Raw genomic sequence first — 144179 nt, 5'->3', positions numbered from 1 at the left:
TACTTCACAGACCATTGTGATATTAGCTCACTACTCAATAGCAAAAGCTGCTGTAGTCAGTGATTGTTCACAGGGATGATGACATTTTTCCACTGGATCTAGGATCCCACTGTAGTGTGCTAATGACTTGTGTCCCAGGGAAGTCTTCTGTGTGAGCACCACTGTCATTATTATCCCATACGAATGTAAGAGCAAGTCAAATTCAGCACTGTAATCAGGGATCTCTAAAACGGGTGCTGTGCATATTGCCCTTTTCAATTCTTCAAATGCCTCTATCATTTCACATGCCCAGGCTACTTTGCTGTCATCTCTCTGCGCTTCTTTGAGTGCCTTTAGAAGGGGTCGAACAAATGTGCTGCAATCAAAGATCCATGCCCTGCAGTATTTGCAAAGGTCCAAAAACTGCTGCATCTCTCTCACTGTATTTGGCTTTGGTGTTTTCATGATTGCTTCTGCTTTATCAGGGGTCACCTTCTTGCCTTCTTGTGACATCAACTGCCCAATGTACAGAACCTTCTCCTGACAACATTGTATCTTGGCCTTGTCTACCTTATATCCTGTGTCTGTCAGAAATGTCATCAACTGTATTGAGGGAAGGATTTCAGAATAATCAAGGTGGTTTTCAGAATGTGCAGAATGATAATCAAAGCATGCAGGGAGGGCAACTTAGAAGACTCCCTCCGGTGTGTTGGAAAAGTGGAATGACAGGGCACATTATGGGAACATGTGGGAGCCAAGGGCATTTACAGAATGGGCAATTCTCAAGAGGGGGGACAGCTTATCCTCCAGCATATAGCCCACAAAGTAGGGATGGGTTTGCCCATAATCAGACAGTGTATCAAGCACAAGAGCCACAAGTACAACAGGCTTTGCAACCACAGCAACCACCATTGAATCTGCCAGAAGGGCAGTCACAGCATGCACCCATGCAGATACAGCGAGTGCAAACACAGGCCAGGTATTGACTTCTAGAGTGGGGGGGTCACTATCGTGTGAAGGAATCCTTTTACAGGTACAGGAATAAGCATATATCCACAATAGGACAGCTCACAGGGTGACTTGATGTGTTCAGCACAATCGGTGATGCCAAATTCTCAAGAGGAAACAAGCGTTGATGTTACCATAGGTGGCAAATACTTTTCTTTTTTAGTAGACACTGAGGCAACTCGCTCATGTATACGGGAGGGAACATTTTCGATGTCAGGAAATGCCATAAATGCTCAAGGGTTCTCTGGAGCTACAGGTAGAGTTCCTTTTACTGAGAAATTTCCAGTCTCCCTAGGAGAGTGCGATATGTATGTTCCTTTGTTGTATGCAAGACAGACACTGGTTAATATTCTGGGCCGAAATTTAATGACAAAGGTAAATATGACAATTTCCTTCACTGTTGAAGGCATAGTGTGATTCATGCCAGGAATATATTATTTAAATGTGGGTGAATTTATCATGGCATTTACAGGACAAATAGCCCTGCGAGGAATGCTGTTACATGGTTACCCAGCTTAATGGAAAGATTATGAGAATACCTGAAGAATATCTGTTTAGGCCACAGATACCTATGGATGAAGAAGGGGGATATGTTTTTCCTCTAGAACTGCAGGCAGCCATAGTGCAAGGGGAATTAGCCATGCTCGAAGGATTTGATGATGAGGGCAGACCATGGAGAACAGTGATTGCTATTGTGGAAGGATACAGGTTGACTGAATGACGTCACTGACGAGGATATGTTTAAAGACGACGCATCAGATGATGAAGTAGTGTTCGAAATGAGCATTACTTATTGGATCAAGATAGAAAGAAGGGAAATCCCACAGCGAATGGTGATAGTGCGGCAACGTCCAGAATTTTTTGATGAGGACATGGAAAAGGTGCCAACCTCTTTATGGACTACATGCCCCTATGACGTAGGCCTGTTGATGGGGGTAGGAGAGGTCAAGATTAAGTTGAAACCAGGAGCAATTTTACCTTGCGCAAGAAAGTATCCTATGTCTCAAGAGGAAGATAAGGGTATTTTTAAGACTATATCAGCCATGATGGATCAAGGCATTTTGGTGACGTCAGAATCACCCTGTAATACCGCAGTGTATCCTATCAAAAAATCAAAGGGTGGGTCATAGCGTTTAATTCAGGATATGAGGCCAATAAACCAGACTGTAGAGGCAGAGTTTCCTCTAGTTCAGAATCCTGCTATGATTTTATGCAGTATTCCCCCAGAAGTACAATATTTTACAGTGATTGACTTGAAAAATGTGTTTTTCTCAATCCCGTTGCACAAAGATTCCCAAATTCTGATGTCATTTACGTTCCGTCAGACTAAGCTGAAACGCACACGTTTGCCCCAAGGATATTGTGAGTTTCCATCAATCTTTAATAGGGTCCTGCAGATGGACATAAGCAATATTGATTTGACAAGTATTGTGCTGCAACACGTAGATGTTATTTTAGTCTGTAGCACAACAGAGGAAGAGCGCAGACGAGACTCGATTCAGCTAATGATTATTTTAGGAGACAAATGATATAAAGTGGATAAGGAGAAATTGCAGCATTGGCAGGGAAATGTGTTTTATATAGGTCAGTTTTCTTCGCATGAAGGAAAGAAAGTTACATCCGAAAGAGCTGAGGCAATCAGGAAAACATCAAAATGGCACACGATAAAGCAAATGCAGCAGTTTCTGGGACTGTGTAATTATGTCACAGCATGGATATTTGATCATAGTTCATACACAGGACTCTGTTTGCTGGGCCTGAAAAAAGCACACGTGAATAAGGAAATGATTGAATGGACTGAGGAGATAGAGGAAGGGTTTGATGAATTGAAAAAAAAGCAATTTTTACAGATCCAGTTTTAGGGATTCCCAATTATTCTGAGGAGTTCTTTTTGTTTTTGCACACAAATGGAACTGTTATGACATCGGTACTCACACAGAGAACCACATAAGGGTACAAAACCTTAGCATATTATAGTGGGATTTTGGACCCAGTTATGAGGGGTCACTTTCCTTGCAAACAACCTCTGGCAGCAGCTGGTTGGCTATTGAGAAATCTGCAAGCATAGTGATGGGGGTGTTCCATGACTTTATTTGTTGAGCATGCTTTGTTTGTTGTTTTGGAGAAACCTAAGGGTGCACTGACATCTCAAAGAGCTTCTGCTTATGAAGTGGTTATATCGAATCCAGCGATCAAAATAGTCAGGTGTAAAATGGTGAATCACTGGCAGCAGATGAGCAAGTGCATGATTACTCTAATTATGAGGGGTTCTACGACGAGATCCCATGGGTAAAGGAGAATGCTCTAGCTGCAGGGGCGGTATTCTTTATTGATGGTTCTTCGAAGATCAATCAAACTGATGGAGAAAGTCTTATAATCTCTGTGATCAGATGGGGTACTCACGGCTCTTCGGTTTTTTATAGATGAGAGGAGGTAAGAGGCGTCCCCCCAGAGGTCCAGAGATCAGATAATCTGTGCTCTGTGCTCCCAGGGGGCCGCCCCCTGGGAAACCCTCTTGGGGAAGAAAACCCAGATCCTGCAGGTCTTGTGTTGGATGGAACTCCCAGTCGTCGTGGCAGGTGAAATGAAGAAGAATTCCCGACTGATGCCAACAGAGGGAATGGTACTGAATTAGCAATCGGAGGCAAAGGTGAGTACCAGGAAAAAGGAGAAAGGGAGACGAAGGAGAAAAAGGAGAGAAAGAGCAGAGGACCGCAAGAATCGGGTAAAGAGGACGGGTAAGTAAAGGCGAGAACGAGTGGAAAGGAAGACGTAGAAAAGCCGCTGGCGGCTGTTAGTAAACGAAGCTGCCGGCCATGGGAGACCGTAGCCGGAGGAAACACAAGCGGAAAATTAGATAAGCCGCGGAGCGGCAAAGGAAGGAAGGAGCGAGGGAGTGCTCCAGGAGGAGAAAAAACTGGCAAGGCAAGTTTTTACGAGCGAGCAGCTACAAGGGAAAGCTGAAGAGCAGAGTAGCAACGCAGTTACCTGAAAGTTCGCGGTGAACAAGTACGAATAATGGTGGAAAGAGAGGAAGGACTAAGGTGGAAGAAAAAGACTAGACCTGCCTTGTTAGTTGATAGAAACAGTATCTAGGAGCCGCCATCTAGGATTCCATTGAGTATATCGTGGTTGATGTAGCTTCCATCTTCTCCATGGGTTTCTAATCCCTCTTGTAACAGTATGCCCTCCCCGTGGGGGGGAAGGTCCGGGTTTCCAGGGATGGCATCGATGGTATCTCTTCACCAATGTAGGTGCATGCACTGCAGATGCTGGTTCCCAAGTTCTGTCTGATGGGCTGTACCCCTTCCAATCTACCAAGTATTGTAGGGTTCCTCGGTGATACCTGGAGTCAGCTATGGCAGAAACCTCATATTCCGGACCTTCTGATGTGTCGATAGGGGGAGGTGATATCTCTCCTTGTCTGCAGAACCTGTCAGATACATGTGACTTTAACTGGGAGACATGGAACACATTGTGTATCCGTGACCAAGAAGGCAGTAGTTGTATCTGATAGGATACTTTTCCTATCTCCTTGAGCACCTGAAAAGGACCAAAGAATTTAGGAGAGAGTTTGGAAGGTATCAATCTTTTGGGGAGATAGCGGGATGAAAGCCAAACTAAATTCCCAGGTTTATATGTGGGTTCTTGAGATCTTCTTTTGTCAGCTTGGAATTTGGTTCTTTGTTGAGTGTCTTTCAGGATGGCACGGGCAATGTTATGTCCTGATTGAACGTGTGCCAGCCACTCCTCTACTGAAGGGGAGTTAGTTATTCGAGTGGCTGTGATGGGTAATATTTCAGGATGAAAACCATAGTTACAGTAGAAAGGTGACATCTTGATGGCGGAATGTTGCGCATTGTTGTAAGCTATTTCGGCATATGGTAACATCTCAGTCCAGTTATCCTGTGTAGCGGAAACAAAACATCTGAGGTATTGTTCCAATGTTTGATTTAATCTTTCGGTTTGGCCATTGGCCTGCGGATGGTATCCTGAGGTAAGATTCCGGTGTATGCCTAAGGCTTGGCATAGATTCTTCCAAAAGGTTGAAATATATTGTGGCCCTCTGTCAGAGACAATGTTCTTAGGTAAACCATGTAAGCGGAAAATTGTATGCAGGAAACAGGATGCCATTTGAGATGCCGTAGGAAGCTTCACCATGGGTATGAAATGTGCCATCTTAGTAAAAGAATCAATAGTCACCATAATCGTGGTGTTGCGATTGGAAGGAGGCAACTCCACTATAAAGTCGGTCGAAATCCTTTCCCAAGGTTGACTAGGAAGGGGAGGTTGCACTAACTTTCCAATTGGAAGTCTTCTTGGTACCTTTTCTTGAAGACAAATGGAACATGCAGTGACATAGTCTCTGACGTCTACGGCAACAGATGGCCACCAGAAGTGGCGGTTGACCAATTCGAGGGTGTTGGCAATTCCCCTATGTCCTGCAGTCTTATGGTCATGACACATGTACAATACTTGTTTCCTGAGATTTTCGGTAGTCACATATATCTGTGTATTGTGGTAGAACAAGCCTTGTTCTTCCTGGAGTTGGTATTCTTTTGTGTCTATATCATTGACTTCAGAGAGCTGTTTGCGAATGTCCTGAAGAAAAGAGGATATCAAAAAGATGAATGGAGCTTGAGGCAATATCTTCTGCTGAATGCAAGGTTCTTCTGTCTGTAGACTTCGTGATAAGGCGTCCGCCAATCGATTGTTAGTTCCAGATATGTGAGTGATTCTGAAGTCAAAGGAAGAAAAGAAATAGGCCCAGCGGGCTTGACGACTGTTTTGACATTCATAGTTTTGTAGTACTTTCAGGTTGCTATGGTCAGTTCTGATGGTGATGGGATGTCTTGTTCCTATCAGCAAATGTCTCCATTCTTGGCATGCTTTCTTTATGGCGAGTAGTTCTTTTTCAAGGACAGTATAGTTTTGTTCCGAAGGAAGTAAAGTCTTGGACATGTAGGCTATGGGGTGTTCAACGCCAGACAGGGATGCTTGTTTTAACACACCTCCAATGGCAGAATGCGAGGCGTCAGTTTCGAGAATGAAAGGTCTTGTTTGATCTGGTAATCTAAGGATAGGTGCAGTGGAAAAGGCCGTCTTGAGGTTATCAAAGGCTTGTTGTGCTTCGGTAGTCCATGCATACCTTTTTCCTTTTTGGAGAAGAGATGTCAAAGGTTTGATGGTTTTTGAGAAGTTAGGGATAAATCTTCGGTAAAAGTTTGAGAATCCCAAAAACCTTTGGACCTCCTTTACCCCTTGGGGAGCCTTCCATTGCTGTATGGCTGCTACTTTTCGAGGATCCATGGAAGCCCCTTCGGCAGAAAGGATAAAGCCCAAATATGGGATATTCGTCTGGTGAAATGAGCATTTCTCCAATTTTGCAAACAAGTGGTTGTCTTGGAGACGGTGGAGGACTTCGGAAACATGAATCATGTGTTCTTGTAGATTTTTTGAGAATATCAATATGTCGTCCAAATAGACGATTAATGAATGGAGGAGTAGATCTGAGAACAAATGATCAACGAACCTCTGAAATACAGAAGGAGCGTTAGCCAATCCAAATGGCATCACCCGATACTCGTAGTGACCGAATGGTGTGCGGAAAGCGGTTTTCCACTCGTCTCCGCTCTTTATCCGAATCAAATGATATGCACCACGTAAGTCTAATTTTGAAAAGATTGAGGCACCTCTGACTGCTTCTAGAATGTCTTGAATAAGAGGCAGGGGGTATCTGTCTCTATAGGTAACTTTGTTTAATCCCCTGTAGTCAATACAGGGTCGGAGTTCTTTACAATCCTTCTTAGGAATAAAGAATAATGAAGCTCCAGCTGGGCTCTTGGATTCGGTAATCAAGCCGTTACGTACATTGGTTTGTAGATATTCTCGTAAGGCTTCCTTCTCTGGGTTAGAAAGGGTATACATTCTTCCAAAAGGGATCTGTGCATCTGGCAATAGATCAATTGCGCAGTCGTCTCTTCTGTGGGGAGGCAACTCCTTGAATTCCTCATTGGAAAACACTTTATGGTATTTATGATAGATCTCCGGTAGCAGGTTTAGATTCAATACTACAGACGAGGAATTCTGCAGCGGCAATTGAGTTTGGGAGATGTGTACACCATTGTCAGAGTTAGGTAAGCACGTAGCAGTGCAGTATTCAGATCCTAAAAACATAGTTCCGGCCTTCCAGTTTATGTAGGGGTTATGTTTAGACAACCAAGGCATTCCTAGGATAATAGGATAATGAGCAGCTTTGATAAGGTCAAAGATCACCTCTTCTTTATGTGTATTTATTTTCATGGTAAGGACAGATGTGTTTTCTTTTATGAAGCCAGAGGATAATGGTTCTCCATCAACCCCTTCGACAGGTATAGCGGTGGTCTTAGTTAGATGAGGAATCTTATGTTTGTATGCCCAATCAATGTCCATAAAAAGACCCGCTGCTCCACAGTCCACCAGAGCCGGTACCCTTTCGATCACAGAGTCTTGAAATTGAATGGTTAATGGTACCACTACCATTTGAAGGGCGTTTGTGACGCAGTTGAGGGAACTTTTCAAAATGGACCCATTCACAGTTCCCTTTATGAACGGGTGGTGGCGTTTCCCTATCGCCGTGGAGGTATCAGGTTACAGTCCTTAAGTACATGTTTGTTGGAACCGCAGTACATGCACAATCCCTGAGTACGTCTCCTGTTCCTTTCCTCAATGGTGAGAGGGCCTCGGGTGGTGCCTACTTGCATAGGTTCATCTTCGGCTACTCGGGATGTCTTAACTGTTTCACTTTTAAACGAAGTTGGTATCCCTTTTGCCTTTCCTTTCCTTCTTTCCCAATTTCGTTCTTGGATGCGATAATCCATTTGGAGGACAAGGGTGATCATCTCTGCAAGATTATGTGGGCGGGGAACACGAGATAATTCGTCCTTTAATTCTTCATTGACATTCCTTCTGAATATGGTCAAAAGGGCATCATCGGACCATGCAGTCTCAGTGGCCAAGTGTTTAAATTGGGTTATAAAAGTCATTAATTCCATGGTTCCTTGCTTTAAATCAAGAAGGTTTTCCTGGGCTGTAACCACTAACTCTCTGCGACCAAACATGGCCTGTAGACTATTAAGGAACCCAGCCAAGTTGTCTAAGAGTTGGTTATTAGTGGTCACTAAAGGAGTAGCCCAGGGCAAAGCACTGCCCGAGAGGTTAGTTATGATGAAACTAACCTTGGACCGATCAGTAGGGAAGAACATTGGTTTGAGCGTAAACTGTACAATACATGAATCTATGAATTCTTTAAGCTTCCTAGGGTTACCTTCGTACTTCCCCATAGGAAGTGGTCCGGGCGGTAATTCAGTCCTGGAGTGTACCATTTGGCGAAGCAGGGTGTTTTCGTTTCGTAATCCCTGTACTTCAGTATTCAAGGCTTGCACGGGATCCATCAGCTGCTGGACTTGTTGTTCCATGCTTCCTTTCTATTCCAAATATCTTTAGGCGTTGCTATCTCTTATAATCTCTGTGATCAGATGGGGTACTCACGGCTCTTCGGTTTTTTATAGATGAGAGGAGGTAAGAGGCGTCCCCCCAGAGGTCCAGAGATCAGATAATCTGTGCTCTGTGCTCCCAGGGGGCCGCCCCCTGGGAAACCCTCTTGGGGAAGAAAACCCAGATCCTGCAGGTCTTGTGTTGGATGGAACTCCCAGTCGTCGTGGCAGGTGAAATGAAGAAGAATTCCCGACTGATGCCAACAGAGGGAATGGTACTGAATTAGCAATCGGAGGCAAAGGTGAGTACCAGGAAAAAGGAGAAAGGGAGACGAAGGAGAAAAAGGAGAGAAAGAGCAGAGGACCGCAAGAATCGGGTAAAGAGGACGGGTAAGTAAAGGCGAGAACGAGTGGAAAGGAAGACGTAGAAAAGCCGCTGGCGGCTGTTAGTAAACGAAGCTGCCGGCCATGGGAGACCGTAGCCGGAGGAAACACAAGCGGAAAATTAGATAAGCCGCGGAGCGGCAAAGGAAGGAAGGAGCGAGGGAGTGCTCCAGGAGGAGAAAAAACTGGCAAGGCAAGTTTTTACGAGCGAGCAGCTACAAGGGAAAGCTGAAGAGCAGAGTAGCAACGCAGTTACCAGAAAGTTCGCGGTGAACAAGTACGAATAATGGTGGAAAGAGAGGAAGGACTAAGGTGGAAGAAAAAGACTAGACCTGCCTTGTTAGTTGATAGAAACAGTACCTAGGAGCCGCCATCTAGGATTCCATTGAGTATATCGTGGTTGATGTAGCTTCCATCTTCTCCATGGGTTTCTAATCCCTCTTGTAACAGAAAGGTATTCAGGTTCAGCTGTGGTAAGGCATAGAGCTAATGGGGAATTTGAGGTAGAAGCAAGTGCGAGACTACCGTTTCATTTTTCAGCACAGGCTGCAGAATTGGTGGCGCTTATTGTGGCACTCCTGAATCACACAGAGCAGGAAGTGACGGTGTACAGGGACTCCGCCTACGTGACGTCAACCATGCACGCAGGGCTAGCATGTTGGTAAAGGAGGGGCTATCTCTGAGCGGTGGACACTCCAGTGCCACACGCCGCATTATTGGACATACATATTTATGAATGCACTACAACTCCCATTAGCCATTGCAATAGTTAAGTGCACAGCGCATACTAAGAGAACTGACTTTATTTAATGCAGAAACCAAGCTGCAGATGAAGAGGCCAAAAGGGTTGCATATTCATCGGATATTTTTAGTTTGATTCTCCTGATGTGAAAGAGAAAATGGTTGTAATAATGGTTGTGAATGAAGGGTTTAATCATTTATCACAAACTCAATTGATGGAAATTCAGGGTGGAGCTCCACAAGAAGAGAAGAACTGTGGACATAGAGGGGGTGTTCTTTATCCCCTTCTGAAGCACTGTAGTGACAAGGCAGCACTGGTTAACTGGTGATGCCGGAAGCTTTATTAAGGGTAGCATTAGAACAGCTATACTACCCCGCGCATGTCACTAGGGAGAGCCTCGCAGTAACCATTGCGGAAGACTGGTAAATACCGAACCTGTTAGAACACGTTGCTTTTTATGTAGTAAATTGCATCGTATGTCAAATGTTTACTGCTGGGCACACACTACAAACAGTCAGAGGAGTAATTCCTCAACCAAATGGTCCTTTTCAGCATTTAAATATTGACTATGTTGACATGCTGCAGATCTGTAATGGATATAGGTATATGATAATGGTAGTGTGCCCGTTCTAGAGATGGATTGAAGCTGGTCCATGCACACATCCAGATGCCACTTGTGCTGCAAAATGTTTAGTCCGAGAAGTATTTCCCAGATGGGGAGTATGTGAGGTGCTGAGATCAGACAATGGACCTCATTTTGTGTATGAGGTATTCAAACAGAGTATCTTATTGCTTAGTATAAAACCTAGGTTTTCTTCTATTTATCACCTGCAAGTGAATGGGATATGTGAGAGACTGAACGGTCTTTTTAAGGAAAGGATAGCAAAATTTAAATTGGCACTGAAGAAGGGGTGGCTGCATTGCTCGCCCCTTGCATTATATGCATTGAGAAATCAGCCCGGCTCTGACCACCTCCTCACACCCCACAAACTAGTTACAGGGAGGTGGATGAAAACACCTATGACTCCTCCATCGAGGACTAGGATTGGTGCCCAGACAACAGCAGAATTGTTAGATGAGTTACGTGAGTACTTAACATGTATGACTGCTAGTATCTCTGTCACTTCAGATCAACTCAAGCGGAAGGGGAGTCGGTCTCGGAACACAGATGAAGATGATACAGCACCATACGGACCTAAAAAGCTATGTGTTCCTAAATTATATGCCGGAGACACCGTTTTAATAAGAAATTTCACAAGAAAATTGCACAAACCCAGATTTAATGTCCCTTTCATTGTGGAAGACGTTACCCCCTCAGCAGTTAAAGTCCAAGGGATACGAGCTTGGATACGCTTAGGAGATGTAGAAATCTACGCTGGAGAGACCGTCACACCCCAACCCATTTGGAAGCAAACCAAGAAGAAGTTAAGCATGTGCAGACTCGATCAATGACGAGGAAGAAGGATACAAAGACTATCCAGTAGATAGACGAAAGTGTACATTTGGACTGTGGCTTCCCTGAAACACTCCTTATAGATATTATAGCAGGAAGTGAGAAAGCTACTGTTCTTGATCCACAGGCATTTGTTGAAATTGGACTTTAGAGCAGTGAAGTAAATGGAAAAATCCCCCATTTAGACTTCCTTTTCGACGACTGGAAGAGGGAGCAGTTCCCAGACTCGTTTCTCACTGAGTTTCTCTTTGGAAGTGCACATGGTGCTTACAGATGTTAATGTACGCAGACTACTTTTTGCTGTCTTCATATTTATACTCCGAGCTTACCCTGCTCTTGTTGGGTGCAGCACTGATGTGCATACTTTTAGCCAAGATCCTAAAAACGGCCCGGGGATTAGGTGTTTATTGGTAGCAATTATAGAACAAATCACACAATTACCTGAGCATCTCTTCATATACAAAAACGGTCCTGTAACACAATGACGCCCTCAAACTACTTGTCATGATCTTTTACTATTTACTTCAAGTTCACCCTTATCTTGTTTGGCCCAACACCAACACTTATGTATTCATATGAGATCCTATAAATCGTCCTGCAATCAGCCGGATACTTGGGAAGATTATCGAGCTAATCAAGCAGCATCCTGAACGCCTGATAAATTTGAGTAAAAAGGGTTTTCCTTCCTTAAAAGTAATTACAGGCAAAAATGTGGTCTTTTGAACATATTGCAGGTCCAGAAAGTGAGCAGAGTCAACGACATTTAGAGAGACACTGATGGTGGAGCCTAATGTATTGGGGCATAATCTATGCCTGTTCAACATGCATTATCATTTTTCTGTTTCTACAGATCCACACTGTTTACTTTAATGGTCCCAAAAGGGAAGGGGTCCAGTTCATCCTTCCCACTCCAGTTACCTTTGCAGAACTAGACACTGTAAGAAGGCTAAGGCCTCATGTGATTGTTCCTACTCCAGCAGCACATATGGAGTTACCTGTGTATGTGACAAGTGGCCCTAGGCTTCCCTTTGGAGGGAGGTATGTGTTTGATTTACTCCATGATCATTATGTACAACATAATTTGCCAAAGAAGAGACTCAAGAGAAGTGCAAGGGAGGATGATTATGAATTAAATGTGTACTTAAACAGTACAGCACATTTGGGGATTAACATGTGCTATCAGCACATGAAAGAAGTAGGAAAGAGAACTTCTAAGGGGGGTTGCTATGTATGTGCACTCCTGCCTTATGCTATGGGTAAGTCTAAAATAGTCATAGCTATTGAGATAGATGTCCAAACAGCTGATTGCCTAACTCACCTTGCACTCTGTCATACAAGAGGTCAGTTCCAGGGTCGAACAGCATCCTTGGTCTGGGTGACAGAATGGTCAGCCCCAGACGAAGATGATTATGTTCAAGATTTGAAGACAAGAGAAAGAGCACACAGCAGAAATCATGTGATTAGATATGAACTGCCTGGCATGAAGGGAGCTGGAATCAGATGGGAAATAAACAGGAAGCTCAACTGCCAAGGAAAAACTGAAGTAGAGGTCTGAAGCTGCAAGGAAAGAGGCCAAATGCGAATCTGGTGAACAGTACTTTCTCCAGATGGCTGGGAAGAATGCATAGTTGTATGCAGAGCAGTGGCAGTAACTGGTCATCACAAGCCAGTTATTGAACGAGTGGAACAAGGATGCAAACCTCTCTGGCCAAGGCTGGCAAAGCTTCTGACGTGGGTAAAAGACAAAGCAGGCCCATTGCAGATAGTGCCTTTGGCTAGTGCAGAACTCTGCTTCAGAAACAATGGCACGAGAAAAGTTGGAAAGAATCAACAATGCAGGCAAATCTTTGATGTGCCAGGAATGAAGGATGGGATGGTGGTGATAATGGATCACTATTTTGCCTGTGGATCCAGAGCATACACAAAGCTGCCTAGAGATTGGGGAGGACTGTGTTCTATAGTGATTGTTCATGTTCCAGCAATGGTGATTCCAAAGAGAGACCTGAACATTAGCAATTTTCCAAAGGTAGCGGGCGCCCCTCTCTCGCAAGAACAGACATGATAACCTGTTCAGTGGTTATTAACCACTTGAGAGTTCGCAGCCACTGCTTTTTCTCACTGTGCCTTTCACAGATGGGTAATATCCATTTGCATATCAGTCTTTGTCCTGCCCAGGGGCAGTCCAGCACCGAAATACAATGGCAATTCCAATCTGAACGAGAGTACCACCAGCAACTCCATACACGTGTTTCACCCTTGTTGGGGATCATCAGTGAGGTGAAGCTGATGCCTCTCTAAGCACAGTGAGAGGGAGACCACGTCTGGTTGCCCCCAGGAGACCTAGGGTTACCAATCCCAGGTTCCTTAAAAAATAGTTTTCCAAAGGTAGCGGGCGCCCCTCTCTCGCAAGAACAGACATGATAACCTGTTCAGTGGTTATTAACCACTTGAGAGTTCGCAGCCACTGCTTTTTCTCACTGTGCCTTTCACAGATGGGTAATATCCATTTGCATATCAGTCTTTGTCCTGCCCAGGGGCAGTCCAGCACCGAAATACAATGGCAATTCCAATCTGAACGAGAGTACCACCAGCAACTCCATACACGTGTTTCACCCTTGTTGGGGATCATCAGTGAGGTGAAGCTGATGCCTCTCTAAGCACAGTGAGAGGGAGACCACGTCTGGTTGCCCCCAGGAGACCTAGGGTTACCAATCCCAGGTTCCTTAAAAAATAGTTTTCCAAAGGTAGCGGGCGCCCCTCTCTCGCAAGAACAGACATGATAACCTGTTCAGTGGTTATTAACCACTTGAGAGTTCGCAGCCACTGCTTTTTCTCACTGTGCCTTTCACAGATGGGTAATATCCATTTGCATATCAGTCTTTGTCCTGCCCAGGGGCAGTCCAGCACCGAAATACAATGGCAATTCCAATCTGAACGAGAGTACCACCAGCAACTCCATACACGTGTTTCACCCTTGTTGGGGATCATCAGTGAGGTGAAGCTGATGCCTCTCTAAGCACAGTGAGAGGGAGACCACGTCTGGTTGCCCCCAGGAGACCTAGGGTTACCAATCCCAGGTTCCTTAAAAAATAGTTTTCCAAAGGTAGCGGGCGCCCCTCTCTCGCAAGAACAGACATGATAACCTGTTCAGTGGTTATTAACCACTTGAGAGTTCGCAGCCACTGCTTTTTCTCACTGTGCCTTTCACAGATGGGTAATATCCATTTGCATATCAGTCTTTGTCCTGCCCAGGGGCAGTCCAGCACCGAAATACAATGGCAATTCCAATCTGAACGAGAGTACCACCAGCAACTCCATACACGTGTTTCACCCTTGTTGGGGATCATCAGTGAGGTGAAGCTGATGCCTCTCTAAGCACAGTGAGAGGGAGACCACGTCTGGTTGCCCCCAGGAGACCTAGGGTTACCAATCCCAGGTTCCTTAAAAAATAGTTTTCCAAAGGTAGCGGGCGCCCCTCTCTCGCAAGAACAGACATGATAACCTGTTCAGTGGTTATTAACCACTTGAGAGTCCGCAGCCACTGCTTTTTCTCACTGTGCCTTTCACAGATGGGTAATATCCATTTGCATATCAGTCTTTGTCCTGCCCAGGGGCAGTCCAGCACCGAAATACAATGGCAATTCCAATCTGAACGAGAGTACCACCAGCAACTCCATACACATGTTTCACCCTTGTTGGGGATCATCAGTGAGGTGAAGCTGATGCCTCTCTAAGCACAGTGAGAGGGAGACCACGTCTGGTTGCCCCCAGGAGACCTAGGGTTACCAATCCCAGGTTCCTTAAAAAATAGTTTTCCAAAGGTAGCGGGCGCCCCTCTCTCGCAAGAACAGACATGATAACCTGTTCAGTGGTTATTAACCACTTGAGAGTTCGCAGCCACTGCTTTTTCTCACTGTGCCTTTCACAGATGGGTAATATCCATTTGCATATCAGTCTTTGTCCTGCCCAGGGGCAGTCCAGCACCGAAATACAATGGCAATTCCAATCTGAACGAGAGTACCACCAGCAACTCCATACACGTGTTTCACCCTTGTTGGGGATCATCAGTGAGGTGAAGCTGATGCCTCTCTAAGCACAGTGAGAGGGAGACCACGTCTGGTTGCCCCCAGGAGACCTAGGGTTACCAATCCCAGGTTCCTTAAAAAATAGTTTTCCAAAGGTAGCGGGCGCCCCTCTCTCGCAAGAACAGACATGATAACCTGTTCAGTGGTTATTAACCACTTGAGAGTTCGCAGCCACTGCTTTTTCTCACTGTGCCTTTCACAGATGGGTAATATCCATTTGCATATCAGTCTTTGTCCTGCCCAGGGGCAGTCCAGCACCGAAATACAATGGCAATTCCAATCTGAACGAGAGTACCACCAGCAACTCCATACACGTGTTTCACCCTTGTTGGGGATCATCAGTGAGGTGAAGCTGATGCCTCTCTAAGCACAGTGAGAGGGAGACCACGTCTGGTTGCCCCCAGGAGACCTAGGGTTACCAATCCCAGGTTCCTTAAAAAATAGTTTTCCAAAGGTAGCGGGCGCCCCTCTCTCGCAAGAACAGACATGATAACCTGTTCAGTGGTTATTAACCACTTGAGAGTTCGCAGCCACTGCTTTTTCTCACTGTGCCTTTCACAGATGGGTAATATCCATTTGCATATCAGTCTTTGTCCTGCCCAGGGGCAGTCCAGCACCGAAATACAATGGCAATTCCAATCTGAACGAGAGTACCACCAGCAACTGTCTGTTCTTGCGAGAGAGGGGCGCCCGCTACCTTTGTAAAACTATTTTAAGGAACCTGGGATTGGTAACCCTAGGTCTCCTGGGGGCAACCAGACGTGGTCTCCCTCTCACTGTGCTTAGAGAGGCATCAGCTTCACCTCACTGATGATCCCCAACAAGGGTGAAACACGTGTATGGGGTTGCTGGTGGTACTCTCGTTCAGATTGGAGTTGCCATTGTATTTCGGTGCTGGACTGCCCCTGGGCAGGACAAAGACTGATATGCAAATGGATATTTCCCATCTGTGAAAGGCACAGTGAGTAAAAGCAGTGGCTGCGAACTCTCAAGTGGTTAATAACCACTGAACAGGTTATCATGTCTGTTCTTGCGAGAGAGGGGCGCCCGCTACCTTTGTAAAACTATTTTAAGGAACCTGGGATTGGTAACCCTAGGTCTCCTGGGGGCAACCAGACGTGGTCTCCCTCTCACTGTGCTTAGAGAGGCATCAGCTTCACCTCACTGATGATCCCCAACAAGGGTGAAACACGTGTATGGGGTTGCTGGTGGTACTCTCGTTCAGATTGGAGTTGCCATTGTATTTCGGTGCTGGACTGCCCCTGGGCAGGACAAAGACTGATATGCAAATGGATATTTCCCATCTGTGAAAGGCACAGTGAGTAAAAGCAGTGGCTGCGAACTCTCAAGTGGTTAATAACCACTGAACAGGTTATCATGTCTGTTCTTGCGAGAGAGGAGCGCCCGCTACCTTTGTAAAACTATTTTAAGGAACCTGGGATTGGTAACCCTAGGTCTCCTGGGGGCAACCAGACGTGGTCTCCCTCTCACTGTGCTTAGAGAGGCATCAGCTTCACCTCACTGATGATCCCCAACAAGGGTGAAACACGTGTATGGGGTTGCTGGTGGTACTCTCGTTCAGATTGGAGTTGCCATTGTATTTCGGTGCTGGACTGCCCCTGGGCAGGACAAAGACTGATATGCAAATGGATATTTCCCATCTGTGAAAGGCACAGTGAGTAAAAGCAGTGGCTGCGAACTCTCAAGTGGTTAATAACCACTGAACAGGTTATCATGTCTGTTCTTGCGAGAGAGGGGCGCCCGCTACCTTTGTAAAACTATTTTAAGGAACCTGGGATTGGTAACCCTAGGTCTCCTGGGGGCAACCAGACGTGGTCTCCCTCTCACTGTGCTTAGAGAGGCATCAGCTTCACCTCACTGATGATCCCCAACAAGGGTGAAACACGTGTATGGGGTTGCTGGTGGTACTCTCGTTCAGATTGGAGTTGCCATTGTATTTCGGTGCTGGACTGCCCCTGGGCAGGACAAAGACTGATATGCAAATGGATATTTCCCATCTGTGAAAGGCACAGTGAGTAAAAGCAGTGGCTGCGAACTCTCAAGTGGTTAATAACCACTGAACAGGTTATCATGTCTGTTCTTGCGAGAGAGGGGCGCCCGCTACCTTTGTAAAACTGAACATTAGCAAGTTTCCAAAAGCAAATGCTCACACGAGGAAGAAGAGATCTGCTGAACTCTTTGATCGAATGAAGAGAGACAACTATTTCTCAGCCAAATCAATAGAGGCTTTTGATGCTTTTCCATATGAACACAGATTGTTCAGCAAGACTGCTTCACTTTTTACTATTATCTTTATGCCTGGGATGCAGATGATGGCAAATGCCAAGTGATTGCAGATTACCACATGGGACCTTGTGCAGATGATCAACACCCCCATAAAAGGATTTAATGCTATCAAGGAGGAGCTAGGAACCATACGACTGATGACTCTTCAGAACAGCTATGTCTTGGATATGAGTACAGCTATGGATGGAGGTGTTTGTGCCAAAATTTGAGAATCATGGTGCACATTCATACCTTCACATGACGTCGAGAATGGTACCTTGACAGAGGCCATAACTATGCTGACGAACCTACATGTCAAGATGGAAGACGAAGTGGAAGACATTTCTGATGACAGCCGTTTTGAGTCCATTTTCTCATCGGTCCCAAAATGGATGGCGAACATATTCAAGTTCCTACGAGCAATGTTGGTGATGATCATGTTTGGGTTCTGTGTGATCAGAATAATAATCACACAATGCAAGAAGACTTTGAAGAAAGCAATAGGAATGAAGATCATGATTGATGTTGAATCAGGATTCAAACCAAAAGAACTGACAGATGAAGAAATCAGAGACTAGTAAAGACCAGTATTCATGCACCTGAGGGAACAAAGTTCCTGTTTCCAAAGAATCACAATAAGTATGTGGGAAGATGGATCTACTGCAGTCCCAATGGACAATGCAGTCTTATGACCTGGAGTATTGATGAGCATGTGAAATCAGCAGGATGTCTGAAAGGAGTCATAAAGATGTGGACTCCAAAGAAGCACTTCTTCGGATGAGGATGTCTTGATGTGAAGACTGATGAGAGAGTGGTCGATGAATCACCCAGAGGGGGAATGTAGAGGAGTAGCCAAATAGCCCTACTAAAAGCTCCACCCCCAGGTTTCCTATATGTTGGGAGCCAGAAATTGCGACATTTGCTGTACGAGTGAGGGTGCCTATACCACAAAGAATTCTTGAGATAAGGTATCCACTGAGAACATCTTATATGCATTCACGAAGAAATGATGGTCTTCTGGACAAAATCCCAGAAGAATATGAAAATGGACAAGAAAGAGAACTGGTGACGTCATGAAAAGCAGAACTGATGCACCAAAAAAAGACACAAATGAAGAAGGAACATAAACATTCAATAAGATCTGAAGAGGAGGTGTCGAAGTTAAGCAACATTTCGGGATCGAAATAATGATGTTTGTGCAAATTCATTTTACACTTGTACAGATTATGTAATTAATGCAAGTAGGCGAAGTAATCCTGAAGCTGGCTACGTAGTGAATAGATTGCAGCGATGCGCCAATGTAGATACATAGAAATGTATAGAATCTCGATGTTCCACAATGCACTTTAGAAAACTTGAACCTCGTGAATGGAAAGGGCTTGAGTGTGGCACAGTTGGAAAATAGCTCATGGCGAAGGAGAAGTCAAGAAAGGCTGGCTAGCCCAGCACCAAGAGTTGAGGCCACTGTGTGCCTGGTTGTCTGTCAAGAAGTTACATGAAGGTGAGAAAGAAACAAACTTCTGTTTGAGGTGGAATGACAAAACAATGAAGGCGTCAAGAGTTCATCATTTAATAGTATTATATGCAACAAAGAGCTCAAAAACATGGTCTCCAGTCACATGGTCAGATCAAAATAGACTGCGGATCGTGCTACACTGAAACCAGAAGATAAGACCATGCCACACTCCCTTTTATTCTCAGGCACAGAAAGCTTCTGCAAGGCCAAATTCAAAGCCTAATTGAATGGCAGACCGCAGGAGTGATGATAGATGTTGGGCTAATTGGGTGGGGAGGCACGACCAGGCCAAACCCCACCAGCACCTGGGGTAAACAACTTGCGTGCAGCTAGCAAGTGGAATATTCAAGAAGGGTACAAGCGTGCCAACCAATTATAGAGGGCCACGAATCAAGGAGACCTATAGTTTGTGTAGCCAATAGATTGTCGTGTATTTTGTGATGATTAAGATGACTTGCACTAGAGGAGGGCTTAGTTGTCCACCTGATATTAGAGACCCAAACACGACCACCGTGAGTATGGAACGTATACCTAGATGTTCCCTTTAAGCCTATCACATCCCCAAGTAGGTTTTTGTAGTTTGCCACACAGTGTGACTTCAATGAAAACACATTTATACTATATAAGAATGTTTTTTCATGCAACACGAGACTTGAGCGAATGTCCGTTGATGTCCATTGTACTCCCTGTTTTGGATAATTGTTAATAAAACAGTACTAAGTTTTGTCAACTTCCCGAGTCGGTTTGATTATTGATGTATGAGTAAGTTCTGTATCCCCATCCATCTCTAAGTATTACTACCTCGTCTTGAAGGTCTACAGGTCCCAGGGTTAATTTCCCTCCCACTACAGTCACATTCCCAATTATGGGCGTGGAGGCCTGCATTTTGGTATCTGAAATCCACGTGGCCGCTGTATTCTGCTTTGTTGGTGTTTGCTGTTGTGTTTTTGTCTGTTGTATCTGTATGGGGGCTTGCTGTGGTTGTAATGGTGGCTGTTGTGCATGCATCAGTGCTTGTTGTGCTGGGTGCATTTGTGGCACATACGCCTGCTACTGTGTGTGATCTTGAGCATAATAGTCAGGTGGTTCCTCACTATATGATGGAGGGTGGGTTGTCCCCCTTCTGGAGACCTGCCAATTCTGTTGTGTCCCTTGAGCGATGTGTCCCATTTTCCACACGCCCAATATTGCTGGGGTGGTTCCATGAGTCTGGACTGTACACCCTTAAAACCTTCTCCTTCCGAGGCCTGAAATCCAACCCCTCTCCCTCTAGGTACACCCTCTCTTCCCCGGGGCCAGTAATTGTATTCTCCACTTCCTGCAAAACTCCTTCCTGTCATTGACTGACCGGGCTGTATGTCTTGCATGACCACTCCATCTCCACTTGTCAACATAGCCCTTTCCACCGAAAACTTTGCGAGTTTTTTCTGAACTATCTTCGCTTCTTCTAACTTTCTTTCCTCATGTTTCTTTCCAGCATTATCTTGCAACTACCGACAATGGTGAACTATAGTCAACCGAATCTCTGTCCATGGCTTTGCTTCCATTACCACTAGTTTCTTCAGCTGCCTCTGCTCTGGCTCGGGTAGTCTCTCACACAATATGTGATAAAAAATAGCAATTGTTTTGTCCCACGGTTCGCGAGTCTCAAGGTGCCAGCGCTCCTGAATCTCCTGAATGTATTCAATGTGGTCTTCTTCGTCACGCATTTTGCATGTCATGATTCTGCACATGTCTGACATGTCGGGATACTGTACTCTAAGCACCCTCCATACAGCTGCCCTGCAATTATTAAATGGTGCTCTGTCATGGGCTGTTTTCTGTGCAGTCACCACGGGGTATCCCGCTAATTTCCAAATGTCGTCAGCTCTCTCTCCAAAAATGGTAGCGAGCAAGCTCTTTATGTCGGCCACTGCTAACGCCATACCTGCTGTCACTCTTTCTAACTCTTAAATCAATTTTCCCACCCCTGATGTTAACAAATGCAACTTACTTCTCAAATTATCTTTGTCCATTTGTGGCCATGGTATGTATTGTGGTCGCCCTCCCCCGTTTCTAGCATTGTGAATTGTGTTAATTCTACGTTATGTTTAGTCTCACTCACACCCTTCGTCTTTGTAAAAAAGCCAGTCGTGCCCTCTTTGTTTCATCATGGTTATGCTCTCAACCTCTGTGTGTATGGGGTATTGTCTTGTAAACTGAGCAATCGTCTCTTTGTGCATTTGGTGTATGTCATAGGTTTAGGCTTTTCACCTTCTATTTCTTCCCCCTCTGACCACTCTACGTCCTTTTCTGGGCTTGCCCTCATAAAGGCGTGCATGTGTCTCTCCCCTCTTCCTCATTTTCACTTTCCCCTCTTTTCTCATCCGAACATATCGTCCCTCAACTGTCATCACTTTCTAAGCCCTCCTCATTCTCAAAATTCAATTGTTTTAATGTATCTTTCCCAAGCAGTCCTTTCATTGCCTTTGACCATAGACTTGGTTTCTCCCTCTGTGGATACACAACTATGCTCGTTTTCACCTTAAGGGTAGTACCACTATCCCCCCTGCTTCTATACAGGGTCCCAATACTTCTTTATATCAATGCTCCTTCATCTTCGTCTAGAAGTGTGTGCTTCTTCATTATCCCCTCCATTTCCTTAAAGCGCCTCTCCCAACTCCTTTCTGTTTGCCACACCTGTTGGTTACGCTTCTTATCTCCCTTGCACGGGCACTCTTAGACGAGCCTTTAAACCTCCTTTCTCTGCCTCTGTAGGCTTAGCTGTATCTGTCTCTCCATTTCCTTGTCTACTTTCCTCTTTCTCCTTTCTTCTGCTTCTTATTGCCTTGCCCTTTCTTCCTTTAGTTTTCTCAGCCTTTCCCTCTCTTCCATCCCTTTCTCCTTTTCCGCATCTTCTAATTCCCTTCTCATATGTTCCTGTCGTTTCTTTTCTTTCCTTTTCCTTTACATTACTGCATTATTTCTTCCCATTCTCTGTCTTCCTCCTCTAACGTTCTACTCTGGTGTGCTTCTTCTTCCTCTTTATCCTGCCTCTCCTGGGCTTCCCTTTCTTTGTCTCTTGTATCGTGCATGCTTTTCCACGTCTAATTTAAACAATATTTGTCCGGACACCCACTAATTCGAGCTAGTCGCTTTTCCTTCGTTGTCACTCTCCATTAGCTTTGCTTGCAGTTCGTAGTGCTCCTTATACTCATCTGGCATGGATGTTGACTTTTGATTATCTAACTTGGCTCCATTTATTGCGTCTTCACCTCTATATGCGGGGGGCACATTTACAGGGTTAGTGTAGCCTGTCACTGCTTTTAATTCTTTCAATGGGTCAAATCCCTGTCCTTCTGGGGAGGAGAAGGAGGAGCCATGGGCCCTTTGCCCTCTCCTTCATGCTGATTGAGCATCCACTCCCTCCAGGGTGGGTCCTCCACCTCATCCCCAAACATCTGCCATAGCTCCAGAATTGCTAACCTGTTGCATAACTTCTTTCCTTTATATGCAGCATGTAAATATGTGGTCATGTGTTGCAGCACATATTTTGAAAGACTGCCCTCAGGGGACAGGCTTCGACCATTTTCCCTGCTGTTTTGCGAGCCCATTCCACGTTATACTTGCACATTTAAGTCTCATAGCGCGGAAGGGACTTGCACATATGCATAAGCAGAGCATCTCCCGACCTTAAAATATTTTTTTACTCACTATCTTTCTATATATTCTTCAATTTCCAACACTTTTCAAACCTTTTCTCAAGCCTTTATGGCTTCAACAACTCCACTGGGCATGCTTCACAAACGCTGCCCATTCCCTGGAATCCACCCTTAGAGCCCAAATCAAATTGGATGTGCTCCTATGACATAAACTGATATCAGTGCAACCTCTTTTCACACCCTCAAGCCAATTTCTCACCCTTCAGCTATTACCTCACACCACTAAAAACAAGACCTTTCCCGCCACTTCAACACAATCTCCTTGCCCCCTACCATGGGCAAACAAACTTCTCCTGTCAATCCTCCAAATTCTCCTTACACCCTACCACTAGCGCTAGTAATTTCTAAACACATAAACACATGGGTGCACCCTCAAAATACCACAATAACCACAGCTGTCTTCCTGTCTTACTTCTGACAAGATACCTTCTTTTCTTAAAACAGCCCCTCGAGCGTGGCGCCTTCTTCTATGCAAACAACACAGGATAACTCATTCATCTTGATTTTTTATTCTTTTTGTTTTTTCTTTTCTCAGTACTCAATACTCCTTCTTGGAGTGTAAGCTTCACCTTCCGTAACCCTGGCTACAGGTAAACTGTCATAAATAAACACTTTATCCTTTCCCCACCCAATTTATACAACCAAATCTCCAAAATATGCAAACAACTCCCTCCCACCTTTGCTTGTCAAATTGATGCTTTCAAACTTACATCTGTGGATCACCCTAAACCTTCGGAATTGCTCCTCCCAGAATCAACCACTCTGCCCTCCAGTCTGCGTGGCATCCATAGTCCTTTGGCTTGCAGCGGGAAAAATCGATATAATTGCAAGGCATTGGCCAACTATTCTCTGCTAGCACATGTTAAAGAGGGGTGGAAAACCCCTGAGTAAGCAAAGAGCCAGGGGGAATCCCACACCCAAAAACGGAAGAGTCCAAATATATGACAAAGACCTGTTTTATTAACAAACCATCAAAAACAGGGACAGCAACGAACATTGCAGACATTTCCGAGCTCTTAAATGACACCAAGCTTGACAATGGCTTAAAATGAGAATAACATCACAATTAACGTTTCATCCTAGAAAACCTATGGGGTGGAGAAATTGGTTAGGGATTCAACTAGGTATATGTCCTGTAGGCTTTAGTATGTTCATTGGCTGCACTCTATCTGGTCGCTACGCCTAAAACCACCTACTAAACTGATACGGGTGAAAACATGTCATCACAATAGAATATTATTGGCCATTGCAACATTTATAGATGAGGTGGGTAGGGATTGGCCGGTGGTGTCTTACTCAGGCTTGGCACTTTGGAAGGTTACCAGCACATGAGCAACAATAGGGGTTGGTGAGAACACCGTCAAGGTGCTACTTTTCCACTTAAAATTACAATTTCTGATTCTCTAGGCCACAAGTCAGTACATTTTTTTTCTCGAGAACTGGATGAGAACGAAGGACTTAGCCTGTCTGACTCTGAATCTAATGAATAGACATTATCCTCCAACTGTAGGTCTCGTGTGTGGAGATCACATTTTGGATTATTTTGTCTAGTATTCATGAGGATTTTAGACCTTGTTAATGTGGATGTATTTACCTTCCTTTGCCTCTGGGGACTTGTTCGATCAACTTTCATCTCAATACTAAGGGCCTCATCACGAGTTTGGCGGTAACCCTTAAATCCGGCAGTAGCGCTATTACCCCCCGGATTTAAGGGTCCGCCAAATCAGGGCTTCGGCAGATATCTCCCAGCTCTGAGCTGGGGGGAAATCCGCCGAAAATTCGCGCTGATACCGCCGGTAGGAAATCCGCCGGCGGTATGAGCGTGAAATTTTCCCATTGAGCACAATGGGGAATGGGGCATTCCCGAATGGGCTCAATGGGGAATGGGGATTTCCAAATCCGCCAAACCCGTGATCCGGCACTAATAGTGCCGGTGGGTTTGGCGGTAGGGCAGATAGCGCCAGCGATATTAGCGCCGGCGTTACCGCCCAACTCGTGATGAGGCCCTAAATCTGAGTCAGTGGGAATCTGACCTTCCAAGGTTACTTGTTTCTTTGCTTAATCTAAGAGGTATGTGTCTCACATCTGGGAGCTGGTATAATCTGCTCTTTTGGGTGTCGATCTGTACCTTCCCTTCCACAGTAATCTTGGCAAGAGCTGTGTGGCTATCATCTGGGCTGCCTGTGAAAACTATGAAACTATTTTTCCCTGTCGCCTCCCTGTTCTTTATTAACAGTTGCATCAAAGGGTTTGTATTTGTGTGGGACGATATTATTTTACAAAGCAGTAGAGATCTTTGGCGACACCTAGTTGCCCGAAAATAGGTAAGCCCATACTCTAGCCACAAAGCTGCAACAGGCACTGTTGAGGGAACGTTTATCACTGTCTGTAGTATTTTACCCTCAATCTTATCCAGCCATGCAGTATATTTCGGGGAGGAGCACTGCTAAACCACACAGCACATTGGGAACTATGCTCATACAATAGATTTCCAGCATACCCCCGATGTTCAGCCCCACTTTTCTGGCTATATAATGTTTAATCAGCAGCCATTTCTTCCAAATTCTTGGGATCTATACATTGCAATAATAATTCAGAGAGGGTTTATATTTTATTGGGAATCCCAGGTAGCTGTATTGGTCCACTATTTCCAGTGCAGTTCCGTTTAGCTTCCACTTAAATATAGGACTTGTACATGTGCACATGGGTTTTACATGTAGGAGTGGAGCCATCAGACAGTTGGACTGGACTCTGGCTGTTTCTCTGATGCCATTGCGCAGGGGCAGTGTGCGTTTGTTGTCGGTGTGTTGGTGTTGGTGGAGGGACATTTTCAGTGTGTGTTTAAGGGTGTGCATACATGGATGGTAGTGGTGATGTTTCAGATGTATGATGATGGTGTTTGGTGTCTCTCATTGTGGATGGGTACTGACTCATTCATGTGTATTTTAAGTTGTTCATCATGTTTTACTTACTTGTTGTATGTGATGACAGCTCAGTTACCCCTGGTCATTTGCTACTGAGTCTTGATTTTATTGTACGTTGAGTTCCTTCTTGCTCTACTGATGTTTGGAAACTCCTTTGGCACTTGATTGTCAGTGTGTGCCCACGCTTTATTCACTGGTATGGGTGTTTGGCAATGTGTGTGTTGTAGTGAAATGTGGCCTCACTGTGGATGGGTCGGCTAAACTCATCACTTGTGCAGTAGACGGTAGATTGCTGTGTCTCGCCTAGCTTACAGCCAACCACACGCACATATCTGTAATCACCCACTACCTGCTCTCATTTCATGCATCACCTCTGCCACTGGAAGGCGGCTGGGTCCCATGATTGATGGTTCAGTCTAGCAGCACAGAGTTTCTGTCTCCCTGATTTGCACACTGTGTGACAGGCTTCACATTACCCATACACAGGCCTGTTCTGCTTTGGTCACTGGCAGGGACTTTGCCACCCCAACCTACCTGCCTACTTTTGCATAGGCTGAAATGCACCCATGCATTCTTTATAATAGGTCCAAATCTGTGATTCCTTAGATTTCCATCCTCCAAGGGCATTAGCTTGCAGTGCTTTGAGGCCATTACAATGGCACAAAGGTACTATACATATGCCACATTGCATTGAATTGCCATGTCACACGTAAATGGCGTGGCCACAGTGTAGGTGGTGCAACAGTGTGCTGTCCTGTTGAGGTGCAGCTGAGTGTGGTCTACAAGGGAGTAATCGAAGATGCTCCAGGCCTGGATTCAACAACAGTGCTCTCATTTGATCGAGTTGGAAGAGGATATGTGGCAGGTATGCTTCATGTTGGAGGCAGGCCAGAGGAGTTCAGGTAAGTTGAAGCTCCACATTGGACTGGGGGGGGGCAGAAAGGCAGGGGGCTGCCAGGAGTGATGGATGGAGGTGAGTGGGGGTGGTGTCAGAAATTGTGGGGGCTGCCTGGGGGTTGTATCAGAGATCAGGGGGGTGAGGGGAGGGAGTGTATTACCAGGGGGCAGCCTGGGGGTTGGGGCAGAGGTCAGAGAGGTGAGGGGAGGGCCATGTACTAGCATGGAGCAGCCTGGGGGCTGTGGCGGTGGTCAGGGTGGTGTGTGGGAAGGGGAGTGTACTAGCAGGGTACTGCCTTGGGGATATCGTGGAGGTCAAGGAGGGTGGGGGATGGGTGTGTACTACTAGGGGGTTGCCTGGGGGTTGGGGCAAAGGTCAGTGGGGTTGTGGGGAGGGAGGTGTACTAGCAGGGGACTGCCTGGGGGTTGGGGCAGAAGTCATTGGGGGTGGGGGTGGTGTCCGGACTTGAGGGGGCAGCCTGGGGGTTGTGGTGATGGTCAGGGGGGTACCGGGAGGAGGGGTGTACTAGCAGGGGGCAGGCAACCTGTAGGTTGTGGCAGAGGTCAGGGGGTGAGGGAGGTGTACTAGCAGGGGGCAGCCTGGGGGTTGTGGCAGAGGTCAGGTGGCGAGGAGAGGGGGGTGTACAATCAGGGTGCAGCATGGGGGTTGTGGCAGAGGTCAGGGGGGAGAGAGGAGGGGTGTGTTTTAGCATCGGGCAGCCTGATGGTTGTGGCGGATGTCAGGGTTGTGTGGGCAGGGGGATGTATTAGCAGGGTGCTGCCTGAGGGTTGGGCAGAGGTCAGTGGGGGGGGATGGGTGGTGCCAGGACTTGAGGAGGCAGCCTGGGGGTTGTGGCAGAGGTCAGGGGGGAAGGGGAGGGTGGTGTACTACTAGGGGACATCCTGGGGGTTGTGCGAGAGGTCATGGGGTGAGAGGATGGGGGTGTACTAGCAGGAGGCAGCCTGTGGGTTGTGGCAGAGGTCTGGGTGGTGTAGGGAGGGGATGTCTACTATCAGGGTGCTGCCTGGGGGCTGTGGCAGAGTACATTGTGGGTGGGGGCTGGTGTCAGTACTTGAGAGGGTAGCCTGGGGGTTGTGGTGGAGGTCAGGGGGTGAGGGGAGGGGGATGTACTAGCATGGGGCTTCCTGGGCGTTGTGGCAGAGGTCAGGGTGGTGAGGGGAAGGGGATGTACTAGCAGTGGACTACCTGGGGGTTGTGGTGGAGGTCAGGGGGTGCAGGGAGGGACGTGTTGTAGCAGGGGGCTGCCTAGGGTTGTGGCAGAGTTCACAAGGGTTGAGGGTAGGGAGTGTATTAGCAGCGGGCTCCCTGGGGGTTGTGTTGGAGGTCAGGGGGATGTTAGGAGGGTGGTGTACTAGCAGGGGGCTGCCTGGAGATTGTGGCGAAAGTCAGGGGGGTGAGCTGAGGGGGTTGTACTAGCAGGGGGCTGCCTGGGGGTTGGGACAGAGGTCAGTGGAGGTGTGGGGAGGGGGGTGTACTAGCAAAGGGCTGCATGGGTGTTGGGGCGGAGGTCAGGGGGTGATGGGTGGTGTCAGCACTTGAGAGGGAAGTCTAGGGGTTGTGGCAGAGGTTGAGGGATCCCGGGAGGTGGGTGTGCTAGCTGGGGGCTGCATGGGGGTTGTGGCAAATGTCAAGGCGGGTCTGAGGAGGGGAAGTACTAGCAGGGGGGCTGCCTGGGGGGTTGTGGTGGAGGTCACAGGGGTGAGGGGAAAGGTGTGTACTAGCGAGGGGCTGCCTGGGGGTTGTGGTGGAGGTCAGGAGGGGTGTGGGTTGGGGGTGTAATAGCAGGGCGCTGCCTAGAGGTTGTGGTGGAAGTCAAGGGGGTGAGAGGAGGGGTGTGTACTAGCAGGGGGGTACCTGGGGGTTGGGGCGGAGGTCAGTGGAGGTGTGGGGTGGGGGGTGTACTAGCAGGGGACTGTCTGGGGTTTGGGGTGGAGGTCAGTGGAGGTGTGAGGTGGGGGGTGTACTAGCAGGGGACTGCCTGGAGGTTGGGGCAGAGGTCACAGGGGTGAGGGGAAAGGGGTGTACTAGCAAGTGGCTGCCTGGGGGTTGTGGTGGAGGTCAGGAGGGGTGTGGGTTGGGGGGTGTAATAGCAGGGCGCTGCCTAGAGGTTGTGGTGGAAGTCAAGGGGGTGGGAGGAGGGGGGGTGTGCTAGCAGGGGGCTGCCTGGAGGCTGGGGCGGAGGTCAGTGGAGGTGTGGGGTGGGGGGTGTACTAGCAGGGGGCTGCCTGGGGGTTGGGGCGGACATCAGTGGAGGTGTGGGGAGGGGGTGTACTAGCAAGTGGCTGCCTGGGGGTTGTGGTGGAGGTCAGGAGGGGTGTGGGTTGGGGGATGTAATAGCATGGCGCTGCCTAGAGGTTGTGGTGGAAGTCAAGGTGGTGAGAGGAGGGGGTTGTACTAGCAAGCAGGGGGCTGCCTGTGGGTTGGGGCGGAGGTCACAGGGGTGAGGGGAAAGGGGTGTACTAGCAAGTGGCTTCCTGGGGGTTGTGGTGGAGGTCAGGAGGGGTGTGGGTTGGGGGGTGTAATAGCAGGGCGCTGCCTAGAGGTTGTGGTGGAAGTCAAGGGTGTGGGAGGAGGGGGGTGTGCGAGCAGGGGGCTGCCTGGGGGCTGGGGCAGAGGTCAGTGGAGGTGTGGGGTGGGGGGTGTACTAGCAAGGGGCTGATCAGTGGAGGTGTGAGGAGGGGGGTGTACTAGCAGGGGACTGCCTGGAGGTTGGGGCGGAGGTCAGAGGAGGTGTGGGTAGGGGGTGTACTAGCAAGTGGCTGCCTGGGGGTTGTGGTGGAGGTCAGGAGGGGTGTGGGTTGGGGGATGTAATAGCATGGCGCTGCCTAGTGGTTGTGGTGGAAGTCAAGGGGGTGAGAGGAGGGGGTTGTACTAGCAAGCAGGGGGCTGCCTGTGGGTTGGGGCGGAGGTCAGTGGAGGTGTGGGGAGGGGGGTGCACTAGCAGGGGACTGCCTGGAGGTTGGGGCAGAGGTCAGTGGAGGTGTGGGGAGGGGATGTACTAGCAGGGGGCTGTCTGGGGGTTGGGGCAGAGGTCAGGGGGTGTGTGGGTTGTGTCAGGACCTGAGGGGTGCCGGAGGATTGTGGCAGAGGTCAGGGGGTGAGGGGATGGGAGTGTACTAGTAGGGGGCTGCCTGGGGGTTGTGGCAAAGGTCACAGGGGTGAGGGCAGGGAATGCACTAGCAGGGGGCTGCCTGCGGGTTGTGGTGGAGGTCAGGGGGGTGTTGGGAGGGTGGTGTACTTGCAGGGGGCTGCCTGGAGGTTTTGGCCAAAGTCCAGGGGTAGGAGGAGGGGGTGTACTAGCAGGGGGCTGCTTGGGGTTGGGACGGAGGTCAGTGGAAGTGTGGGGAGGGTGGTGTACTAACAGAGGGCTTCATGGGAGTTGGGGCAGAGGTCAGGGGGTGGTGGGTGGTGCCAGCACTTGAAAGGCAGCCTAAGGGTTGTGGCAGAGGTCAGGGGATGCAGGGAGGGCGGTGTGCTAGCAGGGGCTGCCTGGGGGTTGTGGCAGACACCAGGACACAAGGGGGTCTGCGGAGAGGATGTACTGGCAAGGGGCTGCCTGAGGGTTGTGGTGGAGGTCAGAGGTGTGTGTGTAGGGCGGTGTAATAGCAGGGCGTTGCCTAGAGGTTGTGGCAGAAGTTAGGGGGTGATGGGAGGGGGGTGTACTAGCAGTGGGCTGTGTGGGTGTTGGGCCGGAGGTCAGTGAAGGTGTGGGGAAAGGGTGTACTAGCAGGGGGCTGCCTGGGGTTTGGGGCTGAGCTCAGGGGGCTGGTGGGCTGTGTCAGGACTTGAGGGGGCAGCCTGGGGGTTGTAGCAGAAGTCAGAGAGGTGAGGGGAGGGGGTGGACTAGCAGGGGGCTGCCTGGGAGTTGTGGCAAAGGTCAGGGGGTGTGGAGGGTTTTACTAGCAGTGGGCTGCCTGGGAGTTGTGGCAGAGGTCAGGGGAGAGAGGAGGGGATGGGGTGCACTAGCAGCAGGCTGTCTGAGGGCTGTGGTGGAGGTAAGGGAGTAGCCAGGGGGGTGTGGTGGCAGAGGGCTGCCTGGAGGTTGAGGCAGAGGTTAGGGGTTGAGGGGTGGTTTCAGGCATTGAGGGGGCTGCTATGATTTAGGGGTGTAGGCCAGCAGTTTAGTTGCCTTGAAACTAGGGGTGACAGTCCGCAGTTCATGTGCCGCTTGGAGCTAGGGGTGGCAGTCTGCAGTTTATGTACCGCTTGGAGTTAGGGGTGCCGCTTGGGGCTGCTAAGGTTGATGGTCCGGAAGTTTAGGTGCTGCTTGGAGTTAGTGGTGCCACTTGGGGCTAGGGTTGACGGTCTGCAGTTTAGGTGCAGCTTGGAGCTAGGAGTGATGGTCCGCAGTTTATGTGCTGCTTGGAGTTATGGGTGCCGCTTGGGGCTAGGAATGATGGTTGGCAGTTTAGGTGCCGCTTGGAGTTAGATATGATGGTCCACAGTTCATGTGCTGCTTGGTGTTAGGGGTACCAGTTGGAGTTAGGATTGATGGTCCGCAGATTCACCAGGGCGCTGCCTTGAGTTATTGGGTGACGGTCTGCAGTTTTGCCGGGTTGCTGCCTTCACTTACAGGGTGACGGTACACAGTTTTCTGCCGCTTGGAGTTAGGGGTGCCACTTGGAGTTAAAGTTGACGCTCCGCATATTCGCCAGGGCGCTGCCTTGAGTTATGGGGTGACGGTCCCTAGTTTAGCCGGGGTACTGCCTTGAGTTTTGGGGTTAACAGTACGCAGTTTCACCAGGGTTCAGCCTTGAGTTACGGGGGGGGATGGTACAAAGTTTCGCTGGAGTGCTGCCTTGAGTTACGGGGTGATGGTACCCAGATTCACAGCGATGCTGCCTTGAGTTACAGAGTGACGGTACTCAGTTTTGCCGGGGTTGAGTTAACGGTTGACACCATGCCATTTTTCCATAGTGCTGCCTTGAGTTACAGTGTGATGGCTCGCAGTTTCGCCAGGGTACTGCTTTGCGTTATGGGGTGACGGTATGCAGTTTTGTCGTGGTGCTGCCTTGAGTTACTTGGTGACAGCCACCAGTTTCACCGTGGTGCTGCCTTGAGTTGTGGGGGGACGGTATGCAGTTTAGCCGGGATGCTGCCTTGAGTTACGGGTTGACGGTCCACAGTTTTGCCGGGTTCTGCCTTCAGTCATGGGGTGATGGCCCCAGTTTCGCCGGGGTGCTGCCTTCAGATACGGGGTGACGGTCTGCAGTTTTGCCGGGGTGTTGCTTTGAGTTACGGAGGACAGTATGCAGTTTTGCTGGTGTGCTGGATGGTGTGTCAAAGGTAGGCGCAAAGGTTGTTAGTTGGCACTTGTTTTTATTTGAGTGGGGGTGTTTTGTGGGCGTTCCAGGCGCAACACGATTTTCTTTGCGCCTCGGGTTTCTTTGCACCTTTGAATCCATTAAATATGCTGAATGCACAAACATTTTCAAACGCCCAACTAGGCGCAAAACTGTTTATGGTGCTAAGTAGTTTGTGGGGAGTTTGCCCTTTTTCTATGAATCGGGCCCTGACACTTTTGTGAGAGAATGGGGGATTTTTTTGGTGGGTAATGGGAATGTTGGCCCCTGACAGGATATTCATTTGTGGGTGAAGGGGTCTTAAGACCGCATTACAGATCATCATTAGATCTGTCTGTAAATGAAAGAGCATTGACACCAGAATACCATGGGGCAACACACATTCCGATTGGGTCTTGCCGAGGCGTGGCAGCCCCTTAGCCAATGAGGAGGCTCGAAGCGGGGCCATCCCCGCTACAAGCTTCCCCACGGCTGAAAAGCTGCTTTCACCCCCCCGCTGGGGACTCAGGTAAGGTTTTTTTTGTTTTTGTTTTTCTTCCCCTTTCCTCCCACTTCCCTGCCCTCCCCACCCCACTTACCTTCTGCCTCCTTTGTCCACGGTGGGCGGCGTCGCAGCCTCCAGTCGCGTGGAGGCTTGAAGCGGGGTCATCCCGGCTCTGCGCCTGCACATGGCTGGAGGCTACCATCATCCCCCACCAGGGATTCTGGTGCGTCTTTTTTTTTTTTCTTTGCGGCCAGAAAAATACTTTGTGAATTAGGTCTATTGTTTTACAACTATGTGTTAACTGTCGAACGTCCACCTTTTTTAGCCACAAAAGAATACAAGTGTATGAAAAATGTTAAGAAAGCACAAACTTCTCATTTCAACATTATCTGTTATTCACACACAGTCACCATATTGTGATTTCACACCGTCACTCAATCTATGCTAAAGCTAAAACAGTCGGATTCGCCAAGGCCTATTTCCCAATACACTGCAGTGAGCAGCACTGCTAGAATTTCTTTTTGAAATATGAGCATTCCAGCCTTGGAAAATAGTTATCTACGTTTTACAAAAGAATGCTGGAACAAAATCAAGAGCCAGGCTGGCCTGCAGTGCAATTCAGGAGCAGAACACACAAGAGTTTGAATGGGGGATGTGTTTAATGTGATTGTACTCCAAACAAATCACACATGCACTTTTCACATGGACTTTTGCAGTATAAGAGCCTGATTTAGAAAACCACGTTTGCATGGGAAGACCCCATTGAAAAAGGCTTTGTAAATCAGGCCCTTACGGTATCAATAAAAGGCCGATGTGCTACTTCTGAGATCTGTTTGCTCACCCAGGAAAACTTCTTTTAAAAAACAGAACTTTTTTTTGTCCCACATCTGTCCCACTTTATCTTCAGTACAATACCGCTGTGATCAGGAAAGGAACATAACATTGCTGAGCGCAACATATTCACCAGTACCAGTACATTGCCATACAACACGTACTGTGCTCACGTTCAGCGCAATGGATCTAGCAATCTTTAAAATGGGGCTCAATAAGTTCTACAAAGCATTCATGAAGCATTTTGAGCAAACTAGAAAGGAAGGAATTAAGAACACACCATTTGAAAGCAGCATGCATTTGTAGCATTCATTTCACCCATAAAGTTAAAGTTGTGTTGCAACTAACAATCACCAGTATTCCAAAACAAAACATTTCTCTGCATCTCCCTCGTAGCTGAACCACTACATTATAAGCTTAGGAATTGCACTTTGTAAGGAAAGCATTAAGTCAGAGGTGGGTGCATGTGCTTTGCAACTTCTGTGCATTGTTTGGGGAGCATAACAACTTAATCACAAATCCCTCTGCTTAATGTCTTGCATGTATTGTGACATATGGGGAGTACATTACCCCTGTTTAAACGCTGCAATGTCCATTAATAGTAGTTCAGTGTGAGCCAAGGTCGGACATGAGCACTAACCATTTCAGCCAGGACCGCCAGGTTTCGGATCTCCACCCTCCAACTGTGGCTGCTGTAACATGCTGCTATTGTCATGTTGTCTATAACAGCCATACAGGTTGGTTCCCCTTTTGATGTTGGGTTGGATGCAGATGTCAGCTACCTACGTTTCATGGCTGTGTCCTTGTATGTTCATACATTTTGTCTTCAGTCGTTATGGGTTCTAAGAGAGAGGGTATTACAGCTGCTTATGGGATTTGGCACCGGCAGATCACCCACATATCCCAATTGTAGTTAAGCATTGCTGATGAGGTTGTCTTGATGGTCTGGTCACAAATGTTGCCATATTGTGAAATAAACCCGCATTTATGTTCACTTATTCGTTTTTAATGTCAAGAATCTTCAAGAATTTAAGCTCCCATGGTCCTAATTGTTTCTTTTTTGAGAGGCAATCTTTTATTACCATAACTGACATGTCATTTATTGGGTCCCCATTCTATATCAAGTGGGGGACCGTTGGTGTTTCGGTTTCCTGGATGGTTATGATATGTTCACAAGGGTTCATTCCTTTGCTTGCTTTCGGTCAAACGCTCCTTTCCTGTGGGTATTTCTTGCCTTGGATGAACTACACAACGTTGCATTATTTGCTAATGCTTATTACTTGAATTTGCACTTTTTGGTTCAGTCGAGCTGTTAGAAAAGATTAATTTCAGATTTGCCAGCATGTATTGCACCTCCTTACATTCTTACATTACATCGGTATGTTCATGGTCTCATTATTATGGCTTTCATGCCCGCTGTGGTGGGCGGACATGGCCAGCCGAAGCCATGGTAGGCCCGAGCAAAGTGAGGACCTCGGCTCGGGCTGTGGTCCGTTAAAGCCCATGTGTGCTCCCCACTGCGGGCATGAAAGCCATTCGCACCCCAGGCTTTAACCACCATAGGAAAAAGGGACTAAGTCCCTTTTCCATTTCTGTGGCAGCGGGCAGACAGGAGGAGCGCTGGGACCAGAGCACAAAGCTCCGGTCCAGCAGGTAAGTGGAGAGGGAGGTGGAGAAAAAGGGGTTCGGATTATTTTGGGGACACGGGAGGCAACATAGAGCGGCTGGCTCCCTGTTGCCTCCTCACATTAAAAAAGAATTCGAAAATTGCACCACCCGGTGAAGGACCTCGGGTGGCTGGAAAAGCGGGCGTGGAATGTGTCTTCTCGGCTGCTGTTCCAGCCACCTGATTGTCTGAGTACCCTTTCCCGGGAGCAAAGTGTTGATCTAATGACAATGCCTTTATTGTTAGAGACTGTGGTAGATTTTTAGTTGTGTGTATGCAACTATGGTAGTTTACTTGTTAATATCTGTCAGTTCATCATCACAGCTAAATGTTTAATTCTATTCAGTTTTGCCAATGCTGGTGATATGTGACCAGCAGGGGCATTCCTTCTATAGTTCTGCATTCTCTGTTTTGCAGCAGGTTATCTATTAGCATTTTTAATGCATGATCAACTTTCCTGTCAATTTGCTAGCCGAGTGTGTCTGTTGCAAAAAGGATGTCTGATGCAAGGCGAATTGCTTGTCCACTTTTCTAATGTTGAAACATATATGTTTGTACCTGATTGCCTGGCTGTAAATCAACGATTGTTTTGTGTGGCTTGGGTGGAAATATGTCTTGCAAGGCAAAAATTAAGTTTTCAGAAATTGATTAGCAGAGTTTGGTAATTAAAATGTTATTGTCTAGCAAACAGACAGACCCATTTGATTAGCAATGTTGTACTTATATTGTTAATGTCACTAGACGGGATTTGTACCGAAGACATGAAATGAGCAACAATACAGCAGAAATATGACATTAGTGAGAAGAGTCAGGCCTTGCAAATTCTTTAAAAGGTAGACCTGAAGTTTGGGTAACCTAGTTTACAAAAAAGGTAGCAGGCACCCCTCTCTAGAAAGAACATTGCATGATAACCTGTTCTTTGTTTTTTTCCCACTTTGAAAGTTCGCAGCCATCGCTTTTGCTCACTGTAATTTTTACAAAGGAGGAATACCCATTTGCATATTAGTCTTGGTCCCGCCGATAAGGGCAGTCCAGCACCGAAATACCAGGCAAACCTCCTTTGAACAAAAGTACCAACAGCAACCCCAGACACGTATTTCAGCCTTGTTGGGCCTCATCAGTGAGGTGGACCTGTACCTAGGGGTCCATGTCTCGGTTCCCACAGGTAATTTAGGGTGACCAAAACCAAGTTCCTTACAAAAATACATAAAAGGTAGCAGGCGCCCCTCTCTAGAAAGGACATTGCATGATAACCTGTTCTGGGGTTTGTTCCCACTTTGAGAGTCCGCAGCCATCACTTTTTGCTCACTGGGTAACTTAGTTTACCTATTTTACCTAAGGGAAATGCACTCAACCCATAGCAACAGGTCACAACAAATTTAAATGTGATTTCTATAAAATGGTGCATGTCACTACAAACCCACTTTGTTTGGTTCCATGTGTTAATATCATCGCAGAAATATAGCGATACAAAAATATTGCCATATTTTTGCGGCTATATTGATTCATGGACCCTGCAGGGGACACCCCCGCAACCCCTGCATTGTGTTAAAATGTGCGGGGGACACCCCCGCATCCCTTGCTCCCACAAATTATCCCCCCAAAAATATCGCCTATGGCGAGACAAACGGCCATATGTATGGCGATATTTTTGGTGGGGATATTTTGGAGGGATACCCTTTGTTTGTAGTGACACACTGCTGCCACACAGACGCCAGCCATCCACAGTGAAACTCGTATTAGACATTTACTGCAAAGTAAATGTTAGATGAAAGTTCCAAACATCCCTTGCAAATGGTACTTCTCCTTCGTAAAATCTACTTGAGTCTGCGAGTGGGCAAAAAGACTTTGCAAGCCCTGCAAGGTGTCTGTAAAATGTAAAAGGTTAGCTGCATGAATGGACATAAATAAATAGATATTAGGAAAAAGGCTCTGAAAACGATTGGCCAGCTATTTCCTGCAGGTGCTAATTAGCTTTGTGCATTCATTATGTAAGAGGAAAGAAAGTAAGAGACTAAGCAGAGTAGATGGCGTAGCAAGCAGAGAACTGGGCAGACTATGCAGAATATTGTAGTTTGCGCCCATCTCCCTTTCATGGTGGCTGGTATAAAGCAACAGGATGATACATTAGAATGTCAAGTAGTGCAGGATCAGTTCACAGGTTGAGCACCAGTTGCACAGATGGAGGCAACCAGAAGGACACAGAACTAGGTTTGTCATCAAAAGCATATGATTGTGTGATCATGTACATTTTCAAGTTTTCACTGGCCAATATGATGCATCTTCCCCAACAAAATGAAATATAGTTGGCACTATGAGATTTACATGCACTAAGCTAAACTTTACTGTAATGCATGGAGATGATGCAGTGTTTACAATACTGTAATAGTATGCCAGCGGACGGAGGGGGGGGGGGTTTGTACCAACTATATCACAAGTTAGCAGAGTATCAAGGGCCCATCAGAAACCTTCCCCTCCAAGGCAATAATGGAACACTTAGCCATGGCGTAAGGTTTACTGTCTTTTATTATCTAATAGGATCATACAGGAAAGCACAAATCTTCGGCAATCTCAGCTTCTGAGCCTATGTAACCCAGTTTAGTATTGTGGTGATGTTGCAAACACAAACACCATCCCCAAAAACCTATGGAAGCCCCCCATTGGTTAGCTCGGGCTTGCAACCTATGGAACCCATATACATGTGGAGTCCCACTGGTCTTTCCATGTCAGGTGGCTTCACCTGAGACTTTCCCACAAAACTAGCTATTACTTTGTTGCACGGTCTCAGAAAGACCATTGGCCTGTGCAACATTCTACACCACCCCATGATTAGAGCATATGTATTGGCTAGAGCGGGTCCCCCCAGGCCTGGGACCCTGTTTTGTTCACATCGCTTGGTGTATCTTTTCAAGGTAATGAGAAAAACTATGTGTTCCCATTGTTGCCACTGGTCTGATCACCTAGCCTGAAAGAGTGCCTGCAGGTTGCAGCTTTTGGTGGAGAACGCATGTTTCATCTTGTCTACTTCGCTGGGAACATCTCCTCTTCTCACCATGAGTAAATAGCCATTGTTCGGATGTGCTGGGTCACATGTGCGAGGAACGCAAAACAGAGCCTTTCTGCCTACAATTATGAGGATTTTATTCTGGATTTCACTGTTGGTTCACTGCCTTGGGAATCAGGAAATGTCCACCCGCCCTTGTCCTTGGTGGCAAATACTGTCTCTGGGCTTCTTGCTGCAGGGACTGCACCTCTTCCTCCATGTATTTGAGGCCTGTGGTTTTGCGTGTATTCACTACAGGCATTCTATGGCTTCTCCATGCGTTCTAATATTTTCTTAGAGATTAGTCACAATAGAGTATGTTCTTTATATGTCCCCGTAGTTCCTTATAGTTAATTGCGATGAATCGGTTGCAAGCTCGATCCATGTATAAACATACATGGATCGAGCTTGCCACCGATTTGGCTTTCTTGCATTTCTGCAGTTGTCTAGAGAAAAGGAAAAGCTCTTGGCAGTATGTACATGTATCTGTCCTCTATCTATAGAAAGTATAAGCATGCTCTTCGTGTATACATGTGTGTGTCTTTGTATATTTTTGTAGGAATACAAATTTGTTTCGTGACTAACGCTGCTATTGTCGTGTTGTCACTAGTGTCATCTTCCCGGCTGTATTTTGTCATCAGTCAGTTTGGTCCATCGAACGGACACCTGTCTCCTTAAATCCATCAATTGGGTATGGTTTGAATGGTCGTCTGAGAGAATATCTCTTTGCATATGTAGGATACGGTTTATAGTCATAATATCGAAAACATAATTTCGAATTACAAAAATGTCGAAACAAAAATGTCGAATGCAAAAATGTCGAAAACACATACATATAATAGAAAAAGTCATTAATTCGAAAATAAAATGTCGAAAAAAAAATCGAAAACCCAATGTTAAAATAACTATGTAAAATGTCACAAATACTAATGTTTTTTATGGGGGGGTCCCCCCCAACCCCACCATCCCAAACCCCTACCCCAACCCCCCCCTCCTCCCCATCACACCCACCCACCATGGATATACCTTTAATTATTTAAAACAATTATGTTTAATAAACTATTATTAATTAATTATTTATTTAAACATTAATTCGAAAAAAAATCGAAAAAAATTCGACATTTTTGTAATTCGACATTTTTATTTTCGAATAAATATTTTCGACAATTTGACTTTCGAAAATATTGTATTCGATATCATGACTGGACACCGTAGGATACATTGGTGTGCCTGGTGATTGGCCAAAAACAGCGAGTTACATCTTTTGTTCTTCATTCTACGGGTTGACATTTGCATTGGGGACATGAGGGTCATTCCAGGGACCCCCTCTTCAGTATCAATACTGTAATTATGCATTATGTAACAACTTAAATGTTTACAAATGGAATTCCATGACTGTTTTTTAAAAATAAAATTAAGTTAACACATACTGGTCCTTGTCAGATAGGATATATTTACCCTAATAAAAGTATCATTAAAAGTATCATCCCAATTATTTCTGGTTTGCAATTTGTTTGAAAACGAAAAATAAATTCTTGCCTACAACTCCCACATAGGCCTTTGGTACTTAAGAGTGGAGGAGATGACTACTGCTAGAATTTGTCTCCATTAGCACTTGTGGTGAACAGAGAAAAGAGGGTGAAGAGAACACAGAGGGCGAGAGAGAAATTCAGGGTGAGTTGTACTTTCATTGAATAAGGTAACTTAAATAGCTAGCTTTGCTACACAAGTGTCAATTTGATTAGCAAACCTACAGAATTGCATAGCAAATTGCTATGCAGCACTGCTTATTTTGTGCCTTGGTCCTGTGCAGACATATGTTTCTACTTGTGGGTTTCTTGAATACAGATGTTTCTATGTGTCCATTTCTTCCAACTGAAATGGTTGCATACCAGACATGTGTTGGAGTTTTCCATGGTGAATTTAATGCAGTGGTGGGAACCATTGAGTGTTTCATGAAATTGTTTGAGATAATATTTGCCTTTTGCTCAAATTAAGAAAATGCCATCAAGGTATCAGATGTATCATAGTTGTTCCTGGGATTGTTGTTATAAAGACTCCCGCTTGAGGTCTGCCATGAAAAGGTGGCATATTATTGTTCTGTATGTGGGCATTCCAGTATTTAGTAGGAAGGGTTTCCATTGAAGCAAAAGTTGTTGTGTGTCAGTATGAATCTCATAAGGTCTGTGTTGCCTCAGGCTAGTGTTATTATTGTGTTGCTGGCTATCAGCAAGGCTGTCGTGCATGCATCTATTCCATCCAGTGGAATTTTGGAATAAGTAAGGCGGTATCCAGAATGTCCAGGAGTGCATTAGGTGATGTGACCCTATCTCTAGGAATGTCCTGAGGAAGTGTGTTGTGTCCTGTACAAAGCCTTTTGAATCCATCAGCAGAGATTATAAAATTGATTTAGTGCATACAGATATGAGCTTGGTTAATGTATTGACTCCAGAAAGGATTGGTTGGCCCGGAAGTTCAAGTATACAGTAAATCACAGAGGATGCATCGTCTGGGACTAGACATCTAAGGTTTTCCATAGTTTCACTAGGCAACCACTTGATGATTTGTAGGGTCATCACTATGTTCCTAGTAATAAGTTGTGTCACAGTTTTGTCTGTATGCCACCCCTTTGTATTTCTGTGTATCCATCATCACAAATCTAAAACAAGACTAATTTGTTCACAACGTCTCCAATAGGAGCAGTATCAGGAGACACTTTTCCCTGCATCAACAGATTTAGCCCACATTGGATGCATTACTGCATCCATCCACCCTTCTTGGAGTCCGATGCTGTGGGTCTTATCACGGCAAAACACAATTGCTCCTATTAGTAATAAAAGCAAACACATCGCTCATAATGAAACAACACCAGCTCAATATTGTACTATATTTCAGCAACCAGTGAAAGAGTGCCTCAGTCAACAGTCAATCCCTATACGAACTGCTGCCGCAAGGTTCATGGAGGCAGAACCGGACTGTTAACCAGCTGAGTTACGTGTGTCAGTTCACGGCTTGGGCCTGTGTGACTTTGACTACTTTTATGGCTTACGAGACCTTATTTTGTCATCTGGATCCTTGTATCCTGGACTACTTATTTTCTATTTTGGCTTCCCCCTAAAATTATTTTTTGTTGGGATGGCTAGATTTATGTCTAGTAACAATTGTTCATGTGTTTCTAGATCATCATTGCATTTCATCTGTATGGTTTTTTCTTCTTCTTCTTTTTCTTTCTTTTGTATCCTGTTGTTTGTATCTCATCATTGCTGTTATTGTACCATCTCACCCAATTTTGTAAAGCGTATTGGCAAAGACACTGTAGAAATAAAATAAATACAAAAACCATACCCTCACCCTAACTTTCCACCTATGAGCATAGCAGACAGGGTGAAACCTAAGCAACTCCTGCCACTTTTATTTCCACATACAATAGATGGCATGCAGCATATTTGTCTTCTGAAGCCAGTGGCACATCCCTTCAGCGGTCTATGACTGTGCTGTATAAAGGAGTAGAAGTTTGGAAATTCTACATGTCAGAACTGGAAACTAAGGAGATGTTATGGTGTCATAGGCAAGGGAATCAGCAGTTTAGATTGGCATGTACCTTGCCTGCCATCGATATATATTGAGCAATGAACATATAATACATTGAAGAACTAAACATGTTTGGTGAGTGGGTAGGAGACTGGGTAGGATTTATGGCATTGCAGCAGATCTGAAAATGAGGAAACTGGATGGGACTGTTAATCATTACTTTTAGTCATCTGGCCATGAATTCATAGTATATTCAGAATGTAAAAACAAAGTAAGAGTTGTAGACTAAATATGGCGAATCGTTTTTTTCCTCTCCCCTTTCCCCCTCCAGCACTATCTGAAATGTCGTCAGGCCTAGTGCGATAGTCACTTGTTTTGTTCCTCCCCCTCCCTTTCTGCACCCCTCTCTCTCACCTTTTGTTTTCTCTGGGTCTACCAGAAATGTCATCAGGCCCAGTACAGTAGTCACCTGTCTGTTTCCATTTCCTTCCCACTCTCCCCCTCCCTTCCTTATGTATGTCTTAGCTCTTGCACTATCTGAAATGTCCTCAGGCCAAGTACGATAGTTAATTTCACATCCATACTGTTCATGGCCTGTAAGACTGTCATTGTATTTTCCCTTGTTCCCTCCCTTGCCTTGAAGCGCTTTGAAACACATTGTGTATAGGCGCTATATAAATAAACGATCATATTATCTCTTATCATGATCATACTGGGGCATTTGAGTCTGGACTTAACTGCATGAACGCAACACCTGCAAGTGGCAGGGTTATACTTTAGCATGTGGTCACTAAACTGGGCATATGGTGGCACTATATGGAGCATTTGACATATGGCAGACTTCCCCTCATTTAATTCCACCGATATTTCTAACTCTTATGCCCACCGGTCCAAAAATACTACACTCCCATTTTTATATTTTCCATTTCGGAATATCGTCTAAGTATTTCCAGCAAAACACTGAAGAATGGTAGTAAAATACTAATGCTGTGTCATTTCATGTTATATTGGGTTGGATTGTTTTGTCTTGTTATATTTAATATCAATTCAGAGTCAGTATGCCAAATCTGTCCCAGGGAACCCTAATATTAAGAACAGTACGAAAAATTGGCATTATGGTCTACCTGAAACTCCAGGAGCAGACAAAGACGCTGCTGTCCTCTTGGTAATTCCCCTTGGCCCTCAGAGGTGGTGTGCGCTTCAGTTTCAAATGTAGCCCTCTACATCGAATCGAAAACGAACCTAAATTAACAATTTCCTTCATGCATGTGACACAATCACTTCTTCTATTTATATATTTGAAGAAATAGGAGGAGGAAGCAAAGCCCCTTGTCCTCACACCATGGGAGGAGAAGGCCAGCAGCATCCTTGATATGGAATGGATCGAGGGAATTGGTGAAGTGGAGGTTGGTGCCAACAGCCAGGACGCAGGTGGGGAGTCATCCCCTCGTTGCACGTAGCAAATGACCAACCATATGAGAGTCCCTTACCATAGAAGGAACCAATGGACAGGGATACATGTCAGAAGGACCAGCAGCAGGCCTGGGCAATCAGGGTGACCTGATGGGGTGTCACATCAGCCCCCCTCCACAGCATCCTGGGGGTCGGCACCAAGAGCACCCCTGTACTGTTGTGGAGTGTGAAGGTGTGACAAGTGGCCTATCCAAGTGCAATGCACCCCACTCCCCTGCTGGAGCTCTGCGTGCCCGCAGGTGTGCAGCGTGTGAGTATCCACGACACCGCGCAGTCATCACACCAACATGTGCCGGGCCCATTCAGCCAGCCCCATACTGGTATGGCAGACGAGCCAAACACAAAACAAGACAGCACTGCAGCGTCTCATTGAGCCATGGCAGTGCCATTGACAATGCCACTAAATCCACTCCCATAAGGTGTGCATTGCCAGGGGAGGGGCTCTGGGTGCGTGAGCACATACATTCATTCCATGTGCTACAAAACCAAAGGCTGGGCCTGTTTGCCAGCACATGACCATGAGAGCATGCCTCAATATGCATGACCCTGCAGGACCTCATGCATGCATGGCTGAACCAGTCAGCTGCACCTTCATGGACAGGCCGCCTTGACCGCACACAGCCAAAAGGCCACCTGGCCATGGGTCACAAATACCTGAGACCAGTCCCACAATGCTATGGGCACATGCAATGAGCTTGGTACATCCATGCCCATCTGGCCACATGGGTGGGGTGTCACTCTGATCAATAGCATGTGTAACTTGCATGCCAATCCATGTGAACGCACGATGACTGACAGCATGTCATCTGTCCCCTACAGGCACTCAGGCAGCTCAGGAAGAGGCTAAGGGGAAATGCCCATTGGCGACTGGAGCCTCCAGGGCATCCACGCCCACTGCAACCCCTGAAGGGCGACCATATGTGATGCACAAGCGCAAGTCACAGCATGCCACACCTGGCCCCTGCTAGACCAAGCCTGCTGGTGGCAGCGGATGCCCTGCCCCAACCCCACATGCCTCTGGGAACACCACCACTCCAAGTGCACCAGAACAGCCAGCCACAGTAGCTGTGACCGATGACACACCTGCTGGCAGGCATGAAGAAGCCACTCAGGAGGAAACCGCCCAACAGCCACAGAATCGGACAGCCCTGACAGCATGCATCACAGCCAACATACCCCGGCACCCGAGGGTGACATGGACACCCCCTCATGTGGGTCTCTGTGTTTTGGTGCTGGCTCACCACATAGACCCCAACCAATTCCCCAGCCAACACCAAGCCACACATTCCTGCAGAGGCTGGACGCCATGGAGAGGTGGCAAGTTACATTTGAGGATTTGCAAACACCCACTCCCTCCTCATCTAGGCCATACGGGACTGCATGCAGGGTGCCACATGCAGGACCATGTGGAGCATGGAGCACTGGCAAGCACAGGCAGCTGCAACAACTGCTGCACTGACATTGTACTGACAGAGGGCATATCTGCCTTTGCGGAGTCCATGCAGCAGAATATGCAAATGATTCTGTAACATAATCAGGGGTCAGTGTCCATACCTTCGAGTTCTGCAACTCCCACAGAGGGTTCATTGCCAGGCACTCCAAGGTGCTGGTCCGAGTGCAATCTGGGCCCAAAATCACTTGGGGAAGCCCTGAGGGGGAAGAAGCCACACAAGTGACTATGTACTAGCTGTTGCCCACAGTGGGCATGGGGAGTATGGGGAGGGAGGCTAGTGTGCTGGGGTGGTGTTGTGAGGTGTGGGGAGGTAGGATAGTGTTTGCACTACGACATTAAACCATAGTTAAACTTAATCAATGCAAGGAAATTCCTCATTGTGTCATTACATGTGCTTGATTACACAGTGTTGCATGGTTTGTACCAATTGAAAGTCTTAGAAGAACTTGTCTATCAGTTCCTGGCGAACCACTCACCAAGCCCTAAAGTCATTTTTGCAAATGTGTGCCGACGTCTCTGCCACAGGCACTGTGTCCTCATCCTCTGGGGAGGCATGTCCACATCAGGGGATCGAGGGACATTCCTCTGGAGGCAGATATTGTGCATCATGGTACACCCCAGCACGTTTTACCCACTTTTTCTGGGCTGTACATTAGTGCATCTCCTGAATGGCCCAGGCAGCAGAAACAGGTATTTAGGAAGCCAAAGGTATGCTGTATACAGACACAGGTCCTGCTGTGAGCGTGATTGTAGGCCAACTCCTGTGGTGTGTGTGTATCCCGCACAGGTGTCATGAGCCAAGGCAGCTGAAGGGTATCCGGAGTCACCTGCAAGGAGAAAGGCAGAGCCACGAGTCATAGTGCATTGTGTGGGTGTAACCTTTCACAGCATCAGGGCAAAAGTCATCATGTGCATGCATATAAGGCTTCATTGCATGACATGTGTTCGCCTCATGCATTGTATTGTCTCTGCATGCACCCTGTTCTCCTGCAGCAGATGTATCATCAAGTGTCTGTCGTTGTCATGTCAAGCTGACATGGTGGCTGTCTTATGCCAGTGTATTGAGCTCATGCATGTGGCCTGATGGACCATTCATTGGGCCCCTTTAGGCTTCTGGGGGCAACAGGTCTGCATTGAAGGCTGAGTGTACCTAGGCTCTTGGCTGTGGTACTGGTTGGCAGGTTCATTGTTGTGGGATGTGATGCAACACTTTGACATTGATTAAGGATGGAACATGTTGCATTGTGGTACCTGTTTTCATGTGTGTGTTGCTAGTCCTTACTGTTTATGTGCATCAGCGTATCCATGCAGGTACATCCGACATGTACATGTTCTGTACTGTGTCATTGGTGCAGGTGGTGGGCAGGTCTGACTTGTACATTGATTTTCAACGGCATGCATTCTGCATTTGTGCACATTCACCAGCCCGCACACAATGTGGTTGGATGCATTGCAGCGCCTGTGTGCTGCCACTTCTACTCACCCACTGTCCACATCCGTTGCCCTCTGTGCCTCTCCATGTATCCAAGCAGTGTACTATTGCGTAAGACCATGGCATCGTGGGTGGAACCAGGGTAGCAGGCAAAACAGTGGGTGATGTACAGGTTGGGATCGCAGGTCACCTGCACGTTCAGTGACTGGTAGTGCTTCCTGTTGCGGTACACCTCTTTGTGGGCCTGGGGGGCCACCAATGCCACATGGGTACAGTCCAAGGCTGCAATGACATTTGGCATGTGTGCAACAGCATGGAGCAGTGCCTTCATGGTGTGTACCTGTGCTGGCAGTGAGGTGAAGCGTGGTACATGCCGAAGGAGGGCATCCAGCACCTGGACTAGCACTGCACTAAATATTTGCTGTGGAATGCCATGCACTATGGCCACAGAGTGCTGGAAGGTGCCTGTTCTTAGGAACTGCAGGACATTAGCTTTAGCAGTGGGGCACAGCTGTCCTGGTGTTGATCCTGCACTATATGTCCCCCAAGATTGTGGTGAGCAGCTCACTTATGGGCTACCTATTGAGGCGTACAGGGTAACCAACTGACTGTCAGTGTGGGTCGAGGGTCAGGGCCTGACCTTGGGTATTGGTGCACGCCTTGCTTGGTATCTCCTCCTCCTCTCTGCACCGTAGTTCGAGGCGCAGCATGAGCAGCTGCATGCCCCATCTTGCAATGTGTACTGGCAGCATGGTGTTGGGAACTGTGGTTGGGGAAGGTGTAGGCCTTTTGTAGTCCTCTGGACTGGGTTGGGTTTATCTTTGCCTTCATCTGTGCCACCTGTATGCATTTACCTCTACCTGAAGGCTGGAGGTAATTGCACCTTGTTTTTGGTGGTATTAGTGCCATATTTCAATGCTAATTCCGCTGTGTCAGTACTTGTGATGTGGTGGTAATTGCGCTTTCTTGTATTGTCGCTATATATGCCGGCTGTGTTTGCGTCCGCTGTAATAGCACCAGCTATAATACAGTTGGTGGTATTTGCACAGAATCATGATTCGGCGCAGCGGTAATTGCGGCTGTAAATCTGTTACAGCCACTTTTAAGAGATACCGCTGTGGTCGTGATGTGGCCCTAAGTCCCTTTAGTGGCCATCTTTTTTTTCTAGAGAATTGGCTCATGCAAAATGCACAAACCCCATCTCCCTTAAAAAAAATTAAACCCGGGGTGTGAATGGCTATTACCCCATTGTTGGAGGGGCAGGTCTGGCCGGTAAAACCCCACAACCCTCACCTGCTTAGACTTGGGCTGGCAGGCTGTTATGGGCCTTGCTGAACCCCCAAAGCGGTGGTTAATTGCCTTAGTGTACCTTCCAACATGACTCGGCAAACCTCTTTGGTAAGTCTGCCTTTGTCCAAACCACTTCCAATTGGAGCTCCTCTTGGTCGGAGGTCCTCTGGTGCATGCCAGCCACCAGAGACAGCTCACAGGTGCACGCCAGCCACCTGAAACAGCCTCCTGTGTGCTTCCCGCTGAGCATTCTCTGCAGAACGGGTCACAAGGGGGAAAGCCTTCCTTCTGCATGCTTGCCGCTGTGTGACTTCTGCACTTCAGGTTTCTGGGGATACGGATCCTCTCAGGACCGGCAGCTGATATCTGCCATGCAGTGGTCTCAGCCTCCTCTGTTTCCTCCAGCTTCTGTCTGGGCTGCCAATTCGAACTACATGCCTTCTGCTTCTGACTTCCGGTGCTCTTCCCAACAAAGCCAACTCTATGGCCTACACCTGAGGGAGCTTTTTAAGCCGCTCTGCTTCCCTCAGGTGTGGATCATTTACATTAATGAACTGACCACTTCTAACACATTGCACCTCTTCAAGTTCTCTTCCCTGTACCAGTACCTAGGGACTTCTGGGACTTGAAGTCCCTAATAGAAAAATGTAGTTTTCTTATTTCTGTTGTTTTGCAATAAGCCATTAAGAGAGTGGGACTTTGTGGAAATTTAACAAGGAGATTTCCCATTTTCCTGACCTGTTTTCTCCCTCCCCAGCCCCCATGTGATCCTCCTGCAGAATACCACCCCCCAGGGTCAGGAGCATAAAGCATCTGCCTTTCCCTGGCCAATTAGAAGGGACCCAGGCTAGGTTTTCTGAGAGAATCGTTGCCGCTCCATCACTATGTCCAGTACTGTTTTATGTAGTCTTCTATTCCCAGTTTCTGCATTCCAAACCGAGCTCTAAAAGTTCAAGAAAACAAAGAAAAAAACAGCAATTCGAACAGATGAAACAGGTGATGTGGGAATGCTGTGTGAGTTCAGATATAGCCTATTAGGCTTTTAACATTCTGGCACATAGCTGTTCAGAGACCACCACTCTGGCTCACTTCTAGTTTCCTTCTTGATGTTTAGTGCCTTTCCCCAGGCTATAAACCAGGAACTGTATTCTCAAGTTTTATTATATTATTCTGACAGTATCAGGCAATTTCTGTGATGCCACTTCTTTTGGGGCGGACCTCCAATCACCTTTAACCCAGAGTAGGCCCGCCTCTTAAGAAGCAAGTGCTTGTTTGTCCGTAAAGCAAGGTTATTGTACAAACGTCCAGGAGGGGATAGAGTCAAACTAACCAGAGTCTCCTAAAACTACACAAGTTGACATATTATATACTTTTTTTGCAACAGTTTAAACACTCCTCCATACTTTATTTCAATCACCCCACACACATGATTGGTCAAAACCTATACTAAAGAAATCCAATCTTCTCCAATTTTCACATTCTCATTGGTCACATTTATCTAACTACCATCATCAGCCCCTTATTTACAGCACACCCCTTTTGGGGATTTGTCTGTGGTAGGTCATGACGTCATCACATAGTTACACATTTAAGCACAGACATAATTCATTACAAGTTCCAACTGGCCTGGGACCTTCGAACTCCGGACTTAATGCACATAGTTTGCAAGGACACTTCAAACATTATGAGGAGGCGAAGAATAAACAAGTTCCCTTTGAACTGGCGATAACTAACTCACCCAACCGGACTTGCTGGCATCCTTGTTTCACTGGAATCTTAACGACTACCAATTCAACACGCATGTCCTCTGGATACAAACTGAGAAAATAATTGAAACCCATAAAGTATTGGTCAATTCTGCCCTCAGGTGTCCCTTCACACGAGCTTTATTACTGGTCAAAAGCAGATGGCTGGACTATCCTGAATAATGAGTAACAGTCTCCCATGTACTTAAAACGATTGCAACTCTGTTCCATTATAGTGCCATGTCATAAAAACCCAGCCTGGCTGTAACTGACCATCTGATAATGTCACAGCTGCTTGTCCTTTCCTCTGCCTTCAATCTTGCAAAACCAGTTTTTCCAGTCACACAGAGTTCACTTCACAAACCCGAGCTACAGGATCTAGCCCAACTATGAAAGAGCACACGGCATACAGATTTGTACATTTCCTCATGTACCCCAAACGGTCCCAAACATATATCCCTTAAAACCCCCATGTATGTATGTCAGTGCATGCATGTTTAAAACTACTTCAGCCTCATTACAGTGGTTTCTTTATTGCCAATATCCTTTTTCACATGCGCATTATGTGGTTCCTTGTTGCTCAGTTTCTAGGTGCTATGTGGCCCACCATGCTGATATTGCATTTGAATTTCATCTGCGGTTTTGACATGTATCGTGATGCTTGCGTGCGATCTAAAATGTATCAACTTAAACACAATAGTAACACGAAATTAACACATATCCCATTCTCATGAACTACACTAAATGTATGTGAAATTGCAAAATTGCACCAACTTCGCCATTTCCCCAGTCATCAATATGGCACATGCAAAGTAAACCTCTCTTTCTCCATGGGACCTTTACTGACCACACCAACCCTTCCTATTATGTCAATCGGTTGGGAATTGCACCCCTCCCTCAGAAATGGAAAAGTTGCCACCCATGCCAGTGTGGCTTGAAAAATAGATTTTTGGGACACATGGATGGCAGTTTAGCCATTAAACCCTGTGGCAGCTAGACCTGCCTTAAAATAAACAATGCCAGAGCATACGAAATTGAGTGTCCTGCAACAAGAGTTTTCAAGTTGAACCATGTTCGGTGGCTGTGAGTTAAATTACAGGTATCGCAATTTATGATTAAAAAAGGATTGGACAAGCTATGCATTCCTGACATGTAAAATTGTTAGGAATCTGCCGCAGCAAGGATGGAAGTATATATAAAGATATAATTTTACATTAAGGCAGAAAGTCTTTTTGTTCAATAGTAGAGTTGCAGGGTCAGGACCCTCAACACAACTTGCACAATGCTCTCATATTGATCCATGTTAATTATGAGATGCACAGTCACGGCCATCACTTAGCATTGTGGTACTTGCAGTTCATCATTTATAACTGGAAAATCAAACTTGAAAGAATGGTATTTGAGTGCAAGGCGATGAAAGTGAAAATTCGAGTGCTCGCTGCACATTGGAACTCTTATATGGGACAACTGTAGCCTTCTTGTATGATCAAGTATAAGAGCACAATAGGCTTCAGACACACATTATAAAAGAAATGGATGCATGCTGAAGAATGCTGAAGCTTAAGGCGCACAAACATTCTTTACCTGGAGTCTGCAACCTTTGGCTCTCTTGATGTTTTGGATTACAATTTCCATCGGACGTGCCTCATTACAAGTTTGGTGGTATCTGGGTGGTAAATCCACCCAGATATCACCAAACTATACTAATGTTACAGGCACTCGGTCTGGCGGTAGTACTGCCAGATTACGAGTGCCGGCAATGGTTGGAAATCCCCATTGCATGGCGTTCTATTGGACTCCATGGGGATATTTTCTGGTATTACTGCCACCGGTAATGCCGGTGCCAGTAATATTGGTGATATTTGGTGGTAAGGTGCCTGACTTACCTCCATCTGATAGCTGGAGGTAAATCAGGTGCCCAACAGGCAAACCTGTACTTTACCGGTGCAGTAATGTGCTGTAAATTGAATTGCCGGCATGTTATTACTGCATCGGCAAAGTTGTAATAAGGCCAATAGTCTTCACAGTCAATGTGAGGGATTATGGGAATTGGAGTTTAAAAACATCAGCGGATCCTCAGGCAGACAGAAATATACAGTCCAATAAATTGTCTTTTGAGATTACCTGTGACGTATTCAGTAGAAGTTTAGAAGCACTGTGCTGTTACAATTTTGACATTTTGCTTCCTCCATACCAAAATGCATTGTTGGAATTAAGCATTGCTTAATATGTAGCCATTACTCCATCAATATATTGAGATAATTGTGTCATGAAGAATATAAGAATGCTATAAGTTACTTGAGACCATGCCAGGATGCTGTGTGAGAAACCTGAGGGCGTCCTCACATCTACTCCTCTTGAATCCCCTTCTCATGTGGCCAGGGAAAGGCCATCGCTTTTGGATCCTGACCCTGGTGGTGGAGAAGTGAGGGAGGATCACTTGGGTGGAGGGTCTTTGGGGATTGTGGAGAGGACGTCGCTGAGGGAAACACAGTATTCCCCCTTCCCATTCCATAATGAACCATAATCCCAGAAGCATTTGTCAGATTTTGTTACCCCTTCTCCTCTGGTCGGGGTAACATCAGGAAGAGCTATACGTCTCTGAGACCCAGAAGGAGGGTGAGAGAGATTGGGATACTCATAGGCGAGACATGGTATCACCCTTTTCCTATTCATGACAAACCTAACCCTCCCCCAACCTTTATGGGCTACCGCATGACCTCTCTTCTCATTTCCCAACATTTGACATTTGAAAGTACTGGGAAGAGGAAGAGGAGACTGAGAGTATGAACACTACACCTTCATTTTACCACTATGGTACTAGGATGAGGGAGATGCCTGCAGAGTACTGTGAAGGTCAGGCATGTTCCCTTAATCATGGTCAGGTAAGTCTATTTAGGCATCCACACCTGCAACCTTTCAAGGGGCTACAGGTGTATAAAGGGAGACCAGTGAAGCAGAGAAGGGAACAACAGGGAGGCCTGTGTAGGAGAGATCAAGGGACCCTTTCTTTGAGGAGGCACCTGTGGTGGGACCTGAAGAGGAGCCAGGACACCATCCGACAGCCTGCGAAGCCTCAGAGACAGAGATTGAGCAGCTGGGGCTGAGCACAAGCAAGAGAGAGAGAGAGAGGATGCCGTCTGCGTCCACCCAGAAGCAACAAAGCTGCCGGCGTATGCAGAATTCCAACCAGCCTGTGAGCGGGGCTCGCAGAGGTTGCAGCGCCAGCCTGGGAAACCAAGGGAAGCAGCAAAAGCTTCCGGAGAAAATGCCAAAGAACGGTGAGTGCTGTGGGAAGCCCCTCAGAAGTCGGGGCGCTACGGGCGGGCTGCTCACAAATAATGAAGCCAGTAAGAATGAAAGCTTCAAACTAAGACGAATGATGCCTATTGATTACCAAACTGAAATGGAATTTTAAAAAACCACTAACATGTACATATTGAATACAGAACTCAAGGGAAGTTTAAAACAGTGCTGAACTACATATATTGAATACTAAATTGAATGGAAGTTTAAAACAGTGCTAAACTATGCATACTGAATACTGAACTGATTGAAAAATCTTGCTAAACTATGCATACTGAATACTGAACTGATTGAAAAACCTAAATTAAAAGCATGTTGAACACTGAACTGGAATATAACTTTATAAAACAAAGCAAATAGCTAATGAATGGTAAAGGGGAAAATACCCATATGAAAGCAACCTATGGGGAAAAGAGCAAGTGTGAAGGAATGCAACCAAAGATGGGGCATGAACAAAACCACAACAAAGTGAATCTTATGAACGAATGCAATGCGGCAAGGCCAGAGACTGAGAAGTGGTGTGCAATACGTAATGGCAAAGCCAAGAGGCTAAATATCAGAAGCCAGAAGGGTATGAAACTGCACATAAAGTCAAGATTCCGACAAGAAGGAACTAAATTAATAGGAATATGTATACAGGGGCAAATGCAGAGGAACCTGTGTGGGCTGAAGAGCCTAGGGCTCCTGGTTGTGCAACCTGTGTTGGGTGGACTGTGTGGTCTGTCAATTGTGCCTAGACCAGTGAGCCCTACATTGTGAAAGACAAAGACATTGTGAAACCAACAAAGAAGAAGCTCTACAAGTGAGCAAGAAGATTGACCCAGAATTATGATATGATATGGCATTTATAATGCACCTATAAACAAGTGTTTCAAGGCGCGACAAGGCAAGGGAGGGGAAACAGAGGGAAGACAGAGACAGCGGTCCTACTAGGCCAGGTCATATTGAGAATTGCAGGGGAAGGGGAGGGGCAGTGCCGCACATACGATAGCAGTAAAAATAAATAAAGACAAAAAAATACAAAATACAAAATAATAATAATAAATGTGCGGCCAGCAGGTGACAAGTGCAAGGGAAAGAGCAGACATCAGGTGTCAAGTAATAGTAGGGGCTGTAGGGATACAGAAAACAGTCCCCGAGTGCAGGGTTGCCAGGGAGGTAGGGCTGGTGTGCAGCTGGCAGCGGGGGGGGGGCTTGCCCAAGATCAGAGGGTAGCCAGGTAACCAGTGCAGTTTGAGATTCTGCCAGGAGATCAGCAGGGGAGAGGAGGAGAAGAAGCAGAAGCAAAGAGGAAGGTCTGGAGGTGCTTCCGGAACCGGAGATGGTTCTCCTCAAGTTTCAGAGAGGCAGGGAGGCTGTTCCAGATGGATGCCCCAGCCGAAGAAAGAGATCTACCACTAACTCGCTGTTTGGAGTAGCAACTAACCAACAGTTAAGTTGAACTTTAAAAGACCGAAGCACACATTGGTTGCTATTTTGAAGTCTTGGGGAAGTGAACCCTGAGACTTGATGAACTACAATATTGTCTTGAGAACAGGAGCTCAAGACCCTTTTTGTTAGAACTGTGTTACTTTGAACTTGGGGAAGGGAACCCTGAGGAGTTTGTGGAACTGTTTGAACTTGAACAAGGTAAATCCTGAGACCTTTTTGTGGAACTTTCTTGAACTTGGGGAAGGGGAGCTAAAGAAGAAGCTAAGAGCTGGAAGAAGTTCAGAACTTTGTGCTGATCCCCATTTCTTTGATTATTTACATCCCTACACACTGTTTAGCTTTAGTTGTGAGGGCAAGCATAGGTTTTGGATACAGACAGACTTTTAAGTTGAACTCTTTGGCTCAGACTTCCTTAGTTTCGTTCAGGTCGGAACATTCCACCTTAGCATAGGGCAAGATAGGCCTTCTACCATCCTGACATTTAAGTTAATAAATATATATTTTTGGAACTTTAAGTCTGTTGTCTGTGTCTTGCTTCATGATGCCTTCACAGCTGGCACAATAATTTCAGCCACCTGTGCTGAATGGACATTCGGTTGTACCCCTCTACATCACTGGAACAGATTTCCCACTTGTAAAATCAATCTGGCATCCACCATTAGCTTCCAGATGCTGGTGCCCTGGGTGGCCTTCAGGTATCACCTTACGGTAGATACAGCCCTGCTTGGAAGCAGTAGTTGGGTTTACAGAAGAGATTGCCACTGACCATTTAACTTCCAGGCATTCAATTCTTTCGTATGGTCAGTGAAAGGGTTTACATATGTAATAATGCAATAAGGCCAGGGAGGGAGGGATTGGGCAAAAGAGAGAGCGAGAGTATACATTTTAGAGATGCAATTTCAAATGTGTACACCCAAATTGCTTCAGAAACTATTGAACATAATCACCAGTCACTAGCCACACTTATCAGCCCGAGGTTTCCCCCTTAGGCGATTGTTCATATAATCCAGCAGCCATCCAACTTCTCCCTCTCTCTCATATGCCAATATTGCCCTCTCATGATCAACCAGTAGTTTCCACACCAGCCTGTAGTCTACCATAGCACCCATTACCCAATAGCCCGCCACAGACCCAATGGCCACTAATTTTCTGTTAGTGAAGTGCCCCATATTATACAGTAGTCCCACCAGTCCCGCAATCAGCTAGTAGCCACCCCCATCAAGCAGTACTCCCTCATCTGTTGACACATCTGTACCTGAAAAAGTTAAGGGTCACTGAGTCTGGCTGCCACATGGTTGGTTGCACACTTGGTTACTGCTGCAGCCCATTCTTAACTGGTCAGTGATTCTGGCTGACATAGGCTTGGTTGCCACCTAGTTACTGCTGTAGCACATTCTTCACTGGCCAGTTGAAGGGATTTTTCAAAGGGAAGGAAACCCTAGGGTTATTCTAACAGACAATGGCATGCAGTTTAAATCCTGGAAGATGCAAGAATATGCTAAAGAGAATGCCATATTGTTGCACAATAGTGCTGTATATCACCCCCAAACTAATGGTGTAGTAGAGCATTTCAATAGAGTAGTGAAAGACACTATCAGGTGGGCCTGGGCTCACTAACCAAAGGAATTGGAAAGTGGCAGTGGAAGAATTGATAGTGGCACATTGTTTCTTGCCACTTTCCACGACAAGTATATCCCTGTTCAAATTCAGCAGGGGAGAAAGACGAATACCAAGTTAACTCTGCCTTGAAGGTATAAAGCAGGCGTCAAGACGATTGATGGTATGGTCATAGATGGGATGATATAAGGTTTTTGAGAAAGGAGTGCTTCTTCCTAGATAGCCAAGTATAGGTGGATGGGTAAGAATCAAATCACCAACTGCTTTGAAAGAAGAGCCATTGAGAAGGTCCTACCTCATCCAGGTAGTGAATGTGTTGAAGAATGCGGTGGAGCCAGAGGATGGCAGAATTTGGAATATGGAAAGGGTAATGGTGTACAGAAGTTGTACAGTGAGTGCTAATGATGATAGTAAAGAATGCAGCAAAACAAATTCCTTAGCTGGGAATTATCATGGAGGAAGTGGCAGTGAGAAAAAGAGGATGAGCGGCAGCAGCAACTAAAGGAAGCTAAGGAGCGGAGTATCAAGATCTAGAGCTCCTCCAGCATATCTGAAAGACTATATTTGTTAGGAATCTGTTGGAAAAGAAGGAGGTGTGCAGTGTCATAGTGACACAGTGTTCGAGAGCCTAAAACTGTGTAAACCACAAAAGGGGACGGTTGGAGGAAGTGAAGGAGTACAGCTATCAAGCGAATCTCCTTTTATATATATATGTTACACAAAACAGTTAATAACCTGCTTGCCCATTTGTTCACTGCAAAATCAGGACAAAACCAGGACTTTTGAGGTCCATCTGCCCAACCATCTCCTGGTGTCAATGTGAGCAGAAGATGTCTCACAGGTGCTCCATCAGGTGTCCTATCATTTATCCCAACATTTACTTATGACAAGAGATTCACTGATTGTTAGGAAAGATTTCTTAATTATGGGTAATTTTCCTTCCATGTGGCAACCCCTAAACTTTTTGCTGTTGTTTTCACCATGATCTAGACTTTGCCAGAGAAGTGCAGCCTTCTGCCGCACTCCTCTGGGCTTTTGCTCCATTCTTACGGGGAAACTGACATGCCCTTAAGACAGTCAGTACCGGGAAACGTTTCCGTAGTTTCTTTATCATGTTGCAGCTTTTGTGCAACATGGCACAAGAGGGCACTGTAAGCTAAGTTACTGCTCTCTTCGGGTCTCTAGTCTACTACAGGCCCTAGATACTCTCTTGGGATTGTTAACGAACGGTGCAAGTGAATCACGGACGGGACTGGTGGCAGCGATCGTTTCTTTGTGTTTTTAAGCTCCTTTTGGCGTTAAAGCGCGTTCCTCGCGCTTGGCCCCAAAATGGTGGCCTGGCTCCCAAAATGGCCAGACCATGAGGCTCATTGTCCTGTCCGCTGACCATCTTACCCCCTTCACCTTCCCCAGGTCGAGCCGACCCGGGGCCTTCCTTATTTGGGCATGTACTTTCCCGCGAAACACAGATGCTTTTGCGGGCTTCTACAGGCCTTGTGTGTGCCTCCAGGATGTGGGCTGGGATGTCTGGTCCCAATACACATCCTGGATGCCAGAGAGTCTAGGGTGGTGTGAATGCCTGGGACCTCCGTGGTCCGTGATAGGTCCACGTATGGTGTGAGTGTTTTGTGAGCAGATCTCCCATTGGGTCCCCTGCGTTTTGCCGCTAAGGGAACCGTGGATAAGAGGCGGCTGGAAACACCACTTCCAGGTCGATCTCCTGAGTTCTCACGAGCAAAGGAATACAGGAGCCAAGTATCCTGCAACCACAAGGCTGAACCGAGGAATCGCTGGTGACCCGCTGAAGGACTGCTCCTCTGCACTGCTGTCGCTTTGTGAAACCCTTTCTATCTCGGATCGAACTAGAAGGCCTGTACTGGTACTTCGACCCTTGGAATAGTGGGAACAGCTATTCTCGGCATCTTCACCATCTCCTGCACGTAAACCTTCGGAAGTGTCTCTGGGCCATCCAGCAGACTGACCAGCCTACCCAGGAGTCTTGCTCTCTAACCGCCATTAGGTTGTGTTGTATTACGAGTCCTTGTCACTCTCACACGATTTGTACACTTGGCATTCCCAGGTCTGTTGTGAGTAGTGTACATTTGGCTGCAATACACACGGCCGCTCCGTTGCCCTGCTGTGGTAACAACTGTGCGGGTTCACTGCGTTTGGGACGTCCTCAACTCATGTTCTGCTGCTGCGGAATCTACATGACGACAAGACGTCCCCTGCTCCTATCTGAACCTGCCAGCACTGAAACTGACGCGGAGAAACCTCGGTCTGCTTGCATCGGGGACCGGTGAGTAGCATCGCTAGGAACTGGTCGCCCTCCTGCAGGAGCCCATAGCTTTTCCCCGCTGTGTCTAACAGCACGCCTTTCCGTACTCGCGCTCTGCTTCTGCCCACAGTGGAGGCTGCGCTTGAGTCACGGAGCTCTGTTCATCTTCATTTGTTCACCGAACTAAACTGCCTGATTCCCTCGAAGAGACTCCCCTTTTTGCCCATTGGCACCAGCGTTTGCAGGTACTTTTTAGCACAAGGCTCCACTCTTCGTAGGGCTTGGACTTCCTTTTAGTTAGGTGCCTCTGAAGGCGGACTGGGTCTAATTATTATTCGCACTGCCTGTTTTCCTCCCCATCTAGGTGGTCTACACATTTCGTGCGTCTAACTCGTTAAACTCGTTTGTATTTGTGTATATATATATTGTATTGGTTTGGTATGTGTTGGTTTACTTGAGTTTTATTGTGATTTCTCGCTACGGTCAATGTTACAAAGGCCTTGCAATAAATGTGTATATATTTTTAATATAACAACTGCTTGGAGTAATTTGTAAGTGTCCTTGCTTTGTGTGCTCATTGTGGGCTTTCAGTCACCCTCACCCCTCTTGAGACCTAGTCTTGACCGCCGCGATCGCTACCCTGATTGGTCTGGCTTGTCCAGAGGTTACCCTGTTCCAAGAAACTAGGCTGGCCTTCTGAACCTCTCCCCCTCCAGGACAGAGTTCAGAAATCCGTCTTAACAAATTGGTGTACAGCGGTGGGATACGACTGAAGGTATCCAGTGTTGTGCATGAGCAAAGGCATTTCAAGTTATTCCTACCAGGACACGTGGTGAATTGTCGTAGTATAACTTTTAAAAGGCCATAGTCCTATCGTACAGTATGGAAACAAATACCTTGTTAACTTTAAATGCTTCTAAGTCCGAAACATTGAAAAAGATGTGTGCGGAGAGAGGTGTCTCCTCTCAAGGCACCAAATTGGATATGATCCAAAGAATCGTGGTGTGGCAAGAAGCACAGCTTGACGCTATAACTTCTGAGGACAGTGCGGAAGGAGGTGGGGCTGCTCTCACTGGTAGAACCGACGGTTCTGCCGCTGCACTGGTCCACCGCGACCACGAGGACAGGGAGGATTTGATGTCTAATGTTTCCTCTGCCAGTGTCGATGGGGAGGCCATGCTTGACTTCAAGAAGCAAGAGCTGCTGTTTAGGCAGAAGGAGCTTGAGTTCAATATGGCCAAACTTCAGGAAGAGCTTGAGTTCAATAGGGTCAAGCTAAGAATCCAACAGGCCGAAAAACAGAAAGACAGTGATCACCAGTTGGAACTGGCCAAGCTTCAGGTTGCAAATGGATCCAAGGGTCCTGGATATGGGTCTGGGGCCTCCTCTCATCCACGGTTTCCAAAAGATCTGCTCAGTGTGTATGAGGAAAAGAATGACATTATGGACTGGCTGAATACATTTGAGTATGCATGCAAACAACAAGTTGACCATGCTGATAAGATTGCCTGGTTATTCAGCAGACTGCCCCATTCATGCTGTAGTGCCATTATGGAAATGTCGAAGGCTGAGTGAGCGGATTTCGCAATGTTAAAGCAAACTCTCATTTTAAAGTTTGGAAAGACTCCTGCCCAATATTTAAAACGATTCCGAGAGTATAAGAAGAAAGAAGGTGGTTCTTGGGTATCTTATGTAACCGAATCCTTAAAAAACTTGACTGGCGGGGTCGAAGGTTATAAGGTCTCTACCTTTGAAGGCATGATAAGTCTTGTCATGCTGGAACATATTTTTGCATCTTCTTCCCCGGAGCTTAAGCAGCATTTGGCCGATTCGAAGGAGATAGATCCTAAGAAGCTGCCCATTGCCGCAGATTTATGGGTGTCACATCGATTGTCCCATAAGGACAAAACTCATCCTGGTAAGCAGGAGGAAGGGAAAAAGTCCAAAGATAAGGAGGGTGGAGAATCTGATAAATCTTCTTCTCTAAAGGGCCACAAAAAGAAAAATAAGGGTAAGACACAAGAGAACTCACAGGGTAGTGGAAGTCATCCTCCGAAACAGAACTCTGTTTACAATAAGCCTCCCTATGTAAACAGACATATCTTGTTTTGCTTGTGGAGCAACTGACCACGTGAAGGGGGATCCCCGGTGTAAGGTTAAACCTTTGGGGGTCCACTCCGCTAATCTGGCCTTCTCCTCCTACGATGAAGAAGAGATTACAGGAGCATCCTTCTCCTCAGACTCCTTCCCCAGCGGGATAGAAGCCAAGGTAGTTTTAGTTTCCCTGGGTTCCTGGGAGCCTAAAGTCGCAGAGGCTTATGCTAGGATTCCAGATAATACCAAGCACTACTTTAAAGACAGTGTGCTGATCAATGGAGTGGATACTCCAGCTCTTAGGGATAGTGGGTGCAGTCGAACTATAGTGGATTCTACCTTGGTAGACTCAGAGGAAGTTGCCAGAGCTACTCTGATGCCCACTAAGTTGGCTGACGGCCCGCCTTGCTTGTTTCCAGTAATACCTGTATCTTACTTTAAATGGTACAGCAGTCTGGATTCCAGTGAGCATTCAGGGAAACGTCCCAGGAAAGGTCTTGTTAGGCAATGATCTCCGGGCTTTAGGGCTCGTAGGAGACATTGCCGACAGACCCTGCACACGGTCTCAAACACGGGCAGCATTGGCCAAGACCAATACGCCGCCCCAGCCGAAGGGGAAACCCAAGGCGAAAGGAGTAAGCAAGTCAAGACGAGGGAACGAGAACCTTCCACGAGCTCGCCTACCACTGCGGTGGAGGAAGTTGGTCAATCGCCCGGGCCTGACGAGGAGGTGGCGATGCCTGAAATATTTTACCCCAACGACCATCCGGAACTAAAAGACTTGTTAGTAGAAGGTGGTCCTGACAGGGAAGAATTTAGTAAAGGCCAACGTGAGTGCCCATCTCTGGAAGGCCTAAGGAGACAGGCCTGCTCCCAGCTTGAGGGTGAACCTCCTGGGACGCATCGGATTTATTGGGAAGGAGGACTCCTGTATAGTGAGCCCACAGAGTCTACAGAAGGAGACCATAGGAGGTTGGTGGTTCCCCTTGCTGTAAGACCCTTCCTCCTGCAGCTGGCGCATGAAGTGCCCCTTGCTGGTCACCTTGGTATTAAGAGGACCAAGCAAAGGTTATCCATGCACTTCTACTGGCCCAAGATGGGGGTGCAAGTAGAAAGTCACTGCAGGAGTTGTGCCTCCTGCCAGTTATCTGGTAAGAGTGGCTCAACAATCCAAGCTCTATTGGTACCACTCCCAGTTGTGGGAATACCATTCAAAAGGGTAGGGATCGACATCGTTGGTCCCCTTGACCCGCAGACATCCTCAGGCAATAGGTTTATCTTGGTGCTAGTCGTCTATGCTACCAGGTATCCTGAGGCCATCCCATTGAAAACTGTAACTGCCAAGTCAGTTGCAAAAGCGTTACTTGGCATCTTTACTAGGGTTGGCTTCCCTAAAGAAGTTGTGTCTGATAGAGGCAGCAACTTTATGTCAAAGTATATGCAGGCTATGTGGAAAGAATGTGGGGTCACCTACAAGTTCTCTTCTGCATACCACCCCCAGACCAATGGTCTGGTGGAACGTTTCAACAGAATGTTAAAGAGCATGATTGGGGTTCTGGAAGAACCTCAGAGAAGAAAATGGGATCTTCTTTTACCATGCTTACTGTTTGCCTACCAAGAGGTACCACAGGAGGGTGTTGGCTTCAGCCGCTTCGAACTTCTGTTCAGTCATCCTGTACGGGGACCCTTAGCCGTAGTCAAAGAGGGATGGGAGATGCCCACTCCCCCTGTTACTACTAACGTAGTAGATTATGTGCTGGGGCTCAGAAAACGGATGGTACTTCTGATGGGCTTGGCTAGTGATAAATTGAAGGCAGGACAAGCGCTGGTGAAACATTGGTACGACCAGAAAGCTTCCCTCAACAACTTTACACCTGGTCAGCAAGTCCTGATCATGAATCCCATAAGGCCTCGAGCTTTACAGGACAAGTGGTCAGGCCCTTAAACAGTAGTGGAGCCCCTGGGTCAGGTTAACTATTTAGTGGACCTTGGAAGGCCTGGACAGGCTCCAAAAGTGTTCCACATAAATAGGCTGAAGGCTTTCGTCCCAAGAGTCGAAATCGCAGGACTGCTACTGGCTTCAGATGTTGAGGAAGAGGAGTCTGAACCTCTCCCCGACCTGTTCCAAAGCGGTCCTTCAGATAGCTCCTTTGAGGGTGTCCGAGTGGCCCCTCACCTGACTTCTAATCAGCAGGCTGAGGTGAAAAGATTGCTGAGGCAGTTTTCCCCCCTGTTTTCACAGTCGCCTGGTTTGACACCTTGGCGCAAACATAACATAGACACAGGAGACAGTGTACCTACCAAAAGTAGGGGATACAGGATGTCAGACAAAGTACGGTCTTACATTAAGACCAAGGTCAACAAGATGTTAGACCTTGGGGTGATTGAACCCTCTAGTAGTCCTTGGTCCAGCCCTGTGGTTTTGGTTCCAAAGGCAGGCACTTCTGAATTGAGGTTCTGCATGGATTACAGGGTTCTGAATGCTGTCACCAAGACAGATGCACACCCCTTACCTCGAACAGATGAGCTGGTGGATACTTTGGGTGCCTCCAAGTACCTCAGCACGTTTGACCTCACTGCTGGCTATTGGCAAATAGCTTTAGCAGAACATGCCAAGGAGAAGACAGCGTTTTCTACTCCAGACGGCCTTTACCAATTCAGGGTAATGCCGTTCGGGTTGAAAAATGCACCTGCCACTTTCCAGAGGCTTGTGAATCATGTGTTGAATGGGTTGGACGAGTTCTGTCTTGCATATCTGGACGATATAGCAGTTTTCAGTGCCACCTGGGAAGACCATGTGAAACACCTCGGGATTGTGCTCCAGGCTCTTCAGAAAGCACACTTGACCATAAAGGCTAGTAATTGCCGGAATGGACAAGGCTCAGTGGTTTACCTTGGACATGAAGTAGGTGGAGGGAGGATACAGCCTCTTCCCAGTAAAGTACAAGCAGTAGAAGACTGGCCTACCCCCACTACACAGACCCAAGTGAGAGCCTTCTTAGGACTCACGGGGTATTACCGCAACTTCATGGCAGACTATGGCACCATAGCTGCCCCTATGACTGCCCTCACTACTCCGAAGAAACCAAAGAAGGTAACCTGGACCGACGAGTGTGAGAAGGCCTTCAATGGCTTAAAAGAATCCTTTTGCCAGGCCCCTGTCCTCAGGGCCCCTGATTATCAAAGACCTTTTATTGTGCAGACGGACGCCTTTGACAGTGGGATAGGAGCTGTACTATCGCAAGTAGATGAGAAGGGTAAGGAACACCCTATTGGTGTTATTAGTCGCCAGCTTAAGGACAGAGAGCTCAGATGGTCCACAGTGGAGAAAGAATGTTTCTCTGTTGTGTGGGCCCTACGGAAGCTGAGGCCCTACCTCTATGGGACCCACTTCACTGTGCAAACTGACCATAAGCCCTTAAAGTGGCTAATGAACATGAAGGTAGAGAATCCAAAGTTGCTTAGGTGGTCCATAAGTCTACAAGGCTTCGACTTCACTATTGAGCATAGGCCGGGTGTCCAACATAGCAATGCTGATGGGTTTTCCAGAATGTTTAACCGACCTGAACAAGAGACTCATCCAGGGGTGGATTAGTTCCCCCCTGTCCATAGTCTGGGAGGGGCGAGTGTTAGGAAAGATTTCTTAATTATGGGTAATTTTCCTTCCATGTGGCAACCCCTAAACGTTTTTCTGTTGTTTTCACCATGATCTAGGCTTTGCCAGAGAAGTGCAGCCTTCTGCCGCACTCCTCTGGGCTTTCGCTCCATTCTTACGGGGAAACTGACATGCCCTTGAGACAGTCAATACCGGGAAACGTTGTTTTCCGTAGTTTCTTTATCATGTTGCAGCTTTCGCGCAACATGGCACAAGAGGGCACTGTAAGCTAAGTTACTGCTCTCTTCGGGTCTCTAGTCTACTACAGGCCCTAGATACTCTCTTGGGATTGTTAACGAACGGTGCAAGTGAATCACGGACGGGACTGGTGGCAGTGATCGTTTCTTTGTGTTTTTGAGCTCCTTTTGGCGTTTAAGCGCTTGGCCCCAAAATGGTGGCCTGGCCCCCAAAATGGCCAGACCACGAGGCTCATTGTCCTGTCCGCTGACCATCTTGCCCCCTTCACCTTCCCCAGGTCGAGCCGACCCGGGGCCTTCCTTATTTGGGCATGTACTTTCCTGCGAAACACAGATGCTTTCGCAGGCTTCTACAGGCCTTGTGTGTGCCTCCACGATGTGGGCTGGGATGTCTGGTCCCAATACACATCCTGGGTGCCAGAGAGTCTAGGGTGGTGTGAATGCCTGGGACCTCCGTGGTCCGTGATAGGTCCACGTATGGTGTGAGTGTTTTGTGAGCAGATCTCCCACTGGGTCCCCTCCGTTTTGGCGCGAAGGGAACCATGGATAAGAGGGGTCTGGAAACACCACTACCAGGTCGATCTCCTGAGTTCTCATGAACAAAGGAATACAGGAGCCAAGTATCCTGCAACCACGAGGCTGAACCGAGGAATCGCTGGTGACCCGCTGAAGGACTGCTCCTCTGCACTGCTGTCGCTTTGTGAAACCCTTTCTACCTCGGATCGAACGAGAAGGCCTGTACTGGTACTTCGACCCTTGGTATAGTGCGAACAACTATTCTCGGCATCTTCTCCATCTCCTGCATGTAAGCCTTCGGAAGTGTCTCTGGGCCATCCAGCAGACTGACCAGCCTACCCAGGAGTCTTGCTCTGTAACCGCTGTCAGGTTGTGTTGTATTACGAGTCCTTGTCACTCTCACACGATTCGTACACTTGGCATTCCCAGGTCTGAAGTGAGTAGTGTACATTTGGCTGAAACACACACGGCCGCTCCGTTGCCCTGCTGTGGTAACAAGTGTGCGGGTTCACTGCGTTTGGGACGTCCTCAACTCAACTTCTGCTGCTGCGGAATCTACACGAGGACGAGATGTCCCCTGCTCCTATCTGAACCTGCCAGCACTGAAACTGACGCGGAGAAGCCTGGGTCTGCTTGCATCGGGGACCGGTGAGTAGCATAGCTAGGAACTGGTCGCCCTCTTGCAGGAGCCCATAGCTTTTCCCCTCTGTGTCTAACAGCACGCCTTTCTGTACTCACGCTCTGCTTCTGCCCACAGTGGAGGCTGCGCTTAAGTCGCAGAGCTCTGTTCATCTTCATTTGTTCACCGAACTAAACTGCCTGATTCCCTCGAAGAGACTCCCCTTTTTGCCCGTTGGCACCAGCGTGTGCAGGTACTTTTGAGCACAAGGCTCCACTCTTCGTAGGACTTGGACTTCCTTTTAGTTAGGTGGCTCTGAAGGCGGACTGGGTCTAATTATTATTCGCACTGCCTGTTTTCCTCCCCATCTAGGTGGTCTCCACATTTCGTGCGTCTAACTCGTTAGACTCGTTTGTATTTGTATATATATTGTATTGGTTTGGTATGTGTTGGTTTACTTGAGTTTTATTGTGATTTCTCGCTACGGTCAATGTTATAAAGGCCTTGTAATAAATGTGTATATATTTTTAATATAACAACTGCTTGGAGTAATTTGTAAGTGTCCTTGCTTTGTGTGCTCATTGCGGGCTTTCAGTCACTCTCACCCCTCTGGGGGTGCATATAGTAGCTGGCCGCCAGAGCGGTCAAGGGAGCGGAAGCGTGACTTGAGCACTCCGAATGTGCGCTCCACTATGGCCCTGGTTGCAATATGGGCAGCATTGTATTTTACCTGGGGTGGTGTGGTGGGGTTCCGGATTGGCGTCATCATGTGATTGCTCAGAGGGTAGGCACTGTCCCCTGGGGAGGTGATAATGGTTGTGATTAGTTGGGTTTGTGTATTTGTCTGTGTGTGACATGCATGCATGTTTACAGGCATTTGTACTCACCTAGGAGCCATGTGTCACCATGCTTCCCTGCCTCCAGGGCCCGGCTCAGGGCAGACATTCTGTATATGAAACTGTCATGGGTTGAGCCAGGGTAGTTTGCATAGACAGAGGTGTTGATTCCCTAGGCATCGCATACAACCTGCACGTTGATGGAATGCCAGTGCTTGCGGTTTTGATAGATGTGCTCAGTGCCCCTAGGTGGATGTAGGGCCACATGGGTGCAATCTATGGCACTGAACACTTTGGGGATGTGTGCCACCCTGTAGATGTCCTGGACCATGGCCTGCCTTTCTGCGGGTGTTCTGGGCTGTGTATATGTGCCTGCGGACTGAGGGGCGTGCAGTCATGATTGCCAACACCTGGTGTAGGCAGCATGACTGTGTGGCCTGTGAGACCCCTCCCACTATGGCAGTTGTCCGCTGAAATGACCCAGTGGCCAAAAAATGCAGGACATTGAGCACCTTCTCCAAGGGGCTCAATGCTTAGGAGCACAGGGTGGGCGTTGTAAGGTCATCCTCCCAATCCCTGACCAGGTCTAGGATGATACGAGGTGGAAATCTTTACCTGCCATAGACCTGGTCTTCAGACATCCCAAAAAGGCTGATCCGGGGAAAAAAAATGCGGGCCTGGCTATTCTCCTCCTCCTGCGGTGTCCCACGATCAATGCTGCGACAAATGGGGCATTCATCGTAGCTGTATATACGTGTTTGTTGTTTGCATTCACTTTTATACTGCGTGCGGGGATGCTTCCTCCTGCCTTCGTGTGGCGGACGTGTTGACGCCTGTGTGCATCTTTTAGCATGCGCGGGTTTCGCGTATTCGATTCCATGAATACGTGTTGTTCGTGTGTGTGTGGGCGTTCCGTGTATTTGCCTGCAGTACTTCCCCAGTCACGCCTTCTTTTTCACGTGTTGTTCCCCATTCCGCGTGTTACGCCCCGTGTCCTGCCCCCTTTTTGGTGTGTGCGCCAACGTTGTGCGCTTTCGCTGTGCGCATTGCGCACATCGTTTGGGATGTTGCTGTGACGTGTGTGCCTGTGCGCGACACGCGTTGATTTGGCGCACATCCCGCAGTAAACACGCGCAGGCCCTTCCATGAATCGCTCGCGTGTGCGTGCGCATGCGCTTGCTTTTTCACGCTTGCGCTGGCTTGCGCCAAGATTTTCGGCGCACTTTTGTTCCATGAAGCGGCCCCTTAATACTCTAACCAAGCAGGAGGATACTATAGTGTAGCAATTCTTACTGCGGGCAGTTGCAAGAAATATAAAGGCAAGTTATAACTATGTCTAAGATGATAACAGACATGGATTTTCCAATATAAAAGAGCTGGGAGGCAACTAATGAATTTAGCACAATAATTGCTGTGTTAAACAAAGGACACACTAGGATTACTAGATTACTAAGCATATAATTGGCAGAAAATGGTCACCCCATCAATATCCTTAATATCAAAGTCTATCCTTACTTGCTATGTTGTTGATTGTTCCACTTTGGAGAAATAAAAACAACATTAGTTGCAGTAAAAATAGTAAAAATGCAGCTGGACCTAAGTATTTGAAGACATTACCAAGTTTGATTAAATGGAGTAAAATAATGTTAAACTTTGGATGAATGGGCCTTTTTCAGCAATAGGATGGCTGACATATTTCATACTAGAGTTTAGCACAAAGGTATGCAGTGGCTTGGCATGGTTATTCTGTATCTGTGATAGAGAAAATACAAACAAAGCAGCCCCAGATTATCCAGAGTGCCATATCTAATGCACAATTGTCCTTCTTAAAGGATGTTTATCTTGTTCAAGGCTCATGAGATTTGCAGCCTTTCTGGGACAATTGCCTACATACTCTTTATCCAGTAATGGTAGTTTGACCTTTGGGAAGGTCGATTTATAGTTGTTTCACTGCAGGCTACCTTGGAAGTCATTTTTCAAACTTGATAACTTTTTTGACGGTTCCTGGGGTGTAATCTCCTGTAATGCTATGATGCTGAATGCTGAAGAAATAATGGCCCTCATTACAACTCTGGCGGTAGCCGCGCCGTTACAAACAGTGTTGCATTTTTTACGGCACCCATGAATGGGCAAGAACCGCGTCAGGCCGAGTTAGGCGGACCCTGTCCATTTTCGGGTGCCGGAATCAAGGGCCTCCTCATCCCCATTCTGCCCCATAGGGCTGAATGGGATGGGGACGTCGGATGCACTGGCACAACTGTGCATGTGCTGGTGCATCCAATGTGCTCTGCTAGCGGGTGCCGTTACACCCACCAGGAAAAACCTGGTGGGTGAAACGGTTCCCGCGAGCATAGCGAGTAGTATGGTGGTCCGGGACGTACGGTGCCTGCATGCTTACCGGTACCGTACTTCCCAGACCACCATGCTCGTTATGAGGGCCAATGTGTAAATTATCGGTTACCAAAACATTGGGCCTCATTACGAGTTTGGAGTTAAAAAAACCATCATTACCTGCATGCCGGTCTGAACGTGTCCGAATAGCCTTGATGCCGCAAACAGCGGCTGATTACGAGTCTGCATGCATGGGCGTTCCGGCATGCCGGTAACGGATGTACCGCCTTGCCGGTAACATCCCACAAACCCCCATAGCGGCATCATGAAATGCGCTTATACCTCCTCCTCCATCGACATCCCCTAAATAACAGTACCGCTAACACCCTTAGCATTATTACCGGGTACGTCATTACCGGACCGGAAGTAACGTTACTGCGCAGGAACGGGAAATGCATTGGTGGCCATCTTCAAAAACACAATCCATTGCAATCCTCTGCAGACAGGACCTGTGCAGGCAAAATCCCAAACACTCCTGAAAGAAGATGTCCAAAAGCTACCAAGAAAGCCGCAGCTCGCTTGCGTAAACCGAGATTAAGTGATGAGGAGCTGAATATGTTATCCGACACGCTAGTGGAGCAAACCGACATGGTATTTTGTGCAGACCTGAGGCGTCCAGCACAGCTAAGAAAAAAACAGATATGGGAGGATGTAGCGAGAAAGGTGAGTGCAGTTGGCACCAACGCACGCACCGTAAAGGACTGCAAGAAGCAGTGGGATGACCTGCACCTGCGAGTACGCAACATATTGTCGGCCAATCGCAGCCAGGCGCTGGCAACAGGCGGCGGTGCACACTCCCCCATAAAGTTGACATGGTGGGAAGAGACATGCAGCTCAACAATCGATATGGAGGCCATTGAAGGAGTAGGGGGAGCGGAGTATGGAGTCCCATCATTTGCTGATGAAGGTGAGTGACCCTTTGCGCACAATCCAAGTCCCCACAAACACCTGTCATCCAAAGTACAATGTTGTCCAACAAATGTGAATCTGATGAGAGCTGCTACATGGCCTATCATACACACATTCACATAACCCTGTCTAGATGCTGGCCCCAGCACTGTCACATCAAAATGCATGCTGCATACCACTCCTATACATAATACATACCCCATACACAGAATAACAGCACATGTCACACAGCACGCTAGCCACAACACACCTGTAGGCCACACAGTAGACACCATGCTAAACATGTCAACACCTGAGGGCTGCCGATACTACCCCCCCAATCTTGCACGCACCCTGTCTGCCATAACAACTAGCATGCAACGATCCACATGGCACAAACTGCACAAACACCAATGCATGCATGATGCAAGTACTCCCATCACTGATACCCTGCCTCTCTCTGTCCCTCACAGGCACGGATGCAGACAGCGATGGGCATGATGCTGCTGCACAGCCCAGGACACCAGCCAAAAGGTCCAGGGGTCGGGACGATGGCACCAGGCCATCCACATCCAGGGGTACAAGGTTGATCCAAGTGGCACAAAAGGCACACACCAGTGCCCAACCAGCTGCACAGCCACAAACACATGACCAGCAAACACCTGCCCTAGCAGCCCTGGAGACACACGTGAGGGGGTGTGTGCAGGTGTTGCGGGTGAAGGGAAGAGGGGGGAGGATGGAGGCTGGAGGGGGTGTGTGGGGTTCTTGGGGGGGTTGAGGGGATGGGAGACAGGGTCTGTGGGGGTGGAGGGTTCATTCATGTTGTAAATATCATCTGTACAATACACCTGACTGGACATTGCTTCTTCAGCATGTGTAAATCTATTGAATGACAGTGTAGAGTGCAAATTCATCCCCAAACCCAGTGCGCATATTCACCCTGTCACAGTGCCCAGGGTCCCACATCAATGTCACCCTCTGCATCCCAGGGCATCAGAAACTAAGGTTTATCAATGATTGGTGCACAGCACGTCCCTCATGTGCATCGCGGCCTGGCCGATGTGCAACATCTTCTCCTTCCTAATCTTCTTTTTCACCTGGTGGCTGGTCCATGTAAGGTGGCAGAGGAATGTTCCGCCGGATGCACATGTTGTGCAGCATGGCACATACAATGATGATCTTGCCCACCTTCTCAGGACCGTAAATGAGTGGGCCACCCGACCTGCTGAGGCAGCAAACTGTGCCTTCAGCAGGCCAAAGGTCTGCTCTATAACCACACGAGTGTGTGTATGGGCACACTTTTAGTCCTCTTCGTGCCTGTTCTGCGTATTCCTGATAAGGGTGAGGAGCCATGGCTTCAGGGGATAGCCAGCATCACCTGCATGGGAGCACAATAAGGTATGTGTAAGGGTATTTCTTCAGTTCCATTTGTGCTCAGCCTGTACATCATTCATGCTCATATGCAGTATATCGTGAATGTCAGCTATTGACTTCACATCTGCACAACTATCTGCCATGTACACAACTTGGCACTCCATGGTGCCTTTTTTTGGGAGACGTACACGATTTAGGGGCCTTGACATTGGATTCACCAACCACCCAGATGGAGTGACAAGTGACAAGGTCCATGATGTTCTCACGTGTGAGGGTTGTGTGGCAGGGGATGAGACCAAATGCATGTTAGGCAATGTTCGATGCATTAGGCTAATTCCCAACGTGATACAACTTGTTAAGTCTATCATGCTTTTGGATAATTGTTGACGCCATGTACGTGTCCCTCGACGTCTTCACACCAGTCACAATGGCACAATATGATTGTAGGTAGGGTGCCCCAGTGTTGGGATGTGTTCCTTGGATGTTGCAGGGTATCTACTTGCACGCTGGTACTTATGTGCTGTGGGTGATTCCCGCACCATTCGCACCCATGTAGGTGCTGTTCAATACTTAATGGCTCCAATTTGAGGCATCCTTGTCACATGTGTTTTCCCATTTGTATTCATCTGCACATTTTGCCATGGTGTTATGCAGTGTTATTGTCGGTTAGGGGCAGTGACAGGGGATTTCTCTGAGGGGAGAATTCATGCTGCGCACTCATGGAAGCATGACCTGCAAGATACTTCGATGCGGTCATGGGTATTCAGCTTTGTGACTGCATGATGGTGCATTGTGGTGCTGTGGGTATGGTCAGGTGATGTCCAGTGGACAGATTCAGGGGTGTGCGCTGATTGTGAGTCTGACATTTACACACTGGTGTGCGACCTGAATATGTCGGCCCCCATTTTCTGTGTCATGCATCTTATTTGTATGATTATGGGCATGTTGTTTGCAAGCATGGACAGTGTCCAGACACCCCATAGAGGACACTCCCATGGCCCAGAGGGCAGACAGGTTGCATATGCATGTCCTCCCACCCCCACGATGCACTCACATGACCCAGAGGGCCAACAGGTTGCTTATGCATGCCCCCCCCACGATACACTCCCATGAACCAGAGGGCAGACAGGTTGCATATGCATGTCCCCCCCCCCTCCACGATACACTCCCATGGCTCAGAGGGCAGACTCACCCAGCAGCCAGGCTTGTTGTGCACCCATCTCATTCCATATAGTGGGGTAGCGAGGAGTTCCGCAGCACCATTGCATAATGCTTGGATCCTGGTTATCTGGCACAGCAATGTGTTATCATCTTGCTGGCATCACACACCATCTGCACATTGATGGAGTGGTATAGCTTCCGATTGAGGTACACCACTTTCACGGTATGCGGGACTACCAACTCCATGTGGGTGCGGTCGAGGGAACCAATGACATTGGGCATGCCTGCCAGTGCATGAAATGCTATTTTGGTGTCATTCACCTCTTGTTCTGTCCGTGGTAGGAATATGTGGGCACTTGCGTACTTTAGGAGTGCATCCAGCAATTTGTTTAGCACACCGGAGAAACATGGTTGTGAAATGCCATCCAGCTGCCCCACTATGTGCTGGTAGGTGCCTGTGGCCAGGAAGCGGAGCACAGACACCACCTTCAGCAGAGGGGGGATGGCGGTGCGGATGTTGACCAGGCTGACCGTCTTCATGTATTAGATTCACTATGGTGGTGATGGTGTCCCTGTCCGGGCGGTACAGGGTGTGGATCTGTGCTGGGGCTAAGTTGAATGGACTGGCCCTTATGCGAGGGATTGGTGGCTGCCTGCGGGGAACCACTGTCTACACTAGTGGGATTTGCTGGGGCGGTCTCACCCTCCTTCTCCTCCTGCATCTCCTCTGTAATCCCTTGCGTACTGCCTGCTCAAGGAGTAGCAGTGCAGGCATGTCCTCCAACTCCAGTATCGCAACTGCAAGTAGAATATTTCTGGTCTTAGAAGGGGTGTGGGGTGTGGGTGTGCTCCTTTTGTGCAGGGCCAGGCTCCATTGCCTCCACCTGTGTTGAGTGTGTGCACCTGTGGCAGTTGGGAACACAGCAGTTTACTATTAACGGGTGATCCGCGATGCCGCTATTGCCGGTATCATGGTGGCCCTTCTTACTGACATCTGGATGCTGGTATGTAAATGTCCGTGCGACTCTTAATGTCCTCTTCCTTGCGGCATGCCAGTGTTACTGGCAGAGCACCCGCGCGCATGCCGGTATGGTGGTGCACGGCCACAGCGGGTCCCTGTCGATGCCTGTAGCACCGGCATCTACGGTCATAATACACCGGTCTGATAATGGATGACGGTATTGCCTTACCGGTACTGTCACTATCGGACCGCCAACCTTGTAATGAGGCCCATTGTCTATGTTTAAAAAAAGGAATGAGATGGCTTTTATGTGGAATCTTTCAAATGAATTGGTTGGTGAATGACACTTTGTGTAGTAAAATTATTGTTTTTTCGGATACATTGCAGATACTTTGGTAGTCTTATTCATTCTTTAGATCAGTCCACCTAATTCAGGATAGAATACTGTAGCCATGATATCCAAATATGGTCCTCAAGAGCCAAATTCAATCGAAGTGTTCAGGATATCATTTGTTCACAGGGATAGCAACCCTGATGATCTCACTTTGACACCCAGAGTTTCATTTAAAAATCAATCAAAACTCTCCAAAATGTTGTCCTAAATCGTGCTCCTCTACCATGAAACACTGATGTTATAACATGTAAATGGTCAAAATTTGCCAGGCATATTTGCCTCAAATGTACAGATGATGGGTAGCCCAGTTAAAATGGTGCAATGATCCATCATTAAGGAAAGAGAAACTAACATGACTCAAACACAGGTATAATTACACTATATCTAATGATAAAGGCAAAGTCATTACAACATTTTTCTCGGCGGTAAGCACTCAAGCTCTCAAATATGTTTCAGTTTTGGAATTTATAACAGGCCATTATTAAAAGTGTCCCCTTGGAGCAGACATTTTCTTTTGACTAGGTCTTTCTGCTGTTATGCTGCCAAGACCTATATGATATGATATGAGAGTTTATTTATATAGCGCCTATACACAAATGTGTTTCAAAGGGCTTCAAGGCAAGGGAGGGAACAAGGGAAAATACAATGACATTCTTAACATTTCCTCTGGTATTTACAGTTATACTTCTTCCATTCTGTTTTAGTTCCTGTTCCTTCCGTGTTCCAGAACACCCAGAACACCGGCTGGTAAATTGCTCATAACAATCCATTGCTCCAATCTGGATGCATCATTTGTTAATCTTTACCTTTAAGATATCTCCTTGAGGAGGATGTGGTAGAGCATACACTTGACATGCTTCTGTACAGGGACGAAAGTAATTATAAAATTACATTTTGAAAAGAAGGTTAATTATCCTGCTTAGCACTGCCATTTTCTTCACTTGCGGAATATCAAGCTTCAGTCATAAATGATCATTCAAAAGGCACTTTTGGAGCACACCAAACATAGCGTGCGATAATAACCAGTGCCTTTAACTGATCACTACTCATGAAATATCGGGTAATTACGCATGGCTGACGGAAACATTCTTGCAAAATAAAGCATGCGACTCAATGAAGCTTCTGATTTCTTTGAAAACGACTCAGCAATGATTCCAAGGCGCCATTCTGTTTCCTATACCTTTTACTTAGAACTGTCTGCTGTTGCAATACTGAATGTTTCATGTATGGCATTTTTAATTTATGCAATAACTGTTCTTTATTTCACTGGTCAAATGGTTACTTTTCCCTTGCAAGCTGAGTAAAACATGACATTTGATCATCATTCCTCCAATAGAAGTTGCCAAACTCCAGTTGATGCCCAAAAAGACATGTGTCTGCGGTTGCTGATGGTGCTCCTATTCAGAGGAGAACTGCCTACCATTTTGGTGCTAGACTGCTTTTGTGGGTGGGACTATGGTGCTATGAAAATTGATATTTCTCCTCTGTGAAAAGTACAGTGTGCTAAAACGTGGTTGTAGACCTTCTGAGTGAAACCCCATCTCCCATAGTGCAGGTTATATGGCTGTGTCTGCTCTACGGAAAGGTGCTCCCACATGTTTTTGAACTTTAAACATCCATTGCTTTGTTTATCGCTTCTACCTTGGGTCATTTCACAAGTACCTTTCCTGGAGGCATTCCCAGACTGCACATGCAATTAATATTTCTCATACTATAGAATACAATTTTAATCTCAAAATTACTCATAAGCTATTCGTTCATCCTGTTATTGTTTCTCTAATTTATAAGATAACATTTCATCCACATAAAAAACTTCGAATATGGTGCTTAACTAACCGTATGGTAAAACATTCAAATTGCAAATATCCCATGAGGAAAACCCAACCTTAATTCTTCAGAATGCATAATTCTGAACAAAAACAGGCTAAAATGGGTTTCTTCAACATCAAATATAGTTAATTTCCCAATGCATCCATACAAGCATCACAAATGCATTACATATCTTCACATCCTAATAGGGCAGGGCGATATATCGAGTTTTGGAAATGTATGTATGTATTTTCCAAATCGATATAGGATGAGACAATATCATTAACATCGAGACATATACATACATATACATTTAAATATAATGCAATTTTCTGTTTACATTTTGATATTTACACAGCCGTGTATATTCTCAAACAGGAAGAGGAACCCTGTATTTGCACTTTATTTTGATCAATGTCTTATAAATAAAGGTGTTTGTGACATCTCACATGTAGTTGGTGGCTTACAACTGAGCACTGATCCCACATAAACAATATTGAGATATATATCTTATATCGCTATTTAGCCCACAAATATTGAGATATGACTTTTGGTTCATATCGCCCAGCCCTACCTCTTAAAATAGCAGATAATATGCAAAAATGCAAGATACAATATCTTAAAATACTGATAAAATTTAAAAATGGCACCAATGCATCACCAGAAAATCCATGGAGCTAATCAATTTTTAACCATCCCGAGCTATACGTTTCCTCAATTCCAAATTTTGCTCAGCATTGCTCACTAGCTAATCAGAATATTCCATTGATAGTGCTCCATTAAAAATATAAAAACAAAACATTAAAAACATGTTAGATCACAGACCAGGCTATACACATAAATAAAAGATGCAGCTTCATTAAAAATGGCATATATCTCCTACTGTCATACTAGGCTCGCCCAGAATATATTGCACAAGAAGTAAAAATCAAAAATGTCAGTTGATTTACAGAACAGTGGAGCTGAGTGGGAGTGTCCTATACCATTATCTTAACACATAGAATTAAGCCAGGACTGTCTTAATCCATCATAGAGAGACCATAAATATGTAAAATTCACTTCACTTTCTTCCAAACCATTACACCTAGAGCGCTTATTTGAGTTAAATCAATTCCATTTACCCCAGTAAAAAGTGAAGAGTAATATGCCCAGTATGAATTACATATGCAGTTGTTTGAAAAGGTTGAAACAAATTGAGGTGTACTTCAGGGCTAGAAATGATGTATAACATATATATCCTCTTGACCAATAACCTGTCAAACCTCTGTTCAGCTCTCCTTCTACTACCCAATCAGGGAAGCATCCTTAATGTGCTCAGAATCCTTACTGGCCATATAAACAGCGTTCAGAGCAGGGCCACGCTGCACTAAATAGGGTAATAATCAAATCTAGTAGTACCTTTAAGGAGTAGTTCTCCCAATCCTTCTGTAGTCCACAATCTAATCCAGAAGAACACTGGTTTCTGATGCATCACATACTCAATTCTTCTAAACCTCAATTCCATTTTAGAGGGATCAATGGAGTTCCCCCTACAGGGAGACATGAGTGATTTGAAAAATCTTAAAATTTTATTAATTCCACCTATTGATGGGTACATCTTTTGAAGCCCTCCAAGTCCCTGCTATATATAGAGCTGTATTTTAGGAATGCATTTTATAAACATCAATCCAGGGGGTAATCACCCTACCCCTAAACCTCTTGCCAGAGTAAAAGGTTACGCCTGCTATTCTTTTGAATATTATCTAATTTTTGGTAATTGTATCCCTCCACTGCCCATTAGTGCGCATTCCTACTTCCAAGTGATCACACTATGCTACTGACCTGAATTCAGTCTTTTAGTCTCAGATTTAAATGGATCCTCTTCTTTGAATGGTAAACCATCAAAATTGTTTATTTTGTTTGCATTTGCATTTATTTCTAACGCACTGTGCCATCGGCAAACAGCAATACACAAAAAAAACGATTTGGCTTGGTTGCATCAACCTCAAGTGTTGATATTTCCTCTACATCGTGCTCGCTGAGGCCTGCGGACGCGTACTGTTATTTAAAGAAATATGACAAGAGCACGACCCTGGGGTACACTTTGATTGACAGAGTTTGGGATTGTTGTTTTCCTCCTTGCCCATACATGAGTACAGCATATTTATTAGAATTAAATTCTTTGTAGCTAATATCCGAACACTCCACACTGATGCAATAGCAAAGGAGCAAATCAATATGTCTGGACAAAAAGGTTCTGCACATCAAAACTTGAGGTTGATGCACACAAGCCAAATGGGGATTGTTTTGGTGTATTGCTGTTTGCAGATGACAATGTGCTAATATCAGATACAGCGAGTGGGCTTTTCAAACAGTTTACTCTGCCCCAGTCCCTTTGTGAAAAACAATATTGATGAGTGAAAAATAAGGTTTAGAAATAAATGCAAACCTAGAACCCCATTCAGAGGAAATGTGCTTCAAAGTCTCTCCCAAAATAGGGCCTACAAGATTACCAAGTAGCATAATAATTATAGTTAAGCATTTATATAGCGCTATCGACCTCTAAAGGATGAAAGGCTGAGTTTGGTTCTGGTGGGATTCGAACCTGCGTCAGCAGGCTCTGCATAGATGTCAAAGCGAGTGCTCTACTCGCTGTGCTATCGGTCTGGCATAGACTTGCCAGGAGACATTTGCATGCAGGAAAAATATACCATGGCCTGATATCGAAAGTAGAGGCACCTTACTGCCAAATGGAATTGCCCTATGTGTCAAGCATGTGGTAACGTGAAGGGTTCACAATTACTGCACAGTAAAACTGCTGATTATTCGTGGTAAAGTGGCCTTTTTGCTGGAGGTAAATCCTCCCCTTTACCTCCAAATGTATAATTCAGCGATGTGGGGAAAATGGCAGTAATTCTGTTACTGCCAAAAAAAGTGTTTTGAATGGGTGCAAGTTTGGCAGGTGAGATAGTGGAGAAGGAGCCAAGTTAGGCCAAATTAGAGGTGAAAGTTCAAAGGTGGAGTGAACAAAGAGGTAGGAGGTGAGAGTGAATGGAAGGTAGTTAGGGTGTCTCGGATCTTGGAGACATTGGATGAGAAGTAGCAAGCAAAGTTGCCAGCATATTGAGAGGAGATGATAGAGCATGGCCTGAGGGTTGTGGATACTTTGTGAGTATGTGATCAGAGTGGGAAAATTAGGTTTGTGAAGTAACATGATTTTGAATTTTCCAAAGTGGTAGATACATCAGAGAGGATTGGTTTGTAGCAGGCCAAGCATGAAGGTAAGCAGTCTTTGAGCACACCTCTTAGCATGACATACATGTTCATCTTGAGTTGCCAAATCGTTAGGGTGATCCAGTTCTGGGGGTCAGGTGCAGCAGAAGTAAAGATGAGAGTTGGCTAGCAGAGCTCAAAGGAACAGCTGATGGCTGAGCTGAATTTGAAGAATGCTTGCTTGATGAAGGAGGCCTGGGGAAGAGAGAGAGTTATTAGAGAGGACCTGACCTCAGCTACACAGGCAGCCAGAGTTTCAGGTTTGAACTTCCGTTTAGATAACAGGGAATTTAGGGAAGAAGGGAATGGAGAGGATATTAGGACATTGAAGTGCACAGACAAGAGGTCCAGAGGAGAGGAATACATGGAGATGGTGGAAGAAATGGGGGAGTATGACAGGGAGATGAGGTCCAGTGTGTTGCCATGGATGTGGGTCAATTGATCATTGACGGTAGCAGGGAGTGGTCAGAGAGCTGGCATTAGAGCAGGGGTTGGTGGGTGGTTAACCGTTTAGGAGGTTTTAAGTTAGAGCAATAGTGGTATCAGTGGTAAGAGAGTCTTAAATAACGTTTATATCACGGTACAAGGGGTTGAGGAGACAAGGATAACAAGCATGGTGAGGGTGGTTGAAGTAAGGAGTTTGGTAGCAGTGCATTCTAGCCAGAGAGTTAGACAGACAGATGGAGGTAGAAGGGGTATTCTTGTTGATCTTGAAGCCAGCCACTCCACCATGCCTCACTTGGTGGTGGGAATGGGATACAGTGGCAGCATTCTTTGTGAAGTGCAGTGTGTGCGCCTTTGTTTACTTGGGAATCTTGTTGCATAGAGAATGGGCATCGCAGAGCCCAGGATGGAGAGTATTAGATGGTGAAGAGGGGCAAGAAGGATAGGAGAGAGGTCCAGGAGGGGAGTGAGAGGGTGTATAAAGTTGAAGAGAGGCAGATAACAAGGGTGCCTTTAATGATTGTTGCGTAGCAAAGGGATGGAGTGAGAAGGGGAGAGGAGGGTGGGTTGAGGTTCATCCTGTCCGTCCCAATACCGGGCGGGTAATACCAGTGATTCTTGCCGGTGATGCACCTGACTTACCTCAAACTCTTAGCTGGAGCTAAATCAAGCGCCTTACCATCCAGCTTGTGTGTTTCAAAGGGCTTCAAGGCAAGGGAGGGAACAAGGGAAAATACAATGACATTCTTAACATTTCCTCTGGTATTTACAGTTATACTTCTTCCATTCTGCTGTGCGGAAACGTGCTGGTAGACGTCAATACAGAAACGTTAATTCCTCACTGGCCAACTCATAATGAGCCCCACAACAATGACTTAAGGCTTCATCAAGATTGAAATTCAATCTGCATGGTGCTCTGCAGTTAATTACTGATCACCTGATCCTTAAAAGGTGCTATTCGCATACATGTGTCAGTTCTCAGGTTAGATGATGGAAGTTTCACAGGAGAAGAACAGTTGATGTAAGGCTAGTCCTTATTAGCTAAGCACCCGAATGTGGTGCACTGAGTATCCGGTACAACTGGCGATGATGGAGAGGACAATTGACAATCGAGAGGAGACATCATGTGGCAATACAATGTTGCGGATGGTGATTCAATTATTTCTGAGTATTGAAGCCGTCATAAGTCCCAGACAAGGGACTGTTCACGTTCAAATTTTACTTGGAATACTAGCCCTGAGCAGGCTACAAGACAGCCACTTCATGGATGGACTAAGCTGGACTGAGGATTGTGTACAACTAACTCTGGTGCATATGTAATGCAGATTAGCCATTGTATGCAGGTATGTGTGACCAAATGGTCCTGAGAGAGATAATAATCTTGCCTGTTTCTCATTTTCATCCTTGATGATTCTCACCCTTTTCACCATAGGTTTGCAGGTGCATCCCTTTTCCATCTGAATGGCATTATCGATCCATATGTTGATCACCTTTTTCTCTCTCGTGTTGTTCCCTCGTGTTGTTCCCCGAAAAGCAATGCAAGCTCTAGAACCCTTGTGGGGGACTGAGTTGCTAATGCTCTTAACTAGGGTCTCAAGTGTAGAACCAAGGTCAGACAGACTTACGAGAATACTTCCATTACAATGTTCCTCAGCGTCTCTCCACCTCACACCAGCTCTGGATCTTGCTGTGGATCTTCCCCACAGTCAGAGCCGAGGCTGGTATGCTTGTAAACAACTATCAAAAACTAGAAGGGAGTCACATAGTCACATATCACAGTTATCCTCCACAAGTTTAAAAATAGCAGTATCCTGAGGCATTGAGCCTCATTACAAGTTGTGTGGTAATAGTACAATAGGTGGCATTTTGAAATACTGCCTGTTTTATCACTTCACATAATAGTTTGTTTGAGAATTACAATCCAGTAAAATTTTGATTGAGTGGAGAATTATGACCATAAAAAGGAGGTCATTTCATCATTTGTAGAGCACCTTTCACCATGGATATGGTCCCCATGCGCTGTCAGTTGAAAGCCCTCTGAGGGAGCGAATTCCGAAGTTCCGAAGTATGGAAACATTAGGAGGTGCTAGTATGTGTGTGTGTGCATAATGGCCATTAAAGGTTATGAGAGATTGCCTGAGTCCCTGCTAACCACCCAATGTCTAACTAATTGGCATGTGTATGGGTGGAGGGAGGTACACTAAGCTGGAGGGGTTGTGTAAGAGGATAGACAGTTATGTGAGTAGCTATAGTTCGAATATTTTGTCATGAAAGGTAGCTGCCTTCTCTTGGCAGAAGTGTTGTGCATAGTGTAATTTGAGTTGTATGTGAAAGCAGATGCATGCGGGAGTGTGGCCGCACCTTTAGATAATTCCAAAAGCATGTCGTGCGAGAAGTAAAATGCATTGATAACAATCAAATGAAAGACTACAATTAGTACTTTCAGCAAAATTCTAAAACACCTGGGTTGATAAATTATGTTGGCTATATTCTGCATGCTTCCATGCTTCCAGCTATATTTAAGTGGCTATATTGAATCCCCACTTAACGCTACAGGCAGCATTCTGCCAACACTTGCATTCCCTGTAGTGGAACACATTCTGCAAACCCCTAGAATCCATAACATGGTTGCCCTCATGGACTCGACTAAGTGCAGCACCCTGGTCAACTGTACAACCTTCCAAGTGCTATACAATGGATATCACAAGAGAGCCTAGGGTGCAAAGACTACAGTCTGTGCAATATAATGGCTACCCTCACAAAGTCCTCCTCGAGCAATACCCAGGTCACCCTCCTAAATTATTCCAATTGCAGCACAATGGCCAACGGCACATTTCTTCTAAGTTTAACATGTTGGCTATTCACAGGGCAAAACACCTTGGCTACACTTATAACTCATTTAAGAGCAGGAGCAATGTACATATACCTAATGATGTGTTTCAACACATTGGCCACCCTCACAAATACCTCCAGTGCGATAAATTGTCAACCCCACAAAATCCATCTAAGTGCAAATACGTTGCACACACCCAAATCTATCTAAATGCAATACATTGCCCACCCCAGAGTCCAAGTACAATAAATTGCCCACCCCTAAAATACATGTAAGTGCAATATATTGCCCACCCCAATACATCTATGTGCAATATTTTGCCCTCCCCCAATAAGTGCAATACATTTCCAACTCCCCAAAATCAATATATCTAACTCCAATACATTACCCATCACCAAAATACATCTAAGTACATTACATTGCCCACCACCAAATAACATTTAAGTGCAACACATTTCTTGTTTCACAAATAAATGTAAGTGCGACCAACTGCCCTCCTCCAAAATGCCTCAAGTGCCACTCAATGTCTGCCCTCCAAAATACATCTATCAGGCTATCTAAGGAGTGCAGCAGGTAATCTATACAATGTTCTAATTTGAAGGTAGTAATCAAGAAGTAGCAGGGTTTAAATTGAGCACAATAATGGCTGTGCTCACCTCCTGTACCGCCTTACCTTAGTTGTTGCTTTAGGGTGCTATGTCAGGTGTCCATGGATGAACAAGGGCAAAAAGGGATGGGAGCTACCCAGGAAGGGAGCTGACCTTTGCTTCTGGCCCTTCGCTGGCTGCCCGTTCAAGGCTGCCCTGGGGACCTCAATAAAGAGGGCTACTTCCTGAATGGAGCCACCAATCGCTGGCCTGGGTGGACATAAGTGGGCCAGGGAAGGAAAGGGGAGGAAGTTGGAGGAAGGAGGCAGTGGAAGAAGGGGAAGAATAAGTTAATAACGGGGCCAGGAGTTTAAATAAATAAATAAATGCAGGCATCTGGGGGAGTTAAATAAATACAAGCAGTAGGCGGGGTATTGAATAAATAAATAAATGCAGCCAGCAGGAAATAAACAAATATGGGTGGGTCCACTTACCACCATGCGGGAGCAAGGGGAGAAATGGGAAAGCACAAACTGCTTCCACAAGCTTAAGGAAGCAAGGAATCCCTCAGCCTTGGTGCATGTTTTTAGTTTCCTTCCTGGATGGAGCTGCCAATTGCTGGACTGGGTGCACAGGAGTAGGGTGGGAAAGGCCAGGGGAGGAAGTTGGGGGAAGGAGGCAGTGGGAGCAGGGGAAAAATAAGTAAGTAACAGGGCTCTGGGGTTAAATAGATAAATAAATGCAGATGGTGGGCGAGGAGTTATATAAATACGGGTAGCAGACAGGGAATTAAATAATGCGCCAGGTGGAGAGTTAAATAAATAAATAAATGAGGCAGGTGGGAAATAAACAAATACAGGCGGGGGCCATTTACCACCATGGGGAAGTGAGAGGAGAAAGAGAAGAGCATGACCCACTTCCATGGGCCAGAGGCAGAAAGTAGTAGTGGTAACAGTTTTGGGACTATTGCACATGCAGTAATAACACAAACCCTCCACTGTAGTACTTCAAAATGGAGAGTAACCCAACTCTAAATGAGACAGTTTTAATTATTTACCACCTGAAATAATGACAATCACGTTTGCAGGTATAAGCAGTGCTAATACCAAACACTTAATGAGCCCCTTAGAACAGGCTCAGACTGGCCCATAGGGCAATAGGGCAATACCCATATTGCATGCCCAACATGCTAGTGTGTGGATCAAAATCGGGTCGCTTTCATTAGTTAATCCAGTACGTGGCTAGGAGTTTTGATCAATATTACTGAACACATATCCTTTAAAATGCAGAATTTTCAACAAATTTGACCAAAAAACTCCCCGTAGGGTAGGACTGAAACAGTCAGTCAGAAAGGGAACAATCTGCTTTTTACGACTGTGGGCCACTATTTCTTTGGTGCCCGGGTCAATTTTATGCCCCACGACAACCCTGCCTTAGAATATACTTCATGTAAAAGCTAATATAGGTCAGATAATCCGGTAACATCCACAGCTATGAAGCATATCACACAAAGAAAATGAAATGGGTCAGCATTACTTCCAGTAGTAGTCTATGGCCCCAAAAGATCTCTGAAAGTGCATATATAAAAAAAAGGGCTGGTGATGTTACAGTGATATTTTTCCGACATCAAGTTCTCAAAATACTCCAGAAGTAAACACCCTCCTTGGCACTAAACTAAGGATATCTCACAAAATAATAAGATTAAATGAGTCCTGAGCATCAAGGATATTTACATTCAGCATAATGAATCCTTTCAAACCATCATCTACAGGGACACAAATGGTCTGAAAAGCCTAAGGCAACTGAGCATGATACAAGTTACAAGAACATAAGGGCTATACAGTGTCATCATTCACTTTAGAAAGATGGAACTTTATGTTTCAGTTACCTTGGTGATGATTATGAAAATCAAATCTTGTAATGCAACCCTCAGCTTTTGTTATTCTTCATAACATCTTGCAGCTTTTGCTAAAGGCTTTGAATGACTGAAGAAAAAACAATATAAGAAAGTTGATATTATTAGTCTCTGTATAAGTGATGTTTTAAGATGTGGCCTGTCATGTCTTTTAAAGTGTAGCTCGGGACCTTTATTTTTTTTATTTTCATTTAGTTTATACAAACTTTTGAAAAACTTTTTAATTAAATCATATACAAAACAATGCATCTTTCGTCTTTACATATTTTCCTCTCTAGCACTATTTTGGTCAACTTCTTAAATACTGTCTTGTGTTAGTTCTCATTGGCGACACTCCTTTCTTTATTCTTAATTGCTGGTCTCTTCTGCAAATTTGTTCTCCTCACTTGTATCCGTATAGGACTCTATTTTCGCGACCACTGGACTCATTTCTAAACAGTTCTGTATTTGCACTAAGAATTTCGTCAACGCAATCCACACTGAGTTGCTTTCAGTCAAGTGTAGTTGTTTCCACCATTCCTCTAAAGAAAGCGTCTGGTAGTTTGTCCTCACCTTCCCCAGCAATTTTCACGTTGACCATTTAGTTCAAAACAATTTAGGATGAGATGTTTTAAATTTTCTTCTTCCTTCCCACAGAATCGGCATAGGACATTTCCCCTTGGAATGACACGCCTGTTCCTCAGAATTTCTTTTGTTTCTAAGATGTTCAGACGGAACTTCAAATAGTATCTTCTAAGGTGCTTACATGGAGATAGAACCAGATAATTCTGGGGTATATTCCGTTTTTTTGCTTCTTCTGGCTGGTTTAGCATGGATTTTTGAGAAGCTCTTCTCTCCCCAATTTTAATCCAGTCAAGATCAAGCAATTTTCTTTTTACATACTCTGGATTGTTCCATAGTCTTAGCTCATCTGTCCCCAGTTGTTTTAGGATCTGACAACATTGATATTTCCAGTCTCTTAGGGCCGATATTCTTTTCCCCTGTCTCATTTCCCATCAGGATTTTGAATGGTGGTAAGTTTGCTTCTTCATAAGTTTTCCTAAAGAGCAGTAGCTTGTTCCATGTAATCCTTGCATTCAGGGTGGAAATTCCTACTTCGTATAGGACACAAGCAGTCGGCGTACTTTGGGGTATTTGGAGAATTTTCTTCCAAAAAAATCCTTCGCACCTGGACCATATCCTGTGGTTACAGCCAAACATGTGCTCTGCCCCATAAATTAGGATTGGTGTAATTTTATTTTGGTAAAATTTTCTCACTGGCTCGCACATGAATTTCCCAAATTTCTTCTGCAATACGCTTCCTTGTGAGGTTATATGTCTGCAGCTGTTTAAGATTTTTTTCACCATCGGTTCGTCATTGATACTGGAATTAATCGTTGTACCCAAGTACCTGGTGTATTGTACTTTTTCCAGTTTCTTTGTTCCCACGAACCAGCTTGAGCTGTAGTTATGGGATTTCCTTCCTCTTTTTATTCTCCAGGACCATAATTTCAGATTTAGCTACAATTATTTCTAGCCCGAGTTCTTCTGTGTAAATCTCTAAAGCTGACAATTTTCTCTGTAAGCCGATTGGCGTATGATCTACAATCACCATATCGTCGGCGTATAGGATGTGGTGCAACTGGAAACCATTGATGATTGATGGGAATGAAATCTCGTTCGCCAGGGCACTTCCAACCTCCGAAATATAGAAATTAAACAGGGTCGCCCCTAGCGGGCAGCCCTGTTTAACACCCTTCTCTGTGGGTATTGATTTAGACAGATTTCCATCACTGTCTAACCTTACTTGAATGCAGGTGTCTGAGTAAAGTTCTTTAATAGCCGCAATTAGACTCCCATGACAGCCCCTCTCTTTTAATTTGCGCCACAGGATTTCCCTATTTACTCCATCCAACACATTTGCCATGTCGATGAATGCCAGGTAGATTTTCTGACCTGTTCGTATGGCATCTATTTTTAATAGATTTAATATTAGGAGATTCGTGCTGCAGCCCACTCCTTTCACAAACCCGGACTGACGCTCGTCATAGATCTTTTCTTGACTAATCCATGTTGTGAGTTGTTTGAGGAGCTGGGTTGCAAACACTTTACCTACGACATCAAGAAGGGCTATGGGTCGATAGTTTGCTGGCTCAGATCGTATTCCTTTCTTGAATATCGGAACGGTTATTCCTGATTTCCAAGTTGTAGGTATCTTTCCTTCTTTTATTATTGCCTGGAATAGAATATCGCAGAATTCCGACCATTCATCGATATTTTCTTAAGATCCGCATTAGACAGGCCGTCAGGTCCTGCGGCTCTCGACGCACTGCTCTTTAGAATTGAAGTTTTAATGTCCACATTTTTGTAATAACACTCCCATTTTCTTTCCATTACCATGTTGGTTATTATCGCCTTTTCTGAGTTGATTGAGTCATTTATTACGGCCCAAAATCCCCTGGAGATCCTTTGATTTAGCGTCTTCATAATTATTTCAGCCTCTCTTTCCTCCATCTTACCTCTGTGTGTTTTGCACCAATTATTATATTGGTTTCCATTCTTTTTTTGACAGACTTTGGTTCGATACTCCCTTAATAGCGACGATCGCCCTTAGAGTTTTTCTCAATTCTCTCTTCTTTTTCGCCACCACCGGATCATACTTATGTTTTAAAATATTTTGATTCCTTAGAGAGGTCTTTTTCTTGGTTCTATAAATTTCAATCAACTGTTGATACTCCAATGCCTCAGTTAACCCGTGCTCTTGAGATCGTTGCAGTTGTTCAGATACCACCTTGATATCTGTTTTCTTTATCCTTAGTCTGTTTCTCCCTGGTTCCACTGAAATACCACATCTCCACTGCTCCCTTTCCTCCCCATTAGTCCACTTCCATTCCATTGATATAATATTATGATCACTTTGAGTGTCTTTAGTGACTCTGAAAGAGACTATTGCTTGTAGTATATTCTCAGATGCAAAGATATAATCTATAATGGACTGCTGGCTTCCTCTTTCCCAGGTCGGCTTTGCCGGTATATCCCCTCTTGTTACTGCATTAAGTATTGAAAGATTTCTGATTGACATTTCTTCTAGCCAGCATTCATTTTTAAGACTCTCACAGCTAAACCTCGATGTTTTTCGTGGGTCTACTTAGATTAATTTCATATTGAAATCCCCATATAATAAGATTGATGCCCTTGAGTCTTCCATTATGATTAAATATATGGCTTCAATAATGTCATCTTCAAGCTTGTGATTGGACTTTGGGGTTGGGTTCCAGTATATATTTAATATATACAGTTGGTTCAGCGGCTGCCCTATGCACTCTGTTTGTTCTAAACAGACCTTCTGAAGTAAAAGTGACAGATTACATGCTGACTTGATTCTTAAACCACATGTTCTTTTGATTAATATCATTTGGCCTGACATAGGCCACCCTTTTTTTGTTTTATGGCTGGGTTTATTGCTACTTCAAGCCCGTCCACACATGGTAGATTGGTCACCCATGTCTCTTGCAAGCATATTAAATCAGCCTTTCTTATCATTTCAGGTGGAGTTCCTAGAAGATGTACAAATCCTCTAGTATTCCACGAGGCTAACATCAGTTGTCCTCTTTAAGCATGACATTAGCTCCTCATTGATGAGTTCAGTGATTTGGCTAACCAGGACCAGTTTTTCCTTTTCTCCTCAGTGGCTTTTAGTTCTTGATCTTTTGCACCCACTGCACCTGGATTTTCACGATTTTTCACTGTTATTTTAATTTTCTTCTTTCTTATCTCTTCAGGTGGACATACTAATTCAAGTTCTCTTTCATCGTCATTTGACTTGACATTAGTCACATACTCATGATTTGTATTTTTTTCAGTTGATTTAGTTACCAGTAATGTTTTCCCTTTTGTTTTTGGTACGTTCAGTTCTTTTGTTTTTTCACATTCACAGTCTCCAAGTGAATTGTCTACTTCATACACTTGATAACGAACTTCCAGAAGTTGCCTCTCGCTCATCATGATCAGTTCAACATCTTTTTTGTCATCTATGTGTTCGAGTACAAATTTCTGGTTCATGTCAGCAATAATTTCCACACGGGCAATCCGGTCACTCTTTATTGCTCTTAACGCCGGTATTTTTTGGAATATCTGTAAAATGGTGGATCGATTTAATGAGGTATCATTTTTTTTACCGTCAATTTTTTCAACAAGTAGTCTGTATTGATGATTCCTTCCTACGACTTTCTTGTCAGCATACATATTTGTTTTTTGTGATTTAGTTGACGCTTCTGCATTCACTCTTTCTGCTCCTTCATCTCGTGTTGATTTCTTTAGATTCTCTTTCGGAGACTCAACATTGAGCTTAGTGTTCTCCTGATCATCTCTTGTAGGATCTTGAGTATCTTCCCTGGTCTTGGAGTTGGTTTTCAACTTCATCATACTCTTCAACCTTTTCTCTTCCAGGGTTGAAAAGATTGGCGGATCTTCTGCCATTTTCCCACCTTTCTTCGGTCTGGGCATGATTTTTTTGGGTGTTTCAGGCCAGGAGATCACTCTTTTACTTAACAATACCTCTTCTTTTTCTTTTTCACTTTCAGATGTAGATGGTTTAGGCGTCGTCACCTAAGACTCGCGACCCCCAAGCTCAAGTCCCTTAGCTGTTTCTTTGGTGTTCCCCACCTTATTGTCATCCTTATTTTCCTTAGCATCAGGCGTGCTATAAGTTGACATATTCAGCAGTTCACCTCTATTATGCTCCCACTCTGAAGCATATTATCCCCAATCTGGATTTCTGATTGTGCTTTGTCCTCCACAATTCGAGCTTCATCATTCTTTTTTTGCCCCTTTAGTGTCGGTAGCTCAGAATTATTCACTGTTATATTCAGGGCTTTGATGTTTCTAAAGAAATTTGCTGAGCTTCGTGGGTTCTTACTCTTTTGGGCTTGTTGATTCTTCATTTTCTTTTTACAATCATTTATTTTTGGTTTGACAGTTTTTGGTCTCTTCTCTTTGCTCACTCCCGGTTGAGCTTTCGGATGTTCAAATATATCAAACCACTCTCCCTCCTTCCTTTTAGGTGAATCGGCTACGGAATTGCTACTTGAGGTCTTTGTGTTTTTATCGTTGGATTTTAACACTTCAGGTGGATTAGGGGGTGGATGAACTTGCTCTTTAGCTGCGTCTTGTTCACTTTGGGTTTGCTAACCTCTGCCTCTTTTTCCGTGGATTTTATGGGTGCACTCATTGTACGTGTCCTTTTAGTCTGTGCAGTCTTCTGGCCCAGGCTGACCTTTCCTCCACAATCATTTTCCTCAGAACTAATTAATAGCTCCTTTTCATAGCAGCAATTCTGTTGCGAGTTCTTTTGCTCTGCCCCTCTCATTTTCTCGGGCAGTTGATTAGCTTGACATGAATTCTCTGGTGATTCTATTATCTCCTGGGCGTTCCCTGTGTTCATACTCGTTTGGGCAATTTTTGAGACTCGGTTTTTATCTAGGTCACACCTTCCTTCTCGTTCATTTTGAAGTAACGTAAGAGCTTGCCTCGCCACTTCCGCTAGAAGTTTCTTGTCCTCAGAGTTATTTCTTAGCGATTCTTTCAAAGCTGTTAATGAAATATCGTTCCCTCTTTTCGTCAGCAAAATCTCAGAAATCATTTCCTTGAGATCTGTCTCTAATTTATTCATTTTGGAGTTTAGTAGAGCGATCAGGTTTGTTTGGTCTCTGCAGTTCTCATTTAGATTCTCGTAGAGCTTCATCAGAGGGGCAACAGCTATCGTTGTCGCTGACATCAAGATAGGGCTTAGCTTCGATATTATTGTCTCGACGGCATGCGAGATGTCATCTATGTTGGTTCCTCCCTTCAAGGGTATCTCATTGGACTTCCGCCGATTTATTTTTCTCATAGTTGTTTCGCCATCGTCACCTTCTAATTCCACAGTTGAGTTTAGGGTGGTACACTGTTTAGACATTTTGGGCGAACATATCTCGCCTATTTCATTTCTTCGCGTACTACCCTCTTGTTTTTTACCTTTGAATCGTTTATTCAGGCATCCCTCCTCACTCTCAGAGCTTTCACTTCTTCGATTTCTCTTTTGAGACACTACAATCTCTTCATTTCTAGATTCGAACACTGGAGAGTTTGATTCTAGAGTCATTACTTCATGAATGCTCCTGTGCTTAAGATGGTGTGGCTCAGCATGTAATGAACTTCCCTCAATTGGACTAAATGGAGAGATCCTTCGAGCTTGCGATAGGCTTGCATTCATCCTTGCTAGATCTTTTATCACTTGGTCAGCTATCCCTACAGAGTTTCTTCTTTCCCCTGGTTTTAGAATGTTTTGGGGGGCATTGTTTGGCAGCATAGTGCTTTTTGTCCATTCCTCGTGGGATTGCAGTGTCTCACTTGTATCATCCATTTTCTCCGGCGCGTTGACGCTTTCTTTTGTACTTGGGATGCCAATAAAGCCCCTCGTGCCTTGTGTTCTCTCATTCATTTGATCACCTCTTTTTCTCATCATGGGCATAGTGTCTTTTTTACTTGGCCCTGGTTTGTGCATCTCAGCCACCTTTAACCATGCCAATGATTTTAAAGACCAGCTCGATTTTAATTGCTCGCTCATATTTGTCTCTCTTTGTAAATTCATTTTGCTTCCAATCTTAACTTGTATTACTTGTTCCGAGTCTTGGGTCGGTGTCTCAACCTACGGATAGGGGTAGTTGGAGAAGGCTGCGCATTCCAAACCTGATGTATCATTACGGCGCAGACATCAACGCTCTTCCCTCCCGTCTAATTATGTTTAGATTCACCGATTTTTTATTGAGCACCGGATCCCAGTACCTCCTCTCCCTGTCCCAGCGTCGGGCTAGATTTTTTGCCACATGTCTCTGTGGGCCCCAGTTGTATTTCCCCGTTCAGCTTCCTCCACCTCTCTGTTAACCCCTCGATTTCTGGCTCGCACACATCCTTAATTTCCTTCTCACTCTCACTCTCCTCGTCCAGTTCCTGGTCCCTTTCGGTGTAACTCCTCAGATCTAGGGTGTCAAGAGTATCATTCACATCTCTTTCTCTCCGCAGCCACGCCACTCCAGCTTGTTCTTGAGCAAGCGCAGGATCGAGCAGCTCCTTGCTGGAGCGTAATTGCACGGCGGCGTCACACACCGTCCTGGAGTCACACTCACAAACCGCAGTGACTTCCACAGGGGCAGCAGAGGGCTGTTTTTCAGTTCTAATTTCTTCACCAAGGTTTCCGATTGAAGTGCACGTCGCAGTCAGCCCTCGCTTGGCTTGTGCACGTGTGTTTGCTTTAATCATTGTCCCTCTCATTACAGTTAATACTGTTATCACTAGGCTCTGTGCGCCAGGCAAATACCGGACACCAGGTGTAACTTACATCGCTTATTTACTAGTATTTACTATGCTTTCCTATACGCTTACACAGGCTCTTACCGTGATCCTTCCGGCAGAATTGTTTGCAACGGAGGGTGGGTATGGGAGTGGCGGCGTCGTTGGCATCGAAGGCGGCAAATCAGGCAACTCCCGTTCACATCCTATTCAATCCTGATACAAGCGCTGCTTTCCGCCACCACGGGATCCACGTAATCACGGGGCCCACGGGACCTCCAGGGAACACCAGGCAACACACTCGAAACACTCCGCTATGCTCCGCTCCGGCGGGGACAGGTGTTTTGTAGTGTAGCTCCTCCTTTTCCTCTCCTCACGAATGCAATGGCAGAGAGACTGCCAGACACCAGGCAACACACTCAAAACACTCCGCTACACTCCGCTCCGGCTGGGACGGGTGTTTTGTAGTATAGCTCCTCCTTTTCCTCTCCTCACGAAAGCAATGGCAGAGAGACTGCCAGACACCAGGCTACACACTCGAAACACTCTGCTACCTTTATTCCAAAAATTAAGCACCAATGAAAGTGCAATTGTGCACAGCATCGGCACTAGGGCAACATTTCCCTGCTGGAAAAAACATTTTTTTAATGCATTTTTGCACCAGGGCAATATTTGCCTCATAAAAGTGATTGGGTAGCCAGCCCTGAGGCAGGCATTGCCAAGGTTTCAGATCATCTAACATTTGCACCAGTGCTAAATATGAAGGAAATTCTCTTATCACCACTTTTGCTGGTTGTGTAATTTGGAACAGAGTGAACAGGTTTTTCCCCAATACATATTAGACTCAGATATTTGCACTTGAATAAACTATTTTTTTGTGTAATGGGTGTTAAAAAAGCACAGGAATCTGGTTGGTCTCCAGTTACCATGCCTATTTACACACATATTACTCAAAACAAATGGTGATGCCGGCTACCATATATGTGCATGGTGGCCGGCAATACGGTAAATCCCTGTGGATTATGCCTGGTTTTTAAAAGTGTAGAGCAAGAGGCAGAATCCTTACCATTTTGAGCATCTTCACCCATATGAACATTTGATGCGGGTGAAGATGCCATTATATTTCCTGTACAGATAATGGTTTGAAGGTTTGAAAGTCATCTCTTCAGCCAGACCTAAATATCCAGCGTAAGAATAAAACCTCTCCCTTCAAGGGAACAACATTGTAACATTTCAAGTTATCGACAAGAAAAGAAATACATTTCCTTCTTTAACACAGATTTTAGCACTCATGCTCTCAAAGCCCTCGGAGGCACTGTGGCCACAGAGTTGCCCTCACACACAAAGGCATTGACTTTGGTGGACCACGTGGAGGAAATTAACAAACCCTTTCTCGCAGCCTTGGTACAAGGTTGAAAATTCTCAGTGACAAAGGAATTGTTGATGAAACAAATATCCCGGAGGATTTTCTGACTCCAGACACACATGTTGAGGGAACAGAGACACCCATACTAAAGCGGATAAGTGCAGCAGGTGCTCAAGAGGGAGAAAAAAAAATCCAATACACGTCAATGCCCTTTCTGAAATCTAAGATAGCAGCGGGCCTTTCCATAAACTCAGGCCATGGCCCTTCTAAACCTCATGACCACCAACAGAAGGCCCAATTACAGTACAGCTCTGCAATCAGTTGAGAGATGTACCACATATTGCTAAAACCCACCACAGTGTAGGAGAGATCCTACTATATACATCTGCTACCTCAATCTGACAGAGGATGGAGTTTGGTGTAGACGGGTGTGAAATATTAGTGCTGAGCGAAGAGCAGGAGAAGTTAGTTGAAGGTTGGATGAAGAGCCTTGAGGAGGCTGAAAGGAAGAGGAGTTTGATATGGGAGGGTGAGTTGGATTGTTAAAGGATGGAGGAAGTGAATCAAACAGGTTGGAAGGAGACACTTACTTAAAGGAGGAGGGAAGTTGTCACCTGGAGGGGAAGAGATGTTGGAAATTGGTAGAGGTTGACCATCAGAGAACAGAAAAGAGTCAAGAAGTGACTGGAGTTAGATTGGGTACCGCCAGGATGAGAGCATTGGAGGTTGGAGAAAGATTCTTGAAGAGGGAGAAAAGGAAGTTGGTATCCCCTGGAGAGATACAGTGTGGAAAGGTTGGAGGAGAGGAATAATAGGAGCCAAAGAGTGGACCTGGGCATTGAGGGCCTGAATATGGAGGCAATAGAGAAAGGTACAATATGATGCAACCTCACTGGAGATCAGGGAGATTACAATAGGGGTGGTCAGCAAGAGGTTGTCCCAAGGAGCAGGACACTAGAACACAGAGATAGTTATCAGACAGAAGGTAGACCAGGCCTGATCCTGTGATATTGTGTCGTGCTGGATGGACTCTCATGGCTGTGGAGGGCCTGAACATCATAATCAATAAGGGTAAGGGAACCCAACACCCCAGCAACCCGACCACAAAGATAAGAGCCATCAATTGAAAATGTGGGTGGGGGCAGTCCAAACCCAACTCCTTGGATTTTGTAAGAGACTCTTTTCTTTGCTATTCATTTCATTGATAGATATTTTGGAGGCAAGATTGTTAGTTCTCCCTATTCACTTTTCTACTCTTCCCTCCCTTTTCACAGATAGCGTGTTTCCCTAATATGAAGTGTGAAGCCCTAAACACATGTGAGGACTTCAGGAAGATATCGCACTGAGGAGAAGCTGACTTTAAGTTTCCTTATTGCAGCACCCATCATTTACAGGTTAGCCTTACATTTGCCTTTCTTGAACCACCTTATTTCTCTTATCTACATAGTTCAGCACCGATAGTTGTCTTTTGTCCCTCATATAGTGCACTCTGTGACAATAGGAAGAGAGGGAATGCAAACATTTTCAGAGTATTTGAGGGTCCTACATTTCGTCTAACGTCTTTGTCCGTCACCACTTCTCCAGTTTTGCCATGCTCCAATACATCATCTGCTGTCTTGATTCTCTAGGGAGTAATTACATCTTCCTACATACCCTAGATACTCTAGCATGGCGTCTCTTAGGATCTCATAGTCTGCTTGTCCATTAGCATTAAGCATTTGAGAGGCGGTCTCTTTTGGGGCAGCATGTTTTTTCCAAATGAGCCACCACTGCTAATTGTTCAGAATTCTTGATGAACGTCTCTGGATCTCTTTTGGCTATGTGAGGGGTCAGCAATGCAAGGCGGACAACTGCCTGCGTTTTTTTTCACAAACATTGTATTAAAGAAAAAGGGTTCAAACAAATCCTCGCTAATACTACTCTATCAGGAAATTCCCTACCTAGTCTAAAGGCTAAGGTAATAACTCCTAACATATACAAACTGGCCCTCACACTAAACAACAAAACATTCAAAGTAATTCATCAACAACATAAAAGAGTAAACAGCAAGTTACTGAATATACATTTTCTCTCTGCTCTGTCCCTGTATTATACGCTGTTAATGGTACCCTTCGGTACATGTATATATGCTGTATATTTTTGTAACTCACTGTAACTACTGCTTTTTGTAACATGTTTAAGAGTATGTACATGTATATATGCTGTATATTTTTGTAACTTCTGTAAATACTGCTTTTTGTAACATGTTTAAGAGTATGCGCCCGGTTTCCCCTCGGCCTGTTTTTTTGCGCTTTATAAATAAAATAAAATAAAATAAAATCAAACAATTAACCAGTAATTGGAAGACCTCCAACTATCTGGGTAAATCCCTTCCCCAGGATTGCCAGGGTCAAATTCCCCAAATGCTCAAAAGAATATGTAAAATCTTGAACCAGTTCTTGTAAGTTGAAATAAAACAAAAGTGAATCAAATAAAAATCCACTGGTAACCATCCTCCAGCTTTCAGTAGAAAAGATCCCCTTCCAATTCCAGACAAGAAAATAGCACCAATGGTAATCCAGGATATCCTCTTTCCAAGATTATTTTGCTATAGTTTGAAGAGTAGATTAAGAACTTCTCCTTCTACAACTTCACACATGGTTATGACCTCTTCAGTGCATTTGGTATACTTGTCAGGAGGCTACTTCTTGGGTTGTTGCTTTCCCCTCGACATCCACCCTTCTACTACTGTTACAGTAGGAACAGAGTCCTTTGTTCCACAGTATGCCATTACTCCAACCAACTTAAATATAAAATCCACTGACAGTATAAAACACAACCACAGTTCTGGTATTTCTGCTTCAACTGTATACTTCAGGATCTTTAGCCATTTAAAGGCAAGACTCTTCACACTCTACAGGTAGGCAAGACACTCTTATTTCCTATACTCCAAGAAAAGGGCAGCCTTGTTGCCTCTTCTGTCTTCTTTACTGCCACATGTAAAACCTGTCTCTGCCTCAAGACTAACTCTCTCTCAACATCAGCAGCCTCAGCATTACAGATTATTTGCTCAATCTTCTTACAAGCACCCAGCTCCCTTATTTATTTAATTGTTTTTTATAACATGCCGAATACCGTACATGAGTTTGGTTTCTAAGCGCAGATTTGGGATTCAAACCTCTGTTGCTCTGCGTGGTGTTGCTTGCGAGACTAGCACGTTGGCCCTGTGCTATTCTCCCTTCCACAGCTGCATTCACACCTTCTTGATTCCAGTAGCTACCCTGAAGCTGTATTGCCACACTTCCAATTTCTGGTAATAATGACACACTTGTATCTGAGGATACAGGACTTTTAACAATTTAGCAAATCAGGTGGATAGATTTGAACAGGGCTTGCTACACTATTGAAAGGGTTCACCTCTTGACTTGGGTAATGCTTGTTCTTCTCGTTAGTACAACAACTTCTAGGTTTAAAGAATACTTGTTTTTAATGTTGCAAATGTTCAGTCCTCAAAGGAGAAACTGATTTATGTACACACAACCACTTTTTAAGGTAAATCTTTAACCTTAAATAACTGCAAGTGCTTGTATTCCCACATATTATCACAGAGATGTTTTCTAATATCTGTCGGGAAACATAATTGTCCACTCACAACCTTCCTTTGCTGTTAGTACTTGTAACAATTGTGAAAGTCAACTTTAGAGTTTTTGGAAAGTTTTAGCAAGCGTTCCCTCTTTAATTAGGGGCACTGGACCACTCCAGCAACGTTAATAGTTCAATAATGGGAAATGAGATGCTTTTCTTCTTAGACAAGCACTATGGCTTTTACTAGAAGTGCTTGTGATACATTTCTATTGTTAGCAATACTTTGCACAACGACAAACAGTTTATACTCGTTCTACTCTTACGTGAGACACTTTGGAGCTGGTAACAGTTACTGGCAAGGTTTTCAAAGTGAACCTGAATGCCAAGCTTCAATCACTGGCTCCAGGAACACTACGGTTGCATGCTGCATCACCTTCCAAACTTCTTTCGTTTCTACTACAGCTTTGGGCACACATGGAACCAACAACCTTCTGTAGCATGGGTGTCACAGGTCTGGTCACTCACTCTCAGCACGTCGTTCCCAGTGCAGCCACAGCACGGAAGGGTTTGTGAAAACAGGACCCTCTCAGAACTTGCAGGTGAAATCTGCTGTCTCCACATCCTGGCATCCTTTAGGTGATCACACTTCCTCATGAACTGCCAGCCCTGTGCTCATACACTTCTGCTACTACTGCCAGCCTTCCAGCTCCTGTTCCAGCTCCTTCCTTCTTCCTGCTCCTGCTGCTGCCTTTTATGCTTCATAGGTGGCACAATTGGTTTCAGGTGCAAACCATGAATGTCAATTGCCTGACCCTTGCAAATGTTGTTAGGCCTATTTGCCTGTGTTCTAAATCTACATGCTTCTTCAGCCCTCTTCTCCGTCTCAGTCCCTATGGGATTCTGGGACATGTATTTTACTTTCTCAAAGTCAGGTTTTTCTACTTCCTGTGTATTTTTAAGGGTAGGTTTCATTCCCGTAGTAGTTTTAACAGAGGGGCTGTAGGTTTTAACTTTATTAGAGGAAGATGGTGTAGAGAAGACAACACTTTCGCTATTCCTTGTAGTGTATCCTTGGTATTGAGGAAGACAATTGTTTTTAGGGACAAAAAGGATTCTTTCTTTTAGTATTCTATGGTTGGGTGTTACAACTGTAGGTTTTACCACCTTAGATTTATCAGGAGTTTGAGCGATATTAAAATGACAATAAGCCATAACCTCTTCTGGCATAGTGTTAAGAATCTTCCTGTCAGAGGAAAAATACTGTGTTTTGTGCCATGGAACCTCCTCACGACCCTGGGGCCAGTCCACCAAGGTGATCCTACCACAGTACACCACCCTCAGGGTTGGGATCAGGAAGGGGCTGCCCTCCCCTGGCCACCGGGGCCGAGACTTTAGGCAGGGATTCAGGGAGGGATCCACAGGATTCTTCAAAGCTGCAAACATCTGGAGTAGAGACATAGGTGTAAAAAGATTGAGGGTCTTATTTCTGTACCTAGAATGTCTGGTTTCCCATGTACTAGATTGCTTAGGATGTTTTCCAGGTTTGTAAATTGTGTGGCTAAACCTGACTTTCAAGAATCTACACGTGCAGAATTCTCTATTGTGTCCTTGAGAGTTTGTCCTTCCAAAAATTATTTTGACACGGATCAGTATAGACAAGTGAGGTGCTCTCTGCATGCCCATGTCTATGTGATCTATTTCCTGGGATATGTTGATTGAATTCTGTTTAGTTGAGGTGGAATTCTGCTCCATTTCTTCTTTTTCTTAGTGTGGATGACTCTACGGACATAGACCATGAACCGCCTGGATTAGACTCAGACTTTTCCATTTCCCAGCCCTCTTCTTTGGAACAGGGCTCACCTGACCATTTTGAGAGTGGGGTTCCCACTGTGGGATTATCTTATCTCAAAAGCGGGGCCCTGAGGTAGCTACGGGAGAATTGGGTTGCACTGTGGCGGCTACTTTGAAGGCAACATACAATGACCCTCAAGTCTAGGTCAATGATCCCGCTTCTAACAACAGATGTCATGGAAACATTCAGAAAACACCACCAGAAGCATTCATTCATTCTAAATACAAGGCTCTTGATTCTGGGTTCACAGTGAGGCAGAATGGGAATGAGATAAAAAGGATGCAAAGTGAAATAAACTAAATCAAGGTATGCATCTTCCTGTCACTTCCCCTTTTGCTCAATATGTCACTGGATGACTCAGCTGTAGTCAATTATATAAGTGTGAGAGTCTCTTGTTGAAGATAACCTGCCACAGAAACGTCTATCCAAGGATTCCTCTCCTGTAGAAATCCTGGCATATTCAGGAGATTTGTGAAGGCCCTGGTGGAACCCTGGGAACAAAGCCTCTCTGTGGTTGAAAGCCCTGGTAGGATAAATGGCTATTATCAATAAGTATCTTCTTGAATTGTTCACAGAGGTATTGTAGATAATGTTGCTGAAGTCAGAGACCCACTGTCAAAAGCTTCCACAGAGTCTCTCTGGGGTCAAGAAGGGTAGCTTCCACAGAATCTCTTCGGGATCAAGAAAGCCTGGGTTTTAAGGAGAGATATGTGATATTGCATCACCTCCCTGTCTCGGGATCCTATGTCTACAACCACTCATCCTCCTCTCACTCCTCTTCTTGCGTTTCACTATTCACTCATGCCAAGGGCCTTTTTATTGAACCATTGTGCTGGCTGGCCGCCATGTATTCAATCCTCCTCCCACTCCTCCCAGGCAATTGATGGACTTGTGTTGTTTGACTTCATGGCTATCAATGTCTCTTCCTTTCAAGGGGACCTCCCACTTTGGCTAAATTCTGTTTCCAGGTGGGTTTTTTCTCTACCCCTCTCTCTGTCACCTCCTTCAATCTCTCCTGCTCCCTCTTGTCTTCCTTAATCTTCACCCCCAAGGTTTTCTTCTCACTTCCCTCTTCTAGGTTGGTAACCTACTCCAACCTCTTTTGTTTTTCTCCCCTTCTTGTTGTTCCACTCATCTAACAGCTTCTGTTCCCTCCCCTCCACTTTGCAGTTCACTTCCTCCAATCTCTTCTGCTTTCTCTTCCCTACTGTATGTTCACTGCCTCCAACTTCTTCCTCGATATGCATCTCTTCCTACCTGATCTGCTTTCTCTCCCCATTTGTGAAACTAAGCACTTCCAACCTCTCTAAGCACCTCCAACCTCTCTTCTCTTCCACTCCTCCTTGAACTTGCTCTGCTCCATCACCTCAGTCTGTACCTTCAAACTTCTCCTCCCATTCACCACCTTCTGTATTTTCACCTCTATTTACACCCTCCACTCCTGCACCATCAACTCTCTTTGCACTTCCACCTCCTCCTGTACCTTCAGCTGCTTCTCCACTTCTACCTCTTCAATACTCACTGTTCTACTACTCCAACTCCCCACACCTATCCCCCCTCATACCTCATTTATAAAGTCGCTTATCCCCTACCCTTTAGCTAGTTTAGGGTTAATGTGTAGGACCTGGGGAGTATAATAGGCCTGGACGGGGGAATGGCAAGTGGCCGAGTGGTTAAGAGTCTCAGCTGTGTAAGATTGAGTTGTCTCACTTCGCCTGGCACGAGAGTACTAGCCTACATTAGGTCTGTCCAATATCTTGGGGTCTGCATCTCTGAATATGTGTGTATTACTGTGGGCATCCAGGACAGAAAGTGGTGCCAGCAGGCCATTGCCTTGCTGTGTGTCTGCTCGGGCCATAACAGCATACATGGTGAGAATGGTTAATCTGCAATAGTCAATCTATAATCTATAGAATTTTTCTGATGTCAATAGTGCTGCGGGTCTGCCTTGAATGGGCCCACCAGATTAGCCTGTATATCTTGAATGGTCCCCCTTTGAAAGGGCTGTGGGACCCTTGTGATGATTCCACTGCTGGCTGATTTCTGTGTGGTAGGCACGAACAGGGGATCCTCTCAATACCGTTCCTGGTTCCCAAATCTTGTAGTGGATGATGGAGCCTGGCCCCTTGAGTCACCCCAACACATGCAGTGCTGGGTCTTGGAAAGAGGAGCACAGTTCACTGCAGGTTTTGTCACTTGCAAAGTGTGCCTACCATAACCTACTTCAGCAAGTCATTCATCTATTGTCTAAGAGGCTACCATCTCCACCTGTTCCCCACCCCACTATCTAGAACTAACCTGGTCCAAGCAGCTCCTCAAGATTTAGCCAAAGGAATGGTCTCCATATACCACAAGGCAAAGCAAACCATACAACAAGCAAAGTGCTTGGCCTTTCATAAACGACAACCTGCCCCTCCTTATCAGTCCATGACTAACTCAGTTGACTTAAAACATTCAGAATCCTGCACAGTCACTGCAAACACAAGCTCCATTTTGTTGGTCACTTTAGGATCCTGAAAATGTTTTCCCCTTGAGTTGCCGAATTACACTTCCGCAAGCTTTGCCAAACCCATCCCATCTTTCACATTTCCCTCATGAAACCTGCTCAACAGTGTCCTTGAATGTGGACATTACCATCTGTGGATCTAGTACCCCCGAGAATCAGTCGTTTCTTGATTTGATTCATGCATGTGTGGATTAAAAATTTAATATCTAGTTCATTGGAAATGTTTAGGCCCCGATAAATGATCCTGGGTAGCTGACCTGGCCTACCAGTAAAGTTACATCTAGAGGCGTAGGCAGGGTAGGGCCTGCGGGGTAAGGCCCACCCAGAATCTGTAAATGCCCACTCAGCAGCGCTGTGTGGGCATTTACAGATATTTCTGTCAGTGCAGTGGCCCTACTACATTAGCTTCAGGCCCCATTGGCTATACAATCCTGGCTACGCCTCTGGTTACATCAACGACACCTGGCAAAACCCTGTACTTGGGGGCAGTGGATGTTGTCAGGAATCAACTCAGATTCACTCAGAGGTTCATGGCTCCATAGGCTGTGTTGATACCTGAAGGAATTGCAAGGGTTTGTTTGCATATGACTAGATAGCCCAAAACTGCAGTCCAACTATGCAAGTGGCCATCTAATGAAGTTTGTTTGCCGCTCATGACTTTGCCTTGCAACGTCGTTTGTCGCAACGTCGTTTGTCATTAGTTATTTCATCTGCCTGTCATGAATCCATGAAAGCTTTACCTTTGAGATCCGTCCATGCTGTGGTTGCCAGACAAGCTTACCTCTTCACATTCAGCTCCCATCTGTCATCTTCGGCACTCTCTTCCTCCAGTTGTGTTGCCTGCCTCGCCATCTCGCACTCAATCTGCTGGGAGTCAGACTACTCGGATGGTGTGGTACGGGAAATCTCAGTTACTGATTACTCCTTATGTGCTCCTCAGCCCCACTGGCTTTCCACTACACAACGGCCCCAGCCCTCCTTTCCTCCACCCATAACGCGGAGAGAAAACATCCACTTCTGACCTGCCCCAGATGGTCCTGACCCACTCCCCTCGCTGCCACGCAGCCCTATCTCATTTAGAAGGTGAAAGGGTGAGTGCTGGCTCATATCAGTTTCTCTGCCGTTATCGATCAATGAAAGCCTGGCAAATAATAGGTTTTTTTGCGATGGCCATTTAAAATATTTGTGTTTTTTGAAGCATCAACTAACAAATGCACAATGTTTCTCAGCACCAGAACACATCAAAGCTGCAACATTGTATTGGCATGTTGAGCCTTTCCGATTAAACCACTGGCAGGGACGTAGACATGCACTTAAGTATGCACTATTACTCAGAAGAACTAAATTCAATGTTTTCACTGTTTTCACTGTATGATGTTTTGCCCTTTAGTGCTGACCTCAAAAGGTTTTGGCCTAATCCCTGGTGATTGCCTTATGCCTCCCGTCAAAGACCTATGTATTACCCTTGGGTGATATCAAAGAGGCTATTATTGCCCATAGGGCAGGGAAAGTGCCAGGTCCTGATTTGGTTCCAGTTGATCTTGAAAGTGCACATCTGGGTGCCTGTCTTTTTTGTTATTTTTAATGTTATGGTTGAACTTGGCAGAGTACCTAGATCATGGACAGAAGTCACTATCGTCCCTCTAAATAAAAAAAAGGTGGGAGGGACAACTCTGCTAACTATAGGCCCATTTCGTTGCTAGATGCGGCTGGGAAAATATTTGCTCATACACTCTTATCACATCTGGCTTCATAGGCCAAGGAGTCATCAGTAATTAGCCATCTTCAAGCGGGTTTCCAACCTGGCCTGAGCACAATAGATCAATCCTTTCATTTTTTTTTATCCATCAAAAATATTTAGCCTTGAGGAACATGAACCTTTTATACCATCTTCATCGATCTCAAGGCTGCAGTTGATGGAGTGCCTCGGAATACATTCTGGATGACCCTTGCAGATCTTGCTATTCTGGTTGGTCTATTACGATCCATCATGAGCCTACACGCAAATAATACAGAGAAAGTTAGGTGGAATCTAGCTGGCGATACTACCTGCCTTATATCAATCTTGGTGTACGCCAAGTTTGTTTACTTGCTCCTACACTATTCTCTATATATGTCAACAATTTGATTATTGTTCTAACCCAGGTAAGAACCGACGCACCAAGATTGGGCTCTGTTCTGATACCCCTTCTGCTTTTCGCTGGAGATGCAATCTTGATCTCAAAAACTCCTGTTGTGTTAAAAAGACAGGTTGATATCTTTTCCAAGGGTTTCATCAACAATGGCCTTACAGTTAACATTCAAAAGACAAAAGTCATGGTATTTGGTCCGGCGAATAGTAAGGAGAGTCCCAAGTTGACCGTAAAGATAGGAGGACAATTCATTGAGCAGGTGGATACTTTTTATTATTTGGGAATTAGATTCTCTGCTAAAGGCAATTGGTCTGTTCAGATAGAAAAGGCAGGGGTGACATTTGGCAGAACAAGCAATGCTTTAATAAAATTGGCTTGCTCCTTTGATGGTGGAAGATTGTCTCTTTTATATACAAAAAGACAGTCCGAAATTTACATGTTGTCACTAAACACTCTTCCCACAACAAAAGTGGTATCAATTATCACAATATTTTATTAAGATTCTGAATTTCATAAAACAATCATAAAAATGATCATAGTACATAAAACATAGACATTATGCTTAAAACCACACCAGTAGAAACACCATAGGTGGGTAATGTTTGCAGTTGTTTTCTAAAGATCTTACAATGTGTGTACAACTCACACTCTGATTCCTATGCCACACTACGAATGGCCTATTTCCTATTGGTGTAATACAAACAACCCTTCACTTGAATTGTATACTACGCAAGTTAGGGCCACATCGATCTATAAGGCTGACATCTGGGGCTATTTAAATAGTACCAAGTTTCAAGTAGTTGAGAATGCTTTTCTCAAAAAATTCTTATGGCCACCTAAGAGCACCCTGAACATGCCATTGTATATTGAATTGCCATAACTATGTATAGCTGACGTATTGGCCAGTAAAGCAACTTTATTCTGGATGTGTCTCTGGGCTACCCCTGAATTGTCTAAATATGGAGATGCCAAAAACGATGTGGTGTCGCAACCAGGTGGCAGTAGCATCCAATGGTGTAAGCATATCAGGGGAGAGCTTAGCACCTTGAATCTGATTCATCTATGGACCAACCCTGCTTCCATAAACTAGCAGACCAAACGCCTGATCAGGCAAGAATATCTGTTAAATTCACAACACAACATTGCCAGTTACTTTACATCACCAATTAAGGGCAGGGAGTATTATAGCTGCAAACAAATTATAGAGCAGGGAAGACTACCTGGACAACATTACCATGCCATGAAGCACAGGCTGGGAATGTTATTCAGTTGTTGGAATGTAAAGCGCTTTGGAGTAAAGCACTCTATGAATTCAATAAATAAATAAACAACGTTAAATACGTTACTCTTCAAATGGGAGTGCGATTGAATACCAGACTTGTTCTGTTTGCTCTTTTGGCAGAGAAGATGTTGTTCACTTTTTATTTCTATGCCCATATTATATGGGACTTAGAAACACGGTTTTAAAACCCATCCTGGTGAAATGTAATGTCAGGGATCTACACGAAGCCCTGGCATTGTCCAAGAGTACAGTTGATACATTGGTGACCTCCGCATTTGCGAGGTATATTTATCGTGCTTAGTTAGAACTAAGTTTCTTAATAATATTAAGATGGCGCGATTTTTAGCTTATATTGTATACTGCCACCTGGAATAGGATCTTCTAAGAAGGCTATGCTGAGGATTGCTTAATGTGTTTATCTTGTGTATTGATAGATTGATAACTGATTGTATCTTCGTATGTCATGGATCGATGATTCATTTATGTATGATGTTTCTTATGGGAGAACGATTTTACAGTGTTGTTTTTAATGTGGATTTTTTTCAGTATATACTTTTTATGGCGACGCTATTATAAATGTAATGGGCGATGATGAAAAAGAGTTGGCTTGCTCTTTTGTGGGACTGGTTTAAGAGAGCTTCTGGGGCCACATGACCAAAATGTTGCACAGGTGCAAATGCAATTTTGTAGTTGTAAATACCCAGGCAAAAAGTGCCCTTGTTCTGAACACATATTCTTTCAAATCAATTTTTGCCCTGGTGTTAACATGGAATGGTGTTAATACTATGACAAACTTTCTACTGGTGTAAAAATACATTGAAAGAATGCATTTTTTCACTAGGACAATTCCGTCCCTACTGCTAATACCATACACAATTTCATGTAATATGGCCTCCGATTTAGCATCTGCCAAAAAGAAAAGGAAAAGGCTGTGCAGTGCCATAATGCAGTGATAGAGTTCCAAAGGTATGTCCACTTTTCTTCATTGACTTGGTGGCCTGCTCAGATTCATTGGTTGTTTAGGGTATTTCCTTTTATGAAAGCATCTTAGGTGTGGTGTGAAAAGGCAGCATGACTGACGTAATAGAGGGTTGGCTCTTGGAAAGTTATTATGCACCAAACCTATGAAAAAACACATAAAAAAGAGCTGTGGACTTTCAAAGTAGAGAGACATGGTTTCAAACTTAGGTGAGCCACTTTCATAGGTGGATCATCCCCCCCTCGACGCCCCTGCACTTCTCCTCCTTCCCCTTCCCATGCACTTGCGCGATCTGAATGACACTTGTCCTGGTAGGATCGTTGTTTGTCTTCCCTCTGTTCCCCCTCCCTTGCCTCGTCGCGCCTTTAAACACTTGTGTATAGGTGTGTTCTAAATACCATATCATATCATATCATATCATTGGTTGCTCAATGTATAGTCTTCAATGATGGAATCTTTGTGACATTGTGAAAAGACAGGGGCAGGCAGCAGTTTTTTGTCTCCTCAATGGCTGGCCGCATCCTCTTCCCAGTGTGCCACAGCCCTCTGACTACTGTGACTATGTCCTTCTTTTAGTACTCAATCAAGGTGAACTTTTGGGCTTTTACGACATGTGCAAATGCCCTAAAATAGTGGCCTAATTTTTCCCTCAGTTCTAGATGTCTGTCCTAGATTTATGGTAAAGTTGCATGCCTCTCCTGCCCCCCAAATTCCGGGGGCTTGCAGACAAAATGTTTTTATTGCCCCAGAAGTCTAGGCCCCCAGAAGGGCAGTCACTTACAACATGAATCTGTATGTAGGGGAAAGGCTGGAAAAACTGAGAAGTGGGATGCTGATTCAATTTGCTTTACACAGCTTTCCCTGCAAAGAGAAGTGTGATATGGGATATGTAGTCATGAATGTGGTATATACACAGAGTGATACTGAATTATTCCTTAAAGAAGGATGTATTCCAATGGACGCTTGTGATGAACTGGGTTCAATGCACTTTCTCTATAACAAAGGTGTTGGCATCCGTGCGTGTTTCACATTTCATGCAAAAGACGGGGTGCATGTGCCCAAGGTTTGGGAATGCTTGCACGGGCATCATGAAGATTTTGTAAAAGGCTCCTGTGTACTGTTGGTGGTAGCATCTGCTGGAGGTTTTCATGTGTTACTCTATTGAACTGATTGTAAGTGGTAAGCGTTCTATTCCATTTTCCTCAGAACGTGTGCTGCAAAATGCACCATCTCAAACTTTGAGTTGAAAACAATTCTAGGCGGTTCTGTCCCGAACCCCCTTACTTATTTAGGGCTCCCTTGTTATGTTCGCACTAATTCAGGTGAAATATGAATGTCCCACCACTGAAAGGCTTCACCTGCCACCAGGACCTTGAATCGTTTTGAATGCCTGTGCACTGTCCGAAACTCCCTCACCATGAAACACAGGACACCAGGCGCTGTCTCTCCCACTGTGTGGATAGGACAAAACAGTGTCAGCAGCATACTTCCTAGTGAACCTGGACAGCTGACCCAGCCCTTTAAGACGAGGTAGCAATACTTTGAGATGAATGGGGATGCAGAAGTTACTCAAACATCAATAATCAAAATGACTCAGGAAGTTGGCAAAGTTGACTGTTTTAGTATCAATTATCTAAAACAGGGAGTACAACAGACATCAACGGACGTCTCATAGCATGGTCTCTCAATGCATTTACCAAAAAAACATCATACGTATAGTAAAATCTTGGCATTGATGATGTTAACCTACGTACATACTAACGTCATCCTACGTGACAAACTACAAAAACCTAGTGGCAAATGTGATCAGCTTAGAGGGAACATCTAAATATACGTTCCATATTAGTCTAGAAAGTTATAGGTTCTTCAACATCAGGTGGGACTACTAAGTCCATCCTTTCGAACAAGTCACTATGAACATCACTAAATACACGATGTCCTATTGGTTACACAAACTATAGGGCTCTTAATTAGGCGGCCCCCTACAACTGGTTGCCACTCTTACATCTGTCAGTACTTTTCCACCCACGTTAGCAGCACGCAGGCTGGACTGGTGAGCTGGTCATAACCATAGCTTCACACTAATTAGCATATCATCTATCATCACCTCAGTGGTCTGCATGTCAATTAAGCCTTTGAACTTGGCCATGGAAATGTTCTTTGCTCTGGAGAATACAGTCCCTTCACGTGACTGAAGACCACAAATTTGAGCTCTGGTGCATTTAAAATAGTACTATTTAATAAAACTCTGATGTCTTCCTTGTTTTCGTCCATGTCTTCTGAACAGCAGTTTCATTCTTTCACACAATTGTAACTTATGTCTGCCCATGTCAGTCCGATAAGACCTTGGCTTCTTGGGGCTGATCCAGCCTCACCTTTCTGAGATTCACTTCTGTAATTTTTTTGTTTTTCAACTGCAACACACTGGAAAAGGCCTTTGCTTCTCTGGTCCTGCTCTGCTATAACACGTCATGGAAACATCCATTCTTTACTTTTTTCCTATATATGTATACGTTGGCCCATGCCGCAATCTATTAACTGCATAACTAGCCTCAAGAATACTTTGTCTGCTTGCGTTTCTTTGCATCTGTACATGTATAAAATGACTTGATATCTTTGTTTCTGTAGCATAAGTTTCTTCATATTGAGCCTGAGATGTCACTTATATTTGATACTTTCTTGATGCCTTATAGAATATCTACATTCTCTTGTCTCTGCATCTCTTCTTGGTGCCTCAGTATTACTTCGTGTGACATCACCAATCTGCTATTTTATTCATTGGTCCCGCTTCCTCTGGGATTTCATTCAAATGGCCATCATACTGTCTCGTATGCAAGTATGGCTTTCTTAATGGGAATCTTGCCTCCAGGATTCTCCTTGGTATCGGTATTCTCACTGTTACTGCACATGTCTCAAACTCTGGTTCCCAACATATAGGCAATATGGGCGAGATGGTTGAGGTGGGGGTACTTTGCTCCTTCTCTACACTAGGACAAAGTGTCTGATAGAATTAGCAGCTAAACTAGATCTGCCACTCGACCCACAAATTTGAACTGTGGAAACGGGGGCTACGGGCTGCTGATAAAATACCTTCATGCATCCTTAAGTTAGTGCACACAGCGTCACTCTCGTACAATTGCACGTTATGTTGTGTATGCTCAAACTTCCTGGCTGCTGCACAGTGAAGAGTGGGGTCACAGAGCACAGTCTTGCTGTGGGCTTCACACCAGTGCCTTCGCGATACCTCATTCACGCATTCTTAATTCTCGTTGACTCACCAATATGGCCACTAATTTCTCCATCCCTGCATGCTTACTGAAAATGTATGTGTCTATATATATAAAACGGAAAATCTGTTTGTTTGTTTGTTCCTTATACAATTCCGCACTGTTTCACCAGTCTGCACTATATTTTGCATAGTTACCTGTGAGGACCCTCCGGACATCACTGCCTACATTACATGTGGACAACCCATCCCTGTTTCTTGGATTTCAGCCCCTGAATATGAGACTGTTGCATGGAAGCAGTGAAACATCAAGGTGGGTGTCATTTTGAGCAGATGTATACGATTTGGGCGTGTCAGAATTCTTCGCAGCCCGATTCGGCCACAAAGACAATTTTGCTGCGGCCAAATCAGGCAAAACTTTAACCCCCACCGCCCCCAACATCCCCCCATCGACCCCTACTTACCTTTTCACATCTGGGTTCTTGTGACCCTGTAGCGTCAGTTCTGTCCCTCCTACGTGCATTGGATCCGACAACGCAGCGTCTCCTTTTCTTCTTGTTTTTTTTCCCCATCCTCGCTACCCCAAAAGGCCATCAATAACAAACATGGGGAGCGGGGAACACCCCTGCAACCCTCGCTCCCCATGTTTGGTAGTGATTACCCCATTTGATCATTTCAAATCAATCAAATTGTACTGGCCAAATTCGTCCAGATGTACCATACGATGAATTCAAAATGATCAAATTGGGTACTTCCATTTTAAGCATCTCAATGCGAGCAACACAACTTGAGGTCCACATGGGACCTCAAAGTCCACGTTTCAAGGCTCTAGAATGAACCGTTTCTGAGTTATTTGCACCGCAAGGCACATAATCAGCGAAACCTCAATGTGGTCGTAGAAGGACTGGACAAAGCTCATTTTAAATATCTCGACACCAGGAACACAACTCTGAGGTCTATATAGGACCTTGAAAACCACGTTTCAAGGCCGTAGGTCACACAATTTCTGAGATATTTGCACAGCAACAGAGTGCACCGCGCCACAGTGAGGTGGCAGCTCCAGAGTATGTAAGCCAGCCACACGCGCACATTCTCAGTGTAGTTTAGAGTGCAAAGCAGATCAAACGATAATTGACTCAGAACAGGGACCTACAGGATCATTGATTTTCAACAATTAATGACCGTGTTATCATATCTATCTACTGGCTACATGACATTTGCACACCCCATCCCTTTCCCCGGATTTCATCACCTCAACACATGACAAAGTTGCCTGAATTCGGCGAAACATCAATGTGGTCATAGAAGGACCGGACAAAGCTCATTTTAAGCGTCTTGACTCGAGAAACAAAACCATATTTCAATGCCTTAGGACGTACTGTTTTTGAGAAATTTGCACCGCAACACACCAAAACACACACCACTGCGCCAGAGTGAGTCGAAAGGTGGGGAGAGTGCGCAGAAGGTTCTAGTTTGCTAATATTTGCCAACTCTCGCCTCCCCTCCACGTCTGCTCCGGGGTATGTAAGCCAGCCACATGTGCCCGTTCTCAGTGCACATCAAGTGATAAGTGACTCGGAACAACGATTTACAGGATCATTGATTTTCAAAAATTGACGAAAGTGATATCATGTCTGTCTACAGAACCTGGACCTAGTATGGGTACTTTTTCCTAGTTAATCTTTAAAATAAACTCATGTGTTTGTCCCTCCATGCATCCTTACACTATCATATGACTGAAATCTTGCATTAATGTATCCATCTTCAAACTCGTTAATTCACCCCCCAGCACCATACCCCTACACCCGTCTCCATAATCTTTCATTCAGACGTCCTGCCCCTCTCTCATTAATTAATTAATTAATTAATTAATTAATTCATGCATTCATTCATTCATTCATTCACCAATCCTCACATTGTCACAGATGGCCTGAAGAACACATCAACCTTTGAAGTGCAATGGATTTTATTAGAGAAATTAAAAAAAGAGGGCTGTCTTATTCTTTCTCATCTAGTGCTGGTGGCTTCCTCCTTAGCTCAGGCGTCCCTCAACCACAGGATGGTCTCTGGAGATCATTAACTCCTACTGTCTAATATTCTGCCTTCCTGGTGTTGTTGGCCGAAGGTCAAACACCCTTTCTAACTATCTCCATCTGGGAACAATAAAGGTGGTGCCTAACCTAGATTCCGCAATGCGAAATAGTATAACAATAGGTGCCTTTCAGATACTCACGCCTCACTTGAACTTTCCCTTTCACACTCTTGTGTAACTCCCTGCAGGGAAAGAAAAATAAATAAATAACTGAATACAGGCCCCCAGCGCGAGAAGCCGCTTGAGGATCTGTAAACAATACAAATAAAGTAAAGGACCTTCATGCATGACTGCACGAGGGATCCTTTACTCTAGGGGGGAAGGGCAGTTGCTGGTGCGAGCAGACCACCCTTAGCACAAAAGGTACAACCCCCAGTAAGGAGGGTTGTTAGGTGCTCTGCTCAGTGCCATGTCACCTCTGCTGCCTGGGCCTGAAGACAGGTGCCCCCCTAACATGCAGGAGAGTACCCATAATTACTGCACCCCTCCTAACCTGCCGGGCTTTCGGCACACCCAGTATTGTGCTCCCCACAGCGTTTCAGCCCTCCCAGGCCATGTAGTTTACTTACAGGAGCCGCCCCCTGCAAGGCACCCACGAGCACTCGCCAAACCGCATCTGGCAGACTCAGCCAGGGTTGATGAGTGCTGTGGGGGTCCCCACTGCTGCAGACAACACTGTGCTGCATCGAACATAAGCCCAGTCAACTTAAAAAAGTGACTCCCCCACTCTGCTGGCACCTGCTGGGCTGCTCCTAGCATACACAGCTCAGACAAATAATAGACTTTGGGGCCCCTCTACGCACAGCTGCTGCCTGCCAGTCCAAGAACTGCTGGCCTGCCAGAGCATCCACCACCAACAGAAGAACATCAAGCACCAGCAATGGCCTTGAGAGATCCCTGGCCAGGCTGTCTCCAAAGGTAGGGGGTTTAACATAGTTTTTGTACAGTGCACTTTATAGACTTTTGTATATGTTTTTTAAAGACTTATTATTGTTTTAAAAAACAGTTTTAAGATTCTTTGGGTCTCATTATTAGTTTGCTGGTGCAGAATTAATGCACTGTCTGGTTACCGGCACATTTCTGGACCAGCAAACTACAGGTTTGCTTGTGGGGTGACCTGATTTACCTCCAGCCAAGAGCTGGAGGTAAGTCTGGCGCCCTATCGGCAAAAAACAGCTGGTATTACCAGCACGGTATTACTGCTGTCAGTAATACTGGCAATCCCCCCATGGATTAACATACCGTTGCCCGCACCTGTAATCTGCCGGTAATTCCAGCAGATCAGGCGCCGGTAGCAGTATTACCATTTGCCGGTATCCTGCCCAATATACCGGCGGCATACCAGCAAACCCAAAATGAGACCTTTATTTTTATATTTTTAAAAGGTTTCTTTTAGATATGCAGCTGCTTAGGTATAGGTAAATTGTGTTTGCATATATTAGGGCCCATTACAAGTTTGCCGGTCCGGTAACAACGGTGCTTGTTGGCTACCGGCACCGCTTTTACCGGACCAGCAAACTGCGAGGTCTGTGAGCGGATGCCTTTCTGCCCGCCAGGTCTGACCTGGCGGGCGTAACGGCCCCCGCCCGCAGACCTTGACGGATGCACCAGCACCATTCAAGAATGGTGCTGGTGCATACGTTCTCCCCATTCCCATTGAGTCCAATGGGACTCGAACGGGAATGGGGAGTAATATTTTACAGCACCAGGCAATGAGGAAGTACCGGGACCGCCGGGGCTGTAATGCCCCGGTAAGTCCCCATTTACGGGCACCAGAAAAAAAATGACTCCAATTGTCTTATATTTTCATCTTTTTATAGAAAAGCATACATACAAACTTGCTGGTGTACTGGAAGTACAAATATAAGTGATTCAAAGAACAAATAAAGAACCGTACACCAACATTCCTTTGTCAGCCTTTCCTTTTGTGTGCCAGTTATTCTAACCCAGTGCCTTTCTCCTTAGGTGTATTTGGGAGAAATCCTGCCCTAACCATTGCCCTTGCATCCCTCTTCATGCCACACCAGGGTTCACTGGGGTGATCTCGAACCCATTTAAGTGTGGTGTGGAGACAGGTAAGAGGCGGGGTAAGGTATAAGTTAAGGTATAAGATGTATACTGTGTGCTGTTGTGATTTACCTTTCCTGTATTTGTGGCTATTCTTCTGTATGAGTGAGTGTTTGAGTCTGGAATGTTTGGTGTGGAGTGTTCCACTTAGAATGTTATTGTGTGAGTGCCAAAGTTCCTATAGAGTCAGTTGAAAACTGAGCTTGCCACAGGGGGACCGGTGGATGTTTCTATCCCTTTGGACCTGTTTTATGTTTGCCCTACCCTTTGCCTGTGTACCTACCTGAATGATGAAGAACCTAGTAAAGACCACATGAACCACTTATGACTCCTGAGCATCTGTGAAACCCCAACATCCATAACTTTAACATGTGCCTACCTACATGTGTCTCCAAATAAGGTGTGTGGTACGATCTCCCTGCTACACTTGTATTCCTCGCTGGAAGATTCTATCTTTCCTTTCCCTTCTTTCTACTGTCTTTCCTTGCTTCTTCCCACTCTCATTTGTCTCTCTGTTTCTAATCCTCACCTCTCACTACCACTGCTCTCCCCTCTCCACACCACTACTACGCACTACTCTCCCCTCTCCACGGTACTACCACTTTCCCCTCTATCAACGACTATTATTCTCTCAACAATACTACTACTCTCCCCTCTCCACTCTACTAATACTATCCCCTCCCCACACTACTACTACTCTACACTCCACCTGCAGCTTCTCCCACAGTCACTCATCTTTCACTCTCTCAGTCACCGCCTGATTCACTTCCTATTCTACTAGTCACACTCTTCATCCTTGCAGGCACACTTACATCCAAGTACCACTTTCTGTCATTCCCTCAGCAATCCTTCTCCATGCTCCCCTGCACCATCATTCCTTTATTTGGTCTGTTGGTCTTCCTTCTCCGCCCCTTAGTCTCACCCGAGTTACTCACACCTTCCTCTTTCCTTCCCCCTCTCTTGGCTATCTCTCTCACATGGCTCCCTGGGTCAAACACTGTCTTTCCTTTCACCAGGAGAGGTGTTACAGGTAAATAAACACATAAAGGGAGGTTTAAGCCCCACATCCATCTCATACATGGGTCCTCCTGCATTTGGTAATGGCTGCCCACTATCATCACAGTCGATGTCTCAGTTCATATTAGGTCTTGCTGGAATGTTTGGTATGCCGGTTTGGCATGGGAACCAATCCACAGCCCAGTTCCAGGTTAGGAAATGGTCTTTGTGGGTATTGTGTTGAGTGCTGGGGTTGCTGGTTTGCTGCATGGACCATTCCACTTGCTCATTGTCAATTAACTTGTTTCTCTCATGCTAGTCCATGTCCCCTAGAATGTTTGGTCCAACGGTTTGCTTAGCTGTCCCTATGGGATACTTGGCACTTCCGGCGGCCGCCAACCAACATGCGGCACATGCACTTGCCATCTACAACATGGCCGCCACGTTCCACATGCCCATCCGGCAGCATCGCGGATTAGGAGCTCCGAAGTCGGGAGCTCAAGAAGAAGCTTTCATCGAACCATGGTGTGTTGCAAATTCCTTGTTGCGGTAAGTGTTAGTCTGCCTTCCTAACCGGGGCGCTGCCCTTCTGTTCTAATCTTGTTCCTTAATCTCTACCTCAGTCTCTCACTGTTTCCCTACCCATGCTGGCCCTGTGGCACCAGGTTGGTATCTCTCTTCCTCTCCTCTCCATGCTTGCTCCAGTGCTGCCTGGTTCCTTACCTGTTGCTGCTGTTACCAATTACTCTTGTAGTCTGTCCTTTGCTTCCTGGATTTCCTTCTGGAGTCATTTGTGGAGTGCCTTTAGAAGAGAAAACCTTATCTACTTTCTGGTTCTTTGGATTCGCTGCTCTTCTACCCAAGGTTTTTTGTACTCAATCTGAGTTTTTCCTTGGGTCTGGTCTTCCATACTGCCCATCTGTCCTGTTTCTATTCAGGCAGTGCTGGCTGGCATCGGGAGAGGAAAGACCTTACCTTACACGAAAGAAGGACCGCCACCAAAAAGCAGGTAAACACTAAATCTGAAAGCTTGCAACGCCCTCTTTTGACAAAAGAAATGGCACAACGGCAGTGCAAAACCTCATCCTTGAGGTTCAGACCCTTAAGAATGAGAACATGGTTCTCAAACAAGCCCCTCATCTAAGTGATGTGGTTCGTCCCCCCTCTGCTACAGTACAAACAGTGAACAATTTACCGGAGACCCTAAGAAATTGCAGGAGTTTTTGGATGCATGCACGGTGCAATTTTCCTTCCGTCAAGCCTCCTTCCAAGATGAAAGAACAAAAGTAGGGTTTCTAGTGACAGACATGACTGGCAGTGCCTCAGCTTGGGCTACCAGTTTAGTCACCTCGGACGATCTAATCCTCAGTTATTTGGACACCTTCATACAGGCATTGAAACGTATGTTTGGCCGTCTGGATCTGGTACATTCAGTTCAGAAGGAATTGCTTGACCTACAGCAAGGCGCCATAGACGTTCTGATATTTGCCACCAGTTTTCGACAAATGGCTGCCTAAATAGCCTGGTCAAACTTGCTTAACACTGTATCGACGAGGTCTAACCGACGAACTCAAGGACGAAGTGTCAAGAGTTCCCTGACCTCCTACCATAGAAGCTCTCATTCAGTTAGTGCTTCAGAATGATTTCCGATTGTAGGAGCGTAAGGCAGAAAAAAGGAAGAATAGGGATATTGCTTCTCATCCTCCGATGCACCCTTTACCTGCTCCAGAATCTTACTGGACAGTCCAGAGCCTATGCAGATCGGAACAGCTAGAGGTCTGCTGAACCCAGAAGAAAGGACTAGATGTTGCATCAACGGGCCGTGCATGTATTGTGCATCAACTTCCCATCTCTTACGCAACTGTCTTTTGGCTCCACCTCGTAGTAAGGAAAACTTCACCTCCCGGTCTTAGATGGGACATCGACTCGGGAGCAATTTTCCTGCCCCAGAATGCCAAATTCAACCCTGATCTGTTCAGCAAATATGGAGACTTCCTTGCTGTTAGTGCTCACAATTACTCTGCACTTCCTGCTGGACGTTCCCAGCCTCTTGGATTCCAGAGCAGGACTGTTTATGGATGCCACTTGGGCTACTCAGAAGGAGATACCGTTGGCTGACAAAACAACTCCCATTCCTGTGGAAGGAGTGGATGGAAGGGAGTTGGTAAAGAGTCTGATCATTAAAAACATTGTCTTTGACCTTGTACATGTGGCTCATTTCCCTCTTATTTGGGGTATTCCATGGCTCACACTCCACAACCCCAATATTGACTCCAGAGCCCACATTGCCTTTTTGGATTCAGGACACTGCATGTCCTCTTGTGTCCAAGAAAAAGGACCTGTTTCCGTAGTCGCATCTCAAATCCTGAACACCGAAGCCACAGGAAGAATGATTCATTCTGCAATACCGAAACATTACCAGGACTTTGAAAAGCTTTTCTGCAAAGATTCTGTGCAATCTCTACCACCTCATCGCCCTGAAGACTGTGCTATCAACTTACTCCAATGCTTCACTACCTTTTAACAGATTTTTCAGTTGACACCAACGGAAAAGACTGCTCTTAAAATATATCTGTGCCAGAATCTTGCCAATGGACTAATCCAAGATTCAGTATCCCCTGCAAGAGCATCATTGTTCTTCATACCTAAGAGAAACACAACTAAACTTAGACCCTGTCTGAACTATCGTGGCCTTAATGCAGTGTCTATAAAAGACAATTATCCACTTCCCCTAATACCAGACATCATTAGACCTCAGGGGCGCCTATAATTTGATATGAATTAAAACCGGGTACAAATGGAAGACCGCCTTTAGGACCCCTCCAGTCATTTTGAGTATTCAGTGATGCCATTCGAGTTATCCAATGCCCCCGAGTCTTTCAACGATACATGGACCATTTGTTTGCAGATCTGCTTTTCTACATAGTCATAATTTACCTCGACAACATCCTAGTGTTTTCTAAATCCTTATCCGATCATGTAGCACATGTAAGAATGGTTCTCCAGTGGTTACAAAACAATCATTTGCAAGTCAAACCTGAGAAGTGCAATTTTGCTTCTTCCACTGTGCCGGAAATGGGATACATATTGGGCCTCATTCCGAGTCCAGCAGTAACCCTGCCGGTGCTACCGATGGATTGCCGCTGGACTCAGAATTAATTACCGGTGCCTGACTTCCCAGTAACACCTGGGATTGCGATCACAGCGGTCCGGGAAGTCAGGCACCAGCAATTCGTAAGTCCCCAATCCCATAGAGTCCTATCGGACTCTATGGGAATGGGGACCATGGAAGCACCGGCACCATTGTTAATGGTGCCGGTGCTTCTGTGGTGGCTTGCCCACATGGCCCTGTGTCTGGCAGGGCCAGCCCATTCGGGCATAGCGGCTCCGGCAGGCAAACCCTTAGTGTTCTGGTCCGGAAACAACAGTGCCGGTAAGCTTACCAGCCCTATTTTTTCCAGACCGGCACACTTTTTTTCTTGTTTTCTGCAGGCGTTTCCATTGACCCACAAAAAATTGATGCTGTCCTTTGTTGGAAAAGGCCAGAGAACGTAAAAGACATCCATAGCTTTTTGGGACTCGCAAACTTCGACCGGAAATGTATTCTGTCTTTTTCTCAAACCGAAAAACGTACGGATCACTGTAACCTTATGATGCTGCAGTCCTTTGAGTACAGAACCAGGTGAAAGGCCATATGGGTGTATTATTTTTCCCAATTCCAATTTCACATGACATACATACAAGGCACTGAAAATATCATAGCTGATGCCTTGTCCCGTATGGAGTCACCTTTTTCCACATCTCACAACAACCTTGAGAAAATATTTTTTGTACATCAGTCAAATGTTTTTTTAGGAAGTGAAAGAGTCATATATACCTGAGGATCCAATTACCTCACGTTTAACTTGTCAAGATAGCCTATGGTTCCATGGTCCTTCCTTGTACCTCCCTTCAGAAGCATTACAAAGGCAGGCCTTTCAGATATGCCACAATTCTAAAGTCGCCGGTCATTGCAGGCTTTTGTCCACTCTTCAGCTAAACCATCAGCACTTTTGGTGACCACGACCTGCACCAACAAGTCACCGAATTGTGTCAGTCTTGCATGTTATACGCTCAAGTGAAGACACTATGTCAAAAATTTCCTGGCAAACTACATTAACCTACATTATAGTCTCGTCCCTGGGAAAGAATTTGAGAGTGGACCTGTTTCCATCAGAGAACTGCACCATCATCATGGTGACGGTGGATACCTTTTCAAAAATGGCCCACTTAACCCCTTGCTCCAAAATACCATCTGCCATGGAAATGAGTCATATATTCTTTACTGAAATATTCAAGTTCCACGGCCTTCCCAAGGCCAACATTTCGGATAGTGGCTCTCAAGATACATCCACCTTTTGGAAGTCTCTCTGCAAAAACATTGGCATAGAAAACTGCTTCTCTTCTGGATTCCATCCCCAATCTAATGGTGCCACAGAACGCACCAATCAAACCCTGGAGCAGTATCTAAGGTGATTTTTCTCTGCAGCAGAGGATCATTGGGTTAGTCTTCTACCATCTGCAGAATTCTTGTATAATAACTCCTTCCATTCATTAATTGGGATGTCCCTGTTCTTCTGCAACTATGGATATAATCCCACGTGTATTCCCTCTTTACTCACTCAAAGAACTTTGGTTCCAACAGTGGAAGAAATTCTTTCTCATCTACCAGAAGTACAACAGCAAGTCCTCCATTCCTTAACCAAAACTAGAGAATCCAATAAGAAATACGCAGATCGTCATCGCAACCCAGACCCAACATACCGAATTGGAGACAAGGGGCCTCATTACGACCCAGGCAGTAAGTACCGGTCATTACCAGCATGGCGCAATTTCCGTGTCCGTGCTGGCAATAGACCGCTAAAAGCGGCCCATTACGAGTTCGTGGGCACGAGCTTTGCGCCATGCGGTAATGAACTCACCGCCATGCCGCAAAAGCATGAAAAATCCCCCTTTCCGCCACCGTCTGTAGTGGAAATAGCACCTCCGGCATCCTAGCCATCGGCATCAGTGGTCACCTCTAATAGCGGTCACCTCAAATAGCGGTAACCGCTATTTGTGGTGACCGTAAATACGCGGAACCGGAAGTAGCGTCATCGCACAGAAACGGGAAAGAGCACGGCGGCCATCTTTAAAAACACAATCCATTGCCATCCACCACAACCTGGAGCCATCTGACCCCCAGAACTCCCACACACCTCTACCACTACCTGTTTCAATTTACAATGCCAAAGGTGTTAAAAAACAGTAGATCGACTGCGCCAGGAGCGCTTCTCCAGAGAGGATCTTCCCATGTTAGCAGAGACACTGCAGGAGCATGCAGATGTGTTGTTTGCAAATGACATGTCCTGTCCAGCACTGCAGCGTAAAAAGCAGATTTGGGCATTGGTCACCCAGAGAGTCAGTGCCATCGGCACCACACCCTGCACACCCAAACAATGCCGTAAGCGCTGGGAGGACCTAAGTCTACGTGTGCGAAGTATACTCTCCGCCAACCGAAACCTTGGGATGGCGACAGGTGGAGGTGCGGAGTCGCCCATAAAACTCCAACCATGGGAGGAGATATGTGCTACCACCATAGGCACCGAGGCAATAGAGGGAGTCGGGGACATGGAGAGAGGAGCGCCGTCATCAGCCGATGCAGGTAGGTGTCTCTAATCAAACAATGCCAATACCACCACGATGATGTCCACCTGAACTGACAGTGCAATGATGTATAACAGGGTCCACCAGACACATAAGCACAAGACTGCCTACAGGCAGTGCAGAGCATCACCTTGTCCACATGCATGATGCACCCCATTTGTGTTGCAACCCAAATGTCTCCATGCATCACCCACCCAAGAGTGAGGCAACCTGTATGACACTCCCCCCAATGTTACTCATCTACCATTCCATATCAATGCAGCCACCCCAATGCATGCCCAATGCCCGTAGACCCATCACTAACCCTCTCCCTCCTTTGGTCCCCAACAGGCACACATTCTGACAGCGGTGATGAGGACACCAGTGCCACACCACGGAAGAAGGCCAGGGCCGAGGAGGGTGAACACCGCCCCGCAACCTCAAGGGGCAGAGGCCAACCTAGACCACCTCTCAAGGATAAGAGCAAAACAGAAGCCACAGCAGCAATGTGCACCACGGCCCCCACAACAACACCCACACCAGCCACCATCACCCAGGAGGCATTGGCAGAGGGCACACCATCGGCTGGCAGCAGCACAGTCGGTGAGACGGCTGCCACAGCAATCATATCTGACGACGAGGGCGACGTACAGCTGCATGGCCCAACACCCGCCACAAGCCCCCTCCACTAACCACACCTATCCCCATGCAGCATGGTGGACGGCAGCATGCACAGGCTGTCACCTGCAGATTCATGGCCAGCAAGTTCTAGCCCCACACCAACTGTGCCTGATGACCAGATCATGGTTGAAAGGCCTCACACTTCTGCAACAGTGACAACCACCCAAGAGGGGATCCTGGCTATACAGAGGCACCAGGAGGAACTCACAGGGCTGCTGAAGCAGCCTATTACTGAATGTACCCGTGCACGGGATGACATCAGGGACAGTGCTGCATCGATAAAAAGTGCCGTCGAGTCCACCTCCAAGGACATATGTGCGGAACTTGCAGCACTGCGCCACGTCCTCTCGCAAATGATGGCAGCAATGCGGGACATGCATCCACCGCAGTTCCCAGGACAATCTGAGCCATCATCATCTGCCAGCTCTACTAGGACCAGCCCTGTGCGTCGGTCTAGCAGGAACCTGCGCAGATTGGACAGGGGGGCACCTGGTGCTGGAAGAGGGGGAGGGCACTGGTGCGCGCTACTGCACACTGGGAAGTCAAGGGTGGAGGGGGGATAGGTTGTTTGGGGGAGTTGAAGGGGGAGGGTGGAGAGGTTGTTTGGGAGAGTTGATGGGGATGGGGGAGAGGGTGTGTGCGTGGGAGTTGAGGGGGAGGGGGAGAGGGTGTGTGCGTGGGAGTTGAGGGGGGAGAGGATGTGTGGGGTGGAGGGCTTGTTCACTTTTCCATAATTCTTTAATACACATTTTGGTAACTCATGATTCACAAGTGTGAACATTGCTTATTGCGTACGTGTGTTTTATTGGTGAACAGTCTACAGTGTTCATGTCCCTGACACACCAAGTGCCCCGAATACCACCTCCATGTCACACTCTCCATCCATGTGTGCTAGAAACATTGGTTGATCAGAGTCTGGCGCATGTCACGTCCCTCCTGTGCATCGCTGCCTTCCTGAGGTGCTGCCCCATCTTCACCCTCCTCATCCTCATCGTCAGGTGGTTGCAGTTCAGCATCAGGGGGCAGGGGCACATTCCGTCTGATGCACATATTGTGTAGCATGACACATGCCATGACAATCTTGGCCACCTTCTCATGGCGGTACAGGCGTGCCCCACCAGACCTGCTGAGGCAGCGAAACCGTGCCTTCAAGAGGCCAAATGTCTGCTCAATCACCACACGGGTGCGTGTATGTGCACGATTGTAGTCCTCCTCGTGCCTGTTCTGTGGGTTCGGGACTGGGGTAAGGAGCCACCTCTTCAAGGGATAGCCTGCATCACCTGCATGTGGGCAACAATGTATATGTGTAAGTCATTACATCATACGGCAGGGCTTGGCTGAGGGCATGATGTCAGGAAACACTTCCGCCCGTGGTCCCTCTGAGATACTTGGTGCTTCCGACGCCCACCAACCAACATGCGGTGCGCACTTGCCATCCACACATGGCCTCCACGTTCCACATGCCCACCCAGTGACGTTGCGGAGGAGGAGCTCCGAAGTCGGGAGTTCAAGAAACAGCTTTAATCGGACTAGGGTGCATTGCAACTTCCTTGTTGGTGTAAGCACTAGTCTGCCTTCCTAACCAGGTTCTACCCTTCTATTCTACTCTTGTTCACTGATCTCTGCCTCAGGCTCTCTCTGTTTCCCTATTTGGGCTCACCCTATGCAGCTGGGTTGGTCTCTTTCTTTCTCTCTCTCTCTCTCTCTCTCTCTCTCTCTCTCTTTCTCTCTCTCTCTCCCTCTCTCTCTATCTCTCCTCTCCACAATCACTCCGGCGCTGCCTGGATCCTTGCCTGTTGCTGCTCTTACCAACTACTCTTGTTGTCTGTCCTTTGCTTCCTGGATTTCCTTCAGGAGTTCTTTGTGGCGTGCCTAACATCTCATTTGGAAGAGAAAACCTTATCTACTTCCTGGTTCTATGGATTCAATGCTCTTCTACCCAAGGTTTTTTGTACTGAGTCTGAGTTTTTCCTTGGCTCTGGCCTCCCCTGCTGCCCATATGTTATGTTTCTATTCAGATAGCCCTGGCATCGGGAGAGGAAAGACCTTACACCAAAGAAGGACCGCCACCAAAAAGCAGGTAAAAAGTAAATCTGAAATTAGCGGCATGGCAGTTCCTTGCTGTCTTGCTTCTGGTCAGGTGTCTTGCTCATTCTTTTGCCGCTTGGCATGTTGAATGTTGAAGTCCTACGAGGCAAGAAAGAGAGACTAGCCAGTATTGTGCCATTGCAAGAAAAGGCGCAACAATTATTGTATTGTTGGGTGCACTAGTAATGTTTTATGCATTCAATAATTCAATTATTCAATATCAATTTAATTTACTTTCCTGTGCATCCAGATCTGATCCATTGGATATTTTAGATCAGTATAACACAACTAAATACGAAATATGTTCCATAATTATTTTTGTGATCCCTGGAGGCACTCTTATCTGAGATACCACCTTCTTTTCAATTTAAATTAATAAGTCAACTACATTTAATTAAAGAAAGCATAATCTATCTGATTCATATATTCAAATCATTCCATACACAAAATAAAATACCTTTATTTATTCATATTCATAGCTAAATTTTCAAAGTCATCCTGTTTCAGAATGTATCCACCAATTCTTGCATTCAAATTATCTATATGTTTATCAACATTTCTCAAGTCAATTCGTGCAGCTTCATGATTCTTACATTTCTTCTGCATATGTCAACAGCTCCCAAGCTGTGCATGGAAAACCTTTTGTCATCATTTCCATCACATCTTCTCGACACGTTTCGGACTAAACATTCTTCTTCAGGACATATACCAATATGTTATAACCAATAATATAGGGCTTATTTATGCTATTGCCTTAACGTTTAAAACCTTAATGTCGTCAAAACACTAACATTCATAGAAATGTCCCTGGACTTCCTTATCTCATCTTCCTGAAATTACCTTTCAAATAAACTAAAAATAATATCATCTATACATGTTACTCCTTACTTTGATGCCCATAACTCAAATTCTCACGAATATCTTCAAGTATAGAAAAAAAGGAAAATGTTTCACCTAATACGCTCGTTGTTAGTTTCAGAATCTCCTGCAATATTCCCCTTAGCTCAAAAGATAAGTGTCGCTAAGCGTTCTTCACATCAGGCCAATCCTGTATATGTAATAGTCCTCAATTAGTCCTAAAGCAGAACCCCTCAAGTGACTTCTATCCCATATCCAAATCAAACCTCATCTCGTTCCAAATCTTCTTAACCATAACACTTCTTGGGTGTGAAGAAAGCACGATCAAAGCTGTGGCGTTCTACTCGCAACCATAATGAATTCAAAATGGCGTCATGTTCACATTCCGCAATGTGAGGTTCTTGTGACATCAAATGTAGCGTTAAGCGTAAACTAATCAAGCCATTCCAGAATTAAAGCGTATTCAATTTCCACTCACCTAGTTCCAACTCTTATTAAACACACTTGTTATGTGTGGATAAAGTACTATCAAAGTCATGGTGTTCGCCTCACAACTATAATGTTTTCAAAATGGCGCCACTTATACGTTCCGTGCTGTGCATATAACAACATACATGGTATCAAGCGTAGAATAATCAAGCCCTTTCAGAATGAAAGCATATCCAATTTAAAATGTCAATGATGTTTCATATGGTGTTTTATACAGTAACAATTTCAGGTTAAATACCTGTTTCTGATCTTTGTTATTAAACCTAACATTTCAGATTATACATTCATTAGTTGACAAAATGTATTCTAAAATGATTTTGATCAAATATCATCAAATGTAACAGGCTAGAATCTATTCCATGTTAAGTCCCTTTGGCTCGAACACATCCATTTTCTTAATCCAAAAAAGCGCTCTCTTTTCCAATATTGATTGCAAATGACCTCCTTTTCTTGGTAATCTAATTTGTTCAAAAATAATTAACTGAATGGGGCAAGCAAGAAAAGGGGAAATCAGGTACAAGTGGAAGGATCAGGAACTGGGGCCCTCCCAACTCTGACACCCTACCTCTGGGCAGGACGGGCTCTGATGAAAACCATGGTTGAGATGGGTCCCAATCCCCTCTTGATAGGTTCAGGTCCCGACTGTCATGAACCACCGATTCCGGCCCTTCTGGACTTCGTGGTCCATGATGCACCGCAGCATGAGGTCAGTGATTCTTCCAACATGGCCGACGGCCCAGAAACGCTGCGCTCGCAACGCTCTGCTTCCTAGAAAACAGGCGCGCCCCAGCGGCTCTGCGCATCTCAACGCAACTGCTTGGAGTTGTTAGGCATGTGTATCGATTCCTTGAACCGTACTATTTTCCAGTTCCTTACCCCCTTTTTCTCCTTCCTGGAACCCCCTCTTGATTCCCGTATTTCTTCCGCTAGCCTTATCTCCCATTATCCCGGATCCCATCTTGTGCTCGATGCCGCGGTCTTCCGGGCACTCTCTGAGCATAGGACGCCTGCCCCTCCTCCTTCCTGGATCCCGTTGCTGAACATTCCTGGATACTGAACGCTATCCTGCTTACCTCACGCTGTAATCCGAAGACTTGCGCCCCTACCTGTCTCGAACAGTGAGGAAGAAGGAAAGTGCTCCCAAGAAGACCACAAGCAAGGAAAAACAGGTGAGAAAGAAAGAAGCATGAGACACCGACCCTGTCACACACCTCAATCTTTTCTCCCGAATCCCCTTCCTCTTCTAGGATTCTGGCTAACTTGGGGTTCTGAGATAGATAATCTACACTGACCTGTTTGGAGCAGGCCCTGTGTACAACTGTAAAAGCATATGGTTGGAGGATCAGGAACCATTGTAAAATGTGAGGGTTTGTATCATTGTCCTGGGCCAGTCATACCAAGGGAGCATGGTCTGTTATTAGTTTTAATTTTTGGCAGTTTAAGTAACATTGCAGGCTATGTATTGCCCATGTGAGTGCCAGATATTCTAGTTCCACCACTGGATAGTTCTTCTCCATAGGAAAGATTTTTACGGCTGATGAATAAGATATGGTTCTCCTCCCCATCATGGATCTGTGAAAGGATTACTGTTCTCAGTTTACTGAGTAGGCATCTGTCTGTAACAGGAAGTTCTTGGAGAAGTGCGGCATGACCAAGCATAGGCTTTTAAAGAGGGTGTTCTTTAGTCTCTCAAACACTAGCTGAGCTCACTGATCATACTGCACAGAGTTGGAATGGGCGTTCGTCAGTCTTTAGGGTAAGGTGGATGCTAGTTCTGAGAAGTTGGGGATATATCTTCAGTGGTATCCCACAAGCTATAGGAATGCTTGAATGTTATTCTTGGTTATGGCCATGCGATATTTGGAACAGCCTCTACCTTACTGTTTTGGGGGAACACCGGTCCATTTCCTGCTTGGAAGCCCGGGTACTTGATTGATGACTTGGCCAAATGACATTCTGATGGATTGGATTTGATGTTGGCTAACTTGAAATGATCACAGACTGTGATCACATTTCAGGTGATCTTCCCATGACCTGCTATATATGATGATGTTGTCAAGATAGGCCCCAGCAAAACTTTGACATGAGTTCAGGATGTCTTCAACCGTTGAAAAGTAGCAGGTGCCCCATGAAGACAAACTGGAAGGACTGTGATTTGAAAGAGACCTTCATGGATGGAAATAGCTATCTTTCACTTGGCTTCTTCATTTAGGGGCACCCTCCAACAATCCTTTGTAAGGTGTAGCCTGGAAATGTATTTCACATCATCACTGTTCTCCACTATTTCATCTATTCGGGGCATGAGGCATGCTTCAAACTTAGAAATCTCTTTTACCCTCCAAAAGTTCATACAGAATCTCCAACTGTTGTCAGGCTTGGGCACCAGAACCATCGAAGAAGGCCACTCACTTTTAGATGTTTCTATTATGCCAAGATCTAGCATTTTTCTCAAATCGTCCTTGACAATCTTCTCCTAGCATCTGGTATCTGGTATGGTTTTGGTCTGATGACTCTCCAGGGTGGCGTTTGCATCCTATGCACCACGACTACCTGTACTAGTGCTGTATTTGTGGAGAACATATCTGGGTATCTTCTTAGCGACTCAGACAATTCCTTGTGGGTGGACTTGGGCATACCTGGTGGCAGGGTAACCCTATGAACTTCAATTGGTAAAGGAGTCCACTGTTTGTTGTTTTCTTTTACTTTACTTTATTCCATTTATAATGTGCAGCCATTAACCCGTGGGTGTGAGGGCGCGGTCAAGACAGACACAACACAAAACAATCAAGATCCTAAACAAGCAGGTGAAGGATATATTCATCAAAACCAGGTCCAGGGAACACGACTAATAGAAAAGCAAGGCGTTGAGCTCTTTTTTTAAAGTGCTCAGGGACGGGGGACTTCTCAATGAAGGCGGCAAGGCATTCCACAGTGTTGGTCCAACACAAGAAAGCTCCCGTCTGGACTTTCTTTGTTTTACATCTGGGCAGAAATAACAGGTTTTGATTGCTAGATCTTAAGTTTCTGTAACAGGATTTTTTCCATAATATATTTTTGTAGGTAGGAAGGCATAGTCCCCATTCGACACTTACAGGTGATAACCAGCCATCTAAAGGAGATTCGAGCCTCTACATGAAGCCAGTGTAATACCCGACGTGCTTCGGTTATATGAGAGCGAAAGGAGAGTCCTGTTACTACTCTCACTGCTCCATTTTGCGCCACTTGAATTCTGTTAATGGTTGCTTTACTGGCCCCCATCAAAAGGCTACAGCAATACTCTACTTTAGAGCCTATTATTGCTCGCACGCTCGCCTCTGCATTCTTTTGAGAAATATAGGGTCTCAAATGGGCTAATAACTTAATGTAATATGATGCTGACGCAACAGTACAGTCTACATAGGATTTCATGTTCAATGACTGATCCAACACGGCCCCCAAGATTTTCACTTTAGGGAGTGTAGGGATTTCAACATCGCCCAGCTGAAAGTGTTTATATGCTGTGTCTAATTTGGCAAGAATGCCCACTGAACCCACCACCATAGTTCTGTTTTGCCCCGATTGAGAGCCAGATTACTCTGCATCATCCAGCACTCAATTATGGCAAATATTCTGTTTAATTCTATTTCATCCTGTCCGTGATGTCCTGTGATCGGGATGACACATTGCGTGTCATCCGCATAGTTGGAGAAAAGAACCCCTTCTTGTGCAAGATTTGCAAAAAATGTGACCATGAAGATGTTATAGATACATGGCGAAAGACAAGCCCCCTGCGGGACTTCAAAAAGCACCGATGTGGCAGGTGACAAAGCATCATCTGCACAGACCCTGCTAATTCTATTAGATAGAAATGATAACAACCATTGAATGGCTGCCGGAGAGCAATTTGTCACAGACTTCAACCTATCAGCCAGGATAGTGTGATCAACAATGTCGAAGGCCGCAGATTGATCCAAAGAAATGATTAATGAGACTTGCTGATTATCCAGTCTCTTTAAGAGTTGCGACTTGAGATCCAGTAACAAGGTTTCCTTCCCGAAACCTTGTCTAAACCCTGATTGTAATGGATTCAGAATGGGGTAAAGATTCAGATGTTGGGCCATCTGGGAATAAGCTAAACAATCCAGTATCTTAAGCAAGAACGGAGCATTCGTTATTGGCCTATAATTAGTTGGAACACTCTGATGCAAGCCAGGTCTTTTCAGCAGAGGTGTAACCCAGGCTTGTTTCAGCTCGTAAAGTACTAAGGGTTCTGGATTGCTATTCTCTCAGCAGGTTTTCAGTTTATTAATATGATAGAGGTGGGTGGACTTTCTTCTATCAAACTGCTGGACTCTGTAGGTGAGGTGCAATACAACCTTGGTGATAACACACACTTTGTGTTATCTGGCCAATAGCTTGGTCTGAGTGGTGGGCAGCAGGACCATGACTTTGTCTCCCATTTGAAAGGTCCATATCCTGGTGCTTTTTATTGTAGGCTTACTCTTGGTGGGCCTGTGCTGCTTGAATGTGATCTTTGACCAGATGTAGTACCTTCTATATGTATTGCCAGGCATTCTGTACCACTGGATGATCACTGGTCTGTTGACTCTGAGTCCCTTCCTGTTTTCTCTCATAATGTTCAGCACATCTCTAAGGTTTTGATCATACACCATTTCGAAGAGGGAGAACCCAGAAGATTATTGGGGTGACTTTTGAACTGCAAAAAGGCCCACAAGATTAGATCATCCCAGTTGTTCCATCTCCAGCGACCAGCCTCCTTAGAATGCATTTGAGAGTCTAGTTAAACCTTTCCACCACTAGCCCCGTAGTCTGAGGGTGATGTCCTGATGTTCTCAGGGTCTTAATCTTCATGGGGTCTTTCATCTCACTAATCAGTTTAGACATGGACTGCTGCCTTGATTGATGGGTCTTTCTGTCTGGAAGTTGGGATGCTGACTCAGGTGAAGAATGATATAAGCACCTTGAGGATCGTCTTGGTAATGATGCTCCTTAAAGAAAATCCCTCCTGTTACCAGGTGGTCTAGCTCAATATCACAAGGGTGTACTTGTTACCTGTCCTGAAGGGCTGCCTTATCCCACGATGTTCATGTCTATCCTACAGAATGGGACCTCAATGATAGGCAGTGGCTGGGGGGGGGGGCAGGAGAGGACCCGGGGTGGAGGGCCCTTGGTACATCTTCTAGTGAGGTTTTCTGGCATGTAGGACAGTTTGCACACAATTGTTTGACTTGTGTGTTAACCTCAAGCCAGTAGAATCAGCTGACAATTGTCTTCTATGTCTTCTCTAGTTCCTGGTCAATGGCAGTCATGTTGGAATGGGCCAACTCAATAACTGCATTCCAGGAATTGCTTCGGAATGTAACTGTCCCTTTTTGGATTTACTTCTGCTCTGTGCAGGAGCCCCTTCCTGTTGATGAAATGTGGGGGTCTTCAGAGTACAGCTCTCAGCATTGTATTTTAAATTCTTGTAGGCTTATTCCGAAAGGAAATTCATTCTCTGGACTTCAGCAAACTCTGTTGATCCAGGGCCTGGAGCTCCTAAGGATCAAGAGTCCTCCTGTTGTACCTTGATCATTTCTCCAAATGGTCTGTCTGGTCCAGATCTTCAAGGTCTTTGATTTCTGGAACTAAGATCTTCTCGCTCGCCACTTGAGCCATGGGTTGGACAGGCTTTTTTGAAATAGGCATGTTTCCCAAGGTAAAAGAGCACCACCTTCACTTTCCCTGGCAGTCAACATCCGAGAAATGTGCATGGGCTAATCTGAAATTTTGTGTAATTTGCCTGTATATCCCTTCAGGCACTTCCACTTTGAAACCAGTCTTTGGCAGGGATGGAACTATCACCTCCTCGACCCCTTACAGATCACATCCAATGTACTTCGGTGTTGCACTGGTGGGGATGCAAGCTTTTTTAGTCAAGCTAACTACTCTCAGCATCGCTCTTAGCTGTGGTGACCTCTGTATCAGGGTCTGGATAATTCCACAATCCCAACACGTGCCTCAAGATCACACCAACTCTCCAAGACAGTTCAAGATATTTTTATTAGTGAGATCGGAAAGGGGCTTGCTTAGGGTTGTCCCTCTCTCTTTTGTCTAGAGGGCAGTTTCCTTCCTAGCCCAGGCATCCATGAACCCCAGGATGTTCTCTAGAGATCGGTAACCCCTACTGTCTAATATTCTGCCTGTCGGATGGTGATGTCCTAAGAGCAAACACCCTTACCCTTTCCAACAATATCCCTTTGAGAACAATATAGGTGGTCCCTAACCTAGATTCCCCAGTATGATTTAGTGTAAGGATAGGTGACTTTCAGACACTGAGGCCCCACGTGGTCCTTCCATAACGCACCCTTGTACTCCTTGACTGATAGTTCTAGCCTTCCTTTCCCTTCTTTCTACTCTCCTCCCATGCTTTCTCCCACTCTGCTGTGGCTTTTCCTCTCTATCGCTATTCCCATCTCTCCCTCTGATATTCTCTCTCTCTTTCTATGACCCCACACTCTACCACTACTCTCCACACTACTACGATGTCTCCTCTGTAGAAAACTACTACTCTCCCCTCTCCACACTACTATTGCCCACTCAACCTTCACCGTCTCCTACAGTCACTCTACTTTCACTCTCTGTCACCATATCTTTCACTCTCTTCTCTACCAGTCTCTCTCTTACTTCTTGCACGCACACTGACATCCAAGTAGCACTTTTTCTAACCAACTAATACCTCATCTTGCACACTCCTTGAGGAGCCCTTCTCCAGACTCTTCTGCACTGTCATTCCTCTGCTTGCTTGGTTGGCAATCTTTCTCACCCCTTGACCTCACTGAATACCCCACACCTTCCTGTTTCCTGCAGCCCTTTTTATCCTTTTCCGTTCCCCTATATTGGCCGTCTCCCTTACCTGGTTCCCCAGGCCACCTTCTGTCTTTTCTTTCCCCAGAGCAGGTGTTACATCTAAGTAAACACATGAAGGGGGTTTAAGCACTGCCTACTTCTCGTACGTGGGTCTGCCTCAATTTGGCAATGGGAGCCTTCTACCATCACAGTCAGTGTCCTAGTTCATGTTAGGGCTTGCCAGAGTGTTTGGTATGCCAGTTTGGCATAGGGACTGCTCTGCAGCCCTGTTGCAGCTAAGGAAATTGTTTCTGTGGATAGTGCTTTGAGCGCTGGGATTGCCGGTTTGCTCTCTGGACCATTCCGCATGTTTGCTTCTGGTGAAGTTGTTTTTCCTGTGCTGGTCCGTGTCATGTTCAATGTTTCGTTTGCCGATTTGCTGTGTGAGTTGCTTGGCGGCATTGGCAGACCTTACTGTCTCTCCACTGATCAGGTTGTTTGCTAGTTCTGCTTCCTCTTGGCTTGCTGGATGTTGAAGTTCTATGGGGCAAGAAAGAGGCTGTCCCGCATTGTTCAGTACAGGCATGGGTCAAGAAAAGGCTGTACTCTTTTCATGCAAGCAGTCAAAAATAGAAGGCACAGGAACTCTCCCCCCAACTCCCACACCCCACTTCTGGGGCATGACTGGCTCTGCTGAAAACCCTTGTACGACTCCCACCCCAGGTTGGTGGGTCCCCAAACACCGGTTTGGCAGTATCAGGTGCTAGACTTGCCACAACATTCATATTCACTCATCCATCCCCCCCCCCCACCCTCTCCCCACTCTGCCTGCTTTCCCCTCAACAAACCCACATCTCATTGAATTGGCCTGTGTGCATGAACTCAGAAAAGGTTTTCACTAGACAACTAACCTTATTGGCCTTGCCAATGCCTGATGGTCCTTGGTACGCATCGCCTTATTCATTCCCTTGCTCATCAGAGACAGGCAACACAGGGACCCCTGTGGGCAACACTCATAGTGCAGCTCCTCTGTGGTTCTCAGCTGAACCTGCTCTGCCGTTACCGGCGTCCAGGGGGTTACTAGTGCGCATGTCGATTTCCGCTCTCTTGCCCCAACCCCAGAAGCTGTGTTATCAGTGGGATAGAGTATCCCCCACTCTCCGCCCACTATAAAATCCCCGGTAGACACAGTATAGGTCACCGAAAGATAAAGTGCAGTGCTTCACTTCCAAACAAGACCATAATATACTTTACCTATGCACGCTTCTGTAAAGAACGATGTTTTTGATCATCAGTTTCTACTGCAATTGATAGCAATGAAGTATCCCAATAGGAAAATATTTGAGCAAATATACATTTTCAAAGTAGTAAAGGTTCGATTATCTTTAAACAAAAACGTATTGCCCTTCGCTGATTGCTCAAATGAAAGAGTTTCTGGGGCCCTGATGATCGCTGTTGTGCATGCCTGACTGACACTGCTCACTTTGTTCCTTGAAGACAGCCTCATACCCTCATTGCAACATGATCCGTATTCCATTTCATCATAAGAGAGGAATGCTGAAAATGTAAGCTAAGACCTTCATTCATCAAAGCAAACTACCCTTAGAATTACAAGCATTTTAGACCTCATGCCTAAAGTGTGCGTTTTTTTTTCTGCAGCAAATATTTCAGTGTTAAGAGCTTGCACATGTTTATGTTAAACCGATCCAATCGCAAAAGGCAAACACATGCTCCATGGTTCTGGACGTCGCTTTTACGCGCTGCCAGGAAACAACCCCGTGCCTGTTCCAGAACTGTGAATAACTTCAGAAAAATGTATTTTGGAAAATCAAGTGAAAGCCCCACTGTGCCTGCCTGCCGTGTAAATAGCTGGCCATGTAAGATGGCCGTCCATGTTAGCGGCAACACTGTGGCGATTCAGAGCGTATGAATCACTATGATTTGTGATTTAAGCTTCAGGGAGGAAAAATTAGGTGAAAGCGTAGCCCTCGAGTCCCTAGAAAGGGCACAAGAAATTATCTGTTTTCCTTACCCAGAGCCTTTATGTGTGTGTATACTTATTTAAGCTATGCCATTTATACCAGAAATTAGCAGTGGTCCTGTTATGTAGAATTCATTTTTCTTCAACGTGGTCATACATAGAGGCAGAAAGTTTCCAAACAACACACTGTAGAGGCATATGTTATAAATTAGCATGGAACTCTGCAACCCCCACACGCTACCTGTGACCCAGTGGCACGTCCCATACGCATTGCGCTCGTTGCATACGAGCTAGCTTTGCACTTACATAAATCCATACATACATATAGTAAACCAAAAACACAATGCAAGCACAGAAGTTATATATTTATTTTATAGCATGCTTTTAAAATCATGTTCATAGCCAGGCAGGAAGGATAGGTCAGGGGCAATGCGTTTGTCTTGGAAGCAAAACAATGTAGCACAGTTTGTCTTGGAAGCAAAACAATGCAGCGCAACACAGGTTCGGATCCGATCCCGCACTTAGAAACCATTTGCTGCTATTAAGTGTGTTATAAATGAGCAATGAATGAAATGTGCACAGCTATATAAATAAGAGAGCTATAAGATGGATCCACAGTATTAAAGAGATAGCTGTGTAAAGAGATGAGGGTTCAGAGTCTAAATGTACCCTAGTATGTCCACTCATGTATAGTCCCTGGTGACTGTTCATTTTACTCCCCTCTGCAACCTGGTCAGAATGTCCCTTAAACTTATTTAAGATGCTCACTGCTTCCTGTCAAATCTGATTTCTTATCTATTGCACATTCCTTTGTAGTCAAAAGAGCGTTGTTCCTCCTGTATATGTAAATAAATAAATAAATACAATACTCAATTCTGGACCAATATTTGTGTGTAGGACTCAATCATCCAGTGACATTTGTAGAAAGAGTTTGCATATCTGCCATTGGGCGAAAAGCTGATTCACGGTGCAAATAGCATTTGCAGTCTACAAAAGGGTTGACATGTTTGTACAGCACTGGCAGAAAAACAAGTTTGCCATACAAGTTGAGGTAGAGAAAATATGGAATCCCAAAACATGTTAAACATCTGCAATCTTTGAATCTGCCAAAAAATGCTTAAGAAAAAGGTGCACACTTACCACCATGTCACACCCTCACCTGAGCCAGGTTATCCAGTGCTAAAAATTGAGCAAATGCTAACATAATTTTTCATGATCTGTATTATCTAAAAATGTTGGCACTCGGGCTAAAAGAATCAAACTGTTATATTATGTTTGCTGCATGTGTGACATTAAGTAGATAATGGTTGATATGATAACAAATTATCAATTTGGCATGCCGACAGCCAGTAGGCTATATGATCTGGAACAAGTCTGGATCCAAACATTGGGTACCCACCATATGGGACTTAATGAAGAACTGAACTGGGCAACTTTGATAGACTAGATCATGTCTTCACTGTTATCTTGACCTTGAGGTCAGTTTGGTGAGATTAGACAATGCGTAGCTGCAGTCCCTGCCTCAAGGACGTAACCTATTTCTACATAACAGATGGGGGAGCTTGACTGCGATAGGAGTACAGCTGCACAATATTGACATGGGCACCAGAGTCTTGGGGAGGCTGACTCGTAGTAACCCAGTGATTACTGGACAGCCCCAGGTACAAGATCTCTACGGATGCCATGTGCATGTGCATCCCATCTGGGCCACCTCTTCTGATAGACAGACTATCATGGCAGCCTTTCTTTGGCTGTGGGCTATGTGGTAAAGGCTGTGGTGGCATGGCAATAAGTGTGGAGTCAACAGTTAAGATTCAAGACATTGCTGCTGAGTACGGTACTAGAAATTGGTGCAAGTACATACTCTGCCTATATAGAGGTTGTCTGTTGACACCTGGTTAAGATGGCCGCCCTGGGCTAGACAATGGAACGGAAGTCCCTTTTCTATGTTCATGAATGGGCCATGTAGATTACAGACACGTTGGACGGCTTGTGGTGTCCATGAGTAGGAGACAGTGCCTTGTACCTGCTACATTGAGTGCTTTGAAGGCGGGTTGCCGTATTGACACAGTAAGTAACCTAGGTGTACTAAATTAAACACACAGGGCTACTGACAATGGTAGAGGTTGTTGATATGAGTGATGGGGCGAACAGGACTGTGTCTCATGGGAGTCTGCATGTCCTATACAGGTCACTTAGGAGAACAGTTTTTGTAGTACCTGTATGAAAAATGAAGGCGCTGGATGCAAGGCTGCTTACATGAACACAGGAAAAGGGGAATAAATGACTACATCTCCCGGCTGTTTCTACGGCTCCTCTGAAACAGGGTAGGTCTACCACAGCTCTGTGCCGTGTGGGCCTTGGTCTGAGATTCACCTGGCCGCTATAATTAGGGTGTAGAAGAAATGTGATTGGAGGTAAGTATTATCTACAGTCTTTTGTAGCGATCAATACCCTAAAGTGATGTGGCTAAGGAACTGTCAAGCCCAGAACCATAAAGTAACTCAGTGGGTCAGTCTGGGTAGACAGGTAAGGATAGTCTTGACCCTAAGATTGGGAGTGGAACACAACGTCATGGGTGACTAAGTGTGGCCTGTCCCTATTGGGGACCAACAGCATTAGTAATGATATGCGACGGTGACGTGACACATGTGGTGCATGGATAACTAAGGGAGCACTGACCCCAATTTAAGAGGTTCGCAGATAGCCAGGATGGTTGCCTGATGGGCACACACAGAGTGGCGGGAGCACGGATAATCGGATCTCACACGGACTGTGTTGCTGTGCAGGAGCACATAGTGAAATGGAATATGCATTACAAACACTGGGAGTCCCCTAGGGGACAGGCCACAACCTATTTAGCTGACTGTATTTGTTTACATTGCAGTATAGCAACTGAACTTCGACAAGGTAGGTTAATGGACAAGGTAAAATCTCTGGCCATGAATTTTGATTTCTCTTTATGCATGGTGCCCCAAATCAGAAGTGAAGGTGCCACAATTTACATCTCATGGTTCTGAGGCAAATAAGACGGTTGCTTTTGGAATCTCACTGGGCCACCTTTGTTAGAGCTGTGAGGTAATTCATGGATTATTTGCGCCAAAAAAAACGGGATTTGTGCGCCGTTCTGCCCGCAAATCCCCATTTGTTAAACAGGGATTTGCGGGCAGAATGGCGCACAAATCCCGTTTTTTTCGGCACAAATAATCCATGAATTACCCCCTCTGTGTTTATTGTAACAGCCTCTAAGTAGTTTTCATAGAGCAAGATATTCATTGTCTGCAAATATTGCAAAACACGGCAGCCTGCATTGTTACAAAGAGAGCTAAGCAAAATCATATCAGCCCAGTCTTGAGAAGACTACACTGACTTCCTGTCTGTGCCAGAACCAAATGTAAACATTTGTTAGTAAGGCTATCAATGATACTGCCCCTCTTTATCCGAGAAAACGATTTGTCTGGCACAGCTCATCTAGCCCTCTGAGGTAATCATTGAGGGCTACTCTCGCTGTGCCAGGATTAAAACACAATGATGCTTTTGGCAATTCCTCAGGTTAAAACTTTGGAAAGGTCTTCCTCTGGACATCAGGGAAATCCCTAATCTTCTGCAACTCAGAAAGAGAGTTAAAATCTTTCTGTTTGACTTGCACTTGCAGAATGTGTTCATCTTTCTTTTATGGTTGGCCCAAAGCACTTGGAAACCATTGGGTAGTATCCTAGTGATTGCTGAAATTCAGTTGAATTGAGTGTGCTTGTCACTTTTTGTATTTGCATGCCCTAACTGCTGTCTGTAGACCTGTACATCATTTTTTATTACTGAAAGTAAGAAAGGCTTTGACATGTTATAATCAACAATAACAAGCTTAACATCAGGGCCATTTCCTGCGCAACTGATCCATCCTGTCCTGGCTACTAACCTGAATTCCAAGAAAACTTTGTTGCCCTGTTTAGCCGAATATGATTCTGCTTTCCTCCAGGCCCTGCCATCATGTATGGACAAGACACAACCCAGTTAAGCCCTACCAATACCAGTGCCCATACAGATGACCATAACTGTGATGTTTAGTGGAGATTGGATGCTTATATCTAAGAATTTGAGATTCTGTACAGTTTACGCTGCCTGACAACCTACATACTGAATTAATATACCCTAACAATGTATAACAGTATTCTATTTCCCTTTCTCCATCTTCCATACAAGCAATGGCAAAACACTGTTAACATGTATCCTGTCCACTTCAGTTCCCACTTGAGAGCTTGACCTTGACAGCTAGACCACTGCACTAGCCTATATCAGGAAACTGCCAGGACCCTACACGAAGAGCCTGTGGAAAACAACTGCCACATGCTGCAAAGGAATGGCTTAGATAAAGATTCCCTTTCTCACAGCCATTTTATCCCATTTAATTTCCATCTTTTCAATCCTCAACTTTGCATCTGGTGAGGATGTCTAGTGGGATAAAACATAGGAAAGGTTGACTAGCGTGACAAAGCCTGGCTATCACATGTCCCTCCTTCCCCAGGTACAGAGTGAAACATTAGGAAATTAAGGTGCAAAGTGGCAGAACTATAAAGTATGATTAATCTGCCTATCCTTCCTGCAACCCTCTTTTCTAGGAGCTACCAGGGAGGTTTTATAGAAAACCTGTTTTGGGATCAAAGCCCTCCTGAGTTCCTACATATACTCACTGCCTTCACGACTCCCAGTCCATTCTCTGGTGGTTTTACCTGTATAAGTGCTTTGAGTGATCATTGATTTGCACTCTTTTAACTCCACCTTTCCCATTAGGGAAGAGAGAAAGCCTTATTAAGTGAATACATGCAGTGTCCCAAGCATTAAAATACAGGAATTCAAAGGCGAACCAAGGAAACACTCCCTGAGAATTATATTACACTAAGGCCTTATTGTGTTTCTTTTCAGATGAAGATACTTATTGCGACATAGATGTTTCAAATCTCAGGTGGGAGATTTAATGGGTTATTTATAACACAGTTAATGCCCAGAGGTTTCTAAGCACAGCCCCAGGGATCGAACCTATGTGCGCTGCATCATCTTGCTTCCCAGGCGAGTGGTTTGCCCCTGGGCTATCCTCCCGAGACTAACCTCAAGTCAGGAAAGTAAACCACACTCTGTGGGAGGTTAAGGAGACATAGCATGAGTGATAAAGAGGGGACAGCCCAGCCACATTTAAATCGCTGCTAGTGATCTATAATGGACTTACTCTGGGAACACACATAATAGATGATCACTTCACGTCTCTATCTTTCTCACCTTTCCTTCTCTCCCTCCATTCTTTTTTTGCTTAGCACAGGTCCTAAGCCAGGGTTCTAGTGGGCTACTGTTATTTTCCTCGACATGGTTCAGTCCCCAGCCAGCTCCATCCCCTGGATGCCCAAGCCCTGCCAGAGGCTCTTCTAGGAGTAAGCACCTGACAGCCTAGCTCTCAGTTGGCTCTCCAATTTGGGAGGATCCATCCTCTCCATGGTCTGACGAAAAAGCATCATGTGGGCCTCCATCAATGCTTAGAAAAGGTGGCTTGGGTCACTCTTTAAGTCAGCAACCCCTTCTGTCAATATTTTTTCACTGTCCCATAAATGGACAACCATGGGAATGGCCTAATGTATCACCTCTACATTCCACCTACTACAAGCAAACCCTATCTGAAATCCCTCACTCTTCCTTAAGTATTGCGTTTGATTACCAGGTGTCCACACCTCCACTTCCCTATCTAACGTGGTCACTACATTTCCACGTTGTTACAGGGTAATCTTGCCATAAATTCCATACAGGGTAAAAAACAAGAGGATCACTGATTACCATGTGCCTTCAAGCAGTCGTGACCCTCCTATGTGAATCAGAGTTTCCTTCTGCAAAATATAATCTTTAAACATTTACATAAAATCCTCAAAACACGTAGCAACCTCACAAAGGTATGCTACATCACACTTCATTGACAGAAGCAGGAGCAAGGGTAAGAGGAGCAAGAGGAATCAGCAGAGATCAAGGAGAGGAGAAGCAGGAGCAAGGGTAAGAGGAGCAAGAGGAATCAGCAGAGATCAAGGAGAGGAGAAGCAGGAGCAAGGGTAAGAGGAGCAAGAGGAATCAGCAGAGATCAAGGAGAGGAGAATCAGGAGCAAGGGTAAGAGGAGCAAGAGGAATCAGCAGAGATCAAGGAGAGGAGAAGCAGGAGCAAGGGTAAGAGGAGCAAGAGGAATCAGCAGAGATCAAGGAGAGGAGAACCAGTGGTGAGATTTAGAGAGAAGATACAGTAGGTGCACAGGTCACAAAAAGATCAGATAGAGGCAGTGAGATCAGGAGAGAGAGAGAGAGAGAGAGAGAGAGAGAGAGAGAGAGAGAGAGAGAGGGAGACAGAGAAAAACTCAAAGCCCATGGTGAAGATGGCCATGTATAGTGTCAGTGACTATGCTCTAGAGAGGGTCCAGCACAGGCTTAGAAAGCAGAGAAAGACCGGACATGCCAACAATGTTAAGTAGGACTAGAACGAGGTTCACTTCCTCTTACATTGGACAAGGGAAATATACTATGAAGAATTTTCTGGAAAGATCCATGGCTGTATAAAACTCAAAGATGAGCATAAACTCTAAATCCTACTTGGGAAAAGCACAGAGACAGCAGATAACACTGCAAATTACAAGAAAGCCCAAAACACTATAAATAAAATGTGATCAAACGTACAGTATAAAAATATAAAGTTTGATAGGTATTCTGAAGGCATTTACAAAACCTGAATCTTAATATTGCCAACAAAGCATTATTGCATTTTATGGTATTGCATTGTGTTATATTGTGAAAGGCAGCAATATAGATGAGGTAACAAACATTGTTGCAGGGGAAGATTCATTTTGCAAGGTTATTACGCAGTCACATTCAGAATTGATGAAAAAATTGGTTGGCTCTCATTCCGGCGAGATTACTTCTTGCCGTGCTGTCAGTATGCTGGAGTGAACGGTCTGTGTGTACATTACATTGCATTACTAAGTGCACGCTAACTCTCCTGTGCATACCTAATATATCTGCCATTATTATAATCAGAAGACTAAGAGAAGCCCTATCTGGGTTCCACCTTCAACACAACCATGATCCTGAATACCATTACAAAAGAGTACTATTCATATTTTGGTGACATATAAGGAAAACTCAGAAAGGTCATTTTCTCTGGGGCTTCCTGGCATGCTGGTACTTGGGACGGAGGTCTACCACCAACTGATGCATTCTTTATGGTGTTTAGGATTTGAACTATGCTTGGTTCAATACCTTTGGGGACCCAAAGTCCTGTTAGTAGCTTATACATTCCGGGTATCAAAACATTCAAGAGTTCCAAGTGAATGCATGACCAGGACCCCCCTGTTCCCATGGGAGGCCCTTGTGTGATGGAGGCAGAGGTATCATACAAAAATGTCGCCCTCATTTGTGCGCCCTTACAGTCACTGCGACTTTGGAGGCTCACAAAGTGAGGGTTACATTTACTGCGCCCAAGCAGAGCCGGGGTTGCAGGGGTGTCCCCTGCTCTTCCTGGGTGCATTAATGGGGGTCAGGGGTTGCAGGGGTGTCCCCCGCTTACCATTTCGGAAAGTGGGGGACACGTAAAAAAAAAAAAAAACCTGCTACGTCAGCTCCAACTCACGTTAGTGGGAAGAGCTGACACCGCAGGGATCACAGAGTGCAGGCGGCACACGCAGACGTGTGGTGTGCCGCCCTAAAGGTAAGTGGGGTGGGGGGTTGGGAGGGGTAATGCAGGCTAGGGGAAGTGGGCACAGTGATCCATATGATCACTGCGCCGTGCCGTAACTGCCGTCAGCATTTTCCGCGTCGCAGTTGCGGGCGACGCAGTAATCACGTAGATCCGGAGGCAGAGAATAAACCTTTTTAGAACTCTTACACATAAACTCAGACAGGTAATTTACCATGCAAGCCAATCAGGAACAGGCATATCTACTAGCAAGATGACATTTCTATGGCTTTGCTATGTTTTCCTACAGTCTCTGAATTGATATCTGTCAAAAAAGGAGTCCAGTCTTAAACTACAACTTCTGCAAGAGCTTGTTCTGCCTTCACTTCCTTGCAGTGTCTATTTGAGGGCCTGGATGGACACCAAACCTTATCAAATGACAGCCATGTCTAGTATTTCCACTACCATGAGATCAATATGGGAACATATCTGGATCATTCTTCACAAATGTTTTTTTGTGTGTGAAAATAGAGTATAAGAAATGTTATATGACAGTTCCGAAACAATATATATTTAGAATTCTCCTTTCTAGCCACACAGGGAGCCTGCAAGTAACTAATAGATTCTCTATTGTGAATTGTCACAGCGTCAAGTGGGATTAGCAGACACAAGCACCAGACTAGGGTTATTACATGTTTTTGTAATCAGGATAATCATGTTATATCTCAGGCCTAAATTCGTTTTTAAACTCCTCCCTCCCTTCGATCTCGACTTACTCTTCTTTCTTTTAAGACCCCTTTTTTAAACTCTGAACATTTTTGGGAACACAATTCATGGGCTTGAGCACGCTGGATCATTTTGCAGAGGAATATAAAGTCTTAGGATAGATTCTCAACAAAAAATTCTAAAGTAAGGCAAAAAGTCTCTCTATTCTAAGATTGTTTCTCAGATGTATCTCATTCACTTGAAGTGATAGGGGCTTTAGGTGTTCCGCACACTTTTCCTTGAGTTGGTCTTGGTTCCTAGTGGTTTTTCTTGTGTTGGTCTTGGTTCCTAGTGTTTATTCTTGTAGATTCCTGTTGGCTTCTTAATCATGGGCTCGCCTAATTTTCTCTATAGAACTCTTAAACCATGTCCCACAGCTAAAGTGCGCCATCATCTGGACCAGATATCAGAGGGAGGGAGGCCCATGTCAAGATCAGCCCAAAGACTCGGCCGGCAAATCTGGTTTATAGACTATTGGCCTTTCTCTTGCTGTCTGGGGGGGGGGGCTACTTCTGTTCCCCAATACTTCAACTTTCTCTGCCTCCTTGCAATGCTGAGAAGTTATCATTCCTAGGGAGACCCTTTTTGGTGCTATGATTCCCTCTGGCCCCCCTGTCGCTTTATAGATAGTACACAACATGCACGCCCCTCCTATATTCCTCCACTCTGTTTTACCAGGTGTGAGATGTACCTGGGGCTTCTCCTTCATCTGACTAAGACTTCCTTCACTATTTCTCCTCCCCTCCATTTCTACCCTTGATGTTCTTTCATATCTAGATCTCTCTTCACCTCTTCCCTCGTGGGGATTTGCTCAACCTGCTTTCTATGATTTCTTTCTAATCTCTGCTTTCTGTTCATCACTATGGACTGCTCTAGCTCTTTCACCTAATTTTAAACCTCCTTTTTACTCCTTTCATACCCAGCACTTCCTCCAGTCTTACTGCAGCTTCTTCTCCAACCTCCTCCTGTATAACCACTTCCTCCTGTTCATCTCCCATCCTTCTGCTTAATCCAACCTCCTGCCCTCCCACTCCAGCTCCTCCGCTGTCCAGCCTTTTCCACCCCAGCCTGCTTCTCTCCTCTCTAGCTACTCCTGACTCCAAACTGCTCCTGCTCTGCCGCTCCACTCTCACCAGAATCCCACACAAAACGGTCTTCTCGTTTACCTTTTATATCACCCTGGTCCTGCTCCCAGAGATTTCCCTGGCTTGATAGTATTCAGCTGTGGGCCTTTTGGGGTTTGGGAACTGGATTAGTTACTTTCTTTACCAGCATGTACAACCCGAGGCATGGAGATCCAGGCCACTTCCTACTGTTCCACGGGCAGATCCTTCTTAGAGGGTGCCTACCTCTACGATTGTTATAGTGTGTTTGCATGGGGCAAGACACAGTGCAGGAGCCCAGTGCTTTGTGACTTTTTCTGTATGCCCCACTCATGGAATACTACGCAGGTAGTGAGCAAGCCACTGCATGGGGAAGTTCATGCTTCTGTGTTATCACTTTTGCTCACTGTTTACTCTTTCAAAATGGTTCTTGAAAAAGGCTGGAGTCTTTTTAAGCATACTCTGGGCCTCATTACGACCCAGGCGGTAAGGGGTTTACGCCAGCGTTAACAGCGCCGACCCTTACCGCCTGAGTACGAGGTCCCTTAGCGCCATGGCGGATTTAACACCTGCTTTTAGCAGGTGTTAAAATCCATGGCGCTAAGGGACCATGGAGTTAATTACACCACCGTAATTTACGGTGGAGTAATTAACGCCTTCCCCACTCCTATTATGCCCTATGGGGAAAAAATGGGAATGGGGAAGGGTAAATGGGGATTGGGGACTTACCGCCCCGCCAAGGTCGGAATGGGGCGGTAAGTCCGCCAACCACCATGGCGGAATTGCAACCTTAGCGCCATGGACCATGGTGCTAATAGCACCATGGTCCTCCGCCAAGGTCGTAATGAGGGCCCCTGTATTTTCTTGCTACTGAACACATTTGGGGGCTTGCATTTACGAGGGTGTGATATGAATAGCTGACTCTTCTGGAGTGTGTCAGCCTACTGAGTGGATATTGTCATGGGTTAGCCTTTGATGACAAGATCCTTTCATGAAATCAGTGTGTGGTGGAGCAGTGGATCTTCCCCATGCTGCACCAGGCCCTGCATCACTTAGCGGGTTGCAGGAATCGGCCACCATATTCAAACGCCACCATTCACCTTAGGAGTCACGAAGGGCACTTTGTCACAGAACAAAAAGTTGAACACATGCCGCTTTTCTCTGTTTCTCTGTTGGCCCTTGCTTGACATCTGTCCCCAAGGGAACCCAAACTCACTAAGAAATCCTACACTTTGGTATTTGGAGATGAGTGGCATAATATATCAGGGGCAGCAATCCCCTGTGATGAGGTACCTTGTCTTTGTCTCGGGGTATGGATGAGTGGTCATAGGAGCCTCCTATTACCACCCAAGGGGGCAGTACACTGTGAAGGCAGTACAGCAGAGTGAATCCCCTGGACCATCTGTGGCAATGGACTGTCTCTTGCCTCATTCATATAGATCTCCTATCCCTTTAAGATGTTCTCCCAGTGCAGGGAGAATTCAAACACATATAAAAGCCCTGCCTCAACGGTCCCTTTCAAAGTGGCATCAGGAGGGAAGAAACAGAAAGAGTCAGGCATGCAGAGTGAGCAGAAGTGTGCACTCTTGATGGGGCAGCAAGGGAACAAGGGTGGTCTGCTCTTCCGCGTGCAGACTATGGAACTTCCTTCCAAGATGTTGGCTGAGCTTAAAATAGTCTTGGCCTCCTTCCCCCTTCAGACTAGGATGAACCCCTATAAGAACCCTATCCATTCTAACCTTGGTGTAGTTGCCATGAGGCTGCACACAGACCTCAGTGCAAGTTGGAAGAGCTTAGAGAATTCAAGCGGGGCAGAAGGTGAGAAAGAAGAGGAGTTGGAACGACAGAAGGGAGGGTTGGCAGGAGGGGATAAAGGAGATGAGGTTGAAGGAGAGAAATGAGAGGCGGTAGGAGTATATAGAAAGCAGGTGGATGCAGTAAGGAGAGATAAAGTGGAAGGAGTATGGAAAGAGGAGGGGAGTGAGAAAGGAGGAGGTGGAAGAGGACAGAAGAAGGGAATTGGAATGAAAGAGGAGAGAGGAAGAGAAAGAAGACTGCAGAAAAGTGCCTGGAGGGAGAAGGAGAGAGACGTGAGGAAAGCAGCCCATATAGTGGTTCAGGAGGAGCATCCAGTAGGAAGGCAGAAGAAGGTGCAAGTAGGAAAGAGCAGCAGGCAGTGGTCAGAGGTTTGGAGGAAAACCCATTAGGAAGAAGGAAGGGGATACCTGAGGATGCGGGAAACACGATAAAGGCAAAGAGAAAAGAGCCCACTGAATGGGAGCTGGAAGGCAGTACAAGGAAGTGGGGGTGGGATACTCAGAGGGCAAAGGGAAGTGAGATTGCGTCTGAGAACATGAGGAAAGTAAAGAGAGAATTGATTCAAAGGAAAACAGAGGAGATAGAGCATCAAAGCACAACGGTCCACCTGGGGAAATCTACATAGGATGGAGATATGATTGCCTATCATAGCATTGTGGTGGTAACTGAAGAAAAACTGAAGAAAAAGAGTCCAGTAAAGTTACTCTTAGGCATGCAACCATTGTGTGCTGTCGAGGAGACGGTTGAGGCTAGGGTATGTGTGGACAGAGATAAGGCCTAAGGACACAGAGGGTCAAGATCTGCGACACCAGGCTTTCCGACATATTTTGCCTTCCCACCAAACGATAGAGAGCCCTGGGGGTTTCCCCCACAGTTATCATGCCCTATCCTCCAGAGGTAAACAGGTTTAGTATGCTGGTGCATGCAGCACCTGGAGACCCACCAGAAGGGCCTCCACAAAGTCGAGGAAGAGTAAGAGATAATTAGACCCTATTAAATCAAGGAGGAGAAGGAGATGACCAGAACCTAAAATGGAAAGAGTAAAGAGACACATGCAGGAACCCCTGGACGGTGATTAACTGTGAACTGATCCAAGTCCCTGGGAAGGGAACCCGGATGGGGTATTAAGGCATACCAAAGACTGCAATGTTAAGCTGGGGAAGAATACACACTATTGTTTTGCAAATGTTAAACTACTGGAGAAGACAGTCTGTTTTTTGGTTTCTGAAAGATTTACCTTGACAGTTACTTATTGTGCCTATAGTTGTTACCATCCCCAATAAATTCCCTCTACTCATACTACCAATGTGTCAGATTTGTGTTGATCCTGCCTCTCCTTGCAACAGCTCATTGACGTATTCCTATGTAAAAGAGGCTGAAAAGAAACTTTATTGATAAAGCACATGGCTTCATTGCTTTTTTCTCCACACTACAATGGGTCTGGTGATAGGCTATGGGCCCTGAGGTGTTCCATCTCAAATTAAAGGAACAGATACATAGAACAGTTCCAGGTTGATGGTGAAATAAATGTGTACACGTTCCTACACAAGAAGGATTTCATTT

This window comes from Ambystoma mexicanum, chromosome 10 (genome assembly GCF_040938575.1).
Source record: "Ambystoma mexicanum isolate Mex_15411 chromosome 10, UKY_AmexF1_1, whole genome shotgun sequence".
Taxonomy (NCBI): Eukaryota; Metazoa; Chordata; class Amphibia; order Caudata; family Ambystomatidae; genus Ambystoma; species Ambystoma mexicanum.
This window is presented reverse-complemented; position numbering follows the sequence as displayed.